Source organism: Salvelinus alpinus, chromosome 20 (genome assembly GCF_045679555.1).
Source record: "Salvelinus alpinus chromosome 20, SLU_Salpinus.1, whole genome shotgun sequence".
Taxonomy (NCBI): domain Eukaryota; kingdom Metazoa; phylum Chordata; class Actinopteri; order Salmoniformes; family Salmonidae; genus Salvelinus; species Salvelinus alpinus.
In genome coordinates this window covers 40,186,588-40,328,036 of record NC_092105.1, presented here as the reverse complement: position 1 = coordinate 40,328,036, position 141,449 = coordinate 40,186,588, and the positions used below count along the sequence as shown (strand labels likewise).

General features: G+C 41.9%; 7 protein-coding genes across 14 annotated transcripts in view; 5 read left to right on the top strand and 2 right to left on the bottom strand.

Annotated features, from left to right (window-relative positions):
* Nucleotides 1-23,243: 23,243 nt before the first annotated feature.
* Nucleotides 23,244-30,372, top strand: dcaf17 (ddb1 and cul4 associated factor 17). Of its 2 annotated transcripts, XM_071355784.1 has the most exons (15): nucleotides 23,588-23,681; nucleotides 23,794-23,963; nucleotides 24,051-24,154; nucleotides 24,259-24,349; nucleotides 24,730-24,866; nucleotides 25,024-25,102; nucleotides 25,242-25,331; nucleotides 26,995-27,102; nucleotides 27,235-27,337; nucleotides 27,469-27,611; nucleotides 28,050-28,159; nucleotides 28,310-28,394; nucleotides 28,548-28,631; nucleotides 28,772-28,927; nucleotides 29,118-30,372. In XM_071355784.1, exons 2-15 carry the CDS (start codon nucleotides 23,844-23,846, stop codon nucleotides 29,232-29,234), a joined length of 1,527 nt encoding a protein of 508 aa, XP_071211885.1. In that variant the 5' UTR covers nucleotides 23,588-23,681; nucleotides 23,794-23,843; the 3' UTR covers nucleotides 29,235-30,372. The 2 variants fall into 2 exon arrangements, with proteins under 2 accessions (XP_071211884.1, XP_071211885.1); XM_071355783.1 differs by having other exon boundaries at nucleotides 23,244-23,963.
* A 222-nt stretch (nucleotides 30,373-30,594) lies between these two features.
* cybrd1 (cytochrome b reductase 1) lies at nucleotides 30,595-33,190 on the top strand. The gene is made up of 4 exons (XM_071355786.1): nucleotides 30,595-31,094; nucleotides 31,753-31,961; nucleotides 32,427-32,581; nucleotides 32,696-33,190. The coding sequence occupies exons 1-4, from the start codon at nucleotides 30,902-30,904 to the stop codon at nucleotides 32,979-32,981; spliced, it is 843 nt and encodes a 280-aa protein (XP_071211887.1). The 5' UTR covers nucleotides 30,595-30,901; the 3' UTR covers nucleotides 32,982-33,190.
* Nucleotides 33,191-33,841: 651 nt separating this feature from the next.
* Nucleotides 33,842-55,108, top strand: LOC139546874 (dynein, cytoplasmic 1, intermediate chain 2a-like). Of its 3 annotated transcripts, none has more exons than XM_071355780.1 (17): nucleotides 33,842-33,980; nucleotides 36,100-36,217; nucleotides 36,542-36,656; nucleotides 37,391-37,481; nucleotides 38,776-38,835; nucleotides 39,178-39,293; nucleotides 44,362-44,448; nucleotides 44,665-44,827; nucleotides 44,968-45,067; nucleotides 46,103-46,228; nucleotides 47,297-47,443; nucleotides 47,609-47,722; nucleotides 48,140-48,273; nucleotides 51,225-51,369; nucleotides 51,627-51,767; nucleotides 51,987-52,112; nucleotides 54,060-55,108. In XM_071355780.1, exons 2-17 carry the CDS (start codon nucleotides 36,110-36,112, stop codon nucleotides 54,171-54,173), a joined length of 1,887 nt encoding a protein of 628 aa, XP_071211881.1. In that variant the 5' UTR covers nucleotides 33,842-33,980; nucleotides 36,100-36,109; the 3' UTR covers nucleotides 54,174-55,108. The 3 variants fall into 3 exon arrangements, with proteins under 3 accessions (XP_071211881.1, XP_071211883.1, XP_071211882.1); XM_071355781.1 differs by lacking the exon at nucleotides 33,842-33,980 and adding an exon at nucleotides 34,077-34,176; XM_071355782.1 differs by lacking the exon at nucleotides 38,776-38,835.
* Nucleotides 55,041-76,418, bottom strand: LOC139546873 (electrogenic aspartate/glutamate antiporter SLC25A12, mitochondrial-like). 2 transcript variants are annotated; one of them, XM_071355778.1, is made up of 18 exons: nucleotides 76,331-76,418; nucleotides 75,736-75,789; nucleotides 73,367-73,509; nucleotides 72,576-72,691; nucleotides 71,024-71,163; nucleotides 67,943-68,089; nucleotides 67,718-67,856; nucleotides 67,212-67,305; nucleotides 66,585-66,669; nucleotides 65,248-65,332; nucleotides 63,934-64,092; nucleotides 62,974-63,026; nucleotides 62,684-62,764; nucleotides 59,737-59,877; nucleotides 58,382-58,520; nucleotides 57,947-58,105; nucleotides 57,711-57,801; nucleotides 55,041-55,692 (listed from the first exon to the last, which is right to left on the bottom strand). In XM_071355778.1, exons 1-18 carry the CDS (start codon nucleotides 76,340-76,342, stop codon nucleotides 55,479-55,481), a joined length of 2,052 nt encoding a protein of 683 aa, XP_071211879.1. In that variant the 5' UTR covers nucleotides 76,343-76,418; the 3' UTR covers nucleotides 55,041-55,478. The 2 variants fall into 2 exon arrangements, with proteins under 2 accessions (XP_071211879.1, XP_071211880.1); XM_071355779.1 differs by lacking the exons at nucleotides 72,576-72,691; nucleotides 75,736-75,789; nucleotides 76,331-76,418 and having other exon boundaries at nucleotides 73,367-73,481.
* Nucleotides 76,419-79,534: 3,116 nt separating this feature from the next.
* On the top strand, nucleotides 79,535-89,610 carry hat1 (histone acetyltransferase 1). The gene is made up of 11 exons (XM_071355777.1): nucleotides 79,535-79,648; nucleotides 80,277-80,348; nucleotides 80,532-80,607; nucleotides 80,779-80,899; nucleotides 84,242-84,421; nucleotides 84,592-84,713; nucleotides 85,293-85,397; nucleotides 85,840-85,946; nucleotides 86,824-86,975; nucleotides 87,466-87,582; nucleotides 89,045-89,610. The coding sequence occupies exons 1-11, from the start codon at nucleotides 79,624-79,626 to the stop codon at nucleotides 89,210-89,212; spliced, it is 1,245 nt and encodes a 414-aa protein (XP_071211878.1). The 5' UTR covers nucleotides 79,535-79,623; the 3' UTR covers nucleotides 89,213-89,610.
* Nucleotides 89,611-128,767: 39,157 nt separating this feature from the next.
* LOC139546871 (homeobox protein Dlx1a-like) lies at nucleotides 128,768-134,542 on the top strand. 4 transcript variants are annotated; one of them, XM_071355775.1, is made up of 5 exons: nucleotides 128,768-128,866; nucleotides 128,957-129,094; nucleotides 131,634-132,224; nucleotides 132,507-132,706; nucleotides 133,078-134,542. In XM_071355775.1, exons 3-5 carry the CDS (start codon nucleotides 131,912-131,914, stop codon nucleotides 133,330-133,332), a joined length of 768 nt encoding a protein of 255 aa, XP_071211876.1. In that variant the 5' UTR covers nucleotides 128,768-128,866; nucleotides 128,957-129,094; nucleotides 131,634-131,911; the 3' UTR covers nucleotides 133,333-134,542. The 4 variants fall into 4 exon arrangements, with proteins under 4 accessions (XP_071211876.1, XP_071211874.1, XP_071211873.1 ...); XM_071355773.1 differs by having other exon boundaries at nucleotides 128,957-129,179; XM_071355772.1 differs by having other exon boundaries at nucleotides 128,957-129,179; nucleotides 131,626-132,224.
* A 5,407-nt stretch (nucleotides 134,543-139,949) lies between these two features.
* The window catches only part of dlx2a (distal-less homeobox 2a), a 2,040-nt gene continuing 540 nt past the window's right edge, over nucleotides 139,950-141,449 (bottom strand). The window contains exons 2-3 of the mRNA XM_071355771.1: nucleotides 141,258-141,442; nucleotides 139,950-141,017 (exon numbers count right to left, since the gene is read on the bottom strand). Of these exons, the coding sequence (XP_071211872.1) occupies nucleotides 140,691-141,017; nucleotides 141,258-141,442 (512 nt within the window). The 3' untranslated portion in view covers nucleotides 139,950-140,690. The remainder of the gene's footprint in view (nucleotides 141,018-141,257; nucleotides 141,443-141,449) is intronic.

The following is a 141,449-nucleotide window of genomic DNA, read 5'->3' as shown; positions in this document are numbered from 1 at the left end:
AGAATTAAAAACAGGTTCAGCCCGTTTCGACCGTGATCTTGCAGAGTTACTCCACCTCAAGAATTGCACACGCATACTCAGGCTGACTGGCTCTCGTTCAGGCAATTGAGAAATAAGTGCACTCAGGCTATCCGGAAGGCCAAAGTTAGTTACTTTAAGGAGCAGTTCTCTCTCTGTAGGTTTAACCCCAAGAAGTTCTGGAAAACGGTTTAAGACCTGGAGAATAAACCCTCCTCCTCACAGCTGCCCATGTCCCTTAAAGTTGATGATGTGGTTGTTACTGACAAGAAGAACATGGTTTAGCTTTTCAATCACCACTTCATTAAGTCAGAATTCATATTTGACTCAGCTATGCCTCCTTGCCCATCCAACATTTCCTCATCTCCCACCCCTTCTAATGTGACTAGCCCCGATGCTCCTCCCTCTTTTTCCCCTGCCCAGCTGCAAAGTTTCTCCCTGCAGGCGGTCACTGAGTCTGAGGTGCTAAAGGAACTCCTTAAACTTGACCCCCAAAAAACATCTGGGTCAGATGGTTTAGACCCTTTCTTCTTTAAGGTTGCTGCCCCTAACATTGCCAAGCCAATCTCTGACCTTTTTAGCCTGTCTCTCCTTTCTGGGGAGGTTCCCATTGCTTGGAAGGCAGCCACAGTGCGTCCTTTATTTTAAGGGGGAGATCAAGCTGATCCTAACTGTTATAGGCCATTTCTATTTGGCCCTGTTAATCAAAAGTGTTTGAAAAACTCAATAATCAACTGACTGGCTTTTTTGATGTCTATAGTATTCTCTCTGGTATGCAATCTGGTTTCCGCTCAGGTTATGGATGTGTCACTGCAACCTTAAAAGTCCTCAATGATGTCACCTTGATTCAAAGCAATGTTGTGCTGCTATTTTTATTGACTTGGCCCGAGATTTTGATATGGTAGACCATTCCATTCTTGTGGGCCGGCTAACGAGTATTGGTGTCTCTGAGGGGTCTTTGACCTGGTTTGCTAACTACTTCTCTCAAAGAGTGCAGTGTATAAAGTCAGAACATCTGTTATCTCAGCCACTGCTGTACCCCAAGGCTCGATCCTAGGCCCTACACTCTTCTCAATTTACATCAACAACATAGGCAGTAGGAAGCTCTCTCATCCATGTATATGCAGATGATACAGTCTCATACTCAGCTGGCCCCTCCCCGGATTTTGTGTTAAACGCTCTACAACAAAGCTTCTCTGCCCTTAATTTTAACCTTGTTCTGAACACCTCCAAAACAAAGGTCATGTGGTTTGGTAAGAAGAATGCCCCTCTCCCCACACGTGTGATTACTACATCTGAGGGTTTAGAGCTTGAGGTAGTCACCTCATACAAGTACTTGGGATTATGGCTAGACGGTACACTGTCCTTCTCTCAGCACATATCAAAGCTGCATGCTAAAGTTAAATCCAGACTTCGTTTCCTCTATCGTAATCACTCCTCTTTCACCCCAGCTGCCAAACTAACCCAAACTAACCATCCTACCCATGCTAGATTACGGTGACGTAATTTATAGATTGGCAGGTAAGGGTGCTCTTGAGCGGCTAGATGTTTTTTTTACCATTCGGCCATCAGATTTGCCACCAAAGCTCCTTATAGGACACATCACTGCACTCTATACTCCTCTGTAAACTTCATGGTTCTTCAAAAGACCCGCTTTAATGGATCCTCTAAGAACCTTCTGAAGAACCTTTTTGGGTAAATGTTTTAACTCCCCCTCCCCTATTATTAATAATAATATGCATAACTATAACCACAATAACAAAATATTTCAGTTGTCAGTGTTTATTATGATTTTAGTGGCAAAGCAGAATAAAAAAATCTAAATATGAGGTATACTCCCAGCCGAGCCCAAAGTCCAAAGGGTATATCCTCTGGCGTGTTGATGTTAATGTGTTGATGTTCTCCGTATCCATAACCAGAATGATTTTGCAGTGCATGGTGATCGAACAGGTTTCTTATTATATTCATCAGAGGTGTAGGGAGGGTGAAGTGTGTGAATCCAAAAAATTGCAATTATACAGATGGTTAACAAAACGTGCACATGGCAATACTCATACCTTGGCTTTTGTGGTAAATGTGAATTTAAAAAACAGTTCACTTTAGATAATGTTTTTTAAACAAATAACTTGTCCATTTTTTATTTTTTATTTAGCCTTTATTTTACTAGACAAGTCAGTTATGAACTAATTATTACTTACAATGACGGCCTACAACAGACGACGCTGGGCCAATTGTGCGCCTCCCTATGGGACTCCAAATCACATGTGATACAGCCTGTACTTTAGAAACAGATGCCTCACAAGTCCTCAACTGGCAGCTTCATTAAATAAACTCAGCAAAAAAAAGAAACGTCATTTCACTGTCAACTGCGTTTATTTTCAGCAAGATTAACATGTGTAAATATTTGCATGAACATAACAAGATTCAACAACTGAGATATAAACTGAACAAGTTCCACAGACATGTGACTAACATAAATTGAATAATGTGTCCCTGAACAAAGGGGGGGTCAAAATCAAAAGTAACAGTCAGTATCTGGCCAACAGCTGCATTAAGTACTGCAGTGCATCTCCTCCTCATGAACTGCACCAGATTTGCCTGTTCTTGCTGTGAGATGTTACCCCACTCTTCCACCAAGGCACCTGCAAGTTCCCGGACATTTCTGGAGGGAATGGCCCTAGCCCTCACCCTCCGATCCAACATGTCCCAGATGTGCTCAATGGGATGAGATCCGGGCTCTTCGCTGGCCATGGCAGAACACTGACCTTCCTAGCTTGCAGGAAATCACGCACAGAACGAGCAGTATGGCTGGTGGCATTGTAATGCTGGAGGGTCATGTCAGGATGAGCCTGCAGGAAGGGTACCACATGAGGGAGGAGGATGTCTTCCCTGTAAAGCACAGCATTGAGATTGCCTGCAATGACAACAAACTCAGTCCGATGATGCTGTGACACATCGCCCCAGACCATGACGAACCCTCCACCTCCAAATAGATCCCGCTCCAGAGTACAGGCCTCGGTGTAACGCTCATTCCTTCAACGATAAACGCGAAACCGACCATCACCCCTGCTGAGACAAAACCGCGACTCGTCAGTGAAGAGCACTTTTTGCCAGTCCTGCCTGGTCCAGCGACGGTGGGTTTGTGCCCATAGGCGACGTTGTTGCTGGTGATGTCTGGTGAGGACCTTCCTTACAACAGGCCTACAAGGCCTCAGTCCAGCCTCTCTCAGCCTATTGCGGACAGTCTGAGCACTGATGGAGAGATTGTGTCTTCCTAGTGTAACTCGGGCAGTTGTTGTTGCCATCCTGTACCTGTCCCGCAGGTGTGATGTTCAGATGTACCGATCCTGTGCAGGTGTTGTTACACATGGTTTGCCACTGCAAGGACGATCAGCTGTCCGTCCTGTCTCCCTGTAGCGCTGTCTTAGGCTTCTCACAGTACAGACATTGCAATTTATTGCCCTGGCCACATCTGCAGTCCTCATGCCTCCTTGCAGCATGCCTAAGACACGTTCACGCAGATGAGCAGGGACCCTGGGCATCTTTCTTTTGGTGTTTTTCAGAATCAGTAGAAATGCCTCTTTAGTGTCCTAAGTTTTCACAACTGTGACCTTAATTGTCTACCATCTGTAAGCTGTTAGTGTCTTAACGACAGTTCCACAGGTGCATGTTCATTAATTATTTATGGTTCATTGAACAAGCATGGGAAACCGTGTTTAAACCCTTTACAATGAAGATCTGTGAAGTTTTTTGGATTTTTACGAATTATCTTTGAAAGACAGGGTACTGAAAAAGGGACGTTTCTTTTTCTGAGTTTAGTACCCGCAAAAAGAGGCGACTCCGGGATGCTGGCCTTCAAGGCGGAGTTGCAAAGAAAAAGCCATATCTCAGACTGGCCAATAAAAATAAAATATTAAGATGGGAAAAAGAACACAGAGGAACTCTGCCTAGAAGGCCAGCATCCCGGAGTCGCCTCTTCGCTGTTGACATTGAGAGTGGTGTTTTGCGGGTAATATTTATTGAAGCTGCCAGGACTTGTGAGGCGTCTGTTTCTCGTACTAGACTCTCTAATGTACTTTTCCTCTTGCTCAGTTGTGCACCGGGTCCTCCCATTCCTCTTTCTATTCTGGTTAGAGCCAGTTTGCGCTGTTCTGTGAAGTGAGTAGTACACAGCGTTGTACGAGATCTTCAGTTTCTTGGCAATTTCTCGCATGGAATAGCCTTCATATCTCAGAACAAGAATAGACTGACGAGTTTCAGAGGAAAGTTCTTTGTTTCTGGCCATTTTGAGCCTGTAATTGAACCCAAAAAGTTGATGCTCCAGATACTCAATTAGTCTAAAGAAGGCCAGTTTTATTGCTTCTTTAATCAGAACAATCAGTTTTCAACTGTGCGAACATAATTGCAAAAGTGTTTTCTAATGATCAATTAGCCTTTTAAAATGATAAACTTGGATTAGCTAACACAACGTGCCATTGGAACACAGGAGTGATGGTTGCTGATAATGGGCCTCCACGCCTATGTAGATAACATTAACAATGTCTTCACTGTATTTCTGATCAATTTTATGTTATTTTAATGGACAAAAAATGTCCTTTTCTTTCAAAATCAAGGACATTTCTAAGTGACCCCAAACTTTTGAACGGTAGTCTATGTATAATGCACAATGCAGAGGCCTCCTTGATTTTCATTTCATTGAAGAGGTAAGGGAGGCTGCTGTGACTGAGTTCTATAAGGTTTTAAAGAGAAACTATAATTAACTGTAGATGATAGATGTAATCTGCACAACATACCAATACCAATTGTACATGCCTTTGTGTGCCTCCTGGTCAGTATACCTGCAGACTCAGACACACACAAAAGTGAGCAGTTCAGTCATCTGCACCAAATGCAGCTATCGCCTTTAACATATTCTTACACCTCTTTGTTGGTTGATATCCATTAAATCGTGTCCATTTTCTGTTTTAGAAATAATTTTCAAAGGGAGAAAGTGTCAAACAACACTGCCATTTGTACAAATATGAAAATATATATGGTATGATCATAAAACAATATAAATGTAGATCATACATGGGAGAAGCCTTACCTAACATAGAGGAGATCTTTACATTTTTCAGTTAAGTGCCTGCACCTGCTGTCATCTCAAATTCAAATCCAAATGTTTCAGTTGGGCAGTTAGGTTCCTTCAAGAACCCCCAGGCGGTTCCTCGATGAACCCCACCTCCTTTGGGGTTCTTGGAAGAACCTTTTGTTGGGCATTTTTCAGAGCCAAGAATCCTAAGGTTCTTCTAGGAACTTTTAGGATCTTAGTTGAACCCTTGTTGGACCCACACATTTTTGAGTGTACTCCAGAACTTTGGAAAATAATGTTTTGTCTGGGAAGCATGCGGACGCCTTTAGAGGGCCTGTTTTTGGAGGGTGGAGAGGGTTGGGTTAGTAGGGACATTCAGACAAAGCATGGGAAAAAGGGGGAGGGATGGTGGGGTAGGGTGGGGGGCTGGCAGGTGATAAATGGGAGTGAGCGCTCCTGCCTTTGTCTCCTAACCTTCACCTACCACTCAGGTGAATGGAGAAGAGCACGAAGACCAGCAGAATAACATCCAGGCTCAGTGGAAGGAAGGGAAAGGAGTCCACCTCGTCACATCGATATGTTACAATTCAACTCATTCATTGGTTAAATGTAGTGGATAACTTAAAACCTACTGTTGAGCTCTTATGATGGCAATTTGGATAAGCAAAAATTCTTGCTTAATTCAAACCTAATTGAAATGCAGAAAAATATGCCCCTGAATGTATTGACAAGCTTCTCAAAGACCCACAGTCCTACTGTATAGTTACATAAACGCACAGATTAGGCATTATGTGAGAATGTAATTATTTTCATCCTTAGAAGAAAAACAGCCATGTTTAATGTAAGCAATTTTGAATAAAAAACTATTATTCACTTATTTCTTACAGTAGCTGAAAAAAGCATTACCATTCTCAGGTTAAAAGTGCTCTTCAAAACCTGCAGACAGATCATTTTACTGCAAGTCTCAAGAGGAGTTGCTATGGAAACTGAAGTACTCCCCCCCAAAAAAATTACTCTGTAGTGGCAAGACCTTAGACTAAATCACCACTAAAAGGTGCATATAACTGCAGGCACCCGTAAACACACCAGTACATTACAGTATAGTCTGAAAGAATGAGATAATTTAGCTATTATGAGGTAGTTACTCAACCGGCAATAGAATAAGCAATGTGAACAAACTAGCCATTTCCTAGTGTTTCATGAGTAGATTGCATTAATTGAGCAACAACATGTTAAGCTCTTAAATAGTCTTGGAAAGAATTGCACCCATAAATTGCAAAGCAACTGGCAACAGATAAGGATAAATGTAACAGCCTCTAATGAGGGCACACAGTCTGTTCCTGGTAGATTGCTCTGTTCTGCATCTCTCAGCGTTGTTTTGCAGTGAAGGATTCTGTACAATAATGCCTGGACTGCTGATCATGGCCATTTGATAAAAGACACCCATTGCAAGGGATAAAAGACTGTCCATTACAAGAGCATAAAATGTCCTCCAGGCATCAAAGCAAGAAAGGTGTGATAGCAGACATATTGAGGAGAGAAGGATAATCACAATTATGTGAAAAACGCCTGTTTGTCATGATGTAATTTCAACCAAATTTCAAAGTTTTTGTAACAATGTCATTTCACCATAATTCAATCTGTTTGTAATGACGTAATTTCCGATGTTTTATTGTATGAATCTCACTTGTTTGGAAAAATTGTCTCTTACCTTGACCAGCTGGACAGTGTAAGGTTCTGTATTTATTTTCTTAGTCAACCTTGTGTTCTGTTTCTTTGTGTTCTTGAACGTAGCCCTGTCTTTCATTTTTGTTTATTGATTTCACCTGTGTTAGTTACTCAACTGGTCTCATCAGCTCCTTATTTAGTTAAATTCATTCTGTTTGTGACTTTTTAGGTATTGTTCGTTTTGACTCTACTAAGCCTTTTCCTAGCTCGTTTGTGAGAACCAGTTATAGCCTTCAGTCCTAGTTTTGATTCACCTGCTTGTTTGCCTACCTGTGTATGACCATTGCCTGCCCGTGACCACGATTCCTGCCTTCTGCAAAGGCAAAATAAACCCCTGCCGCCCTCTGCGCGTGAATCTACACCTTTTTTCTCCCTGAGTATTCATTACAGACAGCGTGAGGCTAAAGTACCAGCAGTATAAGAATGCCCCTGTCTCTGCAAGACAGCAACACAGAGAGGTAACTTGTCAGGTTCATTTCATATAATTTTCACAACAAACACCAAATCAAAATGAAGTAGGGAAACAAGATTTAATTGTATAATGAAAGGTAGATTTAATCGATTGGCATTCAGTGACTTAACTGTAGTAGTCAGTAAATATTTACTGATCAAATTGCTCTTAATTAATCACCCACCAGGCAGGTAGACTGAGGGACTAATATATTTGCTATCAGATAACATACACTCCATATAATTCAAGAGTCATTCATAGGATTATGCATGCAGGTCAAGGTTAAACACTTCCTCATTATTTTCCTCCCCTAGGCTTGCCAAGCCCTCTGGACAAAATTTCTATGTAAGATGACATCATGCTTTAGCACAGGTTGTCTGCATAACAAAGCAAATACCAAAACATTTGCCATCAACAAAGACAACCTTATTCTAAAATGAGTAAGAAAAGTAAACCATTTAACCCCACAGACTCAGTTTGACGTCATGCATCAATACCTGTTTCTGATCGGAGTGTATAAAATACTAATTTAGACTGGATAAAAAATGTATAATGTTGTACTTAATAGAGCTGACAATAGGAAACACACTGTTACCAGCCCCACATACAACATATGACAAATAACATTCTGTCAAAATAGAAACTTGACTCCTACTGAGCCAGTGAAATCAACACAATTTACAAGAGTTCATGCATCTTGCCATTTATTCTAACTACATAATATTTGAACTGTGTAGTGGATGAGGGATAAAAGCAAGATGAAAATGTCTATAAGATCCTGAAAGTTGCATGTTCGCCTGGGAAAGAGCTGGTCTGCATTGCAGCCACTGCAGTGTCTCTCCCATCTTGGTTACAGGACTGCTGGCAATCACTTGTCTGTGGATCTATGTGCTGCTGAGGATAGGATACGCCCCTTTTCCCCCAATTTTCGCCTAAAACTACATACCCAAATCTAACTGCCCGTAGCTCAGGCCCTGAAGCAAGGATATGCATTTTCTTGGTACCATTTGAAAGGAAACACTTTGAACTTTGTGGAAATGTGAAAGGAATGTAGGAGAATATAACAGAATAGATCTGGTATAAGATTATACAAAGAAAAAAAAAAATGTTATTTTGTATTTTTTTGTACCATCATCTTTGAAATGCAAGATAAAGGCTATGATGTATTATTCCAGCACAGGTGCAATTTAGATTTAGTCCACTAGATGGCAGCAGTGTATGTGCAACGTTTTAGACTGATCCAATGAACCATTGTATTTCTGTTAAAACTGTTGTGTCAAGACACACGGCCCCGTGTGGCTCAGTTGGTAGAGCATGGCGCTTGCAACGCCAGGGTTGTGGGTTCATTCCCCACGGGGGGACCAGGATGAATATGTATGAACTTTACAATTTGTAAGTCGCTCTGGATAAGAGCGTCTGCTAAATGACGTAAATGTAATGTAAATGTAAAGACTGCCCAAATGTGCCTATTATGTTTATTAAGAACTTTTCATGTTCAAAATAAGGCACTCTCCTCAAACAATAGCATGGTATTCTTTCACTGTAATAGCTACTGTAAATTGGACAGCGCAGTTAGATTAACAAGAATTTAAGCTTTCTGCAAATATCAGATATATCTATGTCCTGGGAAATTTTCTTGTTACTTACAACCTCATGCTAATCGCATTAGCCTACGTTAGCTCAACAGTCCCGTGGAAGGGACACCGATCCCAAATAAGTGTTTTAACATGAATGTATGCTTGATCCAAAATACACTACTGTGCCATTTGACACAGTATATTATCAACTTCAGACTTCACATTGAAAATTGCACTGAATGAAAATAATAGTTGTGCAAACACATACCACATGTTATGCTGAAAGAAGTCCCAAAGGAGCAGGGGGGTCATCCCCCTCTGCTGTTTAGTCTGCATGGAACCCTGTCCCAACCCATAGCCACTGAAGCTAGGGGGGGGGGGGGGGGGTCGTGATCCTCTCATTTAGCCTATGGATTGTGAAAACCAGGCAAGAAACCACCAACATTTTAATGATTGTCTAAATGCAAATACGCCACGACATACAGTTTGGGGAACAGTCCCAAAATGTTTTGCATGCCAGCAGTCAAGTTTTCAAGATATTGGACTTTCGAGAAGCAAAGTGTCACCAGCCACATCATCATGATGATCCGTTTTGCATCATCATGATGATGTAGCAAGTGACACTTTGGGTTTGTTTGACATTGCAGCCGACAGTGAAGGCGACCTCTGACTTATTGATCTACAAAGAACCTTGCATCATAAATAACTACTCATTATTATTTGTAGATCAGTCAGTCAGTCACAATTTACCCATGATACATTATAGGTGTTGTAGGAATTCCCATTGTTAAAGCCTATCCTGCCCATGATATACTAGACAACCTACACATGGCCACATTTGTAAAAAGTGCCATCCATTGTTGCCATGTCCACAGTTTTCCTGAAAAATTGGGCTACTTTGAAAATTACGTTGCGGGTGAAAATATATCCGCCGTAATTGTTGCAACCCCTATTACTAGCCTGTTCAACCTCTCTTTCGTATCGTCTGAGAACCCTAAAGATTGGAAAGCTGCCGCAGTCATCCCCCTCTTCAAAGGGGTAGACACTCTAGACCTAAACTGTTACAGACCCATATCTATCCTGCCCTGCCTTTCTAAAGTCTTCGAAAGCCAAGTTAACAAACAGATCACCGACCATTTCGAATCCCACCATACCTTCTCCGCTATGCAATCTGGTTTCCGAGCTGGTCATGGGTGCACCTTAGCCACGCTCAAAGTCCTAAACAATATCATAACTGCCATCGATAAAAGACAGTACTGTGCAGCCGTCTTCATCGACCTGGCCAAGGCTTTTCTACTCTGTCAATCACCGCATTCTTATCGGCAGACTCAATAGCCTTGGTTTCTCAAATGACTGCCTCGCCTGGTTCACCAACTACTTCTCAGATAGAGTTCAGTGTGACAAATCAGAGGGCCTGTTGTCCGGACCTCTGGCAGTCTCTATGGGGGTGCCACAGGGTTCAATTCTCAGGCTGACTCTTTTCTCTGTATATATCAATGATGTCGCTCTTGCTGCTGGTGATTCTCTGATCCACCTCTACACAGACAACACCATTCTGTATACTTCTGGCCCTTCTTTGGACACTGTGTTAACAAACCTCCAAACGAGCTTCAATGCCATACAACACTCCTTCCGTGGCCTCCAACTGCTCTTAAATGCTAGTAAAACTAAATGCATGCTCTTCAACCGGTCGCTGCCCGCACCTGCCCGCCCGACTAGCATCACTACTCTGGACGGTTCTGACTTAGAATATGTGGACAACTACAAATACTTACGTGTCTAGTTAGACTGTAAACTCTCCTTCCAGACTCACATTAAGCATCTCCTATCCAAAATTAAATCTAGAATCTGCTCCCTATTTCGCAAAAAAGTCTCCTTCACTCATGCTGCTAAACATACTCTCGTAAAACTGGTTATCCTACTGATCTTTGACTTCGGGCGATGTCATTTACAAAATAGCCTCCAACACTCTACTCAGCAAATTGGATGCAGTATATCACAGTGCCATCCATTTTGTCACCAAAGCCCCATATACTACCCACCACTGCAACCTGTATGCTCTCATTGGCTGGCCCTCGCTTCATATTCGCCGCCAAACCCACTGGCTCCAGGTCATCTATAAGTCTTTGCTAGGTAAAGCCCCGCCTTATCTCAGCTCACTGGTCACCATAGCAACACCCACCCGTAGCACACGCTCCAGCAGGTATATTTCACTGGTCGTCCCCAAAGCCAACACCTCTATGGCCGCCTTTCCTTCTAGTTCTCTGCTGCCAATGACTGGAACGAATTGCAAAAATCACTGAAGCTGGAGACTTATATCTCCCTCACTAACTTTAAGCCTCAGCTGTCAGAGCAGCTTACCGATCACTGCACCTGTACACAGCCGATCTGTAAATAGCCCACCCAACTACCTCATCCCCATATTGTTATTTATTTTTGCTCTTTTGCACCCAGTATCCCTACTTGCACATCATCATCTGTACATCTATCACTCCAGATTTTAATTATTTTGCCACTATGGCCTATTTATTGCCTTACCTCCCTAATCTTACTACATTTGCACACACTGTATATACATTTTTCTATTGTGTTATTGACTGTACGTTTGTTTATCCCATGTGTAACTCTGTGTTGTTGTTTTTGTCGAACTGCTTTGCTTTATCTTGGCCAGGTCGCAGTTGTAAATGAGAACTTGTTCTCAACTGGCCTACTTGGTTAAATAAAGGTGAAATAAAAAATAAAAAATTGGTCGCGGGTTGCAGGTTTTTGGGCTACTTAGCAAGTCGGTAGCAAGTCGGTAGCAAGTCGGAAATTTCAGAGTTTCCTAGTTCCGACTAGCACATGAACGCTGCATATGTTCCTAGGCAAGTGTGGAAAAGCCTTCTTAGCAACCAATTTTGTTTGCCATAGCAACCTGCGAAGGCTTCGCCTGATAAAAATCTCATAATAACTCATGGCTTCTCATGTATATTTCTTAACTGATCCTCTCGACATAGCCTTTGTTTCTTGAATGTCCAATATCTTGAAAACTTGACTTCCCACTGGTCAGGTGTATTCAGGATGCTTTGAGCATTAAAATGCAAAATTCGACGACTTTGTTACTTTTGGGGGGCTGAAATTTTAAGTATGGTAATATTTTTTATAAACATATTTTTTAGGTGGTTTGACACTTCATTCAGAAAGTCATGAAATTAAATAGGCATACAGGTAAATACTAGAAACAGTGGGAAGATTGGAAGCAGGGATTGATCCCTGTTCTCAGGTGGAAAGTTGTGTGCAACATGTGCCGGGGAGTGTTACCACTACAACACGGCTCTACACAGGATTTTTTTTATATTAATGGTTGATGGCAGAGGGTAACCAAATCATAGATTGCAGTCTCCTTGTCCATAGACTGCTTTTAAGGTAAGATCACAAAAATGTTGTAATTTAGGTGAACTATCTCTTTAAAATAGGGCCGGAATAAAATCCTGCTAGTTCTCCAGGAGGGTTGGCCACCCCTGATCTATGTTTCCCAAGTTTTGGGTGTTTGAAAATGTTCTCGTTACAACATTTAATTTCTCTAAATCACCTAACCTTCAAGAAAAATCTAATTAATATTAATATTCAGGTAGTTTATGTACACTAGTTGAATATGCTTGTCATCATGTTACTCTACATAGAAGAAATAATGCCTTATGATGGAAATCATTTTTGACATTTTAGTGTTGGGCACATGCTACCATCTCTGCCTAGCATGTGTGTAACGGATGTGAAATGGCTAGCTAGTTAGCGGTGGTGCGCGCTTCAATCGGTTACGTCACTCGCTTTGAGACCTTGAAGTAGTGGTTCCAGCGGCTTTTGTGGAGCGATGGGTAACGATGCTTCGTGGGTGACTGTTGTTGATGTGTGCAGAGGGTCCCTGGTTCGCGCCCGGGTCGGGGCGAGGGGACGGACTAAAGTTAAACTGTTACATTGATGCTGTTGACCCGGATCACTGGTTGCTGCGGAAAAGGAGGAGGTCGAAAGGGGGGTGAGTGTAACGGATGTGAAATGGTTAGCGGTGGTGCACGCTAATAGCGTTTCAAACGGTTACGTCACTCGCTTTGAGACCTTGAAGTAGTGGTTCCCCTTGCTCTGCAAGGGCCGCGGCCTTTGTGGAGCGGTGGGTGACTGTTGTTGATGTGTGCAGAGGGTCCCTGGTTTGCGCCCGGGGCGAGGGGACAGACTAAAGTTAAACTGTTACATGTGCACAATACTAACATGTTCAAAATGATATTTGATACATTGAGCATTTAATATCCAATGCTTATTTATACGACTTTTTCAAAACTGTCCATGAATGGCTGCAAAGATACATAGCCTATCATTCATTTTCAAAGACACAAGATGGCATATCAGATTTCTAATATGTGATTACACTGGCAAAATTGGGAAGAAGTGGAATAATAAAATACGTTTGGGGAATAACAGTATTGTTCTTGTTGACAAGCACAGTAATTACCATATATTTTAGTCCATTGTTAAGAATGAGAATTGTTCCACTGATCAGACTAAATAAAGTAAATAGCTAATACAATCTATTTAATAACATAAATCTGCCCCTACACCCTAACCAAATAATTATTATATTTTCTTCCAACTCCAGAATCAAAAATACACTTTTCGGTTCACAATCTGTTTGACAATCATTTTCATAGTTACAAATCAGGTCACTACCAAATGTCCCTGCTAAAACCATGTGAGGGGACTAATGCAAGTGTGGATTAAATCGATTTTAGTACATGCTGTCAAAAGGCTGCATTCTGCAATATATTTATGGCTGTATTATGACAACATAATTTTGTTGGCAACATTTGACATAAAAGAGCGCTACTATGCTGCTCTTTTTACAGCTCTATAAAACCAGCAGAGAACGTTCTGTCTCTCCATTCACTTCCACTCTAATCTTGATGGGCGTTTCTTTAAAACATGCATCCAATAGCCTTGATCCTTCACATAACTAGACCAATCATATACTTCAATGTGCCATAGTTCACAGTGCTGTGGTAAGACAGAACAATGATAGATGTTCTGCTCGTGATGTTAAATTGCAGGGGCAGATGCTCTGATTTCAAAACGAGTTTGCGCAATAATGTACTAATTATAAAAATAAAAGCAGTATTTTTTTATGCGTGAGATATAAGAAGTGTGCCATCTGAGCGTGAGAATGGTCAAATGCTTCTGTCTCATGGGGAATGTGCGAGAGTTTTCTATTTATTTAACCTTTATTGAACTAGGCAAGTCAGTCAAGAACAAATTCTTATTTACAATGACGGCCTACCAAAAGGCAAAAGGCCTCCTGCGGGGAAGGAGGAGAGGATTAAAAATGTAAAATATATAAATATAGGACAAAACACACATCAAGACAAGAGAGACAACACAACACTATATAGAGACCTAAGACAACAACATAGCAAGGCAGCAACACATGACAACACAGCATGGTAGCAACAGAACATGACAACAACATGGTAGCAACACAACATGGTAGCAGCACAAAACATGGTACAAACATTATTGGGCACAGACAACAGCACAAAGGGTAAGAAGGTAGAGACAACAATACATCATGCAAAGCAGCCACAACTGTCAGTTAGAGTGTCCATGATTGAGTCTTTGAATGAAGAGATTGAAATAAAACTGTCCAGTTTGAGTGTTTGTTGCAGCTCATTCCAGTCGCTAGCTGCAGCCAACTGAAAAGACGAGTGACCCAGGGATGTGTGTGCTTTGGGGACCTTTAACAGAATGTGACTGTCAGAAACGGTGTTGTATGTGGAGGATGAGGGCTGCAGTAGATATCTCAGATAGGGGGGAGTGAGGCCTAAGAGGGTTTTATAAATAAGCATCAACGGGTGTACAGAGATGACCAGTTTACAGAGGAGTATAGAGTGCATTATCCAGTGTCCTATAAGGAGTATTGGTGGCCAATCTGATGGCCGAATGGTAAGAACATCTTGCCGCCTGAGAGCCCCCTTACCTGCCGATCTATAAATTATGTCTCCGTAATCTAGCATGGGTATGATGGTCATCTGAATCATGGTTAGTTTGGCAGCTGGGGTGAAAGAGGAGCGATTATGATAGAGGAAACCTAGAAGAAACCAAGTCTAGATTTAACCTTAGCCTGCAGCTTTGATATGTGCTGAGAGAAGGACAGTGTAGCCATGAGGTAGTCACCTGTATGAGGTGACTACCTCAAGCTCTAAACCCTCAGAGGTAGTAATAACACCTGTGGGGAGAGGGGCATTCTTCTTACCAAACCACATGACCTTTGTTTTGGAGGTATTCAGAACAAGGTTAAGGGTAGAGAAAGCTTGTTGGACACTAAGAAAACTTTGTTGTAGAGTATTTATCACAAAATCCGGGGAGGGGCCAGAGTTGGCAGCTCTGCTGACATGCAACACTTTTTGGGACTGTATCAACAGGTTCATCAAAATAACGTTTTTGAGGGATTGTTTTCCTTTAAGTTCCAAAGGTTTCCCAAAACTGTATCGCAAGTGAGGCCTATTTGCGTTTAGACAACATCGGGATTATATAGAGCATCCGGGTTGTAGTTCAGGAAGGAGCCAGCTGTTATCAGTACCGTCAGCTTATAACCCAAGGGGGCCACTGTAGACTGGGTATGACCCACTTGGGTTCTTGAGAGATATTGTATACCCAAATTGTACCATCAAGTTCTGATTAATCACAATGACGAGTCTCTAAAATTGCATCCTCTGTTCATTGAAAAAGCACACTCAGTGTAGTAGTGCACTTTCGTAGAGAGCAAATGCATGTGAAGAGACATTGAGCTATCAAAGAACATTGAAAAGCAAAGATGGAACATGACAAATGATTCCACTTCCTCTTTGGATGAACCATGAACTCGGAAATAATAAACTGAAGTAGCTGGGAAGGAAATGAATGAAACCAAAAATTTGGGGAAAGTGATCAAAGCAAGTATTAAAATGCAAATTAAACAATACAATTACACTAAACTGTTTTCATCAGATATGAAAGGATTTACATATTGATATATTGTTATTCCATTCCTTTACTTAGATTTGTGTGTATTAGGTAGTTGTTGTGGAATTGTTAGATTACTTGTTAGATATTGCTGCACTGTCGGAACTAGAAGAACAAGTATTTCCCTACACTTGCATTAACTGCTAACCATGTGTATATGACAAATAACATTTGATTTGATTTGATTTGGCATTGCAATAGGTTACTTTTGAGTTTCAGTGGCAAGTCCCTATATAACAACTTTGAAGTGTGCCCTCAAGAATTACACTTACAAGAATGCTGCAGTGCATTTTTGAAACCCCAAGACTGCTGCTGGCAGTGTTATGGAGCCAGATAGCTGTCAAAAGGTTGAACGTACGTATCATTAGGATCGTAAGAAAATACATACGTAAATTGTTAAGATCGTAAGAAAAGCCATGCTTGAAACATGAAATGTAACCGTTAAATTAGATCTGTAAATGTACAAACCCTATGTTACGACTATGAATGAGCATTTACACGTTCAATTCTTACTTTACGTCTCCCTTTACTCGGTTACAGATAGTTTTAATATATATAAACTTTTGTCAGGATGTGGCATCTGCAACGGACATGAAGCGAACGTAGCTAGCTGAAGTTAGCTAGTCAATCAAGCAACTCTAGCCCAGACATTAGAGTTGCTTTGCAGCTTCCGGTTTCATTTCCAAAATAAAAGTCTAGTTCTTGTTTTACAATGGCATTCGATATCGACGTTATACCAGTAGATGGCGTAGTATAGGCTTGGGCCTTCAGCAAATTATTTGTGTGAGAATGATACTATAAAGACACAGAAGAGCCTTGTCTAGAATAACCGCCTGACCTGCAAAATAGAAAGTAAATATGATTTATGCTAGGCCTATTCCACTATTTAAATATGCCTTGCTGTTGTGTGTTATTTAATGGCCAAATAATTGCATAATACATTTTTATAGCCGCGTGGGGCTACTGTGGTGATCATCTAACCTAATGAATCACACTTTTTGCAGTATTTGGGAGCACAGACTGAAGGCCTTATATTAGGCATTTTGACTGTTGTATTTGCAAATTCCACTCTGTATGTATACTTGTTATAGCCATTTGTGTTGCACAACCCCATCACGCAGAGGCTATATCCACGTCAACAACTGAGACAAAACAAAATATTTATTAAGTCTTGGCTATAACCTGTCCTGAGCGAAATAGCCAAGGGGTCCCAAATGGTCAAGACTATCTATAGCCTATTCTTATTGCCAGATCTGTTTTCCCTATTAGCCACTGCATGTGCTTCTCAACTATTTTGTTGAACATTTATTTAGAGGCTATATTTAGAGGCCTGTGAGCTAGGGTCTCTTTTTAAGGGGAGGCCTATAATAAAAACAGTTAACACAAATAGAGTTCTAAAATTATTCCGCCAGACACCAATACTCAAAATGATAGCCTAAATTGCAATGCCTACAAGTTGAAGGCTTATTTTTTTATTTGGATAGGTCAAAATTAAACATGGAATTATTAAAGTGATAGGCTAAAGAACTTTGTAGAATTTAAATAATTTTGAATACACACATGGATTTCAATAAACAAATGGATAAGACAGTTCTATTCTCCTATTGCAACTCAGACAAATGACAAAATTGGATGACATACTGACTGACTGATCTGAGTGAAGGATGAATTAAATGTTCAAATATGTTGGAATGATGAGTTGCATGCATCATGCCTGCTCTGCACTTTAGTTGGCTAGTAGGCAAATAGGCCTGCATTAGGGTATAATGACTCTATGGCTTCATGCCTCCAGACGGGCATTGTGCTGTGGTGCTGCATGGAGATCACAAGCTCTTCAACTGGGCAGCAGTGTTGCGATGGAGGGAATAGCCTATATGGAGACTACCTAAGACCGCTGCAACAGAGTTATTGTAAAGTGTGGGAATAAGTTTATACCAGACTTAGCCTACGTTTAACCTCTCTCTTGTTCAAATCAAAGTCCATATGCTCATGACCCGATTCATATAAATCATGTCAAATGATTTTAAATTCATATTAACCCTGTCACGGCTGTCTTCGTCCTCCTCATCTGACGAGGAGAGGCGAGAAGGATCGGAGGACCAATACGCAGCGAGGTAAGTGTTCGTCATTATTTAATGAAAGAAACTGAACACTACAAAAACAACAGTGACAGACCATGAAGCTAAATAACAATAGTGCTGACACAAACACTACACATAGACAATCACCCACAAACCCCAACAGAAAACAGGCTACCTAAATATGGTTCCCAATCAGAGACAATGAATGACAGCTGCCTCTGATTGAGAACCATATCAGGTCAAACGAGAAAACCCCACATAGAAACAGACAACATAGATAATACCCACCCAACTCACGTCCTGACCAACTAAATAAAGACTAAACAAAGGAAATAAGGTCAGACACGTGACAAACCCCTCCTACAGAATATGCTTTGGTCAGATTTTGAGTGACGAAATACATTTCTAAATATTCTATAACAAATTATTTTGAGTGGCAAAGACTCCATACATAACTCATAAATTCACCAAATATCTATTATAATTCTATGTTTCATGGGAATGTCCATGTCACCCAGAGATATGCCCATGCTGTAGAGAAACAACTAGCGGACTGAAACTTCACTGTTGTAGGTATAATACAGCTAGTGCTATCTAGACTGGCACTGGCAAACAAATCCATTACATTCGCTTCCTAAATTTGAAGTAAATTCAACTGAGAACTAATAGAAAATTAAGACTTTTAACTTGAAAATGGGCAGGATACCGCTTTCCAGTTTCACTGACTTCTGTTTTTTTATAATATGTTATGCTTGTTCGTGTAGCACTCCTCAAAGGCCGTTTGGTGTAAGTTTTGTTCGTTGGTGAGATGAAACTGCCAAAACTCTGAAAGGTATTGTTGTATGTCAGAATTGCAACACAAGATTTGTTCAAGCCTAAAATGTTAGTCCGTAATCGTAACATGGTGTTTGTATGTTCACAGATGAACTTTCACATTTATGTTTCATGTTTCACGCATTAATTTTCTTACGATCCTAACAATTTACGTATGGATTTTCTTACGATCCTAACGATATGTACGTTCAACCTTTTGGCAGCTATCTGGCTCCATACAGTGTTGCCACGTTCACGGTTTTCCTAAAAATTGGGCTACTTTGAAAATGATGTCACGGGTGAAAATGTATTGGTCGCGGGTTTTGGGCTACTTCTAAGTTGCACGGTGGCTGCCAAGGCATTTCTCTTTAAAATATGTATATTTCACGGTGACCTGCTCTTGACTATCAGGCAATGAGACGGGTTGTTGCTGAGTGAGTGAGTTGTGGGGAGGTTCGGAGGGGTGTGTGTTGAGAGAGCACTACAATTATTGGCTGAGTCACACGAGCGAGAGAGCAGCACGCGCGTACGTTGTGACAACTTTATTTTTACCAGTTGTAGGTCGGCTATTTAGATTGTCATTATGGAGAGACCTATTTCCAAACCTTTTTCAATAAAACAACATACTCTAGAACTGATTCACATCAATAAATAATGGAGACAAAACACTTTAAAATGACTTTGGGCGCACTACAGCGCCCCAGCTAGAAATGAGGAATCGGCCCAGAAGCGGCCCTCTTCCGGGGGCCGGAACTGATTGAATCGTCCGGAATCGGGTGTCGGCGTTTCCATCTGCCGGAATTCAGCCGACTTTGCCGGCATCTTACCAGAATCCCCCCAGAAGCGGCCCGGTGCAATTTTAAATAAATGTATACAAAATTACCCAATTTAGTAATTTTAAATATTGCTATTATACATTTTATACATACAAATTTTACCCATCCAGAATTTGTGAAAAAAATGTACTCCCTATTATTTCAGTTCTTGTCCCATCGCTGCAACTCCCGTACGGCCTCGGGAGAGGCGAAGGTCGAGAGTAGTGCGTACCCCCGAAACACAACGCACGCTTAAGCCGGAAGTCAGCTGCACCAATGTGGGCTACTCACTGTACACCTGGTGACCGTGTCAGCGTGCATGCACCTGGCCCACCACAGGAGTTGCTACAGCGCGATGGGACAAGGACATCCCAGCCGGCCAAATCCTCCCCTAACCCGGACGATGCTGGACGATGCTGGACCAATTGTGCGTCGCCTCATGGGTCTCCCGGTCACGGGCAGCGAACCAGCATCTGTAGCAATGCAGTTTGCACTGCGATGCAGTGTCTTAGACCGCTGCGCCACCCGGGAGGCCCCATCCACAAAGTTTTTAATGCGAAATAACGAAATGTTAATTATATAAAGCAGCCCGTGTAATCATCTGCCAGAGAGTAATTGGCCAGAGCCCCAAGTAATACAATTTGAGAAAAGGGAAAAAGATAAGTCACTATGACTAGACATGAATTGCCGGACAAGTGGTCCGCCGGAATTAACACCCTTAGCAAGGACATTAACAATCAAATTACTCTCGCTCTTACTCAAGACCCTGTCCAGGGCCCGATCGATCAAAGAACAGGCCCACAGGCTTTGTCTATAGACTCTGATGCAAATGTTGCGAAGTGAAAGGTCAAAAACATCGCAATAGCCAATTCCACTCAAACCGTGATTAGTCGATCTGTCTTCAGCATGAACACAAATGACACATCACGTAGTTGCGAACAACCACTCCACTTTGTGGGGAATATGACCACAAAACACAACTCATACCTGGAAACAGTCCTGGAGGACTGCTAAACCTGTGATGCGCTAATTGATTTGGGCTCAACAATGTCACTCATCTCTCAAACGTTGTTCAATGATCTCAAAAGGGCTTTGAAGCCAGCTAAACGTTGGTTAAAAACGAAACGATGCGACACTACACTTCGAGGTTTCACTCAAACTACCTCGCCTCTCACATTGAGACTCATGCTAAAACTACACTTCCAGGACTTTTCGCTTGTTCACCCTGTGTATGTTACCAGCCTCGAATCTGAAACCCTGCTACTTGGAGCAGACTAGATGGATCAGTTACTCCCACTAATAGATTGGAAAACCAACCAAGTATGGTCACAGGTCACAGTGACTTCTCCATTGACCACACTGTCTTCTCCTAATGCTAGCTGCAACACAGTCATCCACGAGTGGTACCTTCGGGGGAAAAAAACATTTCAAAACCTCGTGTTGCAGAATCTGACCCAAAGAGATATTACGATATCTCGTCACATTCAATCAGCAAACCTGATTGACCATTATTTTCATGATTTTTGAGCCAACAGTCTCTGTGAATGAGTCGTTCAATACTGTAGCTGATACTGTAGCCTTCGGACACTTCTGCAAGCACTGCTGCCATCTCAGGAATAAAAGCATAAACGTGCAGAATGTACTCTGCTTCCGCTGATACATTGTCCACTTTGTGGGGGACTGAAACCCCTTACAATGACACTAATGGCGTCAGTCCCGCAACTGACCCGATGACTCCCACTGGTGAAACGCTGTGCGATATCGCAGAAAGATATCCTCATCTCAGTTTTCAGGTACTGGAACGGTTGCCACATGCGGACACTATGGCGAGGGACAAACCTTGACAGTCACTGAGTGTTTTGAAGCACAAACACCAGGAGATTTGGTTGAAAGGTTACAGCCAATCTAATAACGTGGCAGCTGACAACTCGTACAAAGGGTCCGACCTTTTCGTTTGTGCCTCGGACACCAACACCAACCGCTGGTGGTGTGGGTCCCGAGACACAAAGGGGGGGGAATACTAGCCCAGACCCATGATGAGCCTCGTCAAGGCCGGTGGTGGGTTCGAGACTACGTGCAACACTATACAAGGCCACCAGAGCAGGAAACGGGATAACCTTGTTACGCAAGGCCTTGCTTGACAGCAACGACCCCTGGAAAGCCATCTTACAGTGGAGGAACACACCCACCGAAAACATGGACAGCAGCCCAGCGCAATGCCTTCTGTCCAGACATGTGAAGACTACCATCCCCGTAGCCAACAAGCTACTTGAGCCCTGCATCATGGTTGGCATCACAGAAAGCAGCTCGCTAAGTGCTTCCATGACTGGAATGCTCGAGACCTACCAGAGCTGGAGGTGAAACAACCATTTTTTAAATATTTTTATTTATTTCACCTTTATTTAACCAGGTAGGCAAGTTGAGGACAAGTTCTCATTTACAACTGCGACCTGGCCAGGATAAAGCAAAGCAGTTTGACACATACAACAACACAGAGTTACACATGGTTACACAATACACAATAAAGAGTTACACAATACTTACTCACGGGTGGGTCGTCTGTGTAAGCCACAAGACAGGCTTACTTTGTAAGCAAGGGACTGTGTTAACCTGTCCTCTGTTAAATACAACAACAAAAAAGAGGAGGACGACAACTGAAGTAAAAAGAAAATGTAATGTATTTTCATTTGTTGACTGTTAAGAACTTAATATTGTGCTGTTACGTTAGCACTTTCTATTGAAAGGATGATGCTACGGAGTTTAGTTGATAGGTAATCGACTAGCTGGGCTGTTCCCCTGACCCCATATGTAGGGACTTGTACAATACTTGAACATGGCTATTGAACTTGACATTTGTGTTTGTCTTTATTCTTTAATCTAACATATCATACAGAAATAGTAACCAGGAGCGGTATGGTATTGATATCTTGTATATATCAAAAGAGCAAAAGGAGCGTGCATTGTGGCTCGCAAAATTATCAACGCATGAAGTGGACAGCTTTGATTGTCGAAGCAGGGCACCAGTTAAAGGTGTTATCTCTGGCGTCCCGTTGGACATTGACAATCAGGAGTAGTTGAATGTAAAATGTTGCAACTGTGATGGGGATCACATTTCTGAATTCCCTGAGTGCTCTGTTAGAGTGAAAGTGGTTGAGGTGTCAAGGATCAGGACTGTACAGCAAATCTCCTATGTGGAAGCGGTGAAGAGAGTTCTGAATAAGATATTGTATATGTCAATCAAGTGGTCTGGATACACTTATTGTGAAGAAGGTGGATTTTGTACCATTTATAGCCACAGTTATTAATTGTACTGGCCAAGTGTCCAACAAGTCCAAGAAAGCGGACATCATTATATCTGCAGCCGAGAAGTTTTTGGGCCTCCAAGACTTAACCGCAGAAGCACTGCAAGGACTATTGTCGCCAGGAAAAGTCCAGCCATCACAGGATCCTTCTGGGCCTGTGTAGGTACCTGATTTAAACAGAAAAGCAGGCTGATTTAGTTTAATACAAATGTCGTTATTGATAGTTTGTATGGAATTAAAAATAATAATAATAATAATTATCCCGCATTTTTTCCTTTTCGGATCTTTATTTTCCACCTGTACTGTAGGTGGCGGAATGCACATGTAATTGTTGCAAAAGCTATCACACCAAAGAAGAAGGAGGGTGGGGGGAACGCCTACTATGTGAAGTGCAGTAAATCAATTCGCCCTTGCCCTCCTAAACGATTCACCTTTTCTTTTTTTTTACTTTGGCGAAGGGTAACGTCTACAAAACGCAGTCCACTCTGTTTGTTACAGATTCTAGTTTTGAAAACTGAAAACTGTATGGAGATCAAATGTTTCATCGTTGATATAATCTGAAGAATCCCGGCCAAAATCCACCTCGCTCTATCGTCTCCCACTGCCGACCGCTGGTCTTCCTCTCATCCCCATATTTGGTAGTGAGCGGAAACGCCAACCGGATGCTTCACATTTATACATCCGGTGAAATATATGGCTCGTTCTATCTGTGATCACTGTTTATCTGATGCTACGGACACGTCGTTTTAGCAGTCGTGATAGTTAGTTATGCCTATTTAATTATCGTGTTCTAAAGGACGAGGTTTGTGTATACGTAGTATTTGGTTGTAAACGAATCATTAACATGGTTGGGAGTATCGAATACCGACGTGGATAACAGTTGAACTGCGCTTGCTTTGTTTTGGACACACTAGTGGTATTGTGTGGAGTGTTCCAGCCCCTGTGCATTGAGCGCCTCCTAGTGATGCCTCAGCTGAGAGGGAAAAATGTTGCAGCCTACCTAGACCTGAGATCAAGAGGCATTTTTGACGCTGGCACTTTGTCAAAACTCAACTTGAAGATTCTCAGGGGTATTGTCCTCCAGGTATGTGAAGTGCAATGTATTAAGTAATTTAATATATTAATTCCACAAAAATAAATCTGAGTAATGACTTTTATTAATTCACTCTAGGACAGCAAAGACTTCACCAAAGTCTGGACCAAGTCGTCAAAATCCACTATATTTTATGAGAGTGGGAGGATTTATTTTGAAAATTATCAGTGCTGCTTCAGTAGGTAATGTATATATTTTATTTTTTAAACTACATTATGTGGCATTGTTATGGTTCATCACATGAGTACCGTTACTTATTTTTAAAATGAAAAAATATAATTTCCAGCCTTCCATCTGAGCCACAACTTCTGTATGAATTACCCAAGCGGTCCAAAGCGGAGAAGATTGAAGATGCATTGTTATGCCAGTGCCCTCTTGTAAGTGAATTAATATTTCCCATCTTAGCCAGTTCACTGTTGCTGTATAGAAATGTAACAGGTGTCAACAGCTTAGAATTCCTAAGAGGTCAATAGATATCACTTCCAGTTTTTTGTTCTGTACATCTACAGTGGCAGCATCACTGTGGACGTATGGACTATTGGACTATAGACTAGTGAATGGACTGTACTGTATTGCATTTTGCTTTTTGTATTTATAAAGTGCATGTTTTATTGTCTATTATACCTATTTCTGAATTATTGCCCCCTTGGGGATGAATAAAGTTCATTAAATGTAATTGTAAATTAGTAGAAATGCTATAAACAGAGTGCTGTATTAGTGTTATCCTTATTAACCATCATTATGTTTACCCTCATAGGACAAAGGGTTGCCAACACCGTCAGATCAAAAACCTAGCCTCTTGGCCCTGACTAGCAATAATTGGCTGTATCGCTTCTCAGCTGTGACAGGACAACAATTGGAGAAAGTTTACTTGTCCCCACATCACAAATTCAGGTAATTGACAGTTGAATGTGATTTAATTACAATTAAAATGTCTTCCACAAGTCATGAACCCAACCGATCTCTTTTTATTATTATTGTGGAGCTGGGGTTCCTCTTGTTGTAGGTAACCGCTGATTTGACTTAACATAACACATTTTTTCTATATCAGATACCTTGGCTGGGATGTATCGCAGGAAACATTTTATGTCAAGTCCATTCAGAATAAAGTGACATCTTCAGCAAGACAGGTGTGGTTTCCACGAGTCTGATATGCCCGTTCATCTTATAATTTGCCTTTGTAAAGTAGAACCATTCCATGTAGTTTTTCTCTTTGTGACTGGTGAAATCTGAGAAGTATTCACTTATTTCCTATCCTAACTCTCACAGGCAGGTTTCAACCAAAACACCTTGCTGTACCTCGCCGTGTTCCGCGTTTTCCCCCTGCAACTTGTGGGCGTTCTGGAGATCAACAAAAGTGTATGCAACATTTTGTTTCTTAAGGTTTCTTTAAGTCATGTATTTTTGTAATGACATATGTTGTACAGTGTATTCGGGAAAGTATTCAGACCCCTTCCCTTTTTAAAAATGTTGTTACATTACAGCCTTATTCTAAAATTGATCAAATAAATAAAAATCCTCATCAATCTACACCCAATACCCCTTAACGACAAATCAAAAACAGGTTTGTAAATTTTTTGCAAATGTATTAAAAACAGAAACACCTTATTTATATAAGTATTCAGAACCTTTGCTATGAGACTTGAAATTGAGCTCTGGTGCATCCTGTTTACATTGATCATCATTGAGATGTTTCAACAACTTGATTGAAGTCCACCTATGGTAAATTCAATTGATTGGACATGATTTGGAAAGGCACATAGCTGTCTATATATTTTTATTTAACGAGGCAAGTCAGCCTATATGACGGCCTATATTAGGTCCCACGGTTGGTTTTTGCTCTGACATGCACTGTCAAGCCATGAGGTCGAAGGAATTAGCCGTAGAGCTCAGAGACAGGATTATGTCGAGGCACAGATCTGGGGAAGGGTACTAAACAATTTCTACAGGATTGAAGGTCCCCAAGAACATAGTGGTCTCCATCATTCTTAAATGGAAGAAGTTTGGAACCACCAAGGCTCTTCCTAGAGCTGGCCGCTCGGCCAAACTGAGCAAGCGGGGGAGAAGGGCCTTGATCTGGGAGGTAACCAAGTACTTGATGGTCACTCTGACAGAGCTCCAGAGTTCCTCTGTGGAGATGGGAGAACCTTCCAGAAGGACCACCATCTTTGCAGCACTCCACCAATCAGTGAAGAGTGGCCAGACGTAGAAGTAAAAGGCACATGACAGCCCACTTGGAGTTTTCCAAAAGGCACCTAAAGGACTCTCAGACCATGATAAATAAGATTTCCCGGTCTGATGAAACCAAGATTGAACTCTTTGGCTGGAATGCCAAGTGTCACGTCTGGAGGGAACCTTGCACCATCCCTATGGTGAAGCATGGTGGTGGCAGCATCATGCTGTGGGGATGTTTTTCAGTGGCAGGGACTGGGAGACTAGTCATTATCGAGGGAAAGATGAATGGAGGAAAGTACAGAGAGGTCCTTGATGAAAACCTGCTTCAGAGCGCTCAGGACTTCAGACTGGGGTGAAGGTTCACCTTCCAACAGGACAATGACCCTAAGCACACAGCTAAGACAATGCAGGAGTGGCTTCGGGACAAGTCTCTGAATGTCCTTGAGTGGCCCAGCCAGAGCCCGGAATTGAACCCGACGCTCCCCATCCAACCTGACAGAGCTTTAGAGGATCTGCAGAGAAGAAGGGGAGAAACTCCCCAAGTACAGGTGTGCCAAGCTTGTAGCGTCATACCCAAGAAGACTCGAGGCTGTAATCGCTGCCAAAGGTTCTTCAAAAAAGTACTGAGTAAAGGGTCTGAATACTTGTGTAAATGTGATATTTCAGTTTTTATTTATACATGTCCCAAAACCTGTTTTTGCGTTGTTATTATGGGGAATTGTGTGTAGATTGATGAGGGGGGGACTATTTAAAAGATTTTAGAATAAGGTTGTAACGTAACAAAATGTGGAAAAAGGGAAGGGGTCTGAATACTTTCCAAATGCACTGTATGTCTCTGTCATTTCAGATATTTGGAAGCACTGTCATTGATGTAGTTCTGTCCCAAGGGGTCCTTGCAGTTTCTCACAGTACCAAGACTGTGAAGCTCTATAGCTTTGAAGACATTCTGAATAAGGTGTGAATTTATGATTAACAATAACATTTCAGTTGTTTTAATGCATGCTTCTTAAAATGTTCAGATTGTCTACATACTGTATGTTCCATTATTTCTAAAAACATTTATTGATTATTCTTTCTTCTTTGCCAGTACATAAGAACGGAATTGGTTCTTGGGGAGCAGTGTCATTCAGAAGGCGGTAAAACTGTGGGAGAAGCTCCATTTGGCATTCCAGTGAATATCCACATCAACGGTAGGTGATTGTTTATCTGTCTATCCATCTTTCTGTCCCTCAGATTTTCCAACCATTCATTTGTCTATCCATCTGCAGAAGGGCCTCGGGGGACCCTTAGTGATTTTTTTTCTCTCATAATTTTTTCGCAGAATGCCCCCCAGTGCTGTTTGAGGTGTCATGCTTCGATAATGGAGTACAGATCGGAGGCCATCCATGGCACTATATCTTTACCCTACCCCATAAGAAACACCAGGGGTCGTACCGCATCTGCTCTCTCAAGGATAACACCCTGGTAATATACTTGTACATAATCTATCTTTATGCACTACACATTGAATGGGTCGCAAATAAGTCTCCTGAATTGTGAGACTATTTAAGCATATTAAGTATCCTGCCGCTAGTGTGCCAGAGCCATTTGAGCATGTCAGTTTCAGAGCACTACCGATGTCTTTGACAGGCATTGTCTTTAACTGACACAACAAACGTATTACTCAAACACAAATTATCCTCAAAAGGATGTTTAGATGACTCAGCTGGTTGAAGCATGGTGCTGGCAGCACCAATGTTGTCGAGTCAATTTATGCGTGGCTCACAAATACTTTTGGGTACTAAGTTGCTTTAAATGAAAGCTTCTGCTAAGTAATTATCCAGTTAAGATCCAAAGTGTTCTGTAGTTGTCATACCCAGTGTCAATATCTTTAATATTCCCACTGTACGCATTTCTAAATAGGCAAAGCATGGAATACAAGACATGAAGTGCTGTTCTCTGGAGTCTGACTGGATCTACTTCCACCCTGATGACTCAGGAAGAATCATCCATGTTGGACCTAGCACCATAAAGTGAGTTTAAAACCCCCCAACAAAGTTGTCCACAAGACCATGCTTTACACTGCAGCTTTATGGTATTTAGGTCAGTGCTATTCATCAGTCAGATTTCACACAATGACGTTTCTCTTCTGCCTTTACTGAATATTGAATACTTTCCCCCAGTGTGCTGAAAATTCTGAGTGAACTGGAGAGTGATGCACAGTTCGATATAGTGAAGGAGTTTTCCATCACAGCTCATCGAGACGATGTGAGTTAACATAGTGCTTTGGCACCTTTTTAACCATGGGTCATAATACATTTTAAATTAGATATATTTTCTCTATCATTATGATAGAAGGGTGAAAATTGCTGCTTTTCCTGTGGTGGATTCATAAAACCTCTCGTCTTCTATCCACCATAGGCTGCCTCCCAGATCAATGTCACTTCCTCAGGCCGCACAGTGAAGAGAAGATTTTATCAGCTGGATGATGACCCAGACCGAGAGGTAGATTCTAAAGGATTAGGCTTAGACTGTATCCTGACTAAATTACTTTTATTGACATTTCAGTGGCATTCCATATAGGCATATTGGTTATTGCTGGTGAGAGTTTTTGTTGATGCCTCTTGCAACATGCTACTTCATAGACATTCCGGATGGTGGAGTATGAGGATGAGCTTGACCTTCTGGCTGTTGTGGAGGTGACCCACAGAGAGGATGAGGGGAAGGCCCACGTCAGACTCCATGACAACAACACTGGAGCGTTACTGAAGAGGGTTCCACTTGTGGAGTCGTGGGATGTGGTTAGTGCTTTAGAATATTGTGTAAATGTAGCCTGATCTGCCATCCTGACCGCTGCACTCTCATTTTGTTTAAACAGAATGTAAGCTTGCAAGATCACAATGGTCGAACGAGGCTAGTGTAAAGGAAGAAAATGTGGGAAATCTCTCCTTTTCAAGTCATTTATTAATGTATTGTCTTTTCTTGTTTCAGACTTACAGCCATGAGCTGTTCTTTGACAGAGATACAATTGTTCATATTGAACAGACGAAGAACAATAACTTCTGCTGTCATGTCTACAAAATCAGTCGTGGACAAGCAGATGAGTGAAGTTCAGACATTCTTTAGCAGTTGAGACATTCCTTCCAATTGCTAATGATGTTAGTCAAAAAGATTCCTCAAGTAAATAGCCCCGTTGAATGTGTTTTCCTGGTTATTATTTACACTTTCTTTCCCAATAAGGACTACATGTTGTCATTCTGTTATTTTGAAGATGTTGTTGGTACTCTAATAATGTGTCTTAAATAGTTATTCCAATACAACTGTTGGCTAACTGGGCTACTTCTGCATTTTATTTTTAGGACATATGAATTAAGTCACAAAATGTCTAAATTAACTGATAAAAATAGTTGTACATGTTTGATCATCACAGCTTCACAGAGCTGTGAATTTAGGTTCTCTGATCTTTTTTTAACCGCATGTAAGCACATTCCCGCTACCCAAAAATAAAAATAAATGTCAAGATGGAAGTCAAACATTTTATATACTCAAAATTGAGGATATGTTTCTTCTTTGCGGTGATCAGCAGAGCAAAGCCGCTGGCAAATGTGTGATTTTTCGGCTTCATAAAAAATATTGACACAAAGCGTTGAAAAGAGGGACAAAGTATTGTTCTTTAGACTGATTTGCCTCATGATTTGTCAACTCGTGCACAATTCATCTGTGCTTTAGTCTGATCAACTGTAGCCTAACCACAGCTGCAGGTAGCCTAGAGAAGCCTATGCGCTCTGATCCCCTCTGGCCAAGGGAAACGAAGCGGTAACGTCATGTATTTATAGCCTAAGCTATGTATTTATAGTCTAAAATAGGCCCATTTATTTGTTTGACTTCCTATCCAAAATGATTGACTGGAATTAATCAACACAATAGCGAAGACATACTGTGTGAGTAACTCTAATTACAGATGCAAAGGCCTACATAATGCAACCCTGCATGAAGCAAGCTCAGCCCTGTTTGTTATATTGTCTAATTGCAGTTTTTGTGTAAATAAGTACTCCCTAGAGCCAGGAGTTTTTAATAACATATGCCCTGATTTAGAACAACTCTGGTCCCGTAACAGCCCATATAAAACCGTTTTAAGAGCTGATTTTACTTTATTACTATTTTTTGTTTTATTTTTAACACCTTGCACTGCCACCCTTTTGTATTCTTTTGGGCATGGATTAAATTAAGTATATTATTTTTTGCATCTTGGCCTCCTTTGGTTATTCCTTTTCATGGTTTGTGTGCAAGTACCTTTTGAACTATGTCATACACTGGTCTACAACTAGGGGCAAGAGTTTTACCTGGTTAGGTAAACCCTCCAGATCTGGAAAACAATCCCACCACTGGCTTTGGGACCCGTGGTGCCACCTCTGAAAACACCACACAATGCTACAAATGAGGAAACATATCCTATGATTATGGTCTATCTCAACATTTCGACTTAGTATCTAGAAATGTTTACTTGCATATCTCGTAATTTCGAATACATATCTCAATCTTTACTTGCATACCATGAAATTTCGAGTTAATATCGACATAATTTTTTTTTTTTGAAATGGTGGAGGGAATGGGCTTCCATAATAACTTGTGTCTTGCGCTTTTGTAACAACCTGCGGTTACAAAACTGGTAGTTAAAAACATTCAGACTTTCTGTTATGAAGAGTCATGACCCATCCCCCCTGAGTAACCTCTTGAAATTCCTCTAGTCCAGTGTTGAAGTGCGTTCGTCGGAGATGGCGATGGAGAATTTCAAGCAGTTCCTGTTCGCGCTGTCGGCCGCTGTATCCGTTGGTTTTGTGTCGATAATTTTTGTTTTGAGATGGGTATTCTACTTCAAGGAAGGTTTAGCATGGGATGGAGGATTTGCGGAATTCAATTGGCACCCTGTTTTAATCGTTACCGGGTTCATTTTTATGCAGGGAATTGGTGAGAAGTTTGTTTTTCTCTCTTCTGTACATAACGTTACATAATTCAGTCAAATCTGAAGCGATGGATGTCTGTCAATACATAAAAAAGTTAAGTTATTTCAACAAGTAGTGAAGTTTGGGAATGAATCAATCTTGGAACAGATTAGTATGCTATGCAAGGCTGTAATGTCAGGGGCTAACGTTACTGTTATTGAACGAAATATACATTGTTATGAAACGTGTCAATGTTTAGTAGAAATAGCCTGTTATCGACTTGTTTTGCAAACAAATGTTAGGTGCTCTATGGTAATTTGTTACCCTGATGCATTTCGGAGTAAAGTTACTGACTGAGTAGCCTAAAACAATAGCACCCTTTGATAATTTACAAAAGTACATTCCAGAATCATTTGCATTATTTAACGTGAAGTACCTCCTTTAGTGTAGCCTAATTAACTTGAATGACACAGCAACTTTGATTGGTATGCACTTACATTAGTTAAAAAGAAGTATAGAAGTATATCTCATAGCGATTCTGTCAAAACAGGATTTAGCAAAATTTGGTATTTATAGCAGGAATTGCTCATCCCTGAGGGTGCATTATTCCCATTCAATTACGGTGAAGTGAATGCATTTTCATGATTAATAAATTGAATAAGTGTTTTTTTCCTCTGTTTCAGCCATTGTGGTGTATAGGTTGCCATGGACCTGGAAGTGCAGCAAGTTAATGATGAAGTTTATTCATGCTGGCTTAAACATATTGGCCTTCATTTTCGCTGTCATATCTCTGGTAGCAGTATTTGACTTCCACAATGCACAAAACATCCCCAACATGTATAGCCTGCACAGCTGGGTGGGGCTAGCAGCGGTGATACTATATTCACTACAGGTAAGCACACCTCAAATATATAATGTAGTCAGTGCTTGACTTGGACTGAAATAGGTTATTGTACTCATTTTGGCTGCAGGTACTGTTTATATTTAGGGGCAGGAGCTCCACAATACTTTTGAGCTAATATTTTAGAAGAGGAACAGGAGCTCAAGCAGTAGAAAATTTGAGGTGCCGGTACTCTGCTCCGGTGAGCTCCTTCCCAAGTCAAGCACTGAATGTGGGTAGTATTACGCTATATAACTCTCCATAATGATTGCTTCATAATATCTTTTACATTGTTATAAAGCTTTGCCATAAAGCATTATTCATCTTTCCCCCCTACTACATAACTAGAGTTCTATGCATGGATGCTTGTGAATACTGTTTATGAAGTGCATTTTATGGCACAGTAGGTATACCACATGCCATTCTTTATTACAATGCTTGACAGAGTTTCCTGAGCTTTCTTCTTTTACTGAGCAGCTTGTTCTGGGAGTGTGTATATACTTGATACCCATCACCCCGATATACCTGAGAGCAGCATTTATGCCCCTGCACGTCTACAGTGGCCTGTTCATCTTTGCCAGTGTCATAGCCACAGCACTCATGGGCATCACAGAGAAGCTCATTTTTGGCCTGTAAGTATTACAAGGCAGGAAATATGAGAAATATACTAAACTTGGGTACTTAGAGACCCCATTTCGTAAAATGATATTACAGCTATAGGTAACTCTCTCTTCTTTGTCTCTCAGGAAATATCCCAAGTACAAGGACTCTCCCCCAGAGGCCAACTTTGTGAATGTGCTGGGAGTACTGATAGTAGTTTTTGGCGCAATAATTCTCTGGATCGCTACTCGCCCCTCTTGGAAACGCCCCAGTGAGCAGGTCCTGCGCTCCCTGCCAACTTACGGGGATGGGTCAGCTGGCACCAAAATGGGCACTGCCCTCTCACAACAAACTGACCCGATTGACCCCGAAGGCAATGGAGATGCCAGGAGAAGGAGTGGTAAATTGGAGGACTCAGGACAGGTCAACTGAGTAACATGAAAACCAACTGCTGGTTCTGTGTGTTTGTTGATGCTTTAAAAAGTTGCATGGATCTACTGTTCTGGCAGTCCCAAAGCAAATGTAAACCTTTGTTCCAAATAGCACCTTGAGGAATTGTTCCCAACCATTCCAGAATGTTGACCTTTAAGCAGTTTTTTATTTTGTAATTTTTTACAAATAAATTACACAGCTCAATTTGATATCATTGAATCATGATTTGATAAAGGATTAAACTAGCCTATTGAAGTATAGAAAAATTATAATCAAATACATATTCTTTACATTTGTATAGCTTTTATAACGATTACATACTGTATTCTTCAGTGTTTTTATTTTCATTTAAGGGAGGAATTACAGAACCAACACATCTTTAGGGAAGGGATGTGAGAGGTGAATCCATTATAATCTAAATATATAATGTAATATTACATATAGGCCTCCCTAAAGGCAATAATAGGCAAACAAAGTTCCTCATTACTTTGTTCAATGCACTGTGTACCTGGATTTCATACATTGAGGAATTCATAATTGCTGCATAAAATCAAAGCATATTTTACAAATGATTATGTTATAACATTACCTGAATGTTTGTAGACATGTCTCTATTGCAGCCTATACATTTTTGTTGAATTATGATTAGTAGGTCTATGTTTTTTCAAATATATTTTCTGTAGGGTTAATGGATTGTACACCCTCTTGGATCCAAAATCATAGTATTGCGCGCAGATAAATTATCAGGACTAGGATATGCATCTCTCAAATTATCTCTCCACCAACACTTATCTTTATCGGCAGCCACTGGGATCGTACTACCTTGCATAGATAGTGCTCCCCACTGGCGCAGTAAACTCATTGCAAGCAAATCGGCTGCGGATATCAATCTAGATGTCCCTCTTCGGCATTCGTAATTCCGCATTGGTTGCGTTGGCAAGTTTAGGAAAGGATCCTGGGTTCCTGATTCAAGCGAGTGGAAAGCCGAGGAGAAACCAGGTTTGTTACCAAATTACAAGTGAAACGTGGAGCGTACTTTTTTTGTTTTACATATTGTTGATAATAAAAAACGTGTTGCGATTTAGTCGCCATGCCAGCCCTCCCGTTGTCTTTGTTGACTGGCTAGCAGGCCGAGCTGACTCACTTGCACTTCATTGTGATATAGCTAGCTAGTTGATAATCTTAACGTTACAAGGTAAGCTGAAATAAAACCTTATGTTAAAGAACGGTAGTTATAAAGTGTTTGCGAAATATTCAGCTACCTAATCAATGCTTTCAACTTGAAGAGATCAGGATGCCAAGTCAGTCATCAATTATTTAGCTCGCTAGTTTAAAAATGTTGTCTGTCACTACACACAGTGAGGGGATTCGATTAAGGCCCGGGTTGCCCCGGTGGTGGGAGATTGTTTCGGGTGAAAAGTGATCGTATTCGTTTTGGAACCGGGCTGCCTCCCGGGCTTTCGTCAGCCCTGCTCTGTCTGACGGCGAAGTATGTTAAAAACAAACAAAAGTGACGTAGTTAGGTTAAGCACGTGGAGTAATGAGTTGGATTCTGTGTTTTCGCATGCAAAAGTGGTTACTTTTGATAAAACCGTATTGTATTCGTCACATGCTTCGTAAACAACAGGTGTAGACATATTCCCAATGAAAACTAGTCTGTAAATTCGAACATATATTTTATGGAAAATAGATGTTTAGGAACGGTGCACCATGCTGCCTTGTTGACAACATGACCCTAGCGGCGCAGATGACTGTTTGATTTGAGAATGGCGTTTCTCCCTCACAGTATTTGTCCGTTTTCTTCTCACGGGCTTTAGTCCGGTGCACAGCGGCTCATGTTAATATAACTCCCTCACTTGGTCAGTGGCTGGGTGGGGCCGCAGCTAGTTTACCAACGCGAAAAATTGTGTCAGTAAAAAAAAAGAACGTTTTTTTTCGCATGTGTTGAATTTTTAGATAACACGGGGGGGGGTACGGGATATGTACACAATGCTGGCGCACTAGTAGAAGTAAATGTGAAGCAAGAATATGCTGCTCAATACTCATCATGGCTTGACCAGTGTCTGTGGTGGCTAGACTAGTTACATCTCGGCTCGACTCTTGCCAGCATCGCTTATGTTGGAGCTCTAGATTACCTCTTCTGTTTTTTTATGATTATAAATGATTATAATAAAAAAAAATTAACTAAAGACACTTTTTTTTTAATAAGAGTTAGCTAACTAAAGTCCTTGTATTACCCTGCAGTTAAATACATTTGTACTTTTGCAGAAGTCTGCATTCACAATTAACACCTCCTTGAAAAAGCATGTTTTATTGTCTGTTTTTGTCAGCAGAATGCAAATGTATGAGTTAAATAAACACAGCTGCATCAACCACATTGTTATCTCAAGGTTGATCAAATTTCATGTGCAAGGGGTTTCACACTGCACAGACCATCTTAAAAGGAAGGCTTCTACACATCTATTTCAATATGATAGCTCAGACCTCCATTCATTGTCTTAAATTCTGCAATTAGGACAAATGTCTTGAAGTGGTCTCTGTGTTGGGTGTCGAAAGGGTCAGGTGCTGTGGAGGATGTGAGGATTGATTAATGCTGTATGCAGAATGATAAAGCCTCTTGAAATTATCAACTTAATCTCTAAGAGCGCACTGTGAAGTTGAGTAGACAAAAGAGCCTTGAATGGGGCTTTGGACCAGAAGAGGGTTTTACAGCCCAGATGGTCAGGACCCTGTTAATGGAAGAGCATCCATCCTTTCTATGCCTGGACAGTAGTGTGCTCTTGAACCAAATTATCTGGGCCCTGCTGAAACTTAATTCATGATAAAAACCTAGCAGTGGTCCCCCTAGTTAAATGGTTTGACCTTGTAGATCAAAGGAGCAGGTGCTATTCTCGTTGATTTGAAACGTTGAAACGAAGGAGTGATCTTATTACACTTTCAGAACAGCTCGTGAAATGTGCTTCTGACCATACTATAGTCTATATTCCAATGTGTGGCCTAACTCGTGGTCATTTGTGAGAGACAAGAAAATAACACCTGTACAAATAATGGCAAATCAGACTTCTGTAAAATGTTGTAGGTCACCTATCTTGTTCTGAAGCGTGTTTGTGTCCTACAGTGTTGGCATCATGTCAGACAAAAGCGAGCTAAAAGCGGAGCTTGAAAGGAAGAAGCAACGCCTGGCTCAGATCAGGGAGGAGAAAAAAAGGAAGGAAGATGAGCGCAAAAAGAAAGAGGTTAGTACATGCTTATAGGGACTTTAATTACCCCCTGAACGAGACCTACCAAAATGGCAGTGCGCATTCTGCTCAGTCTCTGAGTAGGTGTATTTGAGTGTAAAGAGGAACAATAGCTTTGATTCCATGGAAAATTTACAGATTCTACGGCTAGACTAATTGTTTTATTAAACTTGCCTAATTTGTTTTATACATTTTATTTAACTAGGCAAGTTAACCAGGCAACTAATTCAGATTATCAGACTCGAACGCTCCATCAAACCCTCTATTCCTCATGCTTACAGCCAGGATACTAACCGTGTATCTGCTCTGCTTCTCTCCCAGGCTGACCCGAAGAAAGATGCCGCCCCAATGGACGACTCAGACTTGGAGAAAAAGAGACGTGAGACGGATGCCCTTCTGCAGAGCATGGGCATCACGTCAGCTGATGTTCCTGTTGGTAAGAAACCATGTACCAGCAGATTTTTAACAGATCTCTCCACATTAGCTATTTACAATGAAGTGTATTGTGCCTCTAGTGTAGACCATCTGACTCTTGACATGTGTGTTTCTAAACCCGAGATTTATGTGAGAGAACATTGTCACCAAGCTAACAGAAGGGGGCAGAAGTGGTCCATAGTAGATTAATTAATGTTGCCTAATGACTGGCCAGGCCTGTCAGTGTGTAAACCAGAATCTTTGCGATAGAAAAGTAGGGAACTGATGCTATGAATGAAATCAGAAAATTAAATTAAATAAATCTAAGGTTTACCAAGGTTACTTAGAAATGTAAATAGTTTTTAAAAAATGACAGTGACATGATTAAATACTTGTTTGTATTTTAAAATTTGACAACTCTATTTTTGCCTCAACTTCTCTACCATGTCTCATCCATTTACTTTTGGTATGCTGATGTGTGATTAGTTGTTTGTAATACTATTGGTATTTGTCTTACTGTTGAATTTTCACTTGCATTTTCACAGCATATGGCATGAAATATAACAATTTTTCTTTGTCTTTTCTCTTTTGTGCTGCTCATACCGACTCCTTATTTGCCTTTTTGCATTCAACATTAACATATATATATATATATATATTTACCACTGCTGGTACCCCAACACTACGTACTTTTACGCCATTGTGAACAGCCTCTGCGCGTAGTAACAGAGGATACCTGTCTGTTTCACTATCTAGTCCCTCCTCCCATGTCTCCAACCTGCAAATCCGTGGGCACACCAAGCGAGGCAGGGAGCCAAGACTCAGGCGATGGCGCCGTGGGACCCAGGTACAAACACCCCCCAGTCTAATGTTTAATGACAAAATGCTTTCATTTCTCTCTGCAAAGAGCCTATATCCTCTAAGCACAGTGCAGCGTTGCTGTAATTTAGGTTGTGATGCGTGCAGGGGCTTTTAATCGCAGGAATGAATGAGGGACTGTCTCTCCTAATGTCTGTGTCATTTTGAAGGATTTGTGTATCACAGGTTTGAGCAGGTCTCTTCTCTATAAATCCATGTCACAGCTGGAACAGTAATCTCGCATCTAGGTTTTTAGTAAGATATTGCTAATGTTCTTACAGTAAAATGTAAACTATTGTTGAGTTAGTTTGACTAAATTGACACATGTGCATTTTGCATTATAAGCTATGCCCATAAACATGTACAGTTTTTGAGATCACAGTACGGGTGTTCTTCTCAAAGTAACACACAAATGCCCACCAACAACGCTTTGCCATGGTTTTTCATGCAGTCTAAAACCTAGCATGACGCGCTTGTAAAAGTAAACTAGTTTTTGCCGAGCACGAGGTTCCACATTGTTCTAGATTCGTATAGCACTACACAGGGTAAGCTGATGCATTTAAGAGTGTACATTAACAATATCCCATCTGAAGCATGGTGTTGCATGGGATATACAGTACCATTAAAGAGAACGATTACTAGCTTATGCTGAGGGTGTGCATGTTCATTTTGTTTGTGTTCTGTTGCATTAGGATGGTCCTAAATGGACAATAAAACAGCAGGGCTGTGCAATGCCTGGGGGACATCTTAACCCCTAATTAGAGCCCCGGTCCCCCTGCTGAAACTCTAGATCCCCCAGTGTCCCATCAGGGCCAAGGAGCTCTTCCTCCACCCCAAGGCTGTACGTGTTGACTCGTTTCCCTCAGCAGCGTGGCCATTTCCTACACACATGGAGGTCATGTTTTCCCCGCAGGGCGCTCCCTCACATGGGAGTTCAAGCCGTTCGCGTGACACAGTTCAGGCCTCACCAGTCCCTCAGGCTGCCTAATTACACCGTGTCGTCACACTCTCAGGACCTGTGTCCACGCATTTTAAACAGATACTGTCCTTGTTTTTTTATGTGGAAGTGCCTACTGGAGGGTTGTTGTGGTAACCTCGTTTTCCCAACCTCTACGTAAAATTATTCACGCAGTGTTTCTGAAATGAAATCCTATGCAGTCAATTGGTTTGTTGCCTGTGTTTTTCAGTGTGGGCATGCTGAGTGTATATGTTCTAACTTGTATCCTCTGGTTTATGCCTGCTTTCTCTCACTAATGCTGCCTTCTTGCTGTGACACTAACCAGGACTCTCCACTGGGACTCTGACCCGTCCACTCTTCAGCTTCACTCTGACTCTGAGCTGCGGTATTGGACACTACCTTCTTTTCGACCTCTAGTGTTGTTTCTCTTCTTGACCCTCTCAAAGCCGCCATTTTATATCAGAAGAAAAGTGTGTAGCTTCGGTGGCATCTTTCTTTGACCTACATACACACTGTTGTCTTTCCTTTCCTTCTCCATGAATAAGTGATTATCAGAAGACAAAATCCCCCATCGGTCTTAAAGGCAACTTCAGCTTTGAGGTGCTAATGAAAAGGCGGCAATATGATGGTACCGTTGTGTGCTTTGTCTGGGCTGGCCCAGGTTTATGTTATTGTTTCAGCTCTCCTTGGCCCTTCCATGTGTCCTGAAGTTGTGCTCTGCTTTTAGGCGTGGACCTCTGAAGATGGGCATGGCCAAGATCACCCATGTTGACTTCCCTCCAAAAGAGATGGTGTCGTACACCAAGGAGACCCAGACACCTGTGATGACCCAGCAGAAAGAAGGTGAAAGCCTGACTCAACTACTCTAGACTCTTTTAGGAGTTGATATTTTCGGGACACAACTAAAGCTGTGTGTGTGTGTGTGTGTGTGTGTGTGTGTGTGTGTGTGTGTGTGTGTGTGTGTGTGTGTGTGTGTGTGTGTGTGTGTGTGTGTGTGTGTGTGTGTGTGTGTGTGTGTGTGTGTGTGTGTGTGTGTGTGAGAGAGAGAGAGAGAGAGATGTGGCCTGTGGGAGCAGGAAGTGAACACAGAGTGGAAATGATCTGGCCTTACCGAGCACAGAGATGAAAGCTGGGGGAAATTGCAGGGGCCCCGAGAAACATAAGAAACCAAAGGAAAGATTAAATTCACACACGTATGCCCACTCCTTTTTCAACTCCCATCCTCAAACCAATAGGGCCTTGCTACAATAAATGTGCAAGTTGAGAGGGCCAGTGCGAATGGGGAAGAAAGGCAGTAGATTGGCTAGATATGAAGTGCTTTGTGCATGCTCGGCTAATGTATTGGAAGCATGTCAATATGTATGTTATTGTTGCACAGCAGCTTTCATGTGGTTGTCTATGCGTATCTTTAAAAAAAAAGCATATTTACTCGTAAAGTCCACATGTGCAATATTGTGATTACGCCCCTCGTTTTTCTTTGCTAAGATGCAGTTCAAACACTCTCTCGGACTGAAATCCATCTTAGTTGTTTACACTGTTTTATCAGCAAGACATGTCAGAGACTACCCTGCTGCTATAAAGAGGGGCAATGTAACCTAGCTGTTTAAAAAAAGATATATATTTATACAGTGAGTGACTTAAAAAAAATTCTGATTGAGGATTTGTGTCCGTAGAAAGTTTTGGTTGGTGAACAAAAGGTTTATTCCCTGCACGGGCTAGTTGTCTTTGTGCTTGTGAAGCAACTCCTCTAAGTTCCCCCTTCAAACTGCATAGAACCAAGTTAGTTCCCTATCATTTCAATCTCCCGTGGAAACTAGCCAGATGACTTGTAGTGATTTGTCATTGAGGATTGTGAATTGCCTGCAGTCTGGCTGTGAACAAGTTGTGTGACTCTGGGGGAAAAACAACCAGACCCAGTGAAGAATGAAGAGTGGAGCTCTCTCTGTCTGTTCTGTTCCTTGGAGGCATAGGGACTCTCTCTCTAGGGCATTGTAACACTGTGTTAAACAAGGATGGTTTCTGCCGGCTGTTCAACACTAGACCCCCTCCACTCTCTCTGCCACTCTGTAATCATTTCATCAACTCTCTCGCTTCCCTGTCTTTTCCCTTCACCCAATAGGCACATAACAAAACACACTCAGTGACATTGTGCGTTTTCGCGGCATCACTCCTGGCACTTGGTGAGGCGGCGTTCCCTCGCCTGTTCGCACCCTTCTGTGCATATTCGATGTTGGGGGTGGAGTCGGGCGTGTGCACTGATTTGAGCGATTCATCATGTTGTCAAGAGGAGGCGACGGCACGGCACACAAGGTCAGCGGGCGGTGGCATTGGAGGGAGGTGCTGCCGTGCCATGCTCGACAGAGAGCGGGGGGGGGGTGGAGGAGGGAGACCCCAAATGGTCCCCATAGATGACCAACCCCTCTCCCAAAAAATGCACAAAAAGCTAATTAGTCATCTTTAATTTACATAGGGGGCACTGGTCCTTCCAGCTCCCATCCTCTAGACCAGGTTTTTTTTTTACCTCCTCGGGGAACCCCCAGCCGTTCCATGTATTTGAACTAGTCCACAGCTATCACACCTGATTTTTAACTTGTCAACTAATCATCAAGGGCTTGAATAGGCGAATCAGGTGAAATAGTTCACGGCTACAACTCAACTGTGAAACGTCTGGGGGGTCTCATGGGAGAGGTTTGAAAGGCACTGCTTTAGACTCTCTAATATAGGCTACTAGGAGTCCAGTGTAGATGCAAGTGTTGTGACCTGGTGGTATCTATTAATTTGAGACGTTTCCCCATAAATCTTAGGCCCAACAATATTTATAAAAGTAATACTCATTGTTTATTTGGGATGGTTGTAATTCCCATTCCAGGTCATGCAAGGAAAAGCAGTGAATCAGGCCCACCGTGTGTAGAAATCAAATGTTGTGGTAGCCTATATCAAGAACGTTAGCGTGTTCAGGCTACAGCAGTAGACTTTATGCAATGTCAATAAGTGCTGCTTAGCAAGAGGTTGTAATTATGGGAAGAAGATATGGGGAAATTCATTGAGTGGTCTGCCTGGAACTCTGTTTGAAAAAGGCTTCAGGCAATACAAGAGAGCATTTGAGTACATTTGAAATATGATTCATTTCAATTGTTTTAATCACTTGGAATTCAGGGGAAGGCCATAACTTTTAATCACGAAAGGAACTCAACAGCCTCTTGTTCGAAGTGGCACTCTTTGACCATTGTCACATTTCATGCGCTTGGCACTTGATGATTAGTACCTCTTAACTGACTGTATTGTTGAATTAAATTTAGGCCTAGGCTACCATTTTTAACTAGAGTTTCAGCATGCTCATATCAATTCTAGTAGAGTTTATTCCAAGTTATGAATGTGAAAAAAATAACCAGAAAGAAACATTTATAGGGTAGATACTATTTTATTTTGCTGAATCACATCTTCACAGAAAGGTACTTTTTGTCTCAATCCTTTGTTTGTTGAAAGAGAGCCTATATAAAGGGATAGAGACACAGAGAGAGCGAGGTGACCGAGTGTGTAAACTCAACAAAAGCCTCCCATTTTAAAGCTGACTGAACCCTGATTAACCTGCTCATCAGAATGGCAGTAGGGTGACTGCTGAAATCTCCCGGATTGTGTTGTCCCTCTAGTAAATCCGTATGTGACACTTGTAGAAAATGTGATGTAGGCCTATGCTATGCACGTGAACCTATTTTGTTGCTTGACCTGCTTCTGATAGCAGCAAAATACATTTAGGGCATTATGGTGTTATTCTGAGATGTCAAATTATTTTGCCGTTCATTTTAGCGAGCAAATGCAATAAATAGGAGAACAGAATTAAGCACCTTGTCGTATGTGGTTTGTGAACAGTTGTTGTGAGTAATTCTGTTTACTTTAGACTTGAAGGGGAAGGACATTTTTCATTTACGGATTGAAAACTAGCGGTGAATTGAATGACGCCAAGGCGCGTTCTGTATTTAGCGCTAAGTGGGCTCTCTCTCTACTGACAGACCGTGTGCTATCTCCGCAGCTCATCTCGAAAGACCAGCAGTTGGAAGCTGAGGTTTGTGGAACAGCCTTTAGTAAACTGACATGTGGAAGTCAGATTTGCGTTGTCCATCCTGTGGCTGTGGAGGCGACGGACACACCTGCAGTGGGGGAGTAGAGGTCATTAGTTTTGTACGTGAACAACACACTGGGGCCACGTCTCGTTTGCATTAATATAGTGTCTATTGACAAAGAACTGTGATTACACCTCCCTCTCCCGGCACCACTCCCCCCCCCAAAAGCTTTTATTTCTCTGGTACAAAAGCCATAATTGGGCCTGCTTTGAGGGGAGGTGTCAGTGTGCAGGACATGGTTGATCCGTGTTGAATTCTGTTAAATGTTTTCCCCCCCACCCCCGATTCTGTCCTCTTACCCCAGCGGGGTCACCAGGATCACTAGCTTTTCTCCAAATGGCCATTTTGGCTGGCAGGTGCATTATACCCTTTATTTTCAGATTGTCTTTCCGCTCCTAATGCCTGGCAGGTTGATTGCTCTGCCTGCCTCGCCGGGGGAAATGGCTGACGAGCGCGGCCGGGCCCAGCTGAAAGACAGTGATTACTGTTTTCCTTTAAGCCTGATTGAGGCCCTTGAAAGGAAAGATTTTAACCTTCTCCTTTGGGTCTCAGGGTACGGCCGTCCATTTGAAACGGCTCGTCATCAACCCAGTTCTGTAAACTTATCAGAGCACCCAGCGCCCTCCCACCTAATAGGAAGGAGGGAAGAGAATCACTTTATATGGGAAAAGTGACAGATTACTTTATCATAGATCTCAGTGGAAATGGAAAGGTTGTGTGCAACGCTGCTGCCATTATAGATGAACTATGCATACATAGAGCTCTAAAAAGGTATGGAAGTAACACACTGTACATTTTCTCATCCACATGAATGTGTTTGTTTAGACTGTCTATTTATGCATGGAAGAGGCGTGTATGGAGAGGGGACGGTGAGGAGTTGGTTTGAGATAGCAGAGTTGTCTAGTGTGTCTGAGCCAGCGTGGGGTTTGCCAGCTGGTCCGGCCTACAAGCTGTATTTTGTTGTACGTTCTCCAAGGTTGAATAGCAGTCTGTAGACCCCCTGGTGGGACGGTAATTGCACAGGCTTGCCGTTCAGAGAGAGACTTGTCTAGGGTCGGCCAGGCGGGAAACCTCTGTGCCATCCTCATGCCACCTTGGAGTAGAACAAGACAATCCAAGCAGCGCCATCTGGTTAGCACCGTCCTGTCAGCTGGTCGGGCCATTGGCAGTGGGCCTGAGCAGCTGCTCCCCGCCCGCTGGCCCCGGACCATGGCCCCGGCCCCTGGCCTGGTTGGAAGGGGGGGGACTTGTTACTGGGACATGGAGGATATGGCTGCACTGACAAGTGCAAGCCTCATGTTGAATAGCTGGGTCTCATTAACAGGAAGAGGGGGAAAGGGGGGGGCCCTAGGACCCAGACCCCTGCTGCGTCACCCCCTCCACACAAATGACAACTTTAGAGGCGCAGGTCTTTTCAGAGAGGTGACATTGTGTTGGCAAACCAAACAAATGGGAGATAGACACAGAATGATTCCATTCCCATACCCATGCTAGCCTGCTTAACATTCAGTGTGTTATATTGAAGAGAAAAACAATGTTGCGGAGGTAGACTAGTAGTAGTAGTCAATAGGAATGAACCAAACATTGACACAGAATTGCAGGATCAGTTGTCACTTTAAACCATTGTAATTAAAATAAGCCATGACTGATAACTAGAAAACAGCATTTTTTATTTTGCTCATTTGCCACTGTCAAATTTGGCGTCACTAATTTTGTCTCAACCATGAAATATAAAGCATTGCCAGGTTAATGTAGTGTTCAACGGAAATCATGCACCTTTTACCCAACAGAGGAAGAAGAGGAGGAGGAAGTTGCTCCACCACAACTAGTGCCTGAAGCCCGAACAGAGAAACCTGTCCAGAAAGAGGAGGAGGAAGGTAGGAGTTCTGGTGTCAAAGGAATAACAATTGGATCTCTTTGACGTCATCTTCATTGAATAATCCTACAAACCGTTTTTGTGGGATTTCTACATCCAAGTTTTGAATGACGTCCCTTTTTGTTTTGGACTTTTAAAAATTTGAATGAGACAACCCAAACCTGTTAGATGATTCTGTATCTTTTGCCCGTAACGTTTACTGTCCGTCTGTCTGTAGCACCTCCACAAGAGCTGACCGAGGAGGAGAAGCTGCAGATCCTCCACTCTGAGCAGTTCATAACCTTCTTTGACCACAGCACCCGCATCGTGGAGCGGGCCCTGTCCGAACATGTGGACGTCTTCTTCGACTACAGTGGTCGCGAGATGGAGGAGAAGGAGGGGTTAGGAAAGCTCTCCGATAGACGAGTCACGTTTCTTTGATACCTTTTTTTGAGTAGAAAAGGCCAAATCATGTCGCTGTTTAGTAATAGGAAAGAGTGTGGTATTGTTATGACTTGACTGTGACTATGCTGTTTTCTAGTGAGATCCAGGCGGGGACCAAGCTGTTTCTGAACAGGCAGTTTATGGACGAGCGCTGGTCCAAGCACCGTGTGGTCACCTGTCTGGACTGGTCCGCTCAGGTAAAAACATGCTCCGGGGTGAAGTTTCTCCTAGGTGCAGATCTAGGATCAGCTTCCCTTTTCCAATCCTAGCCTTAATCATTGGGAAAACTGGGGGGAACTTCACCCTATACCGGTATAACACAGCACCGTCTGTCAGCGTTGGCTCATGATGCAACCTTTTCACTGACTCAGTCACTGAGTGAAAACGCAAGAAATAGTTCTTTATGGTTTCACTGGCTACTGCGTCTTTGTGAATCATGTCAATCTGTCTTTGTGTGTTAGATTGTTATTGTAAGAATGAAGTATGTTAATATATTGTTGAGTCTTTAACTCCTTCACCACTGGCCTAATTCTGTATGATATACATGGGACTTATTTTACACATTAGACATTTAACCATGTTCCTCCTGGAGCTGGGAATGTGTCATGCACAAATTGTCAGTTAGTACAAGCCCGCAGTGATTTGTTTCCCCTAATGTTGCTCTTCATTTGTCTCATAGTTCTGCAATGGCTTCGGTCAGTGATTGAACACCAAGTCATTGTTCACCACTACGTCGTTCGCTTAGAGCAAAATCCATTCCCTTGTGTTTAATTGTGTATTCACAAACTGTAAACTTCAGTTGTTCCACTATGAGAAGCAGGTTAATGGTTTGTTTACGTCTGGTAAGTGGTTGAGAGCAGGTCTTTAAAGCCATTCTTTCCTCAGCTATTTCTCCTTGTGTTTTAAATGTGCACTGGAGGGTTGAGTTGGAGGGGCCAACGACCTGGAGTGGCCAACTTTACTACCGTGGTTCACTCGGCTCTCTCAGAAGTCTAGTCCCTAGTCCTTTAACATTATGCAAAGCTGTAGCATCCAAACGTTATTTACCAGACTGCGCTGTTGGGGAAAAGTTTCCCGGCCATAAATCTTGTTGAAGGAGGGGCGGTTACGCATTCTGCTAGGCATTCACCGGCACCGCGGAGGGCAGGGGAGGCTTGTTCACATGGAGCCAAGCCTGGGGGCCATGACTACTTCCTCTTGACATTCATTTGGGCTGATTTGTCTGTCACCAGTATCCTGAGCTGCTGGTTGCCTCATACAACAACAACGAGGAAGCCCCCCACGAGCCGGACGGGGTGGCCCTGGTCTGGAACATGAAGTACAAGAAGAACACGCCGGAGTACGTCTTCCACTGCCAGGTACTAAAGCCACGCAGGGCCCTCCCTTTCCCTCTGCCTCATGGGTGGCTTTCTCCCTGACTAGTGTGGCATACCGCCAACCATCCCTCCCACTTCTCCCTCTCTCTCACCTCCACCCCCCTCTCTTATCCACATTGTGATTTCACCGGGCTGGCATTCACCTCCTCCACATCTATCCACAAACACATGTTAGTGAGGCGCCGGAGAAGAGCAGTGTTGCAATAGCTGACTGGGGTCCAAGAGGCTGCAGCAGTCGTATTAAGTGTGCTGTGCAGGGCTGGAGTGGTTATCATGTGTGTCTAAACAAGGGCCCTGTGTTCAGCAGAGAGAGAGAGAGAGAGAAGCTCCTTCACTGGCTTGCCTTAATATACTGCATGCCCTGCGGTTCGCAGACCAAGGCAGGTTGAGTAGAACCACATGTTGCTGCCGCCAGAGCAGATGTAGTCCCAGGCACATTGCACCGACGAAATAAAACTGAGCAGAAGTGTGAACTCATTTTTCTTCATGCCTCTAAGTGGGCGGGAAATGCAATTTTTCCTCACCAGGTGTCACCTTTTTGTGTAAAAAAAATAATGTACTTGGATGAATTAATGATTACATACGACGACTACATGTTTTAGGATTTATAGGGGATGTGTTTCAGGCTACGGGGAAGGTAGGGCTTGGACCAGTAACCCAGAAAGCAAGGAAGGAGATTTTACACATAATAAACTAGCATGAATAATGTAGACCTATCCTGTCGTGAGCAGCCTCCAGCAGAAGGCTCTGCCGTGAGTGGTGAAGTGTGAGTCATGGAAACCACGGGATTGTTAGTTTTAAATGAAAATAAGCAGCCCGTTCTACAGCAAGCTGGTGTACTGCTACAGGAGGCTGAATGGCTGAAGTCTGTATGTTATTTTGAGCAGGTCTGAAATGGGGACTGCACACAGCCGATTTTGATTGGAGGTGACATTAGACGTATATTAGCGGAGAGCTGTCGCCATTCCGCTGTGCTCTCCATCTCAGCAGACGCTAACATGGCGTTCTCATTTCTTCTTCTGTTTTACCCTCCCCCTCTCTCTCTGCCAGTCTGCAGTGATGTCGGCCGCCTTTGCCAAGTTCCACCCTAACCTGGTGGTGGGGGGCACCTACTCAGGGCAGATCGTTCTGTGGGACAACCGGAGCAACAAGAGGACCCCCATACAGAGGACCCCCCTGTCAGCAGCAGCACACACGGTAACACTGGGATGGAATGTCAATCAACCATCACCAAAATATATTTTGATCTCAAGTTACATTTGACACATACAATGGCAATTAGAGGCGAGTGCAGGAACATGGTTTCGTTGGTGTGTCGTGAACAGCCTCATTGTGGGGCCTTGTTCCTCTCTCTCTATGCAGCACCCAGTGTACTGTGTGAACGTGCTGGGCACCCAGAACGCCAACAACCTCATCAGCATCTCTACCGACGGCAAGATGTGTTCCTGGAGCCTGGACATGCTGTCTCAGCCGCAGGTACCACCCATCAGTCACCTTCCCGCCACCACACTGACATGGGATCGTTCAGCCCGTTCTGCGCACACAACACGTCGGCCCATTCATAGGGCATGTCAAACACCGGGACCTCACTAGAACCCTTTTGTTATGCGTAAACCTTTAATTTTGCGCTCAACTCTTTTTTTTCTTTTTTCTCCAAAGTCAAGGAAATGATCTCCGCTAGCAATGTTGTTCCGACACCGCTGCCAAACCCATCGATGTCAAATGTTAATCATTTATAAAGTGCTAGCTGAATTTAAATTCTGCATTAATAACCTGTCAAGTGAAATTTATAGGCTGTGGTTAGGGTAGTGTGTGTGTTAGCATGCAGGCCGCGCAGAGAGAGCTGGTTGTGAATGTTATTCTGCTCCCTCCCGCCCTCCCCCTACTCTACAGGACAGCCTGGAGCTGGTGTTGAAGCAGTCGAAGGCCGTCGCTGTCACCTCCATGTCTTTCCCCCTCGGAGATGTCAACAACTTTGCGGTGGGGAGTGAGGACGGTTCCGTCTACATGGCGTGTCGTCATGGAAGGTACACCCCCCCCCCCCCCTTTGTCCCCGTCCTCGTCCCCTCTGGCTGGACAGACACCTCCAGGAAACTGAGGAGGCTTGTTAGGCCCCGGTTTAAAACATAAATATATCCCCCTCACTTCCCCAAGCAATATGAATCCAACACTTGATCTCCTGCTGTTTTGAGGTTTTCATTCCTACCCCAGTCTTCCTGTTTTGCTTTAGCTTCTGTCAGTTATGTTTGTAAAGGTCGCCCAACCTAAACAGGGCACACATGGAGGGGAAACAAATCATTTTTTCCCTCTTTTCTTTTGGAGGAGTTCTCCCTCGGAGTGAGGGAGTTTGTTTAAAACTGGGTGTCCCAAAGAGACTAGAATCTGAAGTTTGTTGCACAATGCTCTCGTTTGAGCGAACAGTCAGTGTGTCCGCATGTGGGGCGACAGAGCAACATGGCTTGACTCGGAGTGCTGCCTGCGACGGAGAGCCTGGTCTCTACGGCTACGGTGTTAACGTTAATGTCCTGCATTATGCCCAGAGACCGCCGAGAGGGGATAGTTGCTAGGTTCTGCGTTGCAGGTTCACCTCGGTAATTGGGGGACTGATTTTCCACCTCATTTACAATGGTATGATACTCTCATCCCAGTTAATAACGCATAAGCATCACTCATGCTGGGTATTTACCTCTCTGCGTAATTATCAGGGCCACAGCTCTGCAACATTTGGCTCTGGAGCTGAAAGCTGTCTCTCTCTCCCCACTGGGCTGGGAATCTACAGTCATGGCATGTTAAAAGGGGAATTCTCTAAATGTTATTCCCAAAGTAAATTGAGACAAAAAGGAGGTCTTAACCAAACCTTGTGTACTATAAAATTCAGAAATATACTGAACAAAAATATAAACGCAACAATTTCAAAGATTTTGTTGAGTTAAATAGTTCATATGAGGAAATTGGTCAATTTAAATAAATAAATTAGGCCTTAATTTATGGATTTCACATGCCTGGGAGGGCATAGGCCCACTCACTTGGGAGCCAGGTTGACCTAATAGAGAGCCAGGCACAGCCATTCAGAATTAGTTTTTCGCCACAAAAGGGGCCTTATTACAAACAGAAATACTCCTCCACCCCCCCCCAGTTGGATGAACTGCCAAATTCTTTCAAACTTTGTTGTAGGTGGCTTACGGTAGTGAAATTTAACATTAAATTCTCTGGCAACAGCTCTGGTGGACATTACTGCAGTCAGCATGCAAATTGCACGCTCCTTCAAAACTTGAGACATCTGTGGCATTGTGTTGTGGCCTTTTATTGTCCCCAGCACAAGGTGCACCTGTGTAATGATCATGCTGTTTAATCACCTTCTTGATATGCCACACCTGTCAGGTGGATGGATTATCTTGATAACATGCTCACTAACAGAGATGTAAACAGATTTGTGAACAAAATTTGAGAGAAATAAGCTTTTCGTGCATATGGAACATTTCTGGGATCTTTTATTTCAGCTCATGAAACATGGGACTAGCACTTTACATGTTGTGTTTATATTTTTGTTCATTGTATATGCTGGCATATTTAATGTACAGTATATTTAGTTGGTAATGATATCACAGTATACACTGAGTCTTCAAAACATTAAGAACACCTTCCTAATATATTAAGTTGTCCCCCTTTTGCCCTCAGAACAGCCTCAATTCGTAAGGGCATGGACTCTACAAGGTGTAAAAAGCGTTCCACATTGATGCTGGCCCATGTTGACTCCAATGCTTCCCACAGTTGTGTCAAGTTGGCTGAATGTTCTTTGGGTGGTGGACCATTCTTGATACATGCGGGAAACTGTTGTGTGGAAAACCCAGCAGCGTTGCAGTTCTTGGCACAAACCGGTGCACCTGGCACCTACTACCATACCCCTTTCAAAGGCACCCCGTTTTTGCACATTCACCCTCTGAATGGCACATGTACACAACCCATGTCTCAATTGTCTCAAGGCTTTAAAATCCTTTAACCTTGAATCTCTTCATCTACACTGATTGAATTGGATTTAACAAGTGACATCAATAAGGGATCATAGCTTTCACCTGGTCAGTATATGTAATGGAAAGAGCAGGTGTTCATAATGTTTTGTACACTAAGTATACATGTTAAAAACCTAATTTTGATGCCCGCTCCCCTGTGGAAATCTAATTAGCATAATAAAATAATCCCCATAAGTCTGTCTGTTTAAGCTAGAAATATGTTTTTTTTGTCAGACCATGACACATCCTGAAAATCAGTCTTCTCACCAAATCATCTGTAGCGTACGAACGGTTTGACCTACAAACTATTATGACCCCTCTATTGAAAATGAGACTTTCACGAACACAATGGTGGTCTTCGTTTTGCTCTATGGCCCTCACAAGCGTCTTGGGACTCGTCTGAAGTCGGTACAGCTGATCTGCCAACTTCTGTCTGTAGCGTCCGAACAGTTTGGGCTACACACCAATATGTGAGTGCTGAAGCGCATAGCATGTAAAAAAATATTTGAATGGGCCAATAGTACTAAGGCCAAATATATATTTTTTTCTTAAAATTATAAATCAAATAGCAAAATTATCTTCTTAAAACAATTCCATATAACTTAGTAGAACTCCCCCGGTTTAGACAGGGCTTAGACACGTGCCAAAAATAAGGGGTGAAATACATGTAAAAAAACATAATAATACAATGTTTCCTGATCTTTCTTATATTTCTCAGATATAAGACAGACACTTCAGAACAAACTTCCTTTTGATTATTTTTTTCTGGGGGGGGGGCGGCTAGCTGTTCAATGTGTTTGTATGTGCTAATAGCACTAAGGCCAAATAAAATGAGTAGACCCCTCCCCCTGGCTCAGATAGGGCTTAGATTCTTATTGGTTAATGTATTCATCGAGGGGTTCCTTAAGAAATGTAACGTGGTGTTTGCTAATTATTGCGTTCTTATCTGCTGTATGTTTGGGCCACAGTAAAGCAGGGATCAGTGAGATGTTTGAGGGCCACCACGGGCCTATCACAGGGATAGACTGTCACACAGCGACCGGGCCCATCGACTTTTCCCACCTGTTTGTCACCTCCTCCTTCGACTGGACCGTCAAGCTGTGGAGCATTAAGGTACTGTACCGTCTCTCCATTAGAAAGCCTGCTGTTACTATTGTGCGTCCCAAATGGCACCATATTCCCAACAAAGTGCACTACATAGGGAATAGGTTGCCATTTAGGAAGCAACATATGTGGTTGAATTTGGACTCATTTAAACCCACAAAGCTGCATCTGTTTTTTTTTATTGCATTGATCCAGATATTTGTATTTGGCATGGTCAGTTCAGTGGGTCTATGTTTTCAGGTGCCGCTTACGTTTCTCTCTTTCAGAACAACAAGCCGCTGTACTCGTTCGAGGACAACTCGGATTACGTCTACGACGTCATGTGGTCTCCCACTCACCCGGCGCTGTTTGCGTGTGTGGATGGAGTGGGCCATCTTGACCTGTGGAACCTGAACAACGACACCGAGGTACCTGGCGCATTCCCCCTTTACCACGAGTTTTGCACCAATGCAGCATCTATACGGGCGGTTTCCCGGATTAAGCCTAGTTCTGGCAGATTCTCCATTGATAGTGCCGTTTAGTCCAGGACTAGGCTTAATCTGTGTCTGGGAAACTGGCCCATAGTGTAACAGAAATCCAGTCAGTCATCAGTATTGGCGTTGACATATGAGGTGTTTCTTTTGCAGGTTCCTACAGCCAGTACCACAGTGGAGGGGAACCCAGCCCTGAACCGCGTGCGATGGGCCCATTCCGGCAAAGAGATTGCCGTGGGAGACTCTGATGGACAGATTCTGGTCTATGATGTTGGAGAGGTGAGTGGGTTAAGAGCCTTTACTGTGCCAATAAAATGCATGGCATTCTTCATAAACTCGGCAAAAAAAGAAACGTCCCTTTTTCAGGACCCTGTCTTTCAAAGATAATTTGTCAAATCCAAATAACTACACAGATCTTCATTGTAAAGGCTGTTTCCCATGCTTGTTCAATGAACCATAAACAATTAATGAACATGCACCTGTGGAACGGTTGTTAAGACACTAACAGCTTACAGACGGTAGGCAATTAAGGTCACAGTTATGCAAACTTAGGACACTAAAGAGGCCTTTCTACTGACTCTGAAAAACACCAAAAGAAAGATGCCCAGGGTCCCTGCTCATCTGTGTGAACGTGCCTTAGGTATGCTGCAAGGAGGCATGAGGATGTGGCCAGGGCAATAAATTGCAATGTCCGTACTGTGAGATGCCTAAGACGGCGCTACAGGGAGACAGGGCAGACAGCTGATCTTCCTCAGTGGCAGACCATATGTAACAACACCTGCACAGGATCGGTACATCCGAACATCACACCTGCGGGACAGGTACAGGATGGCAACAACAACTGCCCGAGTTACACCAGGAACGCACAATCCCTCCATCAGTGCTCAGACTGTCCGCAATAGGATGAGAGAGGCTGGACTGAGGCCTTGTAGGCCTGTTGTAAGGCAGGTCCTCACCAGACATCACCGGCAACAACGTCGCCTATGGGCACAAACCCACCGTCGCTGGACCAGACAGGACTGGAAAAAAGTGCTCTTCACTGACGAGTCGCGGTTTTGTCTCAGCAGGGGTGATGGTCGGATTTGTGTTTATCGTCAAAGGAATGAGCGTTACACCGAGGCCTGTACTCTGGAGCGGGATCGATTTGGAGGTGGAGGGTTCGTCATGGTCTGGGGCGGTGTGTCACAGCATCATCGGACTGAGCTTGTCATTGCAGGCAATCTCAACTCTGTGCGTTACAGGGAAGACCTCCTCTTCCCTCATGTGTTACCCTTCCTGTAGGCTCATCCTGACATGACAATGCCACCAGCCATACTGCTCGTTCTGTGTGTGATTTCCTGCAAGACAGGAATGTCAGTGTTATGCCATGGCCAGCGAAGAGCCCGGATCTCAATCCCATTGAGCACGTCTGGGACCAGTTGGATCGGAGGGTGAGGGCTAGGGCCATTACCCCCAGAAATGTCTGGGAACTTGCAGGTGACTTGGTGGAAGAGTGGGGTAACATCTCACAGCAAGAACTGGCAAATCTGGTGCAGTCCATGAGGAGGAGATGCACTGCAGTACTTAATGCAGCTGTTGGCCACACCAGATACTGACTGTTACTTTTGATTTTGACCCCCCCTTTGTTCAGGGACACATTATTCAATTTCTGTTAGTCACGTGTCTGTGGAACTTGTTCAGTTTATGTCTCAGTTGTTGAATCTTATGTTCATACAAATATTTACACATGTTAAGTTTGCTGAAAATAAACGGAGTTGACGGTGAGAGGACGTTTCTTTTTTTTGCTGAGTTTAGATGTTTGGGAAGGGGGTTTTACATTCAGACATTTGAGCAAGAATTGAGATCTAGACTAAATCTAAAATGTTCAATGGGGTTATTCCCTATTTTCCTCCTTATATCTCAAGTGGAGGTGAAGGCACTCTGGTAATACTTCATGCTCCATTTCTCCGGACAACAATTAAGCCATTGTCTTGTCAGGAGGCCAGCTATCTGGATGGAGACGGCTCCAGAGGGTCTGTCTGAGTGTGTGTCAGTCACGTCACTGAGTATTGAGCTGCAGATACAGAGAGCAGCTCTTCCCCCACCCTGATCTCTGCCACTGACAGGTCAAGTCTCTGTGACAATTAGAAGATTGCCTGTGATCCCATGCCCTCTGAAAGTGTCCCAGTTTCAACAATGTGTTAGTATTTTCACCCATACCAATGCTTTGTCTTCCTCTCCCGCCAGCAAATCGCCGTTCCACGCAACGACGAGTGGACCCGTTTCGTCCGAACCCTGGCGGAGATCAACGAGAACCGGGACGACGCAGAGGAGCTCGCCGCTCAGCGCCTCTCTGCCTGATCGCCATGGAAACTCCAGTCTCGGGACCAGCGAAAGGCTTCATAATGTCAGCCTTGTTTTGATTGGAGGAAAAGATGCGATTGCGACAGTGTTCAGGCGTGTGGACATCTTTTCTTTGGAAACATTGTAGTCAGATTTAATACACATAGCTACTTAACTGGGATACTTCTGCCTTCGGCAGGTTTAAGCACACCAGTCTCCGATGGGATAACTAACAGGGCTATCTATCAACCTCAGACACTACAAGAAACAAAGCCATCTTCTTACTCTGCAATACAAATCAGTTGAACTCTTTTTCAAATACTCAAAAACCAGAATGCCTTAAAGGTACCATGTCAACTCCACACAGAGATGTCTGAATCCATACGGTAGTGTTGTGGGTTTAGCTTCAGTTTCACAGGCCACTCAACTTGTTTGTGGTTACACCACCTTGAGCATGTGTTTGCTGTCCTCATGACTGATGTTTGCTGTTCACCATCTGTGCTTAGATGCCCGTGTCCACTTCAACTGCAGTAGACCCATCACGTCATTACTACACACAGGAATGTAGTGGTCTCATCATACATCAGCCAGTGTTTTTCTATGTTCTTTTAACCTAGATGCACAAAATCTCCACTTGTTTTTGTAATATATGGAAAAATGTAACCTTCAACTTGACTATTGCTCTTAAACTAAATTTGACACTTAAGATATCAGAATCTTTAGAAGTTTGATCGAGGGGGAACTACCTGAAGATATTATGCTGTATTGGAAAATTGCTTAATGTGCAGTATGAATTCAGTATCCATACTTTATGGCGTGACCTAGATATTACAGAGAATGTCTCCCACATATGCTCTCATGAATCTCAATGTACTTTTTTCACAATTTCAAATTATACCATTTTGATTTATTTCAACAAAATACAATAAATACATTTAAATGATTTCCCAAAACCCTGGTCATGATTTCAAAATAAATACTTTGAAAACATCTGCATCCTTTCAAGTCTCTGAAATGTGATTGACGAGATGACATCCTCACCAGGCTCGCTTTGAGAAATGCTGTACTGACACCACTCATTTTCAATGAAAAATGCCTCCACAGAAATACAATATGTACAGTAACATTGTGCGAGCTATACAAAGACTAACCAAGGAAGCACTATCCATGCAGCATTCAAAGTAAGTATTTCAAATGCCTATGAATGAAGGAGACCATTTTCTGTACCATTTCAGAGGAATGAAGGGACAGATATTTTAGGACACCTGACTCAAGGAGCATGCAGCTATTTAGCAGTTAAGTGTTGAGGGGGAGACAGACAGCCTATGAGGCTGTGGGCTCCTCTTTGGTCGGGGCTGGGGTTTGGCTAACAGACACTGCTCCAGAAGACTTGAACTTGGGCAGGTGTAGACCAAACTTGTTCTCCACGCCAGCGAATGTGGCAGCAGCCAGACGGTAGCCTCCTACGTGGTCGGCACTTACAGGGGGAAGGTCTGAGATCCTCGACTTAGGAGTTGGCTCAGAGCCGGTGGGGCGACTGGGGGCAAAAGATTTGGGAAGGATAATTAACATACAGACAATACTTCAGTTCACTAAAGGTGAACCCAGTGGCAACATGTAATTCAGGGCAGGTGGGGCTCTGCCACCTGGTCAGCTTGAAAAAAAGTTGTTGCCTGTTTTGCATGTTATTTTGGCATTAATACGTGTCACATATCAGTTTGCAAACAATATATTTTTTTTATTAGTTAAAGCCGCAATAGAAACATGGTCTCTTTTTTGCTTTCTTGAGTAAGGCAGCTCCAAAATACAGGTGTTTCAGCCGAGCTTAGTGCTTTCTGTGGTGGAGGGGCAGCCAGCGGAAAATACAGAGCGTAGGGGTTGGTAATCTTCTCTATTTGTGCCATGATTGGCTCAGTGTTCTGTCACTCATGGGAGCTAGAAATTTCAAGCCCCCTTGGGTGTTGCCATAGATTTACATTAGAAGTGCCCATCCAAGAACACTCAAGGTCATTGGCCACAGATAAAATGTCAAATCACGTTATATCTCCCGTAGCTTTGATTGGACTCATGTCAACATCAAACTTTCTAAATCTTAGCTAGCAAGCTAGACAAGCAATCGTCATTACATCAAAAATCTACTGGCAAATCCTTGTCATATGAAGAAAAATTATAGATAAAACGTATCGGTGCTCATCGGACATAAACATTACACATCAAGTTGGAAATCGCAAATTCAACAATGAGTGGTTTGGAAGGAATCAGTGGCTAACTGCAAGTATTGAAGAGAAATCACTATTTTGCTTCCCCTGCTATTCGGGAGAGAGGGTATGTTGTCCAAGTCTGGGTTTAAGGGTCTCTTTTCCAAGTAACACACCATGGGCCAGAAAAGGTTGAATACATTGGCCATGCTATCAATCCAGCATGACTTCTGCCACGTTCAAAACAACTGGAAACTTGGAACTGGGAAATCTCAGACTTCATTGAGTTCAAGACAACTGGGAACTCTGGTGGGGGGTGGGAGCTCTCTGACTAGGAAAATACGTTTCGAACAGTCATTCAACTCAGGAATTCCAAGTTGGGAACTCGAGCCTCTTTCTAGAGCTCTGACCTGAAGATCACTGACGTCATGATTCAACCTTGTTTTTTTCCAGAGTTCCCAGTTGTCTTGAAAGCACCATAAATCCAGAGAATGCCAGACTTTGTTTCATGACAAAATTTGCCCACAAGAAGAACCGCTGCGCCACCTTCCTGTTCAAGTGAGCACAGCAGAACGGTGAGTCCAAAAATGTATTGTATTCTGCTGCATAAATTATGTAATATGCCATGGAGATATGTATACTGTAGCTAAGAAAGTAATACTAAGTGTATGTTGTGTAGTAAGCTGTTAGTAGCCCATGTGCCTCACTCTAATAATTTGGTCCCTTTCCCCTTCATAACTTAGCCTACTGTTCTGACTTCGTGGTGCACATGTAGCTTGTTTTAGAGAAATGTAATCATTTAATATTGTAAGAGCTTTCATTGTCTGCTTATATGCCCCCTTTATTTATCCAACGGTTCTGACTTGTTCTGAATTCTGAATGTGCTGAACAAATAGTTATATTGACTATGTCCGTCCTTGCTCGCTCATTAATAGCTTAAATAAAATTACGGAATGCCTCTTATGCGCTCGCCGTTCTCTTATGCCATAGTTTGTACATCTAAATTGTCAGTAGAAACCACATTTGTTTAAGCAAGTCAGCCATGTTTTTTTTAAAGGCCGTAAATGAGGCTGAATGAACTGTTTGGCTGCCAGACAAGGCTCCGCTGATAGCCAGGTGTAGAGGTGGTAAGGATTCACTCCATGGTCCTGAAAAGAAAGCTCTCCAGTTGGGACAGCTTTATGTAGGCCCTAACAGTTTGTGGGCAACGTTTGTCACCGTTATGGTGCAATTTATGTATCGTTAAGGGTTGTGTAGTAGCTTTGCTGGCATGCATCCCCCATTTTTTTGTTTTATTTGCCCCACCAAGATTTACATGCTAAAATCGCCACTGGGTGAACCAGACAGAAATACTCACTGTCCTCCAAAGTCAATGTAGAACCATCTCTGCAAGAGTTCATAAGTCACCAAGGTTACACCAAACTGTGGCGAGGACCTGCAGACACGGGCTGGTGGGAGAGACTTTGAAATTACAATGTGGGATTTCACATTTTCTCTGATGTCTTCAAGAGAGCAATTATGGGAGCCAAGGAGTGCCTCATTTCCCAGTCATGAAACTGCTCATTTGTGGAGCGCATGCATGTGTGTGCTTACCTCCTGCTCCTTTCCACAGGGCCCTGAAGCCCTCCTCAGCAATGATCTTCCTGAAGCAGTCTATGACTCCGTTGTATGTGGTCTGGCCTGCGCGGGCCGCCACCTGGAGCCTGGTCTTGATGACATCAGCAGGGGTCACCAGGGAGGCAGCAGGTATACCTTAGGAGGTGTTGCACAACCCACATAATGAGGCACTCTCACTATGCAGGAATAGTATCACCACTGATGGCAAGCAGAGTAGTACAATGCCAGGTTTAAAATAGAAAAGGAATAGAATGTCCAGTCATTTACTGTACATATTTTTTTATCATATATAGAATATATATGATAAAACATTCAATTGATTGAAGCATTTATTCAGGTCTCTAGTATACTATACTATGTCTATAGGTTGAGATGGTGAGGTTTGCAGCTGTGGTTGTTAGTGCTAGCTACCTGCTATGGCACCAGCGGTGAGCAGCTGCAGAGGTCCAATTCTTCCCTGTTCGTCTGCAAACTCAGCCTTGGTGTGGGCGTACACAGGGAAGTAGATGGCAGAGAATGGGATGTCACGCAGAAAGCAGGCTTTCGCTCCCTAGGACACACAAACACAAAAGGATTTATTTTATATAACCCGAAATAACTACACCCGCAAGAATATCGCATTTTCACAGTTTAATTTCACCTTTATTTAACCAGGTCGGCTAGTTGAGAACAAGTTCTCATTTGCAACTGCGACCTGGCCAAGATAAAGCAAAGCAGTTCGACACATACAACAACACAGAGTTACACTTGAAATGTACAGTACATGAAATGTAAAATGCATTTGGACCTGCCTGAATTTCTGTAAGATATTTGCTTAGGATAATGCTTTTAGAAAAATATTCTATACTAGAAATACAGTATAGAATATAGCACAGGTTTATTTGGAATCATCAACTACAAATGAGTTAAGTGGTAGAGACATCTGGTCTCATTAGTCCAGATTTGGACTACTGTACTGAATATTGTAATGTACTGGATATTCTAATGTACTGAATAGCTTCCAAAATATGATTGACCCTGATGGTGGAGAAGGTAAGGCAGTGGTTGAGGCGGCCGCTGTGGCTTTGGGATCATCTGGCCTGGGAGCTCCAGTGAATTATTGTTGGCAGGCTGTGAGCCTCAGCCAACCCACAGAGGAACCTGGCAGTGCGGTTGATCACAGCAGGAGCCAGAAGGCCCTCAGGCAGCGCTGCTCCCCCCATGGTTCCCCCGGGGCCCCCAGAGAACTCCCTCCCAGCCCAGCACACTGTCTCTCAGACACACACAGAGACTACATTAACATGGACCCATGGTCTACTGGGCCCATCCACAGGGAGGAAGTCAGTCACTTTTAACAAGCTCCACATTGTCTGCTACTCATTAAAATATGAACCATGAACACATTACTTGAGATGTAAGTAAACCGACAAGAACTTGGAAAGGAGCAGTAGCTAAGCATAATTTACTGTTGGTTGTTGGCAGCCGTGGTCTCTCTGCATGTTAAACACTGTTTTGGAAAGAAATAATATGATCGTAACAATCAGTAGGGAATCTAGCTAGTCATCCTACTGCAGACTGCGCCTGCTCATCAGAACTCTCATATTGCAAAAGTGTCTTATGTAATATCAGCATTGATACACAGTCATACAGTATTTATTGTTCAACACCACTGCAACATAAACTAACCTTGTCGGTGGCATCATGCAGGGGTTATTAAGTTAGGCTATAACAGAGGTTTTAAGAGGTGATGTGTTAGTGAAGCTGCTGATGTAGAGGGGTTTACCCACTTTGTAGAGGCCAAAGAGGCCCAGGTCCCTGACCACGGTCAGGGCACCGACCCTGCGGGCCGTGGTGATCTCTCCGGCCACCTGGAGACGGATCTTGACTATCTCCAGAGGGTTGGTGAAGATCACCTGGGATCCTCCAGCCTGCAGAACACAACCCAGGTTAAGGGTGAGAAGAAACAAATGGTACATGTCACAGTGCACCAGTAACAGCAGCGTGATAAAATCATAGGTCTCAATCTGCAGAACCAATTTTATACACTATTTTTGTCTTACTCTCTTTCTGTAGTACTTTGTCGCACAAACAAAATCTATAATTATAATGAAAAACTTAAATGTAATCACTTACAGTAAGTAAATCAAGACAATCATACATGTTTTGTTTTTACTTGTGTCCCATGATTAAGAAGGGGTTAATAGGTTTTACAACATCTCAGGGGTCAGCCTGTGGTGAGGATGATAATGTCTAAGCATTTCACCCCAATAAGCATTTTCAAATTAGCTTGGTAAACTCAAACACAAAAGACACTCTTTTCAAGTGCTGATGTCAAGCTGTCAGAAAGTGGTCTTGATGAGAGCAGGAGAAACAAGCAGGCATTGAGGGAGGAAACAGTGGGGTCAGGGAGGAACAGGCAGGGTGCGAGGAGAAGCCTTGCTTATGGCTGGAAGGCCCTGACCCCGGCAACAGCCCTCTGCCCCTTCCCTCTCCCCCAGGCACCTCCTGTGGAGGGGTGAGTGGCCCAGCCCAGCCTCGCCCCGCACACTTCCCCAATTCACCCCACTCCCAGGGGAGAGCGTTGAATCACACTGCTCTGCTCAGGGCCCTGGCAGGGACGCCCCAGGGTGCAGCCACTCTGACTCAGGCACATTTATCACCCTCCCCAAATCGAATCAGGCCCCTGGATGCCTGCTGGTGACACAGAGGGCAGGGGTCCTATCCTGTAAACATCCGAGCGCTGTCCTAAAAAAAGCTCAGGCACATTTAGTCATTTCAAAGTGGAAGGGGAAGATCCGCTACTCTGAAGATTTATGCATTCATCCCTCTGTCCCTATCTCCTTTATCTTTTCCACTTATTCACTGTCAGGAGGGATCACATTACAGTTCATCTCCACAAACTAGCAAAACATTTGCTTTCTACAATGTGAAACCACTACATGAAGACCAAGTTCATCTGCTGTGCAAGAAATTAATACTATGGGAAGAATCTAGCATAAATAAATATTCGTAGTATATTAGATACGATAATATTGCTGGGTGGAGTCCTTCACCAGAACTAGAAGGTTACCGTAATCTAAAGTTCTAGATGGCATGCTATACTCCCGAGTCGATATTCACGTAATAATAAGGAATTTCCCTCGACCACACCCACACATTGGGGAAAACAAAATTATTTCCCATTCACCCCCATTGTAAAAGTCTACATCGTTTTTTGTTATACAAAAAAATTTAATAATGCAGAAATGCTGCTGTGTTGTTCAATGTACATGTAACCAGGTCAAAAATCCTCAAGTATGAATCGCAATGCTCCCACGTAGGGAAATAGAACCTGCAAGAAGAGCCCTGTGGCTTCAGGCTATTCGGCATGGGAGAGTGGGAAATGTGGGGACCCGGTGCCCAAGTAGGTTACACGTAGCTACAGTATGTGTGGAAAACATTTAATCACAGATAAGACATTTAACTTGTTTAGTACAGTCCATTTGTAACTCCACTCACTACTTGTAGCTGAATAGTTACTTTTTTTGAGTTGTTGTTCTTGGCTAGCTTAAGTTCCAGTCGGTAGCTAGCTAGCACTGTCACTCACGTGGCTGCTAGCACCGTACTGAAAAGTGGCATGAGGGAAGCCCTACAATATTACGTTTTTCTAAGTAGTGAGAACCCTCTGGAGCAGGGAATGTTGAAAGTAAGTTTTAGACACGTTGTACTTTTCTTAGATGTAGTTTTGTAATTGACTAAAACAAGCCGACAACAAGAAAATTGCATTTGAAAAGGGTCAAGTTTTTGCTGTGAACCAATGGGGTAACCTAAAACAGGTTGTTTTCCCTACAGGCAGGCATTCTATCTAATACCGCCTGGGACTATGCTTGTTGTTGTACATGTATGGTGTATGGAACTGTGGTGCCCATGGCAGATCAGGCCTCAGGTATGTGCAGTCCTGTCAAACTCAATCACAGTGAGGTAAAGCCAGCTCCATCCAAGGCCCTCCAGGCCTTCTTCCTCCAATTACAGGCTGACAGGGGTCACAACCTTGCAGACCCTGCCCTCCGTAGGCAACCTGCAGGCTCTCTTCCCCGCCCTGTCTGTTTCGTTTCACTTAGACTCATTTAGCAGAGGTAGGGTGATGGAATTACACGCTTTAATCCACCAATGCACTCACCAAACGTTACAGCGTGCCAAATTACCACGCTGAGGTAAAAAATAGTCCATTCACAGACATAATTTCTCAAATTGTGCCCAATTAGAGGGTTCAGAGACCAAAGAGCACCTTTTTATCCAGCTCCGCCACTTATTTAGGATGTCAATACACCGGCAGGAAACTTGAATTAGAGCTTAAATTCATATACAATAATTCAATGTCCATAATTCAAATTGAAGATGAAAAGCTTATAATTGTAGATCCAGATCAGTCAGAAATAATTCAGCTAAACCTGAAAGTTGAAGGGGTTGGAAAACCACAAAAATGTCCTCTCTTAGCTCAATATCTGGAATCCACAATTTACACCCATGAGATGCAAAATGTTCATAAACTGAAAGAGAAAATCTTAAATCATGTTTTAGTTTCAACAAAAATCTTGTTTCAGTTCCCCCACATCGAGATCAATTAGATTTAAACGAGTCAATGTAGCAGCTGCCAACGCTTTCCCTTTGCTTTACATGAAGCACACAGGCCTTTTCAGCCCTCACTCTGTAGAGACAGACTGTCTACGAAGACATCCTCACACCAATACTTACAGTGGCACCAGCCAGGACTTCTGCAAACAGGGGAATGGTGTTATCCTCTGTGGTGAATTTGTCTCTTACAAAGTCATTCATCTGTGAGAAAAGAGAATGAGGCAAGCACAACACACACCTTTAAAGAAAGAAATGCTCAAAGAGAATGACAATGAGTGCATCTAGTCACGCCTTGGATTTTGGAAGACTTATTGTATTTTCTGTGAGACTGTATTCATATTTAACATACTATAACCTTTCCTTATTGTGCAATAAACATGAAGGCACTCGGAGGGTTTGTAAGGACTTGCCGTGAGTTTGATAGCTTTCTCTGGGGCAACACCGATAAGCTGTGGTACGAGACCTGCAAAACAGTATTCATGGAGACCATTTAGATTACCTGACAGAGGAAGACACTCCGACTGGAAATGAATACATCCATTGCCAGTTACCACAATGAAATCTGCATGATTCTTGTCCGGATAAAATAAACCCATAAATATTTACAGATACGGCTGCTACATCTGATGAACCAAACGACAATGGCTCCCATTGAAATGGACAAAAAGCTCAAATATGAAACTGGCAGTTGTATGGGCTCAACATTGTTGTGGCCTGATCCCAGTCTGGTGTGGAACAGAGAGAGCTGTGTGGCCCTGGTGGGTGGGGGTGGGGAGGGGGCAGTGCTATAGCGCTGATAACCACCATACTGTTTCACCGTCCGTCCTTCAGCGAGCCAGATAAACTTCAGAAGGAGCTGCTGAGTGACTGCTTGTGGTATGCAGCCAGAAAACAGCCAACCGTGTCTGTCTCTCAGTCAATCACCCCTCTCATCAGTGTGGAAAGATAAAGAGGGAGGGGGAGAGCCAAGCAGAGAGGATAAACAAAGAGCTGCAGTGGCGGAGGCAGCAGTAGATGGCAGTCTTGACTTCCTTCATCTGATAGTCCTCACTGTGGCAGTGTTATATATATATATATATATATCACAAGCCTTCAGCAGTGTTATCACTACACTGGAAAACATAGATCTGACACTACTACAGGGGTTCTTTGACCTCTGGGACTTTGTCAGCTAGCTAAGTAATGACAATGTGACCTTCCATAGACTTGGTCAATTTAGAACAGTCGAGGCAAATGTTTCTGTTATTATGCAAAACATGTTGATGATGATACTGGCACAAAAAATGTGTTTTGCCACCATTTGCGCCGGACCAGATGACCGTATCTAGCATTACATAATAGAACCACATTCACCAGGCTTTAGTTTATACCTCTGTAGAATCCAAAGAATCCCTCATATCGGAGCACTTTCTTGGCACAGTCAAAGCTGTTCTTGTACATGAGCTCTCCTACGAAGGAGCTGGTGGAGCGCTGGTTCTGCATACGGGTCTTCACCAGGTCAATGGGGTACACAGCTGTCGCACCCGTGGCTGCAAATCACGCATGTCAATCAACACACCATCAACATACTGCATTCATACCATCAACATACTGCATTCACACCATCAACAAACTGCATTCACACCATCAACAAACTGCATTCACACCATCAACATACTGCATTCACACCATCAACATACTGCATTCATACCATCAACATACTGCATTCACACCATCAACATACTGCATTCACACCATCAACATACTGCATTCACACCATCAACAAACTGCATTCACACCATCAACATACTGCATTCACACCATCAACATACTGCATTCACACCATCAACATACTGCATTCACACCATCAACATACTGCATTCACACCATCAACATACTCTTATTGGTGATAATATCCTATGATCTTCATATATTCAGACACAGCAAATATCTTTATCATTATTTTAACTATTTAGCAGACCGTTTTTAGGTGGGGTATATTTAAAGATTGGTGTTTTAGTGTTTTGCTTCAGTGATAAATAGAGAGATGTGGGCATATAAAGAAGTTAAAAACAGTCATTAGGCCCAGACAGAGTAGTGACTATTTAGGAGTCTGCAGGAGAGCCGTAGTGTAGAGGGTGTCTACTGTCTGAGGAGGCAGCCATGCAGCAGGTTGCCCTAAATGCAGCTCTTAGCCACAGCGGCTTGTCATGTCTTGTCTCTGACATCAAAGGACCTGTAATGACTCGGGCTCTCAAGCATGCAGAGAGCTCTCTCACCCTTCGTCAGCAAGAGAGGGTGAGAAAGGTCTCATTATCGCCATGGAGAACCGCCGTCTTCACAATGCTTCACAAGACTTCTGACCCTTAACTGTCCATTGATCATTCAGAACTGATCACCCTCCTGAGCTGCTAGATCAAAGACCCACTGAGACAGTAGGCTCTTAGAATCTTGCATGTTGGTTTCACGCACGCACATCTCAATGGCTGTTATATTAGTTCCTCCCAGTGTAATTAGACAGAGATTCCAGTGCGGTTCCGGAAGATTTGTGTCATTCCAAAGCTCCGGCTCCAAAGACAGCCTGGAGCCACCAGTGGCACAGCAGCACAATGGGCAGACCGGCCCCAGGGCCTCAGTGCGCCAGTCTGACCGGCTTGGGTTACCCCTCAGTGGGCCCAGGTCTCTGTCGCAGACATGTCACTCACCTCCAGCGAGTGCGCCCAGACCGAACCTGTAAGCAGACTCTGCAGCCTGGAGCAAGACGGACCGATGAGGATCCCCATGAGCTTGCTGTGGAGGGAGAAAAGACACCGACGTGGAGAAAGACGGGGGATCAGAACACCAGGAAAGAATCGACTTCTATTAAACTGTAGTGAACCAGATACATTGTGGAAAGAAAAACGTTATGGACTACTCAACAGAGGAGGAAAGCTATGGAATGTAGACATCTCGTCGTGGTATAAGTCTTATTCATAAGCCAGTATTGTATGTCACCGACATAGACAATCTGGCTACGGATACAGTAAATGGCTGTGTAGGAGAACTCTCCAGGGCTATCCATTGATTATGATGGAGCTAGGCAGAGGCTGGAAGCCAAGGGTTTTCCTTTAAAAAAATCAACTAAGCATGATTTTGCATTATTTGTCTCATCTCTGGTTTGGTTCATGATCTTGAAAGTGGAGCCCCTTTGTTTTCTCTGTGGTTCCGTGTAACAGATTAGTCCCACAAGCCTTTCCCATGTAGAGATAAGCATCCACATGAATTATTACATTGGCTGAGTAACAGTTGGAGTGTGTCTGCTCTCCTTGGGGCAATGAGCAACATCCCCCAGACCAGGCCCTTCCTCCTACCCAGCTGCTTTCACTGAAGGCAGCATGCTAATGAGATCGAGGCCTTGATCAAAAGGTTTAAGCAATTACCCTACTTCCACAAATGGCGGACCTGAGAACGCCAACATGTTCGTGTCTTTCCCTTTTCCCAAAATCACATTCCAGACCTCTGAGCAAAAGTCCCGGAACGTTGAGTGGACCTGGGCCTGACCAAAGTCCGATTTACAGAGCTGTGTCGTCTGGAAAGACAGGAACTATTTCCTCCTCCTCCCTCCCAGAGCCACCTCTCGCCAGCACACTCACCATGCTCCTAGCCTCCTACTCTAAACAGACCTAGCCAGAGGCTTCATACACCAGCAGACTCATGAAAAGCCACCCTGATAAAAGCATCCTATTAGATTCTCAGGTGTATGATTGCGTCTGATGTATATGTCTACACTGAATAAAATGGGACAGGCTTTTAGAAAAAGGGAACATCGCAACAATCCATTCGTCTTTTGTACCTATAATTGGGGGGGGGGGGGGACTTTTATCCTAGGTGGTGTAATGCACATTCACAAAGAAAGAGAAAACATCAGCACTCTGCTAATTCCATCATTGAACACTCCCTTTCGTTGCTCTTTAATGAGAAAGCATGGTGGGGGAACAGAAGGGATGCAGCAAATAAAAGGCAGTAGGTAAGCGCCGTGTGGACAGTCATTCAGGCAGGGTACCTGTCTTTGGATCTCAGCCAGGTGGTATGGTAGTGCGCCTTCCTCCAACGGTGCTATCCTCTCGATGTCCGCCAAGTTGAGCTTTCTTCAGAACAGCAGAGGAGAATCACAATGTTATGCCAGGAGTAGCAAACACAGCATAGCATTCCTCACACGGAGTTGATGCACGATTTTCCACAGACATTTTATGGCCATATAACTTGAGGTTATTGCTGGTTTAATATGAGTTTGTATACACAACAGACAAACAAAGCTGGATACATGCCCACAACTCAAGCAGTAAATGAAGCTCTCTTAATGCCAGTGAGACACAGATATTCCCTGCTGGCATCATAAAGTCTGCATGCTTAGATTTCTTTTGTACATCAACCAGTAGAGCCACTATTGCTAAACTGAATAGGTAATAACTTAGAATTTACATCCAATAAATATAGCTATAACTTTTTTATTCCATTCACAGATTTATTGAAAATAGCTTTTTCTGATTAATGTGTTAGATATATTGAATTCATGTGGAGGACAGTAATTCAATATTTGGCAGCGCAAATGCCACGTTGTATGCGTGTGAGTAAAAAGGACAACGCAGCGGTGATGTGTCACTGAGACTGGAGAGAGTTTGAACCTTACCCAGAATGAGCGTAAAGGCCAGAGAGCTGGTACAGGATGTCAATTTCCATTGGATTGATCTGACCAAACTTGTTGGCAGCACTAATAAACTCCTCTGTGGTACAATACGGAGCAGAGGGAGGCATGTTATGTAAGAAAAAACAGACAGGGGGTCACTTATTAAGACTAGATATTTAGAGATACAGTGGGTGGGTAGGCCTGCTGCAAGGATAACCAACCACATCAGCAGTACAGTCTAAAGGTGAAAGGGTAAACTCCTATAATACAGGTAACTATCACCATCAGAACAGGTCAACTATTCATTCCACAGATCTAAGGGAACAGACTAAACTAATAAAACAGAATATTACAGTGTACATTTACCTTATTTACTTAGAGCTAGGGTAAAATGTTCTTGTGTTTCCTGACACCATTCTGCCAAGAGAGGTGAAACTCCCATGACGGTACTGTACAGCCTCAGTTCATGTTTGAAATCACATTTCCTCACTTGAGCAGGACTAGGCTACCTTTGGTGACGAGGGTATCCTTGTATGTTCCGGCTAGTGTGCTGTAGACCTTGCGGATCAGCTCCATGTTGTTAAGGAGGGCGTTGAAGGCATTGAAGTAGGAGAAGCTCACCATGTGGGAGGTGCTGCCTCCAGCGGCCTAAAGGGGAGAGGAACAGACACTGAGGTCTCATCGTACAATCATCTCATGTTGAAACTGGGAAACCATAGCTGTCTCTAACTCACTGAGACCAGGTTCTCCTCCACAAAGGGGGTGAGCATGTGGTGGCGGATGGTGGCCATGATGTCGCTGAAGTCCATGGCAGAGATGGTACCGCTCTTGCTCTTATCCTTCTGGGCAAAGGCCTGGCGGGCATGCTCCAACTGCAGCTCCTACAATGAAAGGAAAGATAGAAAGAGCAGGCTCGTGACAAAAAACACGTCAAATTACCAGGGATGAAATTGAACATTGGGGGGGAAAATGATGATGATGTTGGATGATGTCGGACACTGCTTGGCACATGTGGAAGCATCAGATGAGACGGTGTTAGACCCTGGCTCTTGTAATCACAGCTGTCTCTCAGGAGTCTTGATGAAAACCATGTCCCCCCCGAAGTCTGATCTCAAGTCTGTGCCGGAGAGCAGGCAGGTGTGTCCGGAGGAGCACAGGGATGATTCAATAGGACAGCCATGCAATCAGAGGGGAAGCAGGGGTGCCACTGACCCAGGGTCAGCACTGCTGTCAAAGCTGATCACATACTACCAGCAGATCCCTCTCATCTACATAACTTATCAGGCCATAGCAGAGTACAGCCCATCATGACAATGGTAACATTTTATACTGTATACTTTTATTCCACATCTTGTAAGAGTTGGGGAATACTTTGGTACACAAATCCAGGTACTGTACTAGGCTGCTGCACTATTGAGGGCTATTGCAGCACATATTCTACAAATAGTGATGTTTTTTCTATTCCGGTTAGACAATTCTGAGAACTATGTAACCTCCACAAGGTGGCAGGACATATTCTGCAACAAAAAAAAAAACACTAAACTTTCAGCAGTTTTGTTTATGTCTATGTTAGATTTAGCTGAATCACATTCAATAATTTATTAGCAGGAAACAATATTGCAAAAACATCAGCAGTAAAATAACAGCTAAAGCAAATGTTGGTTGGAATGAAAAGGGGTCGCACACAAGAATCCTTGACGCGCTAGTGGGAACCCTTAGTCAACCATGATCCACCGCAAACTGCTATGAGGGTTTACACACAGTAGAGTAGTGGAGCCAAGCCCTTCCAAGTCCCAGACCACCCAGCTGCATATGAACCCACAAGCCCCATCATTCCAAACAAACTACGTCCACAGCCATACTACTGGCTTTATGACCCTCCCTGTTTCGGTGATTAAATATGTGTTACAGCTTTAATACATTACATAATTGGGTATTTGTTATGCTATTATAAATCGGCCCATGTCTATCTAAACCAGAGATGTTCAATTCCGGTCCTAGAGGGCTCGAAACACTTCTGTTTTTTGTTTCTACCTGGTTGTTAATTGCACTCACCTGGTGTCCCAGGTCTGAATAAGTCCCTTAATAGAAAGAGAGGATTAAAACCAGAAGAGTTTCGGCACTCCAGGACCGACATTGGACTGGCCTGATCTAAACCATGATAGAAAAATAACTTCCTGCATGCAAGTGATTAAAAAAACATTTGTAAAGTATTCAGACCCTTTGACTGTTTCCACATTTGGTTGTTACAGTCTAATTCTAAAATTTATTAAATCGTTTTTCCCCCCTGATCAATCTACACACAATACCCCATAACGACAAAGCAAAAACAGGTTTTTCTAAATTTTTGCAAATTTATTACAAATTAAAAAATGGAAATATTACATTTACATAAGTATTCAGACCCTTTACTCAGTACTTTTTTGAAGCACCTTTGGCAGCGATTACAGCCTCGAGTCTTCTTGAGTATGATGCTACAAGCTTGGCACACCTATATTTTGGGAGTTTCTCCCATTCTTCTCTGCAGATCCTCTCAAGCTCTGTCAGGTTGGACGGGGAAAAATAGCTGCACAGCTATTTTCAGGTCTCTCCAGAGGATATTCGATCGGGTTCAAGTCTGGACTCTGGCTGGGCCACTCAAGGACATTCAGAGACTTGTCCCGAAGCCACTCCTGCGTTGTCTTGGCTATGTGATTAGGGTCGTTGTCCTGTTGGAAGTTGAACCTTCGCCCTAGTCTGAGGTCCTGAGTGCTCTGAAGCAGATTTTCATCAAGGATCTCTCTGTACTTTGCTCCGTTCATTTTTCCTTCGATCCTGACTAGTCTCCAAGTCTCTGCCGCTGAAAAACATCCCCACAGCATGATGCTGCCACCACCATGCTTCACCGTAGAGATGGTGCCAGGTTTCCTCCAGAAGTGACGCTTGGCATTCAGGCCAAAGAGTTCAATCTTTCATCAGACAAGAGAATCTTGTTTCTCATGGTCTGAGAGTTCTTTAGGTCCCTTTTGGCAAACTCCAAGCGGGCTGTCATGTGCCTTTTACTGAGGAGTGGCTTCCATCTGGCCAATCTATTTATTTTATGTTATTTATTAACTAGGCAAGTCAGTTAAGAACAAATTCTTATTAACAATGTTGGCCTACTCCGGCCAAACCCTAACCCGGACGACTCTGGGCCAATTGTGCGCCGCCCTATGGGACTCCCAATCACGGCCGGTTGCGATACAGCCTGGATTCAAACCCGGGTCTGTAGTGACACCTCTAGCACTGAGATGCAGTGCCTTAGACTGCTGCGCCACTCGATAGCCCACAATCTACCATAAAGGTGTTCTGGAAGGTTCTCCCATCTCCACAGAGGAACTCTAGAGCTCTGTCAGAGTGACCATCGGGTTCTTGGTCACCTCGGGCGGCTAGCTCTAGACAGGTGTGTGCCTTTCCAAATCATGTCCAATCAATTGAATTTACCACAGGTGGACTCCAATCAAGTTGTAGAAACATCTCAAGGATAATCAATGGAACCAGGATGCACCTGAGCTCAATTCCGAGTCTCATAGCAAAGGGTCTGAATGCTGAATACTAAATAAGGTATCTGTTTTTATTTTTACATACATTTGCAAAAATTTCAAAAAACTGTTTTCGCTTTGTCATTATGGGGTATTGTGTGTAGATTGATGAGGGAAAAATGTATTTAATAAATTTTAGAATAAGGCTGTAATGTAACAACATGTAGAAAAGGGGAAGGGGTCTGAATACGTTCCCAAATGCACTGTATTTGTACGGTTCATAAGGTGTCTAGTAATGTCTACTGTAAACTGTACCTGCAGAAACTGGGTGAACTCCAGGTAGCTGAGGTTCTTCTTTCTGTCACTTCCAAAGTGGAGCCTGATGAACTCACAGTCCCAGTTGAAGGGGATGTGGTGGTGCACTGTGGTCTGGCTGAAGATGTCCCGCACATTGGCTGCCAAATGAGAGATGGATGAGTAACATCAAGAGATTGAAAAAACAAAACAACCATACAATATACAGTGGGGTTTGAAATGACTGACACCCTTGTTAAAGATATGCAAAAATGACTGTATCAATTCAATGAAAAGTGAGCTACTCTATATTGTATGCCAAAACAAATGTGAAATTATATAATTTTATACTAATAAAATGTTTCTGAATAATAGATTTTGTTTCAAAAGTATGTTTTTTTTCTCTCAAAAAGGTAGGGGTCAAAAGTATTGACACCCCTGTTTTCAATAACTTTCAATACCTTTTCTAAAATGTTTTATGAGTTGGAGAACACATTGGGAGGGATGTTAGACCATTCCTCCATGCAGAATTCTTATAGATCATTGATGTCCTTCGTCTGTGCTTATGGAATGCTCTCTTCAATTCCAACCACAGGTTTTCAATGGGTTTCATGTCCGGAGACTGAGATGGCCATTGCAAAAGGTTGATTTTGTGGTCAATTAACCATTTCTTTGTGGATTTTGATGTGTGCTTGCGGTTATTTCCTTGCTGGAATATCCATTTTCTCTCAGCAATTGTATTAGTATAAAATAATATAATTCCCCCAATTTCTTGAGCATCCAATATAGCTCAGTATTTGAATTATTTATTTTATGCTTATCTTTATTAAGGGTGCCAATAATTTCAGACCCCACTGTATGTCCCTATCTCATTTCTGGGAACCTGATATGCACATAGAAGGAATATGGCCTAGCTGACAATCCCAGTGCCTTCATATTGTGTGAGTTCTAAGCAGATCTAGGTCATTCTGTGTCTGAGCACTGCCTTAATTTTCTATCGCCTTCATGGGGGCCCGCGCTGCACAATGTGTGCACAATGAGCATTGCAACAGCTCTTTTTTCCCTGTTTTTGTGACACGCTGGATTCATCTCTCCCCCTGTCAGATGGGACTTGTTATGATGTGGTATTACCCACAGCTCGCTCAGAGCTGAGACAATTCTTCTCTTAGAAGAGACCTCTAGAATAGAAGCAGCTGACTGACAGACCCTATACTACTCTGCAGTCTCCAGAAGCCCAGCATAGAGAGACACACTAGTACACAAACGGAATACACATTGAGCACTAGGAGTAACATGAGACCTACATTCATTTTCTACACTGAAAACAGCTATGTAGCACCTTTTTTACCCAAGGTCCTAGGTTATAAATATGATATAGTAATCTTGTGTTATCCACTTCTTGCATAGAGATATTACACAATGGGAAAGTGTGTGGTCATTGCCCTAGGTAAAAGCTCTACTGATGCTGTCCCCATTACCTATGACATGGTTATGACATGAAGCAGACAGGACTGGGATCCAACAGGATGAACATCCCCACACACCAGGTCACCGGGCATCCCCATGTACATACCAAATGAGATGTCCCCTGTGCCAGTCTTGTCAAACAACTGAAAGGCAACTATGAAAAGGGCATCCGGGACACACAGAATCGATTCAAAGGCCAGAAACTCCTGGAAAGAGATCAGTCTGTTTGGACAAGAAAGAAAGAGTACTATCTGAAAAAAAGGACATGTCCCTACAAAGCCCAAAGAACATCAGCAACTCGAATTTTCACTTGAGCACACCAATAACTATAGCCTACCAGATTCATTTACATAAAAGTTCAAGTAAAGTTCAAGTATAACATTTGATTTTACCCATATTTATAACATGCTCTACAGTCTACAGTATAATGTGGATAGGAACGTGCTGTTTAGTGCTATTTCAACAAGATGCTTTCTCGAGTCTTCGGCATTATGCAAATAATATGGCCGCTTATCTTATCAGGTGGATATTCAATCAAACAAGCATGGGTGTTAAACAACCGATAAAGATGGCTATTCAGGCAATGTGAACAACCTTGTGACCAATCATTAACCTAACTTCTCCTTGCTACAGATTTCTCTTCACTACGCCAATACATGTAACATTGTGAACCACATTGTGTGTATCAACATGGGTTACATTGGGATCCATGTAGGTAGTGGAACTGTCATCGAAATGTGTTTGTGTGTTATGATCCTTTTTTTCTCTCACAAAAATCTCAAGAAAATTCAATTTTCGCTGTATGATGTCTTGAAGGACCTCTTGTTTAAGTCCTTCTATAGCAAGGTTACTATTAGTAACGATCATCCACCTCACCCGTAGTGGGAGCAGACTTACCCATCCTTGCTGGTGTCGGCTACTCCAGCGATCAGCTGCACAGTCTGGCGGTTGTGGTCGGGCTGGTTGTGCAGACCCAGGAAGTTCTGCACAAAGTCCCTGGGGGACATGTAACGCACCCCATTCTCAACCACACTGGCATGCTGAAGGGGAGACAAAAAAATCCAGGTTAACGTTAAATATTAATGCTCAGAAACTCAATATACAAACTTATACTCATACAAAACTCCCTCCTTGTAGTCCCTTTCCCAAAACAGCCCGTATTTGTATTGCATCACTGTTCCCCCAACAGCTATCGGACAACATTTTTTTAAAACTTATGACAATAAATGATTTGTTCAGACAACCTGATGCAGTGTCTGTCAAAGCAATGTATTTTGTCTCCGTAGTTATACTTAGTGTGATTTGTATTAATCCCATCATGTACTTTTCAGACATCGCATCAAAGGTAGGCAAAAATATTATAGTTCAAAACCATCTTGTTTTTGCAATTCATCGTATTCTATTCATTTCTTTGAGTTGTTGCAGTGAGTAAACAGACTTCAGATTTGCTTTCAAAACACTTCAATACACGTTCAAGCTTTATAATACCCTATACAGAAAAATCTGGGAGTTTTGTGGTTTAACCCACAATAAGCCAGCACAAGCTGTAGTATAGTGTAGGAAGCCATCAAGGCCATCAAGGTTAATTGTCACAATCATGTATGCAGATAAGTGCAGTGCAGTATACTATATTTAATATACAATATGGGATGTTTAAGTACAATGTAACAGATAAGTACTATAGCAGCGTATATAATGATATGTGACATTAGGGCTTTAGCTGTGGCAATGCAAGGGACTGCCAAGTCATCTGAAAAATATATTTCTAAATTAATCCATGTGCACTACTTAGAAAGAAAAAAGGAACAGCATTGTTTTTTTCTGCTATGCTGCGAAACATGCAACCCATGCACTGGTGTTGCTACCTCTCATCTAGGCTTAAAGAAACAAAAGGTCAGTTTCAGAGTCAGGGTTGGATTACAAGCTGGAGCACTGCATGAACTGGCAGCATAAAGGCCAGGCTCTGGGTGTACAGCCAAGGAGAGAGTGAGAGAGAGACCGAGAGAGAGCGAGCAAGAGAGAGAGAGACCTTCACAAAGAATGCATTTCAGACCACATCTCACTGCACACTCTTTAGTTAATATTTTAAGTGAAAGTATTAATTCCAAAGCAATTTATTAACCCATTTCTTCACTACATAATTTGGCATCAACTCAACTTCACAGTAAGCCTCAAATACTTCTTGATAAGATTAGGCAGGTTGGACAAAATGGCCCATTCATCCATTAATTAACTAGCTATTTCACTGGGATATGTTTATGACTAATTATTGCATGCGTGTATTAGAACAGCTATGCCTAATATAAATTGGTGTGCGTTCAAGATAAATCAGTGCAGTGTTGTATGAAGAAAGAAGAAGATCCTAAAATAGTACAAGGTCAAAATAATAAGTCCCTCCTTGGCGCTATCTGTTGCTAGAGGCATATTTTCCTCCAATCAATGGCCTTACACCCTTCTACTTGGTACTATGTGTGACTTTGTAAAGCACAAGCATGCATGGTCCAAATTATTAGCAAAAACAACGGAATCGTCCAGACATCTGAAAATCCTAGCCAATGTCACAGCCTAAAAGAAGTCAGGGAAGGACAAATTCCTCCGTGAAGGGGATTCAGAATTAGTCCAAGCATGTGTGACCTTTTCTTGTAGTATTCGACAGTAGACACAACACACTCAGTGTATCTCTGTGTGTGTGTGTGTGTGTGTAACTGTGTGTGTGTGTGTGTGTGTGTAACTGTGTGTGTGTCTGTGTGTGAGAGAGAGACTTAAATCATTGTCTCGTAGTAGGCCTGCTGGCAATAATATCATATTTGTTCAACTGTAGCTTTACCATACAATCAAGGTTATAACCTTATACCATTGACGACAACCAATGTAAAGTTACATTCTCTTTTCAAATCAAATTAAATCTAATCTAATTGTATTTGTCCCACGCACCAAATATAACTGGTGTAAAATGTACTGTGAAATACTTGCTCACGAGCCCTTCCCAAAAATCCAGAGTTAAAAATAATAATAATACAAATGAAATTGTAACAAAAGAGGAATAAAATCAAATACACAAGAATGGAACTATATACAAGGAGTACCAGTACCAGATCAATCTGCAGAGGTACAGTACGAGGTATCTAAGGTAGATATGTAAATGAAGGCAGGGTAGATAATAATAAGAGTTGAACTGCTGCATTCAGACTAAAATAATATAAAGAATTGTTTTTAGTGCCATAGCAATATTGGGTTAAAGATCCAGTTGTGAATGACAGTCTTACCTTCAGAAATATAGTCCTTAGTGCATTGGAATCGCCTCTTGCGGTTGTTTCTACCTAAAACATACAGTTGGAGTCATCAAAGCCAAACCCTGATAAATCTGGTAATGCAATGAGAGTATGAGAATGACATAGGGCGCAACGACTCTGCATTGGCTACACTATAATAAAATCATTACTGCAGAGAGTAATCGGTTGCTTGTCTCTGAAGTTTCGATGTTTGAAAAAGCAATAACACAGGACTCGTAGTCTATAGTTGAATATCAGCCCTGCCAGCAGCAACAGTCGCCTTTGCCATTATCATTACTGAACCGGCTACTCGACATTCACAGCAATAAACTTGTTATACTACTAAAGTAGCTGAATAACTTGCATTAGATCAGTAAACGAAAATCTGTAACAACGTAAACATTACTCAATTCGCTCTCCAAGGCCGACGTGCCCACGGAAAGATGCTGAAAGAGGACCATTCTGTTCGTTTAAAAAAAGTTAATAATATATGCTTCCGCATCAATAAGCTTAAGTCCTCATCCAAAAGAAATAAACAACTTAAATACAGGTAATATTCATTTCTGATTAGAAATATTGGCAGAGTCACCTTGACCGCCATGCTGGGTGTGACGTCACGTTGACTAGCAGCGCAGGCGCTTGGCTACTGTAGCCTTTGATTTGGAGATAACAGCATGACACTTTTGAAGACCTAAAACATACAGTTGGAGTCATCAATGCCAAACCCTGATGAATCTGGTAATGCAATGAGAGTATGAGAATGACATAGGGCGCAACGACTCTGCATTGGCTACAATATAATAAAATCATTACTGCAGAGAGTAATCGGTTGCTTGTCTCTGAAGTTTCGATGTTTGAAAAAGCAATAACACAGGACTCGTATACAGTTGAATATCAGCCCTGCCAGCAGCAACAGTCGCCTTTGCCATTATCATTACTGAACCGGCTACTCGACCTTCACAGCAATAAACTTGTTATATTTTTTAAGTAGCTGAATTACCTTCCATTAGATCAGTAAACGACACGCTGTAACAAGGTAAACATAACTCAATTCTCTCTCCATATATGCTTCCGCATCAATAAGCTTAAGTTCTCATTCAATAGAAATAAACAACTTAAATACAGGTAATACTCATTTCTGATAAGAAATATTGGCAGAGTCTTTTTTTAAATTGTTTTTTAATATTGGCAGAGTCACCTTGACTGCCATGCTGGGTGTGACGTCACGTTGACTAACAGCGCAGGCGGTTGGCTACTGTAACTTTTGATTCTGGGATAACAGCATGACAATATTGAAGAAGACCTAAATAACCATGTCTTTTAGGATGTCTTTTAAGCGTCGTGCAATGGGAGTAGGCTAGCTGTCAGCAGAGTCTGGCATGGTTCCTGTGGTCATGTAAGGACATGATGCACTACTGTGTGGGCTATCTGAACCTGCAGATACCGTATTTTATAGCATGCATGCTCAACTAAAACAAATCATCAGATTACTAGGCTACACTAGCTGTGCGCAAAGTGTAAGGTGACCACTGTGTGAAAACCTCTACAATTTATGCTGTCCAAAAGTATTATACCTTTTCTATCATCTTATTGAAATGTGAGCTCCAGTGAGGTGCACAAGGGTCAAATGTTGCATTACTACCCATGTCCACCCAGTATCCAGGGACTATTATAGGGGATGAATAAAAAATTATTTTAAGGATTTTGTGCACTTGGAATCTGAAATGTCATGAATAAATACAATTGAGAAGGCAACTGTCTGGCTTGTTTTCTCTTTGGTTCCAATACTTGATTTCTCATAAAACCATCCACGGCTTTTTTTTATTGCATAAGAACATACTTTATTATCTGCTTTGTGAAGAAGCTTTGTATGATAATGTTCTGTTACCACAATGATACAAAATCTATAAAGCTTAAAAGAGAAACACAGTCTACCCACAAACGCAAATAGGCTGCAACAAATCACATCAACATTTATTGGTTGCATACACAGTTTAGCGGATGTTATAACGGGTGCAGCAAAATACTTGTGTTACTAGCGTGCAGTAAAATGTCAAACAAGTACATAAATAATAAATATTCAAAAACTAGAAAAAATAAATCAAGAATGTCAAAACAAATCCAATTAACAACCCAAATAGCACTGTATCAGTAATCCAAATACAATTTCTGCTAATATATACACCAACAATATATAGTAAGAAGGAAATATACGGCAGTAGATATATTACAGTGAGCTATATCAAGAATCCGGCGTATAAATAAACAGTGTAACAAAAATGCAATGTACAGTAGTAGATATATTAGAATGAGCTATGTGAAGATATGAATACACCGTGTGAAAAACTGTATAAAAGAAATGGGAAGTGTCCATTGCTTAATGCCTCTGTACATGGGACAGCAGCAGTGGCTGAGTATGGGCGTATGCATGTGGGTGAATGTATATGTGAGTACAGGAGTCGGATTGGGTGTGTGTATGTGTGTGTGTGTGTGTGTGTGTGTGTGTGTGTGTGTGTGTGTGTGTGTGTGTGTGTGTGTGTGTGTGTGTGTGTGTGTGTGTGTGTGTGTGTGTGTGTGTGTGTGTGTGTGTGTGTGTGTGTGTGTGTGTGTGTGTGTGTGTGTGTGTGTGTGTGTGTGTGTGTGCGCGCGTTTGCGTGTGTGTGTGAGCTTGTGTGGGTGTGCGTGTGCATGCGTGAGCTTGTGTGGGTGATTTGTGAGTCTATATTTGTCTCTTACTATAGGAGATTGTGTGATGGTTGTTCAACAGTCAAATGGCCTGGAGATAGGAGCTGTTTTTCAGTCTTTCAGTCTTTCATCAACAGACACAAACAAGTTACACATTACACATTGCACAAATTCTAGACAAAAGTTCAGGAAAGGCAATTCTGGTTCCACCAGAAATATTTCATAAAGGTCAGAGATCAAGCTGCATGTATTGCCTCCATACTGACACCCTAACACATAGCAAGAGAGTAAAAGGCGTTGTTGCAGGAAAGGGATAATCTAGTGCTGTCAGAGTAGTAGGTAGGGGTAAAATTATAGTGGCTTAAACATGACTGTGTGGGTCAGTCATTGGTGCTTCTGGAGGACAGAATTGCCATGGCAGGGATGATAGCACAGCATTACCACAGTTCAGTGTTCAGCCATGCACTCTCCCCCAGAGAGGCCGTTTATTTTATTGAGCTATCACTGTACTGTAATCCACTTTTTGAAAGACAATTTTCAAGGTTCAAATTCTTCATTTAAGTCTGCGGTGGACTGTCATAATGGGACATTTAAAGGGTCAATTTTGTTTACCACAACATAGTGTGCTTCCCTCTTGGAGTTCTAAGGCTATTTCGTGACAGTACACTTTATGTTTTTTTTCTCTTTGTGGGAGTACTATAAAAGGTAAATCACAGAGGAATTTTAAAATCTTATTTAAACTTTTAGTGTGTGTGAGGAGGTTGGTCGTTTGGAAATCAAATAAACAACAATAGTTAATAGTTCGTGTTAAATTGTGGGGGGAAATGAAGTTGTATATTTTAAAAGGATTCACATTTTTAGCCTACCAGTAGCTTATGTAAAATAAAAAATAAAAAAAAGATTAGAATATCATAGAATAGAACACCAGCACAGGTACAGCATCAAATCCTCTCATCAGTAAAATAATACCTTGTACACGTGTACAGAGAAGTGTTCTATTTTTTCCATCGATTGGTGATGCGCAATCGTTTGTGGTTAAACTGTAGCACCCGCTGGAAGGGTATGCTAAAAAATCGATGGAGAGCGCGATGATAAAATATAGGGATTTCTTCCGCATACACCAGATGCGGCGGAAATACGTAGGCAAACAGGAAGTTCTTGGTGCGTATTTTCCGCGGGCCTTTGACGACAACAGAGATGCAACAGTGTACAGAAATGGCGGGTAAGTAATAGCTACATCAATTACGTTATATAAATGATTTAAATGGACAAAACCTGTCTAATGGTTTGTATTACAAGTTGTATGACAGCTGTGCTTACCTCGTTGAGTTTTCGAGGGCGTGGTATGTTGCTGTCACAGGCAATCCAGATGGCAAACAAACAAGCTAGCTAGGCAGCTAACTGTTAGCCATAGCCAGAGGCTCTGGCCCTAGCTAGCCAGCTTGCTGAGTCAGTGATGATGGTGTGGCTATTCACAAGCTAGCCAGATCATGAATGTAGAACTGCATCATATATAGAAGAATATATTTGACTGCATGTTAGCAATAGCTTGTAACTAACTGGTGTGCAAATTACGCTAGCTAGCGACTGACTGTGTTGTGCAATGCTTCACCATGGTGTGTTTATTGTCGCTTCAATAGCTCAATGTTCAATGCAGGTGGATTAACTAGCTAGCTATGCAGCGCCAGTGGCTGGCAAGCTAGCTATCTAGCTAACTTTGTAAACAAGAATAGGCCTGCTATCTATTGCCTTGCTTTACTGCTAACTAGCAAACTTACCACTTGGTGTTCAAATCAGAATGGAGATTGATGCAAATGTAGACGCTAGAAATGGTTTGTTTTGATCCGTAGGGATGAACCCAATGGAGAAGAAGTTGGCAGAATATAAGTGTGACACCAACGAAGCAATCAGCTTAAAACTAGGTTTGTTTCATTCATCTACTTATTTAGCTTTGTTGATGTTGAGAGAAAGTAGCTACTTTCGCTGGAATGTGTAGTTTGGTAGATTACACATTGAGTGTTTCATATTCATAATGCAATATTTTATGTTGACTGGTTATTGACAACACCCTCTAACTCAGAATTAACAACACCTATTTATCTCAGTCCGTTTCGCAGATGATTTGGAGGATGAAAGCACGACATTCCATCCAGAGTACAGCCACCAGCTTTATGGTGATGAGTGAGTATCAAACCTGATTCAACCCTGAGGTCTGTGTGAATATCAAACCTGAGGTCTGTGTGAATGTCATCTGCATGTGAATTCTGCACCTGTGTTCTGGTTGCATGACTAAACCGTTAATAACAGGATTATGTGAATGCTAACATATTTATTCACTTTTTTTTCTCTCAGCGAGGTGGCTTTTGGATACAAAGGCCTTCAGATTCAGCTGTACTACAGTGCTGGGAACCTGAGCACCCTCTTCAAAGTGAAATACTCAGCCAGAGTCACAGAAAAGTTTGACTGTGTAGAGGTAAGAGTTGTTTGAAATGATGCCCTTTGTTACTTATGCCAAGTGCGGTGACACTGACTCCATTACCTAAAAAAGAGATGTCCTGTCAAACTATAGGCATTCAGAGATGGGGCCCCATCATATTGTGAATAAGGTTTTCTCGACCACATGACTTGACCAGGGAAAACTCTGGGTCTTGGTGATGATAGACTATAGTTTTTCCTGGTCAGGTGACTAACCACCCTCAGTACCCTTCTAGTATCTTCTCTTCTGAAACTTGTCCAGTTTCCCAGCCTGCTTTAGTTTAGCTGTTTTGTGAGCCTTTTCGTTGGGTTGCTTTGTGCATGTTTCTGTGGGCCTTCTGGAGTGATCCAGAACCTCACTCTTAGTGGTGGTATTATGCAGCAGATAAGAGATCTCATGTTTTGTCAGACCACTCCCAGTCTATCATAGGCCACATGGGCCATTGGTACACTAATCCTATCCCTCCCTCCCTAAAGGAAAGGATCAGAGTTGGATCTGGGGGGGGTGTTGGCTCAGCCATTGATTTGAGTGGTTCTGTGATAGGCTGCAGGAAATGGAATATATCCTGTTAGGGTGTGTTTCCCATAAGTGTGTTTTTATCAGGAGGGAGATCACTGAAGGACTTGGTGCATAGAATGAACTCCAACTACAGTTCGGAACCTCTGCCAAAGTCTTCTTGGTCATCAGCTATTCTGTATAAAGTAATGGCCAATAACCCTTCACTGGCTTTACACACAGCATTGATGTAATTGCTGCAGTAACATTGCATTAACATATTGTAATTTAGTCATTGTATGGAGTTGGCTGATTTTCATTATTACACAATATCAAGAAGACAATGTTGTTAACTTATATAATTACAGCATTTCTACATTTCTAGGTGTAACGTTTTTTTATTTTTTACTTTTTATTTAACCAGTCAAGTCAGTTAAGGACAAACTGTCACCTAACCCGGATGACCCGTGAAATGCATTGACACACATTGACGTGTGAAATGCATTGACAGTAGTAGCATTCTATATAAGAAAAGCAGTGGCAATATCCTATTTTTAGACACCGATCAGTTATCAGTGCAAATGTTTTTCTTATCTACCTTTTTTCCTTAGTAGTTTTCTTATTTCAGTATATCCAAAACTGTCTATACTGTTCCAAATACTAAACAGTACTCGGAAGTAAAAGCAAGGCTGAATAATTTCTGATGATAAAGGCCAGGCCAGCGTTGACCCACGAGTGTCCACCTCGTTAAGGGTTTAGTGCAGCTGGTGTGAGGTAGAGAGTTAGGGAGCAGTAGAGTTCAGGCTGCATCTGAAGTGCTTGTCTGTGAGTGCGTGCTCACTGTGGCTGGGTGTAGTGCAGCTGGTGGGAGTTGGAGAGGATGGGTGCTGTGGGACAGAGTTCAGCATGCAGCTGCTACTCCAATGGAAGACTTGTCAGAGATCACCTTAACTCTAAACCAGCCAAATGCTATAATGATGGACTCCACACAGTCAAACATCATTTTCGTTCTCAGTCATTGTTTCATACTGGGCATCAATAGTGAAGCTCTGGAGAGAAAAATTAATCAGTTGGTGTCTGTTAGCCTAGATGTAAAATGTATAGGTAACACGTACAAATGTCTGGTCAGGGTTTTTATGGCCATATGTAGATTATGTTTGAGGCCGACGTCATTGGCAATGATTATTTTGAATGGAAAAGAATCCAACAAAAGGTAATTTGTTAGATCTATAACTTTTCTCAAAGCTTCTCTCTAAGCAGAAAGCGAGGAGGAAAAAAACGTTTAAAAGTTCGTTAGCAAAATAGTTAGTGCCTCTCTGGGCCCCGAGTGTGATCTAATTTAATGTATTTCCTCTTTAGCGACACGTATAAGGGTGAAGTCCAAGAATTGTTTAAAAGAAAATCTATATATAGAACACTAAATCGGATCACGTTATCAGCCTTTTTACCTCCAACATGTTGACTACTCTAAATAAGATGTGTACACATGGTCAATTATATCCCGGCGATAAAAGGCTTTCAGATTAAACAAAATGTTCTAAAGATGCGTTGTTACGTCATCTATACCAAACTATGGCTTCTTTTATGCAGGATTGTGTAATTTAATATCTAGTATATAGGAGAGTGCCTTGGACAATATGACTTGTTTGTCCATGGTCTTTTTATTTCAGCTCCTTGTTCTTGAGAAATGCAGTTGCCACTTCACCATTGTAATTGTTCATTCAGCTGCAGGTGCATTACTTCCAGTTGGATATTAGCTGATGTCTGAAAGGAGAGGAATTAGCACTGTGTTCTATTTGCCTTTTGTAGTGCATTTTGTTCAGGCCTTCTTAATTTCCCTGTTTTCAATGGCGAGCAGCAAGGGTCTCTGTACAGAAGTAATACCCATCACGTATGTAAATGGTGTGAAAGGGCTGCTTAGCAAGTTAATACAAGGTGTTCTCATGTCAATCCTTGTGGAAATGGATACAATGCAAACATCACAGCTGAACCAAGCTCACATTCTAGTGAGTAAAAAGTCCAGGGGGAGGGGCCCTTTGTCTGCCAGGCTCTTTGAAACGTGGGGGCAAATTCATTTGATTGAGTTTGTCAGGATTAGAGGAAAGGCCTCTATTATGGATGCCCAAGGCTTTTTTAAGTTGAGATCAATTCATTACATTTTATTGCCCAGTGAGAAGCAGAAATACGTTATTGTGGGGACTTCATAAAATATTCATGGTTTAACATAAGTAGTAAATTTATTCAATTAAGTGCTCTTTCACCAAGGGGTTGGGGGGGGGGTGCTTGTCTCTGCTCAGCTGACAATCTTAATTGCCTAATGGTTCTCCTTTTTGTGGCACAAAATATGTATTCTTCCACTTTAATTCCTTGTGTTCTCTGTCAATCAGGGCTGGAGCATAGCCTAATTACAGAACAATAGGACCTTGTTTTTTTTAGGTCTTGTTAGTGATTACATATGGAAGAGGAAAATGGAAAAATGTCCACACACTTCCTGATTATTGTCTAGTCTATAGTATAGTTGGTATAAAAAAAATGTAATAAAAACCTTGGCCATTTTTTTGTTATCGATATGATGACACTATATCAAAGAACAAACACATTGTACTCTGGGGAAACGACTGTTATAAAGACCTATGCTAAATGTTGAAGAAATGGGGTTATTTCAAATGTATGTTGGAAGGTGATAAGATTGTAAATGACCTCCCTAGCAAAAACGTATCTTGTTGGTAATCACACTTTTGAACAGAAATGGAGCAATGCATATAAAATACCAGGCTACTTTTCCATATACAAGATGCTGTGATTTTGTTGTTCTACTAAACCCTCTTTCTTTCCTTCCTGCAGCCTGATGATGTTGAAGGGAAGATCCGGGAGATCATCCCCGCTGGGTTCAGCTGCAACACGGACGACTTCACCTCATTGTTGGAGAAGGAGACCAACTTCAAACCCTTCGGCACCCTGCTTCACACATACAATGTCCACAATGTGGAGGAGGGAGAAGACTTTACCTACCAGATTCACAAGGTTCACATGCTAGTCCTTGCTCTTACAATATACAAAAACATTAGGTTGTTGTACAGGCCAACAGATATTAGTGCTTTCCATGCCTACTGTACGACTTGCAGATTATTTCAGTGTTTATTTATCATGACTTTGATTGTCCTTGTACCTTCTCCATGTGTTGTGTTCCCTAGGTGGACGTGTCGTGCCCGGGATTCCGAGAGTACCACAAACGCCTGCAGACCTTCCTCATGTGGTTCATTGAGACGGCCAGCTTCATCGATGTGGACGACGATCGTTGGGACTTCTTTCTCGTGTGAGTGTTCGCCCTCCTTAGCCAATGTCACTCTCCCTCGAACCCTTCGTTGTCTCGTTGAGAAACAATGGGCTCCTTTTTGAGGCGCTCGCCACCAATTTATCCAACCAGTTTGATTTATATTTTCCCTGGCCATTTGAGAATTCTTGATCTGGCAAGAGTCGCCTTTGTGTTCAAACCTCTTTTGTAAAAAAAATTAATGTAAATGTTTTGGGGCAAGAGCTGAATTGAACACTGTTGTCTTTTGAAACACTGAAGGACATTTAAAACAGTAAAAAGAGCCTCTGCCAGTGTTTTCTTTAACCAACCAACTATTAAGACTGACAATGGGCAAATGGACTGAAGTGATGTGGAGGGCCTCGATTTCCCCCGTCTAGCCCCTTCTCCTCTTCTAAATTGCAGTCCTCCAATTAAGTGCATAATGTATTCCGGTTGCAGCAGGTGTACGGATCGGGACGGCCTGGCTGCTCCAGCATGTGGACACTGAAAAAGGGCACCCCGAGAATGGAGAGGAGAAAATGGCCACGGCCTGGGAGTGTGCCTGGAATTGACCCGCTTGTCTTTGTGTTTTATCTGCAGATTTGAGAAGTACAATAAGGATGGGGAGACGCTCTTCGCAACTGTTGGCTACATGACAGTTTATAATTACTATGTGTATCCAGACAAAACCCGACCACGTGTGAGGTAATTGCTAGGGGCGCACGTGCCTTCCCATTCTTTTGTACCAAAAACCAGAGGAAAATTATACATTTCGGTCTCCCTTGTCCTACAAAAAATCCCAAATTACTGGCTTATGTATCCAACCAAATGATCAGTGTCTTGGGGGGGGGGCTTTTGGCTGTAAATAAGCATTTGGATTGATGGACATGATAACAATTTGTTACGTTTCTTATAATCAAGTGAAAAATTGCTCCCTCAATTTTCGCTTAATTAGTACATCATTCTGTCAAGTGTTTATTTTTTTTATTTTTTTTCATTCAGTCTTTAACAGTGGTCATGTTTCAATTTTAATCACGTTTACAAGGTTTTTCCATGTATATGAAGTGAAAAAGGGATAGGTTTGAGAGGTCTGTGAAGCTGTTCTTTCATGTCTTTGTGTATGTTGACCTGGTGTCCTTCTGAACAGCCAAATGCTGATCCTGCCGCCGTTCCAAGGAGAGGGTCATGGAGCCCAGCTGCTAGAGGCAGTGCACATGTTCTACTGCAATCTGCACAAAGTACAGGACATTACAGGTGTGTGTGTGTGTGTTAACCTAATTGTGTTACTTACATTATCTTATGTTTCAATTTGGGGAGGAGGCTATAACTGTGCTAGTTTCACACATACAATTACATGCATGTATTTGCATAGTATAAAATACAAAGCAGTTGCACACCAATATACTGAACAAAAATATAAATGCCACAATTTCAAAGTTTTGACTGAGTTATATTAGGCCCTAATCTATGGATTTCATATGACTGGGAATTGAGATATGCACCTGGTCAAATATACATACATATGTATATTACATACATATGAAATATACATATTTCAGCTCATGAAACATGGGACCAACACTTTACATGTTGTGTTTTTGTTCAGTGTAATTGCTTTGCATAGGCAAATGAAATTAATAACAGAAGCACCTCAGCCCCCCCTGTCCAGAGGAGCACCCAAATTTTTCTTGTCTATTTTTCCCTCTACTTTGAATGGGGAGATAGAGGGACAACTCCTGCTAGAAGGAGCTCTTGTTCCATGTGGTTTTAAATCCTTTCCATGTTGCTCTGCACTGAATTCTTTCAAAAAACCCAGTGGAAGCTAGAGATATGTAAATTTGAGCAGGTTTAGCAGTACTGGGCTTGTTAAATGCAGCCACAATCATAGTCTGACAATGGTGTAATTATTTGCCTGTGTCCTGAGTCAGTGGGACTTGAATATAAGCCCTTATTAAAAACTGTAGCCTTGGATGTGTTGGTGTGGTAATGTGAACCGTTTAAAAATGTATATATTGAATATACCTAACATTTGATGTAATTGTATGTGATATACACTGAACTGAAATATTAATGCAACGTGTGTGTTAAATGGAATCCCAAGCTTGTTTAATTATCGTCTTGTTCTTTTCAGCTGAAGACCCCTCAGAGAATTATGTGAAGCTGAGAGACTACGTTCTGGTCAAGCTTTGCCAAACACTGCCATCATTCTCCACAGACAAGCTTCCCTTGGGCTTCAGTGACGACATGGCCACAGAGGCCAGGGAGAAATTTAAGATCAACAAGGTCAACAGCAACTTCATCCACCGAGCCCAGAGGAGGATATGTTTGATTACTGCACTTTCTGAGGATAACAAGGCTTTTTTTTTTTACTTTCACAAAACCATTAATGGACAAATTCAGTCATTAACCCATGGCTCTCCATTCCTAGAGGGGAAAATGTACCATTCCATTTAAACCAGTGGGCACTCACTTCAAAAGTGGCCCCTGCTTGATTTCTCTTACTGCACTTAGTCCCAATTTATTTTACTAGTTTCCTGTGTCCCCCTTGCATGTAGATGATTATCACAGCTTTCTACCCATGATGTGGAAAGACCAAATGCTTGTTTCTAACTCTGCCTCGGCTCTTATGTGAAGCTCGAGGCACTGTTGTTGTACCAGGAGGTCCTTAATAGCTCTACTAAGGAATGGTTCAGTCTTTTCTAGATGATCGTGGAGACCGACTACGGTTTCTTTTAAAGGCAGTAATAGCCCTGTCCTGTTTTTGCGCCTACAGAAACACGCACGACGAGTGTACGAAATCCTGCGTCTGAGGGTGACGGACATGAGCGATGAGACGAAAGCAAGAGATTACCGTCTGGAAGTCAAAAAGAGGCTATTTGCCCCGACCAAGGTACGTTTTATAAGAGAGGACCGCAGCTTCTCCAGTGAAATGCATTCCCTCCAGCAGTGTTCGCCTTGGACTTTAGTTTCTAGTCCAATGGAGTTAGCAGGTTGTCTGTACAGTGTAATGCTAACGGCTGTGTAATTCCCTGTGGGCTTCATCAGTGGTTAATGGCTGTTAGTCACACTATTTAACCAGGATCAATCAAGTTGATTTGATAATTGATTATACAGCGCTTCTCCAAGTGCTTAGTGTTTGACAACTTATGACTTTACATACATGGTTTAGAAAGGGCGGAGAACGAGGCCAAAAATATGACATGCACTTTATCCGCTTAGAGCTACTTCGGCTGTGTTTAGACAGGCACCCCAATTCTGATTTTTATTTTTTAACTAATTGGTCTTATAACCAATCAGATCAGCTTTGTAAAAGATCTAATGTGAAATGTTCTAATGTGATTGGTCAAAACACTAATTAGTGGGAAAAGATCAGAATTGGACTGCCTGTCAAGATGTAGTCTTGTTACTTATGTTGCATGACTTTATCCAGCATCAGGAGAACGATTATTCCCAAGTTGCAGGAAAATGTCTGGAGTACCAAAGGCTTATTATATGATATACAATGGAGCACGGCAGGAGTCCATGGTAGTGTTACCCCAGGATTCAGTTCCATTCAGGGCAGTTTCATTATGCAGGATTTGCATGTCATTGAAGGGGGGGGGTGTAATTTAGGTGGAAGTAGGTTGCTGACATCACACATTCAAGCAGTTAGAGAAGCTGCTTGCCAAATGGCACATGTTTCATATCAGCACTGTTACTGTGCTTTTGAAATCTGATTTAAACAAACTGTAACTCATTTTGTATTGACAGGATAACATTGATTTACCTATTATGCATGTTCCATGACATGTAATTGTTGAGTGTCTTATTGAAACCCAGCATAGCAACCGTTAGAGGATTGCTGTCAGCAGTGTAACCGCACATCTTGGGCAAAAGGCCAATGAGGAAGAAAGTGTGGCGGGAAAAGGAAGTAGAAATTCCTTTGTAGACTGTGGAGTGGAGAGATCTGGTGGCCAGATGCAGCAGGGAGTTCCTGTGGAGGTTTGGTTTGTAGCGAGCCCATCTCTCATTGAATGTGTGGAGGATTACACGTTTCTGCTCACCTCTTGCTTCTCTTATCCCCCATTCCCCAGAGAGAGAGGGTGTGTGCCCGCCCGTGTGTGTACACATGCTTTTTGTTGTTGTTGCAACGTCCCCAAAATACACGAATGAGGAATCTTGGTCCATGTCCAGAATCTGTCAGCACTCATGCAGACTCGATTACAGAATAATGTTCTCTCCCCCCCCCCCAAAAAACATGGTTAACACAAGCTAATTATACAAAGTCTTGGGGGGGGGGGGGGTGGAGTGGCCAATGGATTTCACACACACGCTGTGCATTAACCAGCGGATTTTCTTGTGTGTGTACTTAGAAAAACCAGCGGGAGATGACCAAGATGATGAAGTGTCTGCGGCCAGAGGAGCTGGCATCCCACATCAGTCAGATGGACACGGCGCTGCAACAGGAGGAGCTGGAGAAGAGCTACCAGGAACTGCTGGCCGAGTACAGGAGAGTCATCGAGAGGCTAGCACAGGCCTGATCCAGGGGGCCTAATGTCAGCCCTGCCTACCCACTGTAACACAACCCCCCCACCCTGGCCCCTTCTCCTACCCTTCCTCCTCCTTTCCACTGGTGGTCCTAGATGTACAGTAGAGGTGGAGCTGTGCGGTGCAGCTGGCTGGCTGCCTGGGGAAGGCCCACTCTGTGTCCCATGTGTGTAATCACGCTGTGTGAGCTTTAGTGATTTGGCAATCATTCACAGGTGATAGGAACACCATTCCGTACGGTCTGGCTGGGCAGAACATGCCTCCTTTTCATATAGAGAATAAGGGAGAAAGGTATTTTTTTTTTTCAATATCTGTCTAGCTTTTTCCTGAAGACATGTTGGTTTTGAAGCACTTCATACTGAAATAAATGTTTTTTTGTACATTGATCAAACTGAGTTGTCCTCTTTATTGACTCTATTCTAAAGTGTAATTTAAGATTCACATGTTTTATAGTTGTTGGGGTAATGTATTACATGCAATAATTATTGCTCTGTGATCATTTTCCCGGTAGCTACTATTGTACTGTTAAAATAATTATTGTTGAGAAAAATTGGTAAACTACAGTATTTTATTTAATGCCTTCCTACTGTTAACTGTGTCCTGATTGTACCAGATACATTGTACTTTTAAGCACAGTGGATTTCAACTGGACTGAATATGCATTTATACAATATCAGTTACTCTATTTAGTCTAATCAATTTACAGATGTAATTTTGTTCAGGCACCCTCTTGTGGCTAATGCAACTTCTGATTGCCCTTTATGCTGAGTGTTGGTCTAATGAGCGTTATGGTTTTCAATTTAAAACCTCTTTGCCTCTGCATTGCCCACTTGTCCAAAGCGCTGTGATGAATAGCCATCTATGCATACTTTCACACATTGTTGCTGAATCAAGGTCTCCAGGTTAATTTTCATTTTTTCCCTCCACTTCAGTTGTAAGAAGTAAAACCTCTTAATACTTGACCAGCTCTGATTTAAATTGACTCCACTCGTGGCCACCAGGGGTGTCATTTCACTATTGGAGACCAGAGCATGTATTTTTCTGTAATGTGACTACGGTGTACAAAATATTAAGAACACCTTCCTAGCATGGACTCTACAAGGTGTCAAATGTTCCACAGGGATACTGGCACATGTTGACTCCAATGCGTCCCATAGTTCTTTGGGTGGTGGATCATTCTTGATACACACCCAGAAACTATACTGTGAAAAACCCAGCAGGGTTGCAGTTCTTGACACAAACCGATGCGCCTGGCACCTACTACCACACCCAGTTCAAATGCACTTCAATCTTTTGTCTTGACCATTCACCCTCTGAATGGCACACATACACAATCCATGTCTCAAGGCTTAAATGTCACATCTCAGCTATACTAATTGAAGTGGATTTAACAGGTGACAATAAGGGATCGTAGCTTTCACCTGGTCAGTGTCATGGAAAGAGGTGTTTGTAATGTTTTGTATAATCAGTGTATAGCTACAGTAGATGCCTAACTGACGGGTGAGAGAAGCTTTTGGGCTTCATTGTATTGGAATAGTGGTTGCTGTCATCCGAGTTCTGACTTAGTGTTGGGACTGGGCTGGATAGGGTTCCATACTGTTGGACAGTTTACAGGCCTCAGTGGTGTTGGCAGAGTGAAGGGCTGTGGGACTGGGACCCTGTGCCCCCCTCCAGACCAGACCACACTAGTGATGTGTACAGAATCAGCACAATTACTCCCCTAAAGCTCTGCCATGCAAATCAGAGGGAGACCTCAGTCCCTTCAGTGGACCTGTAAAGGGCTGTGACGGTCCTGGAATTTTGGATGACTGTTATTGGTCAGCTAAATGACCGCTGTCTCCGTTATCGTTTGAAAAGCAAAGCATTTTATGTTTTTTTTTTGTTTATAGCAGGGGTGAAATGAAGCTGGTACGGTGTCCCGGCAAGATCTATAGTGGGGGTACACTGTACTGGTAAAACATGAGCCTATCACAAAAGTTTTTAAAAAATGTCAAGAAAACTGTAGGCTTTTACAACATTATCATTACCACATGTCAGCCGCATGAAAAATGAAAGAATGGACTTGAAAACGGGTGTATACAGTACATGCGGTGGTTCTATGAGAACACTGACATTTTTCCAAGGCAGAGATGACTGGCTGAGATTGATGCACTGACAGCAGTAGATGCATACACCCAGGCAGTGGTGGACATGGAGAAGTGGGTATACTGTAATTTTGCCAAACTAATTCTGTGACAAACAGTGACATTTTGAATGACCAAAAATTATAAATCACATGTTGGTCTTTCACAGTCAGGCCAACCCAAGCCATACTGTGGAAGTAGACTAATAGTAGGCCTACTGTTGAAATAGATCAATTAGGCTGTCAACTGAGTCAATTGCACAAGGTTCACAAAAAAATTGGATGTTCTAAGTCCACAACAACGCTTAAACCACTTTAGGAGAACACCTTTGAGGGCTGGGAAAAATCGAAGACATTTGGGGTTTTGAATGTAGTTACCCTTTAATTCAACTGTGCAGGCAGCTAGCACTGTTGTTTGGTTAGCAGTGTTTCTGTAGCACATATGAGATGGAGTTGGAAAAACAAATGACCAATGGATTGATGCAAATAATCATGATATGATTCTGCCAGGTAGGCATAAGCTACTTTGTAGTTAACATTTAATTAAGAAGGTTTTTGGGAAGGCCTTTCCATTTACCAGAAGACATTAGGCCTTTCATTAGCTTCACTATATTGTTCCTTTACCTTAGGCCTACTTGTTTAAAACCTGGACATTTTACTTCATATTATGAGGCATGTCTTACTTTGCTTCAAATTAGCCTATAGCTAAAAGTCCCAGCATAGAAACGTGGAGGCAATTATTTTATAAAAACTTCCTCAAACGCACTCTGCTGTTCTATTGGTTTCAAATTAACTTTTTTTCATTGTTTAGCAGCCAAAGGCATTATCCTAGTTATATTAGCAACCTATGATAGTCATTGCATTTTAAGATCAATTTCCATGTAGGCCAACCACTGTGGACAGATTGTTGCACTTAAAATGTGAGGAAATAATAGTTTATCAACCTTTTAAGCTAAACATTCTGATCTGTGCCGTCAGCATTATTAATTGATAAGGCCGCGGCATACACCTCCACTGCACTACTTTGATAAGCCTTTGCATCGTGGTCAGTGGCGACCTGTCATTCAGGGCAGGTGGGGGTGAGCCCCACATGTTTAGTGGCCCCACCTGTTTTTTGTTGCCTGTTTTGCATGTTATTTTGGTATTAATACGTGTCACATATCAGTTTGCAAACAATGTAAAAAGTAAATAAATAATTGAGTTGATAAAGCTGCATAGTCTGGTCTCTTTTTTGCTTTCTTGAGTAAAGCAGCTCCAAAATACAGGTGTTTCAGCCTAGCTCAGTGCTTTCTGTGGTGGTGGGGCAGCCAGGGGGAATATACGGAGCGTAGGGGTTGGTAATGTTCTCTAGTTGTGCCGTGATTGTCTCTGTTCTGTCACTCATGGGGACACTATGTCACCCCAAAATTTATGTTGAGAGCTCGGAAATTCAAGCCTCTTGGGTGCTGCAATAGAGTTACATTAGAAGTGCCCATCCAAGAAGGTTGAAGGTCATTGACCACAGATAAAATGACGTGAAATCACTTTATATCTACTGTAGCTTTGATTGGACTGATCATGTCAACATCATACTTTCAATATATTAGCTTACGAGCTAGACAAGCAGTCATCCTCACGTCGGAAATCTACTGGCAAATCCTTTTCAATCGTTGTCATATGAAGATAAATTATAGATAAAAGGTATCGGTGCTCATCGGCTATCGGACATGAACATTACACAACAAGTTAGAAATCGCAAATTCAGTAATGAGTGGTTTGGGAGGAATCAGTGGCTAACCTCAAGTGTTGCAAAGCAATCACTAGCCTGCTATTGGATGTGGGGTTCAAGTCTGAGTTTAAGGGTCTCTTTTCGAAGCTTAAAAGGATAAGGCCAGTGGCGACCTTTTAACCAGTCAATCACGGATTACAAAAAGAAAACCAGCCCCGTCGCGGACCAGGATGTCTTGCTCCCAGACAGACTAAACACCTTCTTTGCTTGCTTTGAGGACAATACAGTGCCACTGACACGGCCCGCTACCAAAACCTGTGGACTCTCCTTCACTGCAGCCGACGTGAGTAAAACATTTAAACGTGTTAACTCTCGCAAGGCTGCAGGCCCAGACGGCATCTCCAGCCGCGTCCTCAGAGCATGCGCAGACCAGCTGGCTGGTGTGTTTACGGACATATTCAATCAATCCTTATCCCAGTCTGCTGTTCCCACATGCTTCAAGAGGGCCACCATTGTTCCTGTTCCCAAGAAAGCTAAGGTAACTGAGCTAAACGACTACCGCCCCGTAGCACTCACTTCCGTCATCATGAAGTGCTTTGAGAGACTAGTCAAGGACCATATCACCTCCACCCTACCTGACAACCTAGACCCACTCCAATTTGCTTACCGCCCCAATAGGTCCACAGACGGCGCAATCGTAACCACACTGCACACTGCCCTAACCCATCTGGACAAGAGGAATACCTACAGTGGGGAGAACAAGTATTTGATACACTGCCGATTTTGAAGGTTTTCCTACTTACAAAGCATGTAGAGGTCTGTAATTTTTATCATAGGTACACTTCAACTGTGAGAGACGGAATCTAAAACAAAAATGCAGAAAATCACATTGTATGATTTTTAAGTAATTAAATTGCATTTTATTGCGTGACATAAGTATTTGATACATCAGAAAAGCAGAACTTAATATTTGGTACAGAAACCTTTGTTTGCAATTACAAAGATCATACGTTTCCTGTAGTTATTGACCAGGTTTGCACACACTGCAGCAGGGATTTTGGCCCACTCCTCCATACATACCTTCTCCAGATCCTTCAGGTTTCGGGGCTGTCGGTGGGCAATACGGACGTTCAGCTCCCTCCAAAGATTTTCTATTGGGTTCAGGTCTGGAGACTGGCTAGGCCACTCCAGGACCTTGAGATGCTTCTTACGGAGCCACTCCTTAGTTGCCCTGGCTGTGTGTTTCGGGTCGTTGTCATGCTGGAAGATCCAGCCACGACCCATCTTCAATGCTCTTACTGAGGGAAGGAGGTTTTTGGCCAAGATCTCGCGATACATGGCCCCATCCATCCTCCCCTCAATACGGTGCAGTCGTCCTGTCCCCTTTGCAGAAAAGCATCCCCAAAGAATTATGTTTCCACCTCCATGCTTCACGGTTGGGAGGGTGTTCTTGGGGTTGTACTCAACCTTCTTCTTCCTCCAAACATGGCGAGTGGAGTTTAGACCAAAAAGCTCTATTTTTGTCTCATCAGACCACATGACCTTCTCCCATTCCTCCTCTGGATCATCCAGATGGTCATTGGCAAACTTCAGACGGGCCTGGACATGCGCTGGCTTGAGCAGGGGGACCTTGCGTGCGATGCAGGATTTCAATCCATGACAGCGTAGTGTGTTACTAATGGTTTTCTTTGAGACTGTGGTCCCAGCTCTCTTCAGGTCATTGACCAGGTCCTGCCGTGTAGTTCTGGGCTGATCCCTCACCTTCCTTATGATCATTGATGCCCCACGAGGTGAGATCTTGCATGGAGCCCCAGACCGAGGGTGATTGACCGTCATCTTGAACATCTTCCATTTTCTAATAATTGCGCCAACAGTTGTTGCCTTCTCACCAAGCTGCTTGCCTATTGTCCTGTAGCCCATCCCAGCCTTGTGCAGGTCTACAATTTTATCCCTGATGTCCTTACACAGCTCTCTGGTCTTGGCCATTGTGGAGAGATTGGAGTCTGTTTGATTGAGTGTGTGTACAGGTGTCTTTTATACAGGTAACAAGTTCAAACAGGTGCAGTTAATACAGGTAATGAGTGGAGAACAGGAGGGCTTCTAAAAGAAAAACTAACAGGTCTGTGAGAGCCGGAATTCTTACTGGTTGGTAGGTGATCAAATACTTATGTCACGCAATAAAATGCAATTTAATTACTTAAAAATCATACAATGTGATTTTCTGGATTTTTGTTTTAGATTCCGTCTCTCACAGTTGAAGTGTACCTATGATAAAAATGACAGACCTCTACATGCTTTGTAAGTAGGAAAACCTTCAAAATCGGCAGTGTATCAAATACTTGTTCTCCCCACTGTATGTGAGAATGCTGTTCATCGACGACAGCTCAGCATTTAACACCATAGTACCCTCCAAACTCGTCATCAAGCTCGAGACCCCGCCCTGTGCAACTGGGTACTGGACTTCCTGACGGGCCACCCCCAGGTGGTGAGGGTAGGTAACAACATCTCCACCCCGCTGATCCTCAACACTGGGGCCCCACAAGGGTGCGTTCTGAGCACTCACCTGTACTCCCTGTTCACCCAGGCGTGCATGCGTGGCCATGCACGCCTCCAACTCAATCATCAAGTTTGCAGACAACACTACAGTGGTAGGCTTGATTACCAACAACGACGAGACGGCCTACAGAGAGGAGGTGAGGGCCATCGGAGTGTGGTGGCAGGAAAATAACCTCACACTCAACGTCAACAAAACAAAGGAGATGATCGTGGACTTCAGGAAACAGCAGAGGGAGCACCCGCCTATCCACATCGACGGGACAGTAGTGGAGAGGGTAGTAAGTTTTAAGTTCCTCGGTGTACACATCACGGACAAACTGAATTGGTCCACCCACACAGACAGCGTGGTGAACAAGGCGCAGCAGTGCCTCTTCAACCTCAAGAGGCTGAAGAAATTTGGCTTGTCACCAAAAGCACTCACAAACTTTTACAGATGCACAATCGAGAGCATCCTGTCGGGCTGTATCACCGCCTGGTACGGCAACTGCTAAGCCCACAACCGTAAGGCTTTTCAGAGGGTAGTGAGGTCTGCACAACGCATCACCAGGGGCAAACTACCTGCCCTCCAGGACACCTACACCACCTGATGTCACAGGAAGGCCATAAAGATCAAGGACAACAACCACCCGAGCCACTGCCTGTTCACCCCGCTATCATCCAGAAGGCGAGGTCAGTACAGGTGCATCAAAGCAGGGACCGAGAGACTGAAAAACAGCTTCTATCTCAAGGCCATCAGACTGTTAAACAGCCACCACTAACATTGAGTGGCTGCTGCCAACATACTGACTCAACTCCAGCCACATTAATAATGGAAAAATGTATGTAAAAAATGTATCACTAGCCACTTTAAACAATGCACTTAATATAATGTTTACATACCCTACATTACTCATCTCATATGTATATACTGTACTCTATACCATCTACTGCATCTTGCCTATGCCGTTCTGTACCATAACTCATTCATATATTTTTATGTACATATTCTTCATCCCTTTACACTTGTGTGTATAAGGTAGTTGTTGTGAAATTGTTAGGTTAGATTACTCGTTGGTTATTACTGCATTGTCGGAACTAGAAAGACAAACTACACTTGCATTAACATCTGCTAACGAGGTGTATGTGACAAATAATTTGATTTGATTTGATTTAAACATTCAACATTGGCCATGCTGTAATACAACATTGACTTCTCCCGCATTCATAACAACTGGAAACTTAGACCTGGGAAATCTCAGACTTCAGTGAGTTCAAGACATCTGGGAACTCTGGGAAAAAAACGAGCTCCGACTGTAAAAATAAGTTTTGAATGGTCATTCAACTCAGAATTCTAAGTCGGGAACTTGGTCGTCTTTCTAGAGCTCCGACTTGAAGATCACTAACGTCATGATTCAACCTTGTTTTTTTCAGAATTCCCAGTTGTCTTCAAATCACCTTAAATCCAGAGAATGCCAGACTTTGATGACAAAGTTTGATGACAAAATTTGCCCATGAAGGACCGCCGCGCCACCTTCCTGTTCAAGTGAGCACAACACAACACAAGTGAGTCCAAAAATGTCTTGTATGCTGCTGCATAAATGATGTAATATGTCAGGTAGATATGTATACTGCAGCTAATAAAATAATACTAAGGGTATGTTGTGTAGTAAGCTGATAGTAGCCCATGTGCCTCACCCTAATAATTTGGTCCCTTTTCCCCCCATAATTTAGCCTACTGTTCTGACTTGATGGTCCACATATAGCCTATAGCCTATTTTAGAGAAATGTCATCATCGAATATTATAATAGCTTTCATTGTCTGCTTATATGCCCTCTTTATTTATCCTACGGTTCTGACTTGGTGTACAGGGAGAATACTGTAAGAATGACCCATGTTTTGAATTATGTTGCTGTACATTTCAAAAGTGCTGAACAAATAGTATATTGACTGCGTCCGTCTTAGCTCGCTCATTATCTTAGTCGAAACTACAGATAGCCTCTTATCCGCTCATCGTTCCCTTATGCCATAGTTTGTACATCTGAACTGTCAGTAGAAACCACATTTGTTTAAGCAAGTCAGCCATATCAGCTATGTTTTTTAAAAAGGCAGTAAATGAGGCTGAATGAACTGTTTCGCTGCCAGACAAGGCTCCGCTGATAGCCAGGTGTAGCGGTGGTAAGATGTAGGGACTGCTGTTGGGACTCTGCTGTTGGGACAGCTTTATGTAGGCCCTAGCAGTTTGTGGGCACCGTTTGTCACCGTTATAGTCCAATTAATGTATTGTTTAGTGTTGTGTAGTGGCTTTGCTGGCATGTACCCCCCCCAAAAAGTGGTTTGCGCCACCAAGATTTACATGCTAAAATCGCCACTGATCGTGGTGATTAAAACTTGATTATACACAATCCCCACTACACCACCGAATTCAGGCTACAAGTGTAGGCATAACGGCAATTGCCGAACGTCATTGAACTTTTTGGTGTTTTAACATTCATCAATGGACAGAGCACTGTTTGGCTGTTGAAATTATTGAGTGGAGGAACCTGCGCAGGTAGTTTAATACATGAGCCTTTGAAGTGATTGACTATCAACAGATGAAAACATCATGACTGGTTGTGTTTATACAATGCCACATTAAAAGGTAATACATTTAGTTAAGTTAAATGACAAATCATTACTAGTAGACCCACAGAGATCTTATTAAATTAGTAGGTAGACCTATTCTAGGCTTTATGTAATTCTATGATTAGGCCTATAAAAAAAAATTGTGCAAGAGCATGCAGACATTGGGGGTTCCACTACAGGGAAGAAATTAAATCTACTTTCACCCCTTTTTAAATTGACACATTTTCTCCTCTCCTCCACTCTTGACTACATGTACTGCTGCTGCTGCAGGGAGGGGGTGTTGCCTAGTCAGCCAAAGACTTGCTTTCTACAACACCTTGCTTGTTTCAGCAAGGAGCAACAAAGTTTCCTCGTTGTAAACCAGGGATGGACAACTTTGTTGGGGGTGGGTGCCACAATTTTACAAATTTGGCCATGGGGCATAGAGAAAACGTTTGCTGCAATTCGTCACCTTTTGCCATGGGCGGAGAGAAGATTTTGCAATTTTATAACTCATTTCATGCAATTCTACAAATTTTGCCATGGGGGAGAGTTGTTTTTTTGCAGTTCTACAGCTAATTTCCTGCAGTTCTACACATATTGCCATAGGGTGGATAGAAATGTTAGCAGTTTTTAATATGATACTTAAGTGAGAGTGACTAACAAAATCAATGGGGGCCCTGCGGTCGGTAATTCTACCATGATTTCTAGTTTAGATAGGTGGCTAGACTAACTTACCATTCTAAAACATTTCAGCTGACATGGACTAATCGAGTGACTGTCAGTGACTGAAATAACAACAGAAAAACTGCTGATGCACAAATGCATTTAGAAATTGCACCTTGCGTATTCTACTATTCTACAGTAAGTTGAGACCCCGACTGGCTCCCCACCCCCCCCCCCCCAAAAAAAAATCATATCACATGCCAATCCCGGTTCTAAAGAGTCTATTTTACAGCGGAAAAGGACTCAACCGCACAAATTCCTGGTAGTCTTCAGTTAGCTGTTTGTTCCACAAAAAAAATACAATAATAATTATTAAAACGGTTATGACAGTTATTTTATTTTCATTGACGGTCTTCATCCATAATCTTTGGTTACACAATACGGTAATTGTGCCAGCCTTACGTAGTAGGCTATAGTCTTTGGGAGTTTAGGAGAGAATGTGGCTATTGATGCAGCCACCCACATCTAGTCAGCAAGGAGCATACAAATATATTTCAAAAGGCTTGCTTGATAACCTGGTATAAGGATATAAGTGTTGCTTAATTGCACTCAAATAACTGTCTCCAAACAGGTGAAAGAGATGACAGAAGAACAGACTTTCTATTGAACAGTAATCATGTTTTTGTATTTGGGTGGGGTAGAGACGAGAGACAAAGTGGAGCTATGTTCTGACCAGGATCTATTGTATTACATACAGTTAGTAATCAGATGTTCTCCCTTGCACTGTGTTCAAATGGACCTCTTGTGGTAGTTGTGATAGAAAATAACCATGTTTAGCAAAAGACACATCCAGACTCCTCTGTAAAGTGTAATATTATTGGACATCTCTATTGCAGGTTATTCTCCCTCTGCAGTCAATCAACCATTCAGGCGCAGTGAATTGCAATGTAAATAGAACATACGCGGTTCTCCCAGCCCATTCCAGGCTACTACAGAGGAGACAGCCGTGCCCATTATTTTGGCGCTACCATGGTTAGAAGAAGGGAGGAGCATATGGGGTTTAAAGTGTGTTTGTCTCAGTCACCAGATCTCAAACCAATTTAACACTTATGGGAGATTCTGGAGCGGCACCTGAGACAGCGTTTTCCACCATCTTCAGCAAAACACCAAATAATGGAATTTCTTGTGGAAGAATGGTGTCACATCCTTCCAATAGAGTTCCAGACACTTGAAGAATCTACGCCAAAGCACATTGAAGCTGTTCTGGCAGCTCGAGGTGGGCCAACTCCCTATTAAGACACTTTATGTTGGTGTTTCCTTTATTTTGGCAGTTACCTGTAGATACACTGCTTTTTCCATGACATAGACTGACCAGGTGAATCCAGGTGAAGCTATGATCCCTTATTGATGTCACTTGGTAAATCAGTGTAGATGAAGATTAGGAAACAGGTTTAAGAAGGATTTTTAAGCCTTGAGACAATTGAAACGTGGATTGTGTATGTGTGCCAATCAGAGGGTGAGTGGGCAAGACAAAATATTTAAGTGCCTTTGAACAGGGTATGTAGGTGCCAGGCACATCGGTTTGAGTGTGTCAAGAACTGCAACGCTGCTGGGTGTTTCACTCTCAACAATTTCCTGTGTGTCCTGTGTGTCTTTTGGGTCCACCACCCAAAAGACATTCAGCCAACTTGACACAACTGTGGGAAGCATTGGAGTCAACATGGGCCAGCATCCCTGTGGAATGTTTTCGATCACATTGCCCAACGAACTAAGGCTGTTCTGAGGGCAAAAGTTGGTGCAACCCAATATTAGGAAGGTGTTCCTAATGTTTTGTACACTCAGTGTATAGTGTATTTATGTTAGCATTATAGTGGATGCATTTTTTTGTGGGGTATTTTATTGAAATACAGTATATGCTTATCATTGATGTTGTGTTATTACCAAAAACGGACTAAGTGTGTGCACTGTGCATGGGCCTTGGGTCTCAAGAAAAATACAATTTCAACCAGAAATGGGGCTTATTATTGATGACTATTGAGCAGTATGAAGCTAGACTTTAAGTCTCTGATTTCACCTGTTGGCATGCAGGTTGTCTGCTGCTCTTACCCGATGGCGCCTCTCTATCCCTCCACTGAGACAGACAGGGAGTTTGGACACCGGCCCGGCTGTACTGAAGGACCTGATGAACATGATACCTGTGTTGAGGAACCCCGACGTCTAAGCGATGTCTTAGCCTCTGGATTCCCAGGAGAGTGAAAAGGAGGCATGTTGGTGCCTCCCCTCCCTCCCTTGTCCTCCTTATCGTGTTCCCAGTTCTATTGTGCTCCTCGGTTACCCACATACCCCTGGGCCAATGGGCCCCCTCGCTGTCATTGAACCTGGCCAGTGGCTTTCTCTGCTAAATGAGGCCTCTTTAAGATAATGTTTGATGCGCTGACAAGCAGAACCAAAACACTGTAAAATAAACTAGGTTTGACATCTTTTAATTGTGTGTCAGAAAAGAATGATTGCGGCTCTTCGACCGGTTGAGATCATGCTGCTGATATGGTAATTTTCAAAAGTAAAGGATGTGATGAAAGTGGAGACCACTTTGCTTGTGGCTCGCTTCAAATTATCCATAAACATGTCAAGATGGTTCAGGCAGTGCACTTATTTACTAGCCTTTGTTTCAGTAAATGACATGTAGTTCGTGTCAGCCGAAATAGAAACATTCATAAATACATTAATTTGAACAGAATTGATTGACTTAAACAGGTGGCAGACATATATAGCCAGGTCCCAAAAGATTGGCACCTTTGATAGAGATCAGCAAAAAAAGACCATAAAATAAATAATATAATAATTAGCTATATTGTACACTCACATTTTTTACATGTTTTAATTCTATTATGCTAATATAATTACGTTTATTTTTTATTTTTTACAAGTAATACAAAAAAAACTCAAGGATAAGGGTTAGAATTATTGGCACCCCTGTTTTTAATACCTTTCAAAACCTAAAATTGCGAGGATAACGACACTGAGCCTTTTTCTAAAATGTTTTATGAGATTGGAGAACATATTGTAATGGATCTTAGAACATTCCTCCATGCACAATCTTTCCAGATCCTTGATGTCCTTCGTCTGTGCTTACGGACTGCAGTCTTCAATTCAAATCACAGGTTTTCAATGGGGTTCAAGTCCGGAGACTGAGATGGCCATTGCAAAATGTTGATTTGGTGGTCAATTAACCATTTCTTTGTGGATTTTGATGTGGGCTTGTTTTTTTTTGTCTTGCTGGAAGATCCACTTACTGCCAAGTTTCAGCCTCCTGGCAGAGGCAACAATGTTTTTGGCTAAAATGTCCTGGTACTAGATAAAGTTTGTGTTGCCGTTGAAACCGGTGGTTTGAATTGAAGACTGCAGTCCATAAGCACAGACAAAGGATATCAAGGATCTGGAAATATTCTGTATAGAGGAATGGTCTAAGATCTCTCCCAATGTGTTTTCCAATCTCGTAAAACATTTTCTGAAAAGGTGATGTATTGAAAGGTATTGAAAACCCCTGCCAATAATTTTGACGTATATTTTTTAGAGAATAAAATTGTTACTTGTCAAACCAAATATCTTTCTCTGAGCAATTGTATTAGTATAAAATAATATAATTGCATACACCGTAGCTCAATATTTGTATTATTTATTTTTTACAGTATTTTTTACTCATCTTTATCAAGGGTGCCAATACTTTTTTAACCTGTGCAATAACTGAAAAAGATCAAAATAAATCTCCTGTTGCTCATTTTGATGGATTGTGAACCGTACTGTCAGGATTTGTTTATGTATTCTAAACATATTCATCCTTGCATCATTTTGTGATTACATCTGCATTGACATTGTTATTGTGATTTTTTTTATCAAAGAACTGCCAAGTCTTCATTCCCATACTAAGGGAATTAGAATAGGAAAAAATGGATTCATATTTGAACGACAATACAGAAAATCAGTGGTGTTCAATGGATTTAGTTATAGTGATTGACAGTGATTGAACAGTTCCAGGGAAGAGCTTGTTATTTTTTGTCCAAGTGATGTATGTTGGTAGTGCTGAAAATATAAACAAGCCTTTCCTGTATCACAGCTCAATAAAGATCCAGTTTCAAACTCCAAAGACGACTTCGTCTTGGCCCGGCAGGATGGCTTGGTGAAATATTTGAGGGTTTTGTCGTCCTCATCCGATGTGCTCATTTACTATGCCTCTTTTTTGCTTTTTCCTCTTGTATAATGTTCCACTTTTTAAATTGACTTGAACAAATGCAAACGACCAGATGCTATTAGACTGAACATGTGTGCCATAAATGATTTGAACCTGTGTGGTGACATTTGGCTTTCATTTACTTTATGCGGGGGTACATGTTGCCATGTGGCGTGATAAAATCATCCGGGAAGTGGGCTAGAAATATTTGAAATTGTGTTTGGGTCTGGGGAGGAGCAGCTTCCTTGACATAAAGGTTATTCATCAGGACTGCCATCCAGGGCTGGGTAGCATTCATCTCTTAAATGAGCCGTGCTGTGGAGGTTGAGGAAAACACATACTTTCTCAATGTCGTTTTCTAATTAAAACTGTCCCATTAGGCAGTAATTGGTGCAGCACTATCTGGACTTGTGATGGAGGCGTAAGGAAGGGAGGGGAGCTAGGAGTCAGACTAAGATGGTATCAGGTCTAGGAGACAGGAAGCCTCTCTGTAATCTTGTCAGGTTGGAGATCAGTGCGCTGCATAGGACAGGGCACCTCCTCTCAACTCCTGTCTTATCGCACAATTTTACTATGAGGCTTTCTAAATGGAGCCTGGCATAAATTCAACCTGGTAGATGTTTATGGTAAAAAGTGTTGTCATGCAAGACTGCATGTTCATTACTAATTGGTAACAAACATTTACGGAAGTGTCCCATATAATGGTCATAGACGGTTCCCTGAAGGCATAGCCCACTTATTCATTTTGATCCTGTGTATTTAGTGAGACATAGTAAACCGTTTTAGGAGTGCAAAATATCAAAACGATCATAAATACTGACAGCTGTGGTGCAATAAAAAGGACTTTCTCAATAGCAGAAGCGAGACCTATCTCGGGAGACAGATTGTTCATTAAAAAACATAGTATCCAGATTGATATGTAAATACCCAGGTCATAGGAAACACAATAGGCTTTAGAGGGAAGACTGTTTGCAAAGTTCAAATGCTGTTTTTCTCAGTTTGGACCAGCAGCCTGAACCAGAAGATGTGATATTAAGATATTGAGATATTGGGTTTGGCTGGAGGGAAGTGTCACTCTATGTGGATATAATCTTTTCCATGTTTATCTGCAGAACTACATAGAGTGTCAAGTTTGGTGTGTTGGGAAAGGTGTCTGTGAAGGTGCCATTTCTTTCATGCTCTGACGGTAAACTTTAACCTAGCTAACAGAAAGCTATAGAGTGGTGGGAGTCCAACCTGAATCAACAGACATCTAAATCCATGTTAATAAAACCAGGGAAAAGTGAGATGAGTGCCATTCCATTGTATATGTCCCTCTGGTTGTCTCTGTCTGAAACATTCTGAAGCTCCCGCTGTATTTTCGAGCTGAACCCAAGCTTAGTAAGTAAATAGGAATGTTGCATATGCAGCGAGGAGACACGCTGACATTTTCCAGATGCTCAGTTCTAATTAGGGCCAAGTATTCCCTCTTTTATGGAGTGTGTGAGAAGCATAAGTGCACTGCTGCCCAACTTACAGTATCAGACCTGATTTGAGTGAAACTTCAGTGTTTAGACTCCAAACATTTGAATATAACAAACACTGATTTGTTATTTGTTTGTCAACCAGAAGTGTTATTCTAGAGGAGGAATTTGTCATTTCATCGTTCGTAGACATGAGAACTGTCATACAATCCAACCCGCCTACACTTTAGCTATCTGGTTCCCCTTACGTATTTAATGGTTTCAGAGCTCTGTATTTGGAGTCGCTAGAGACGACCACCTTGTAGGGTTTCAGTGGTTACTGTTGTAGTAGCAGCTCATCGACAGGCACTTTGTGTGTGTAAGTGGACTGGGTCTGTTTCCTGGTGGGTCCAGAGCCCTGGAGTATGGAGACCAGCTCTATCAGGAGGGTCGGCTCTATCATTGTTGGAGATATTAGTACAGTCCTTTCTACAGAATGCCTCCTGCCGAAGATGCAGCCAGACTCTTGAGAGGAACACTGTAATTAAGGATCCATTGGCTCTTCAAAAGCCAGAGGCAGCGGTTTCAGCATGTCTTACTGCTGTGCCTTTGTGTGTGCCTCAAATACAGTACCTTCAGAAAGTATTCACACCTTTGACATTTTCCACATTTTGTTGTGTTACAGCCTGAATTTAAAATTGATTAAATTGACTGTTTTTCTCACTGGCTTCAAAGTGGAATTACGTTTATTTTATGTTTCCTAATGAATTAAACTGAAAACCTGAAATGTCTTGCATCAATAAGTATTCAACCCCTTTGTTATGGCAAGCCTAAATAAGTTCAGGCGTAAAAATGTGCTTAACAAGTCACATAATAAGTTTCGTGGACTCTGTGTGCAATAATAGTGTTTCAATTTTTGAATGACTACCTCATCTCTGTACCCCACACATACAATTATCTGGAAGGTCCCTCAGATGAGCAGTGAATTTCAAACACAGATTCAATCAAAAAGACCAGGGAGGTTTTCCAATGCCTCACAAAGAAGGGCACGTATTGGCAGATAGGGAAAAAAAATCTGACATTGAATATCCCTAAGAACATGGTAAAGTTATTAATTGCACTTTGGAAGGTGTATCAATACACCCAGTCACTACAACGATACAGGCGTCCTTCCTAACTCAGTTGCCGGAGAGGAAGGAAACCGCTCAGGGATTTCACCATGAGGCCAATTGTGACTTTAATACAGTTACAGAGCTCAATGACTGTGATAGGAGAAAACTTGAGGATGAATCAACAACATTGTAGTTACTCCACAATTCTAACCTAACTGACAGAGTGAAAAGAAGGGAGCCTGTACTGAATAAAAATATTCCAAAACATGCATCCTGTTTGCAACAAGACACTACAGTAATACTGCAAAAAATGTGCCAAAGTAACTGACTTTGGGCCAAATCCAATACAACACATTAATGAGTACCACTATCCATATCTTCAAGCATAATGGTGGCTGCATCATGTTATGGGTATACTTGTAATCGTTAAGAACAGGAGAGGTTTTCAGGATAAAAAAGAAACAGAATGGAGCTAAGCACAGGCAAAATCATAGAGGAAAACCTGGTTCAGTCTGCTTTCCACCAGACACAGGATGATGAATTCACCTTTCAGCATTACAATAACCTTAAACACAAGGCCAAATCTACACAAGAGTTTATTACCAAGAAGACAATTAATGTTCTTTAGTGGCCGAGTTACAGTTTTGACTTAAATCTACTTGAAAATCTATGGCAAGACCTGAAAATGGTTGTCAGGCAATGATCAACAACCAATTTAACAGAGCTTGAAGAATTTCACACAATTCCAGGTGTGGAAAGGTCTTAGAGACTTACCCAAAAAGTCTCACAGCTATAATCACTGCCAAAGGTGCTTCTACAAAGTGTGAATACTTATGTGAATGAGATATTTCTGTATTTCATTTTAAATTCCTTTGCAAATATTTCAAAAAATATGTAAGTCGCTCTGGATAAGAGCGTCTGCTAAATGACTTAAATGTAAATGTAAATGTCATTATTGGGTATTGTGTGTAGATGGGTGAGAAATAAAATCAATTTAATCCATTTTGATTTCAGGCTGCAACACAACAAGATGTGGAATAAGGCAAAGGGCATGAATACTTTCTGAAGGCACTATACAGAAGCAGTCAGCCATTACTCCACAACTGAGTTGAACTTGTCTTACACAGCCTCCATCTCTCCAGTGTGAAATCATGTATTTTCTTACCTCATCTGCAGGTGTTCACACGTCCAAGTCATTTTATTTACCATGAAGATTGGTGGCCATTTAAACTGAAATTACAATTTCAAAAACAATCGACACAAATAAATATTTACACTGAGTGTACATAACAATAAGAACTTCTGCTCTTTCCATGACATAGACTGACCAGGTGAATCCAGGTGAAAGCTATGATCCCTTATTGACGTCACTTGTTAAATCCACTTCAATCAGTGTAGATGAAGGGGAGAAGACAAGTATTTGTCAAGATAAGTATTTTTAAGCTTTGAGACAATTGAGACATGGATTGTGTATGTGTGCCATTCAGAGGGTGAATGGGCAAGACAAAATATTTAATTGCCTTTGAACTGGGTGTGGTAGTTTGGATCAAGAACTGCAACGCTGCTGGGTTTTTCACGCTCAACAGTTTCCTGTGTGTATCAAGAATGGTCCACCACCCAAATGACATCCAGCCAACTTGACACAATTGTGGGAAGCATTGGAGTCAACAAGGGCCAGCATCCCTGTGGAACACTATCGACGCCTTGTGGAGTCTATGCCCCAGTGTATTGAGGCTGTTCTAAGGGCAAAACGGGGGGGGGGGGGGGGGGGGGGTGCAACTCAATATTAGGAAGGTGTTCTTAATGTTTTGTACACTCAGTGTATATTCTCCCTGAAGTCTGTGAATTTGTTGGAGATTGACCTGGAGCCCTGTTGGGGGAAGGAAACAGCACAGAGCAGGAAGTCAAAGGAGACCTCTGAGCTGTAGCCACCCATAGACCCCATCCCTGCCCTCCCTTCCTCTCCCTCTCCCTCCCTGCCTGGCTCTCCTGGGCTGCAGCATGGGGCTGTGGCCTGGCTCCTGTCCAGTTTCCAGCACTGTGATGGGGAGGGTCATGGAGTGCCTGACCCGGGCTCTGCATGTTGGATGTTGTTATTATTAGTACTCCACGCCCCCCCGGGCTGGCGGTCTCCATTGCAGGGGGAAGCGGTGGGCTCTGGCGAGGCTCTGGACCTGGTGAACAGCTGTGCTGGGTAGAGGCTGCAGGGACCCCCAGCACTCCTGGCTCCCCTGGGGCCTCTGCACGGACCAGGCAGGAGGTAGAGCTCCACACTGCTATTTATACACTCTCAGTCCCATTGCACAACCTCATCCTCACACTACAGCAGACCAGAGCCAGAGCCAGAGCCAGAGCCAGAGCCAATGCCAGCTTAGCAACAACACCTTACACCTCACAACCAGTCCATCTCTGCTGGGTAGTTGACTATGAGTGTTCACTTTTATGTTCTTGGAGGATGCATGATAGACTCATTTGAACAAATGACACCAGCTCTTGACAACACCCGAAAATGTAAACATTATTCAGGCTGAGGCTATCATGGCCTACATACTTTTTAGTTTTGCATAAAAGCCACTGGTTGTTTTTGAAACACACAGTACACACGTCATGTGATCTCAAATGACGTCTAATTCGAGGACAGTCAATGTCCTGCTTCGTAAATTACAGTAGGCATATTTAATGGAGACCACCTTACCATCTCACTATCTTGATTTGGTATATTCATATTAATGAAAACTAAAATGTAACCTTCATTTAAGGTTAGGGTTAGGGTTAGGTTTAAAATCAGATTGCATGAGTTTTTGGCTGTGCTAGCTAGTGACCGTTCTGCAGAGCTGCCTCTAGAACAAGATTCATAACGAAAAACGCTAACCTGCATCTTGAGGGGGCCTTCTCAACTGTGTAAATAGCTCTGGAAATTGCGCATGCCCTTTGACTGCCTGTGTAATTATGAGCCTCTTGCAGTATTTTGCTTGGCAGCCTGAGAGGTTAACCCCTGAGGGCTGGAGGCCTGGAGCTCCCTGTCTGACTGGCAGAGGTCTCCTCAAAGCACTGCTTGTTCCCCTGTTAGCTGGGCTGCCTAGGCAGCTCTAAGCACGACTGATCCTCTGGTGGCTGGGCCCTGGGGGGGAGGCTGTCACATCCAGCCACAGCAGAGGCTCCGCTGGCTGGGTGAGGGCTGCAGCATTACATGCCCACACAGACACCGTGCCTGGGTCTTTGGGAGCACATTGCATTGCTACAGGGGTCAACAGCGCTTGTCCCATTATCGTCTCCATGAGAGTGTTCCGTACCACCACTCAGCCTATAATAGGACAGGCTCTCACCTTCTTATCTGCGCCATAATCAGACTGTATCCATCGTTATGTAGCAAATGACAACCTCCCCTGACAGCCATTTTAGCCATAATCCCATTGAATTCAGAAGGTGGAATTGATAATGTAGTGGTTGGTGATAATGTACAGGTGGATCCTGTAATATTAGTTGTTTCTTATTCTGGGCTCAGGCATTATAAACACCAGCTCAGAATTGTAAAGTGTCTGTCTGTGGAGAATACATGACTACTTCTTTAAATGAGCTTGAGTACATTACTGAGCTGAAAGCAATGGGACATTTTTCCAACTTAAATGTGCCAGTGCACCAGTCCACAAAGAACAGTGTGTTTATACATACAAAAATTATACAGTTTGGTTACCCTTTAGACTGTCACGCAATGGCCAAAATACAATATTTTCTTTAGGTTTGAATTGTGCAAGAACACTTTTTGATTTGGTCTGTCTTCATCTGAGCAGTATTTGGGGTCATGTAAGGGAAGGGTTGGGGCAGGAGGTGCAGTCTGGCCTGTCTGACGTGATTGATGATGTTGCTGTATGAAATAGCCTGTGAAGATGCAGCCTCTTCTTGGAGTCACAGCAGGGACTGTAAAAAAGGGAATGTGTGGTTTCTTCTCTGGATTCCCACATTGTTCACCCTCCCACGCTCCTCTCCCATGGTCCACAGAGTTCTTCTAAAGCCACAGACAAAAGTACACTGAGGAAAAAGAGGCTATCTCTTGTGAGACTATCTCTTGTGAGAATGGCACTTTATGTAATTCTGCTGAGTGGTATCGATTTTCCTCTGATTTGATTGACAGACTAAAATCATTACTGGATGTTGTGGCCAGCTGGGCCTGAGACTGAGGCATAATGGAGGCACGAGCATTCATCTCTGTGTCCTCTACCTCTGGATCGCTCTTCCTTCCCTACCTCTGTTAGGGAGGTGTTGTTGAAGGCAGTGTGTGTCTCTGGCCCTTGTCCTCTCAGCAACAGCAGGGCCAGGGCTGGGGATGGATGGATGGGGGATACAGGGTCCATCCGTCTCAGGGCTCTGTGCTGGGGAAGATCAGCAGCTGTGTAATCAGGGCCTGGCTCTGACCCTACCTGAGTGGAAGGGCCTCTCCATCATGTCCTCCTGTCACGCAGCACGAGCAGAGCGGGCTCCTGATGAACTGGTCGCGCGCAACCTCTGAGGAGCTTTGACCTGATGCTTGATTTACTGAGAGGCTACAGGTGTCAGTGGGCCTAAAATCAGAGGGACTAGGAACACCCCAGCAAGTAGCCTGCTCTTGTTATTTTCTTCAATCATTGCTGAACAGTATAATCATTGCTATACATTATTACAGTATAATGACTGTAATTCACAGTTCCAGGGACTCAAATGCTAGCACTTGCATATTAAATATAATGAAAATGAATATTCTATATTTGTCATGGAAATGCTTGCAATATACCCATATTCCCTTCTCTGTGTTTCTGATCGTAGCCATACTGTTGAGATGACAGAAGAGCCTCCTCGGTGTGGTTGTATGCGGATCCTCTTGCTGTCACTGCTGAGAACACTAAGCTCCATATTTGCACTCCTCTTGGTGGAGGATAAAAGCCTCTCCAGCCCAGGCTGGGAGTGGAGCTCCCCGTCGCTGCTACGTCTGAGGCTGATTGGTGTGGTGATGAGCGAATGAGCGGCGTGAGCCCAGGCCAGGGGAGCCCCCACACTCTGAAAGGGTTAAGCTGGCGGTCAGGGAGAAGACCTGCTCTGTGTCCAGGACGTTGAGTGGTGCGCTGGTGTGCTGTTAAGCCATATGAGGCCTCGGCGGGCTCCACTCGGGCCCTGATTGGGCTTGTGAGATCACAGGCCCCCTCTATGCCCTCCCCTCAGGGCTTCTCTCCCCACATCCTCCCTGATGATTATCACCACTGCCAGCACTGCCTCTCGCACTCCAGCTGCTGTCCACACTTTCTCTGGGGCTTGTGCTAATTTAAACAGGCCCCACGGAGGGAGAGTACTTTGTCACATGGCCCAGAGAGAGCTACACACTACGCTACACAGCTCATATCAGGCTGTGGCCGTCTGCCCTCCCCAACACCACTATTCCTCCTGCTGCTGCTGTTCAATACAGAGCTGGTTCACATAAATGGGTTGTTTTGTAAGTGATATAACAGTCATGATGATACTTATCTGGTCCATTCAAAACAAAAGCTTTTCTAGACGAAGGTCATCATCTTTCACTAGCAGAGAAACAGACCGAGAAGAACATCTCCAACATCTGGTCTGTGCAGGTGTTTCCTCCAGAGGGGCTGGGGATCAGTTCCTCCAGCGTTGTTAGAGTATAGTAATGCTGTGGTCTATCCACCCAGTCCCAAAGGTGAATATCAACAGTGTCTTCTAAGGCCAACCTAAACAACAACCATAATGGTACTCCCCCATCTACACATTTTCAACTGTATTTGGAATGTGCTGGAATTGAAGGTGTTCTGTATTTCTGTATTTTAACATGCAACTCCTGAGAGATATAGTTTTGTACAGTATTTGTTATTGGATTATTCTTGAAGACTGTAAGGAGGTTCAAGTCAGAGGTGCCATTGCTTGTGAACCAAATTGCTGCCTCTTGCCATTCTGTTGCGTTTCAAGTTTCATATTGACATTTACAATGTTCTTTAAAAATAAAGTTATTTGGGGGGGTCATAAGTTGGAGAGGTGAAAATATATATATTTACACTGTGAGGGATGGAGGCATCGCCATCAGCAGGGATGGAGGCATTAGCAGGGTCGGGTGTCCCGGGGGCCCTAGGAGAGTGCTTAGGTGCCCCCCCCCCATGAAGTACGTGAGGTTTGCCGAAACCAGAACATTTGGAATTTCTCAAACACCTGAAACGGCTTTTTCCTGCAATCTAGACCCCACTCTATACCCACTAATTACCCCACAACAACTATAAACACATGGACTGGATGCATTTCCCCCACAAGATAAATACTCTGTCTTTATTGTTCCACTGTGCTCTTCATAACTTGGCAGGCTAGATCTGCTTACACATGGTATTGGGTGTGTTCATTTATTTTAGAAGCTAGCTAGAAATTGATTGACAACTAGTTCGCTAATAGCTAGCTAGTTGCATGGATTGAGGACAGGACACACTCATCACTCAACTCAACAGGTGAAAATAAATAGTTACCAGTTGTAACGTACCTCTACCTTGCACCTTCTTGTCCTCCTCTTTTCACCTCTTCTCTGCACCCGATGTGTATGACCTTTTATTAGATGCCTTGACAGATGCATACCCTACTCCTCCTCCTCGCTCTCTCATCAGCAGCACTGCTTCTGTGTAACTTGCACCTGTCCCCCACTACGTAACACCACATCTGTAACTCTCCACAGGTTGTGCGAGGGCCTCTTGAACTTGCGACTACCTATCACCTGACCAAAAAAAGATAATGTAATATTTGGTTGAGGCCTTTGACATACTGGGGCCCTATGCGGCCTCATATTCGGCCTATTGGCCGGGCCGGCCCTGGGCATCAGAGTAATTGCAGTGTGGGAACATAACAAAATATGTAGGTGCATAAACTTGGATCGAAATGTATATTTTTTCTTTCCTACAGACATTATTTGTAGCAAATCAGTTTAGGAAAGGGTGTATGAAATTAATATGTACCTACATTGAGATTGAACTCCACAAATCATTGTTATTATATATTGTTTTTTACTGGTATAAAGCACTATTCTCTTGAGATGAAATGCCTGTAATTTATATCTGATTGGGATTTGATGTGAAAGTCAACAATTGAACCAGCATGGCACGCAGATAATAAACATCAAGTCAATGTCCATCGACATCAACTCTTCACTGGTAGATATCCATACCGCCAGATGGATGATTGCCAACAAGCTCCAGAGTTAAGCCCAGTCTTACTTGTGATTGTGTGCCAGACAAACATTATACTGTATGAGGGGCTGGGAGTGTTGAGGTGGATTGAGTCCCCTGTCAGTCCCCAGGGCTCTGGAATCTTTCTGTTGGAGCTACCCTGGGTCGGCCTGGAACATGCAGGGCAGGCTGCTGTTGATCCCTACACCCCCATCATGCTAAATGGCTGCATTGTGACTGCAGACCAGCTCTCATTTTCATGCACAGTCTCTTTTTCCCCTGCTGCCTCCCAGCATATAATGACCCCAGACTATGTGACGACGGGCATTGTATCCAACTGGGGCGACCACAGAGAAATTAAAGATGAAGATCAGATTCAGGGGCTGCAGCAGCGCCTTTAGTCGGCGTGCTGTATCCTGCCACTGGTTCGAATGATTGTAAGGTCTGTGTGTGTGTGTTTGTTTGTTTGTTGTTTCCTACACATGTAATAGTTGACATCAGATCAGCTGCCCAGAGCAAGAAATCAATATTAGGTTTAGCCCTGCAATTTGATGCATATCTTGGTTAACAGGCAGGCTTGGCATAAAAGTCCTATTGTGATATGCAACGTTATACAATGATTCCCAATAATGACAATCCCTGTAATTTTATTTCATTTATTAATGTTAGCTCAGAGAGTACCTTGTCAACATCAAAGACTTGTAAGGAAAGAGCAGAGATCACACATGCAACTTCTCTACAAATGGAAAGATAATTGTCCGTGCTACCATTAGCATCTCGATGTCAAAAGTGCGTTCAGCATGCATAGACCACCTACATTCACCATAATGACTTCTGCAAACCTATTTGGCCTACTTGAATAAAGTCTCATGTGCATGGCCGAGTAATTGTTCATTACTCATGATTGGAGTTGAGCTGCAATCTGTATTCTGTACTTATTTAACCTTTATTTTATCAGGGAGTCATATCTACTGCAGATAGAAAGAGAGCGAGAGATAGAGGGGGAAACTGTTTTTTTTATCCTGTTTTTAAATCTGCAGGTTGGCATGACAACTGAAGAAACAGACTTTATTGTTCAGCAAAAAGCAATCAGACACAATAGCCATCTGGCTCCACAGAAGCTTCCCAAAATCAATCTTTATACCAGTGAACAATGTGGTATGTCACGGTATACCTGACAGGTATTCACTTCCTTTTAGCTGTACAGTCTGGCTCTGGCTCTAGCCCAGGCTCTGGCTGGGAAACCCCCTCTCTCCATTATGGCAGCCCAATTTAGGATCAACCCCAGGAACAGTGATGTCTGGCAGTGGAGTTATGAGATTTTTTTCGTTTAAATAAAGCGATGTGCCTATAGAAACAAGGGAACACAGTCTATTGTGTTGCACTGATATACAGATAGGTCTTGGAAAGGATCCCTGTTGGTCATAGATAGGCTTGTCTTTTGCTATGAGAAAGCTCATTGATGTCCCATCCTGCCAACGCAAGAGAAACAAATTACATGCAGTTGCATGTAATGATTTGTATGGCATAATGAAAATAGCACATGAGAATCCATTGAAAGGAAAAATACGCATGAGTATGTATGGAAGACATAGACATGGAACAATGATGGACTAGAAAAAATATAATATCTCATATTCCTTTAACATGTCAAGTTCCTGATATAAAGTACAGTGCCTTCAGAAAGTATTCCATTTTGAATTCAAAATGGATTATATAAAAAAAATTCTCTCACCCATCTGCACACAATACCCCATAATGACAAAGTGAACATATGTTTTTAGTATTTTTAACAAATGTATAGAAAATGAAATACAAAAATATAAAATGTACGTAAGTGTTCACACCCCTGAGTCAATACATGTGAGAATCACCTTTGGCAACGATTACAACTGTGAGTCTTTCTGTGCAAGTCTCTAAGAGCTTTGCATACCTAGATTGTAAAATATTTGTCAAAAATTTTCAAGCTCAGTCAAATTGGTTGTTGATCATTGCTAGATAACCGTTTTCAAATCTTTACATAGATTTTCAAGCAGATTTAAGTCAAAACTGTAACTTGGCCACTCAGGAACATTCACTATCTTCTTGGTAAGCAACTCCAGTGTAGATTTGGCCTTTTGTTTAAGGTTATTGTCCTGCTGAAAGGTGAAATCATCTCCCAGTGTCTGGTGGAAAGCAGACTGAACCAGGTTTTCCTCTATGATTTTGCCTCTGCTTAGCTCCATTTCGTTTCTTTTTTATCCTGAAAAACTCCACAGTCCTTAACGATTGCAAGCATTCCTATAGCATGATGGAGCCACCACTATGCTTGAAGATATGGATAGTGGTACTCAGTAATGTGTTGTATTGGATTTGCCCTAAACATAACACTTTGTATTCAGGACAAAAAGTGAATTGCTTTCCCACATTTTTTGTAGTATTACTTTAGTGCCTTGTTGCAAACAGGATGCGTGTTTTGGAAGATTTTTATTCAGTACAGGCTTCCTTCTTTTCACTCTGTCAATTTGGTTAGTATTGTGGAGTATGTTGTTGATCCATCCTCAGGTTTCTACTATCACAGCCATTAAACTCTGTAACTTTTTAATGTCACCATTGGCCTCATGGTGAAATCCCTGAGTGGATTCCTTCCTCTTTGGCAACTGAGTTAGGAAGGATGCCTGTATCTTTGTAGTGACTGGGTGTATTGATACACCATCCAAAGTGTAATTAATAACACCGTGCTCAAAGGGATATTCAAGGTCTGCTTTTTTTTTTTACCCGTCTATCAATAGGTGCCTTTCTTTGCGAGGCATTAGAAAATCTCCCTGGTCTTTGTGATTGAATTTTTGTTTGAAATTCACTGCTCGACTGAGGGACCTTACAGATAATTGTATGTGTGGGGTAAAGAGATGAGGTAGTCATTCAAAAATCATGTTAAACACTATTATTGCACACAGAGTCCATTAAACTTATTATGTGACTTGTTAAGCACATTTTTACTTAGGCTTGCCATAACAAAGCAGTTGAATACTTATTGACTCAAGACTTTTCATTTTTTATCCATTTGTAAACATTTTGAAAAACATCATTCCACATTGACATTGTGGGGTATTGTGTGTAGGCCAGTGACACGACATCTCAATTTAATCCATTTTAAATTCAGGCTGTCACACAATAAAATGTGGAAAAATGTAAGGAGTGTGACTACTTTCTGAAGGCACTATATATGTAAATAAATACTTTAAATGGTTCATATGAAGGTCTTATTTAATGCAGTGATTCAAGTCGGTATTCGACAACCATCCATGGCTGAGGATTTAGGAGATGACGTGGAAACCAGCCACTAGGGGCAACAGTGAGCACTGTTACCTTCAAGTAGGTCGTTGTAAAAGTTACATGTTGCATATTCGATTTAAAATGTTGCATATTCGAATCCAAGATAGAAAGTTATTTTTTTATATTTTTGTTTTAAGCTTATCCCAAACCTTAACCCTTACCTGAACCATTCGTAGTTAATGTCTAACCTTAAGAATTCGTAGTTAATGCCTAAACATAACCCTAACCTTAAAAATGTGGAGTTAATGCCTAAACTTAATCTTAAACACTTTGAAATTTGACGTTTGGAACAACTTCGAAATTTGACATTTGAGAAACATGGATGAACGTCTAATTCTGACTGTGAGACTGTGAGAACTTGTAGCTTACTTTTTGCATCACTACCACCTCTGTTTTACATGATAACACTACAAGAGCAGACTGACCTAGGAGATAACATCTTGTGTCTCTAAGGACGATTTAAAAGAAATTAGCCTAAATTGCTTCTAATTTTATGTTGTCTGCTTTTTCTGTATGTTTATCTTGTGAACGGTTTCTCAGAAACTCCAACTTTTTTAATTGCTCCAAATGTTTTTGTTTTTTATGCCTCTGGATTTCCAGACGGCCACTTCAAGCTGGAGATGTTATCGACAATGATGTCAATGTGACTATTTATCTATCTCATACACATTCATGCATATACAGTGTTTGCATATGTATACTGTATATAACATAGCCTACACAGGTCAAGCTTTGATCCAGTTCTTGAATTGCCAGTAGCGGCAGGAAAAACAGTAGATTGAAAACGAGGAATGCACAGAGGGGTGTGCTGTTTACTTGTACACCGGCAGCTGGTTAGCTACTCCCTCTGCCATTTTACACTCCCACCCCCTCGCTTTTCAATTCCAGCCAGACCCCAGGCTCAGGCACAAACTGGAGGCTGGAATACTATGTGCTGGGATCAATGCAGTCCTGAGTGAAATGTCAAGCGCGTCCCTGCTATGTGTCAGGCTGTGGAGGAGTCGTAATGGTTATTGATCCACTGTGTACTTAATGCAGAGCTCCCTCGCCACTGTGTGGGCCAGCTGCAGCAGATAGATATGTATGAGATGAGCTAGAACGGAGAAAAATAGAAAAGAAAGAGCCTACCGTTTTCCCCCTTCCATCCCTCCCTCCCTCGCTGCAGATTGATCTTCCTCTTCCTGCTGATTCTGACTGGGGTCTGTCATTATCTTACTCTATCATTAGGGGCTCCATTGACAGCTTTGGCCTGTCTGTGTCACTCTATTGAGACAGCAACACTTTTCCCTCGCAGTGTTCCCTACATTTATTACAATCCCTGACAGCCTTGCTGGCCACAGAGTGCATTACGGACACCTTTAAAACCCTTGCTGTTGTTGAGCTTTCTCTGGGTAGATGCTCGAGCTCAAAGGAAACCGTGGAATGACTAGTAAACACACTAACCTTAGGAATAGGTTTAATAGTAGACCACCTGTCCGCGTGACAGTGCTAAGGTATAGATGGTCTGGTTTGCATTGCCCAACAGGGTATGATGACTGACCAATCATGGTAGGTTAAAGTCAAACCACCTGTGTCGTAAGGTCTGTCTTGTCTGTCTGGAGTCATACGTGAGGGTCACTGATAAGATGATGCAGTGGTGGTTGGTTGATCTTGCTCCTTACACCCATTTAGGAATTACATGTGTGCATGAGTTTGTGTGTAAAGCCAGTTTTGATGTATGAAAATCCCTCCACAAAATGACAAATACTGATTTTATCATACAGGGACAACTCCTTTGTTTCCTTCTCTGTGAGTCAACCATTATTCTCAATCATCAATTAATGTCAGGCAAGCCGAATGGAACCCCTTGAGATGTTTGTTTTTTGTTCATGTGTTAGACAAATAAACCATGCTAGAGGTAGCCGGTAGTGTTACAAGTCAGCAGTGTCCTGGAAATATCAAACGCTGTTGTAATTTACCCATCATGAGAGACTTACAGTAGGGAAGACCGGATACAGTTGTAACACTATTCACCTTTTTGTCAATTTTTCAGAGATTGTTTGAGCTAATACAGTCAAATGTGACACAAACAACTTCCATCTGTCTGCTACAAATAGGTACAGGTATTATCTTTCTAAATCAAACAGACAAGGTGTGACTTTGTCTTATGTACAAGGAGTAAAATGTTACAATTTACCCCACCTCCAGGGTCAGTTGCAACACTGCTTGGGGTGAAATGGAACATTTTCAGGAAATGCATAAATCATAACTTGCAACTTAACAATAAATGTGTTCATTAGGCATTTGAACAAATATCAGATGACACATCATGTGGCACTATTCTTAACCCAGAAACAACTTAACTCACAAATCTTATGGCACTTTTTTTTCAGTTGAATGTCTTACGCAAACAGCTGAACTAAATCAATCACTGTTATATTGCTTGTGTGTCTTCACACTTGACTTTGCAAGTTTGTGTGTGTGCGTGTGTGTGTGTATACCCATTAGAAGCCTCTTCACTCAGATTCACAGTTGTGAAACATGTACACTTGTCCTCTAGGAGTGCATCCTTTGTGGGCCTACAACTTTGTGTGCTTCAAAGCACTGCACCCACATCTCACTTGGGATAGTTGCGGTGTCGATTTTAGCATGGAAATCTTGGTGGGGCAAACAAACAAAATTTGGGATGCATGCCAGCAAAGCCACTTCACAACACAACACTAAACAATACATGAATTGCACTACAACAGTAACAAACGGTGCCCACAAACTGTTAGGGCCTACATAAAGCTGTCCCAACACCTTTCCACAGCTACACCTGGCTATCAGTGGAGCCTTGTCTGGCAGCAAAACAGTTAATTCAGCCTCATTTACTGCCTTTTAAAAAAACATACTGTATCTGATATGGCTGACTTGCTTAAACAAATGTGGTTTCTACTGACAATTGAAATGTATAAACTATGGCATAAGTGGACGACAAGTGGATAAGAGGCAATCCGTAATTTCGATTAAGACATTAATGAGCGAGACACACGTCGTCAATATAACTATTTGTTCAGCACTTTTGAAATGTACAGCAACATAATTCAGAACATGGGCTCTTCTTACAGTATTCCTTCCTGTACACCAAGTCAGAACTGTAGGATAATTATAGCGGGCATATAAGCAGACAATGAAAGCTCTTACACTATTCGATTATTACATTTCTCAATAACATAAGCTACATGCGCACCACCAAGTCAGAACAGTAGGCAAAATTAAGAGGGGAAAACAGACCAAATGATTAGGGTGAGGCAAATGGGCTACTATCAGCTTACTACACAACATACACTTAGTATTACTTTCTTAGCAACAGTATACTTATCTCCTTGGCATATTACATAAATTACGCAGCAGCATACAATACATTTTAGGACTCACCTTGTTGTGCTGCGCTCACTTGAACAGGAAGGTGGCGCGGCAGTCCTTTGTGGGCAAATTTTGGCATCAAAAATTGTATTCAAAGTCTGGCCTTCTCTGGGTTTATGGTGCTTTCAAGACAACTGGGAACTCGGAAAGAATACAAGGTTGAATCAAGATGATGTCAGTGATCTTCTGGTCGTATCTCTAGAAAGATGCCCGAGTTCCCGACTGACAATTCCGAGTTGGATGATCGTTCAAAACTTTTATTCCCAGTCGGAGCTTGTTTTTCCCCCAAGTTCCCAGTTGTCTTAAACTCACTGAAGTGAGATTTTCCATTTCCGAGTTAACAGTTGTTTTGAGCACGACAGAAATCATGCTGGATTGATAGCATGGCCAATGTTGAATGTTCATCATTTTAAGCTTGGAAAAGAGACCCTTGAACCCAGACTTGGGACCACACAGCTACTCTATTAAATAGCAGGCTAGTGATGGCTTTGCAATGCTTGCAGATGGCCACTGATTCCTTCCAAACCACTCTTGTTGAATTTGCGATTTGTGTAATGTTTATGTCCAATGGCCAATGAGCACCGATACGTTTGATCTATAATTTATCTTCGTTATTTCTCTTCATATGACAAGGATTCAAATGGATTTGCCAGTAGATTGTCGACCTGATTCATGATGATGACTGCTTGCTAGCTAAGATTTTGAAAGTATGATGTTGATATGATCAGTCGAATCAAAGCTACTGTAGATATAAAGAGATTTCACGTCATTTTATCTGTGGCCAATGACCTTGAGCCTTCTTGGATGGGCACTTCTAATGTAACTCTATGGCAGCACCCAAGGGGCTTGAATTTTCAAACTCTACCCTTAAATTTGGCAGTGAGGTAGTGTCCCCCTGAGTGACAGAACACTGAGCCAATCACGGGCGCAACTAGAGAACATTACCAACCCCTACGCTCCGTATTTTCCGCTGGCTGCCCCACCACCACAGAAAGCACTGAGCTAGGCTGAAACACCTGTATTTTGGAGCTGCTTTACTCAAGAAAGCAAAAAAGAGACCAGACTATGCAGCTTTATCAACTCAATTATTTATTTACTTTTTACATTGTTTGCAAACTGATATGTGACACGTATTAATACTAAAATAACATGCAAAACAGGCAACCCCCCCAAAAAAAGTATTATTATTATAATTTATTTGCTAAAAATCTGGTGGGGCAGAATGACGGATCACCACTGGATAGTTGTAACATTTTGTGTTACAACTCACCCCAACCTTAGCAGCCATGACATTGCTCCACATTTTAGCTTAATGCTCCAACTTTAGCATGGACAACTAGCATCAAAAATATTTACAAAGACTGGTGATACACCAGATGGAAGTGTGTTAATTCTAAGTACAATGCAGCCAGTGCTATCAAAAATACATATTCCTTACTTAAAAATAACTTTCCCACCTCAAAAAATATGTTTTTCTAATAAAATGTGTCGTTTTTTACAAAGACTTCCCTGCTTGCATGTGGGTTCGGGACAGATAGGCCCAAGTGTGCACAGTGAGTCAAATTATTCTAGCTTGTTCCTGATTGGAGATATTGAGAGTGTTACAACTATCCCTGATCTACCCTATATAATGTATGACAGTTTTCAATTTAAACGTTAAAGTCAACAATGGCAAAAAAATTGGATACAAGCTTTTCGCAGACCATAGGTGAAATACTGTATGGCTTCAAGGCTCTCTATTTCTTCAAACTGTGAACATTGTGAACGTCAGTGTTCTCATAGGCTTTTCATTTCTGCATTCCTGCTTGAGTATGCCCAGCCTTTGTGCTATTCTCTGTTTCTGGACTATTACCATGGCGACTTGACAAGTTGGAGATATTTCTGGTGGCTGTCAGGAGAAGCGCTGCGGGAGGCTGCTGGGGGATGCTGGGAGCTGAGTGTTGGTGGCGGGACTAGGCTATTGGCGCCTGTGAGCTGGACACCCCTCTACATGTCATCAGAGGCACAATCAGGTGGGACCAGGGGGTCTCTGACTGGCTTGCCAAGAAGCACACAGGCTGCTCAATGGGACAGAAGTTATTGGGGGTTTGGGATGAAGCTGATGACATGGTTGGTGACAGAGACTCATCATTTGAGTGTGATACAAGCATTTGAGCTGCCAGGCTGTAATGTTTCTCGCCTTGCCTGGAAAGATTTATCCCAGATTACAGGGCCTAAGGGGTCAGCAGCCATACATGGGAACAGTTTAAGGTTTGTCTGAATAAATTGCAGTTTTGTGGGGGTCTACTAACATCCCAAAATGGACAACATCCAGGTGTCAGCTAGTCAGAAAAAATAATAAGAAACAATAATCAACCATTGATAGCAATGGGGTAGTTATTGCTCAATCACTCAATGTGTTATAACAGTTGGTTTGAACAGTTTAACATTTACAGAATAGTAGGGTAGTAGGGTACACTGGCAAGACATGCAAAAATTGTATTTATTGGTTAGTTGTTCAGTCTGGACATGGCAGTGTGATTCTGGGGAGAACATGCATTTATTTCTTTCGCTGAATAATTTTCTCTAAATTGTTTCAATTCGCTTTGTGGATCATGCATTTATTGCAAGCATTTTTCCAAAGAATAAAGGTGCACTGTATGAAATGATGATCCCTGAATTCAGAAGGTCTACTGTTGTCAAGATGTATGTTGGCCATTTACTGTAGCACAATGAACTTTTTTCTCCACAGAGACTGAAATTATAGGCTGGCTCCTGCTTGCCAAGAATCTTTTCTATCTTTTCTGTGGGGAGGAAATGTTTAATCCAACCCCCACTGGGAAACAAAAAGTAATGCATATTTCACTGTCTCTCCTGTCTGCTAGTGTGATGAAATCGACATTTTAATGCATATCAGAGTTTTTCGAAAAGGCAAAGTTGATAGGAAAGGGAACATCATATTTATGAACACCCTGGGTTTAATGCACTCTACAACACTGCTATTCCTGTGTTCCATTGAACAAAACATGTTCTGCAATATAAAGAAAAGCCAAAGCACTCAATTATTCCTCAGGCTTTCTATCAAGCCTCCTGCATTCGTGGCAAAGGCTAAAGGTCATGTCAGTCGTCCTGCATCTCAGAGAGGTAATTATGCTTTTCCTGTCACAAAACAACAAATGATAGCCAACTACTAGCGTGCATTTGCAGGAGCTGAAATTTTGTCAATAGGAAGGAGAGAGAGGTTTAATTTTCAGGCAGCTGCATATCTACTTTTTAAAATCTTGTTATTCAATGGTCATTTGTCTACATATGTATTTGTGTATGTCTGTGCGTGTGAGGGAGAGAGTATGTGTGTTTATTTATGTCTTTGTTTGCTAGCTTTCGAGGGGTGTATTTACATGGTCCTACTTAACATATTTATTTATAGTCCTACACTTTCTTACAGTCATCTTTTTTGTTGTAGCCATTTCACACTCTATATTGTCCAAGTAATTTCCCTTTCAGCGTCTGTTTTTTACCTTTCAGAAAGAGCCATGAATGGAAGGGAAATTATCACAATTACTCATATAATTGAGCAGTCTTTGTAGCAAGTGCAGCTTCAGTAGCCTTTTTCCATCAGCCAAAATGGTTTCATTATATGGGTTTTTCATATTCCCTGACTCCGGGCTCCACTGAGGGCCTGGCACGTGGATGAAATGCAGGGGGAACAGTGCGAATCATTAAGGTCACAGTAGGAATAATTATCCCAGCTATGGAAAGAGCATCTAGGGCCTTTTCTCTTCCCCAGCACAAATGCACTGTCCACGGCTTTTAGTCACAAAGAACTTTGTAACAAATAGAGCTTCCACCTACTACTTATACAAAGAAGAGAGAGGGAGAGTAAGAGACTTGTATCAACATGACAATTTTCCATCATTAAGACTAATGACAGGCACGGACTGTGGGGATCAAGGGGAACACAAAAAAGGGAGCACGTTCAGGTGTTGGCTGAGTGCTGACCTCCTTCCTGTCTTTGTTGGAGACTTAACTCTTAACAAAAACTAGAAAGAGGTGCCAGATGAAGGCACCGAGGCAGCTGAACTCCAGGCAGCAGCCTAGTCCTCCACGGCAAATGACTTAATTAGGACATTTGCATGATTCCCATTTGTGAGGAAATAAATTCAATGAGACATACATTTGCATCCATATAATTAAGCATTGTTTTCACATGGGTCACAGAAAATTCAACAGATAGTTTACCCTGTCACATTATCCTGTGTATGATTTGCCCCTCTCATAAAATAAAATATATTTTGCTTTCATTCATTACATTAAGATCATGAAGACCCCACAGTTAATCACATTTCACTCCCAATGGCTCTCTTTATTGTTAACTCGTGGATGTATTTCCTCCTACATATGAGGACATCGATGTCCGGACCTCTGTAATAAAAAAATATATAAATAAAAAAATATATATAATAGGCCTAATACAAATATGTTGTACATAAAGAAATGAAATGACGAGTCAACATCTAAATATTGCTCCCAACGTTGATCAAAGCTCAGAACGCTTGGGCTATTCTTGATCTGATCGAGTTCTAATCGGGCCTGCCTCTGCGAACGAGTGGAATCATGAACAGCGGTTTGTTGGTTATGTTCGCCTGCGTCCTCCGGATTTGCCTTTTTAGCAGCACATTCACCTCTCTCTCAAATGGCTAGCTCCGCCCTCTCGCGGCACAGGCCGAGGGCCTTAGACATGAAACAAACTACCCCAGCTCGGAGGCAGCTTAAGTAGGCTACTAGAGATGCCGCAACCAAGGTGATAATGGCTGGGGTCATATTTGCTTGTTTTTGCTGTTCTCCAAATAGCGTTTTTAAAGTTTTTAACTGTAAGCCTATAGAAATGCAGGGCCTCACTTAAACTCAAACCCTGGTGACAGCTCTGTTTCTGAGTAGTCTAAGGATTAGGATTCCCAGTTATTTTCAACTTCAAGCCAACAGCTAGAACTGTAAAACATCAAAAGTGGCAAGACTGGTTTCTTTTCTTTTTTTTTACTGAATTAAGTAACAGACATATTTTTCGAAATCCACTTTTTTTCAGCTATACTTTTAGGTAATTGGTCATTTTGTGGCCAATTTCAGGCGGGTTGGAGGCTTGCCACCACCCACTGACCCCTGCTGCTGCAGTAATGGGGAGCAGCGTTTTACCCAGAGTCCATTGTGGGTTGCCACAGTGTGACCCTTGGCTTTTCAGATTCTCAGGTGAGGGAGCTGGACTGATCATCAGAGGCGAGGGGGCAGAGGGACTTCCAATTTATAATTTTTCATGTCAGAGAATATCATAATATTCTAAGAAAATATGTAGCTAGCTCTATTCATTGAACTTATTTTGCTTCAACATAATATGTCCAAGGACTTCAGTGGTTTAGTGTGGGATAGGGCTTCAGATAACTCCAATATGATGCCTAAATGAGCCTTCTCTTCTTCTCTCTAAGAAAACCCCTTGAAAAAGATGGCAAATGGGAAGTCAGTCTGTCTATGTAATATTTCTCAGTGTGCAGGTGTCAGTTACTTGCAGTGTCTGGAGACAATTATGTCTGGCTGATCTTCCAAGACTGATGTGGTACTCTGCTAAAATTCCACCAGCCAAGCCTGGCACATACTCAACCTTGACATAACAATGAAAATATTGTTTAAAAGTCATATTATATGCTTGGGAAAGCTTCAAATCAAATCTTCGAAAAACCCTGGATGAAAAACCTGCATATTTATTCAACCTCTGACAGATGCTATTTTGTGTATAATTTTCACCCCCCAAAAAAGCACACAAAAAAATTACCCAACAGCAGTTGATCAGATGTTGAGATACTGACGATTTCAAATACAGATTTATAGAGACAGTATTACCGCTTTGAGATTTTAAGAGCCATGCAGTGCTTGTTTGGTGTACATTTTTTCTTGATTGGAGTCTATCTAACTACATCAGGAAGTGTCTCAGACAGATGTAAGAGCAGAAACACAGACTGACCCACAGCGTGATTGCTAGGTCTTTCTTGATTCACCCAGGAGAAACAAGTCCATCTTGTCTCTATGTCCCTCTGGAGAACTGCCTCAAAACAGCCAACAACTCATCCAGTCCAACAAATGGCTATCAAAGAGTAGGAGTTTGAGTTTATTTAGCTGCGTTGAGACAGGCAGCCCAATTCAGATATTTTTCCCACTAATTGGTCTTTTGAACCAATCACATCAGATCTTTTCACATCAGATATTTGTCAGAGCTGATCTGATTGGTCAAAAGACCATTTAGTGAAAAAGATATCAGAATTGGGCTGCCTGTCTAACCGCAGCCTAAGAAATATAAAGGAAACATGCATAATATGATAAATATCATTCATTACCACAGTTTCATTAACCACTTGGACTGAATCAAAACCCCAGAATCGATTGTTAAGGTTACAAGACTATCTGGATGTGCTCTGTAGTTCAGGTGTGACTCACTGACATTGCAGATCAGAGAAGGTACACTGCTCTGAATCCTCACTCTTTATTTGTAATACAATTGTGATATACATATATGTACAGTTTGATCCTTGAGAAAATGTAAATAATGTGTCATGCCTTCTGTTTGCAATTACTGGAATAAAGGACAATCGATAGTTGGCACATTTGTTCAATTTATTATAAAGAAATATTTCAAACACAAAATATCTTGTTATAGAAATGATACCATTTCATAACAAATAAGCATTTTTAATAAAGAAATCATGACTTCTCATCATAATAGTTCAAGCACTTTCTGAATTGTATTGCATTTGGATGTCCTTTACATCCTAATTCAGTATCTGTTTACAACGTAACATTCAGTAAATCCAAAGCAATTCACTTTTTGATGCTAAATTGAACAGGAAAATACATCTCTAAAGTTGGCTTAATTCGTCTAGTTGGTGCCCAGCGAAGCAGCAAATTACAAGAAGGCAAGGATCTCCAAGGGCAGAGGAGGAGCCGGGGGAAATACCATCCCGAGGATCTGTTCACATTGGATTGATCATATTTTGTTAAGTTACCATTTTGTTTTATCAGCAGCATGCTTTAGACATCAGACAGATATTAATCACGGGTCAATAGTATTGGAACTCTGATAAAGCAATGCGTTATTGCAGATTTTAGAGAAATATACAGTAATTTTTTCTTGCTATTATTGGCAAATGGATCATGATGTGGCAGTTCAGTAATGTTCAGTAAATGTAGGTCACTGTTCAGTTAATCTTTTTTAAATGCTGCATGAAGACAGCATCAGTACAAATAATGAATAGAGTATTCGTTGATGACAAAGTATATCAAATACATGCACAACAAATGATGACATTTTCAATTTTCTCATAATACATTTGATTAACAAAGTGGTTTTTAAGAGCAGTCTCTAGTACTCCTGGCTTGTTAGAAATGTACAGTGTGGATATGTTTGCAGAAACTACATCTTCATATAAACGGAAAGATTATGTCCAGAACACAGAGAACTGTGTACTACACATCAAGAGACTCACATGCATTGGAACAAGAAGCAGGAAATTCAGTACACAGGAAAGAAGAAGAATGAACTTGGAAGTGATATACATCAAGATCTCTCAACTACTGTTAGATTGATCGTGCAATCTTTAAGAAAACATGGAACCAATTTCGTGAATGTTTTGAAATGGAACATAATTATCTCCTCTTCCTATTTAACATAAGTAAGTATTCTGCAGATATCCATAAAGTATCACTCTGTCCAGCATGATATGGCAATGTTGCTAATACATTATTTATTCAAACTGAACAAAAACAAGTAAGCATTATATTGTCTGCATTTGACAACATTGTTCAGATATTCTTCATAATAAACGGTCACCTCGTGAAAACAACATTAGCATTTACAATAGATAGTTATCTTAGAGAGTTAAGTTATTCAGCATATCAGCTGTTCAAATCATGGGTCAGATTTGCCATGGATAGCGTGTCTCCCTCCCTTCAACAGAGGAAATGAAATAAAACGGAGTATCCTGTGCCACCAACAACAGTAATTAATCATTGACATTTACTCCCATTTACCCTGGACCTTGTAAAGTCTGAAGCAAAATAAGTGAATTAGTTTAGCAAGCTCCATAGGTACTGAGAAGATTCATTTGAAAAACGAATTTCTTCCAGAGCCACAACATGCATATTTGGCAACTGTTCAAATGTAGGTTGGAAGGGGTAGTTAGAGAGGGTTTTCCGTCAGAGGGCTGAAATGAAGTAGGGGACACTTCAGGCCCTGCTCCCTCCACCCCTCACCCTCAGCACTGGCTGCTAACCCTCAGGTGGAGTGCAGCAGGTGTTAAAACACACTCTGCCATAGAGCTACTCACTGCTAATGAGTCCTGTCTCCTTAAACTCTCTCTCTCACTGATGCTTCCATGCACATAGGGCTTTGTTTTTAGTGTAGGCCAGTTAGAGCAATGACATGATTCCATCCGAAGATGAAGAAATCCTGTAAGACTGGCCATTACAAGGTACTTCCATCTGCAGGAGCCAAGAATGTAAAGGCATGTTATTAAATGCTTCTCCAACTCAGCAGTGTTCCTGAATGCTGTCGTATTTTAATTTGGAGTTGCAGTTAGTTTGATTGTTACAATAGTATTTAGTAAAAAAAAATCCTATATTGTTCTTTGTTATTCGTAATCAAAATATAGGTTGAAAATAATGAAAGAGTCACATGAAATGCAAAGAAATATTTGCCCTTTTTGAGTGGGCTATTGTGGATTTTGTCAAATGAAACATTATTGTAAACAACGGGAATTACAATGCCATTTGAGAGAGGCAATATTAATGGTAAAGAACTATGCATGTTATTATATGTAAATATCAATATGTTTTAGATTAGGCCTACTTGGCATTTTCGTCAGTGAAATGCATTTGTGATTATTTCTCTTTTTCATGCTTTTTTCCTTAGAATTAAATCTATGTTCCATCTGTTAATGGTCTGAAATGTAGGCCTATTGCTAAGAACACGCATGTTCATCTTCAGAATTGCAGTTTGCAGATACTATAATCGGGGGGAAATAATGACAGTTATCAGTCGCACCCACCAAGTGCCCATAAAAATCTGTCCTCTGTTCTGGAAGATGATAATTATTGGTTGTACTACTATTATCATTTTCGCTGTTGATAGAGGAACCCTTTAAGTATTTTTCGAACGTTATTCCAGAAATAAATTGCTTTAAATTGGGCAATTTAAAGGAGAGAAGCCCAGTTATCCTTATAAGCGTTAATATTTTATAGAATTCTTCAAATCCAGAGATCCACTGTTAGATGCACATCGCAGACTAGACGTTGCTCACCATGATGTCAGCGCTCGCATTTTCAAAACACATTCGTAAGTTGCTTGTTCTGCTTTGAGTTCAATTATGTAATTAGGTTGATAATCACAGTGACGGAATTTAACTGCCTTTAATGTGTTATTCAGGTGAGGAGTTTGAGCTGCCGGGGGAACAGGCTAGTGGTGTTTTTGCTTTCGGCTCATCCACAGCAGAAGGACTCAACATAGGCCACATTGAAAAATAAAATGAAGATCTGGATTGTTGCTGCTTCTTCGTCACCCTCAGTGAGTGGTGCGCAATGGAGTATTTCTGATCTCCGATGTTGGGGATGTATTTTCTTCTTTTTCATCACATGATTGTCGATATTAAGTAAGTGAAAATGATGACTAATCGTCGTTAACACTTCATCTCAATGCTGAATGAAATGTGGATCTCCTGTATTCTTACTGTAACCATACATGTTCAACGTGCCTGTTATAGCCTAAGGATCAGCGTGGTTTTTTGAACAAAATGTCCTTCGAAAACTGAGCCAATAACAAAGGGAAACGGCCTAATCTTTAGTCAGTCGTTAGTTCGGGTAAATCAAACGTCCTCTGAAAAGCATTGTGCAGGTCTACATAGGCTACAGTCGTAATGGGAAACTGGCCGCACCCCCACCAACCTCGCTGGGAATTATGTTAATTGAATGAGACTATGTTTAATATTCGGCTGTTTTACAATTAAACTAGCCTATATTATTATGTTACAGAGTAAATCGAAAATGTTAATTGTAAAATTATTTGTTTGAATTTCATGACAAAATCATGATCTTCTAGGCCATTTGGATTTACCAACTGCTGGGCCAATTAATAGGCACTAATAGATACAGAGGAGGTGCGGGCTGCATGACTAACAGCATGGGTCTGCATGCTCGTGCCATATTTAATACGGTATTAGAAAACGATTTACTTCCCATTAATGGCAACTGATGGTGCATCATTTAGTATATTGTGAGAGCTGGGCAATACATTTATGGCAGCCAAAGGACACCCAATATGTATTATAGCAAAGCTATAGCATAATGCACTCCTATTTAACATGTACTGGACAAGAATTTGGAAATGGGTGATATTTAATTTGAAATGAAGGTATAAATAATAAATATAATCACATCATTGTCCACTCTCAACACAACCTGGTCAAATGTTGTTTTTTGTTGTTGTTTTTTTTACATTGCTTTACCAAGCTTCAATAGCAGCCTCAAATGAATTATATGTTTAACCCACAAATGAAACATTTGGAGATTTGTAGGTTGATAACGCACGTTATATAGGCTACTACAGGCATTTTGTTTCTGGTCATGAAATGATTGCACATGTGGAGAATAGAGCAATAAAAGGCTATAGCCAGTGATGGAAAAAGTACCCAATTGTCATACTTTAGCAAAAGTTAAGATACCTTAATAGAAAATGATAAAGTAAAAGTGAAAGTAACCCAGTAAAATAATACTTGAGTAGAAGTCTAAAAGTCTTTGGTTTTAAATATACGTAAGTATCAAAAGTAAATGTAATTACTAAAATATACTTACGTATCAAAAGTAAAAGTAAGAGTATACATCATTTCAAATTCCTTATATTAGGCAAAACAGACCGTACGACGTTCTTGTTTTTTTCAAATGTAGGGATAGCTAGGGGTACGCTCCAACACACATCATTTACAAACGAATCATGTGTTTAGTGAGTCCGCCAGATCAGAGACAGTAAGGATGACCGGGGATGTGAATTGGACCATTTTCCTGTCCTGCTAAACATTCAAAATGTAACGAGTACTTTTGCATGTTAGGGAAAAACGTATGGAGTAAAAAGTACATTATTTTCTTTAGGAATGCAGTGAAGTTAAAGTAAAAGTAGTCAAACATATAAATAGTAAAGTAAAGTACAGATTCCCCTCAAAACTACTTAAGTAATACGTTCAAGTATTTTCTACTTAGCTGGCTATAGCCTATATGGATAAATGTTGCAGAGAAACAGCCCAATGCTTTTACAAATATCAAGTTTAAGAAAGTGTTTCTTTTCACAACAATATTTTACGCATGAAACATAGGTTAGTCATTGCTTGAATTTATCAATTCAACCAGGACTCAGATATTTGAGACCATGAGCCATTGCGAGTGTTAAATATATGGCTAATTATGCGTATGAAAATTAAACAGTAGTGTTATGCTAATTCCTCTTGCTTCAGCTGTGGCTCAGAGCACTTGAGACTGGCATTTGATCAAATAGACCTGTAAGTAATATATCTGTGCATGTGAACACCAACAGACTCTGTCAATAATTAGTAAATCTATTACAGTTTGTTTTGAGATACCGAAACAATATCTAATGAGAAATAAAACATAACTTTTCTGTTAAATAGGCCTATAACGCCTCAAAGCTACACTTCAATGTATTCATATGGCTATCTCTGAACATTATTATGTTTTGTTGTAGTGTGATTAATTTGTATGAAACAGTTCTTAAATTAATAATAATAATACAGGCTGTTTCTTAATGTTTAAATGAACAACAGGCCTATCGATACAACAGGATCTAACCATAGCCTACTTGTGATTGATAATAAAATAGGTTATTTCTTTATAATAAACAATTGAATTATTATTATTATTGTTATTGTTATTATTATAAAATAGGCTGGATTTAATTGTGTGTTGTTTCTTTTAAAGCAGATATTTAGGATTTCAGTGTCTATTTTGCTAATACCTTTCTCTGTTACCTAAGCAATATTTTTTTTATTGACATCTCAGGGCTGAGTCTCAGGTTTTGTTGTTTTTCTTGAGTTTATCAGGTCCAAAGGACCCAACCTCAGGATCGCCAATCGGCATCATTCTTGGATAGAGTGGACCAATCAGCGACCGTCTTTGATGAATATTCATGATCCCTGATTCAAACCTTTGAGCGAGTTTGTCTAGACCCAGTGCATCATACCTAGACTTTTCACAGAGACAAACTACATTTTCTTATGAATGGAAAGAGAAAAAATCAGTACAGCTTAAATTGGGATCCATCCTTCACTGAGATCATAGAAGAAAACAAAAAAGGAAGAGGAGAGATCCGCCAGAAGAGATGACAATGACTACAATACCAGAAAGTCTTAATAGCCCTGTCACAGGAAAACCCGTTTTCATGGAATTTGGGCCACCGAGTCAACAAATGTCGCCTTCCTCAATGTCTCACGGACACTATTCCATGCACTGTTTACATTCTGCTGGTCATACTCAACACGAGAGCTCGTACAGTCCAGCCTCATCTTTTCCTAGATCTTTAGGTTATCCATACGTTAACTCCGTCGGCAGCCATTCCTCAAGTCCATATCTCAGTACAGTGCAGTCGTACCAAAACAGCTCGGCACTAACACAGACACAGTTAGAAGATACAGGTAAGCTTTCAACTTCATCCTTTTTGTCTCTATCAAGTTCTTGGAACCATTTGGTTTCTGTTTTCGGTCCAGCAAGCAAACGTTGGATTGGTAAAGCAACCCAGATGTTGGGGTATTAAACGCGGTAATTATTTATTGCGTAATGCTATAAACAATGTACGCAATTAAGGGTAATTATACCTAAACTACAGCCTGTAAAACTTGCACTGTGATGCGCATTGCTGTGCAGCGACTTTGGCGAGCTGTCTCCTGAGTAATTTTGCTATTTTCTCCCCTTCTCAGCACCAGAGACAGAGAAGAATACAGTTGTAGAAGGCGGAGAGGTGCGGTTCAATGGGAAAGGGAAAAAGATTCGCAAACCAAGGACTATCTATTCCAGTTTGCAGCTACAGACTCTAAACAGAAGATTTCAACAAACTCAATATTTGGCACTGCCAGAGAGAGCCGAGCTGGCAGCTTCGATGGGACTCACGCAAACACAGGCAAGTCAACGTTTGCTACCTTTACTTTTATTTAACGCTTGCATTTTAATGTACTTTTGAACACGTTAAACAATTGTAGGCCAATTGGTTACATTGGCTATTTATTCTCTTTTTGGTTGTGTTATAGACCGCTGTCTTCGTGTTTTGAATAAAGTTGGGTTTTATCAAATGTTTCATATTGATTATCATCATGCGGGTGTTCTATGAAAAGTGTACAAATATTTCGAGGCTGGGAAGAAATCGAGGCTTTTACCAAAACATTATTTCGACATTCCAAATCAAAATGGTGCCTTACTATCCCCTGGTATAGAGTTTCTTGAAATTGCCCAACTAGACAATCTTAATGACCTTCATTGTCTCTCTCTTCTCAGGTAAAGATTTGGTTTCAAAATAAGCGATCGAAGTTCAAGAAACTGATGAAGCAAGGTGGTGGAACAATTGACAACAACACTTTAGCCCAGTTTAATGGTCGCATATCTTCGACTGGCTCTCCGGTAGCACCGGTTTGGAGCTCACCGACCACGGTGAAAACATCCGTGGGTACACCAGGGTCTTACATTCCAAGTTACACCTCATGGTATCCAACTGCACACCAAGAGTCTATGCAGCAACCGCAACTCATGTGAACATAACAGTGAGCTAAAAGACGTGCCCCACCCTCTATACCACCATGGCCCATATCAGGAGATGTTGGGTCAACCACCCAGCGTGGCCTTGCACTGGCCCGCTGCAGCCATGCACAGATGTAATCCGGAGTTTGCTCCCTAAGTTGCCAGCTGACATGTCGGCCTCCTCATACCGACCGACGGGACAGAGAACAAGAGCCCTGTGAGCCGAGAGACTGAAAAGGCACCGTTCGCGCCCAAGGGCAACAAGTCCTTTCATGTCACCGACAGACACCGGAAATTGTTATGAAAAATGGGTCCTCAAGCTGCTCTTATTATCTTTTGTGACATTTTAATAGGCTATGTGTTAAAGTAAATATATTGAGCTGTAACAAGTCAGTGAGAGTAGGCTATATTTATGTATCCTATGTTTGATTTTAAGATTTGCTTAATTTCTTATCCCAAGTATGATTTAAAAAATGGCGTATGAAGCCGCACGTTTCCAAGTATCAGAAGTAGGTCATGCATCTCCAACGAAGGTCAACATAGTGATTTGACCATGACCTTAAAACCTAGCTTTCAAACAGACAAAACTACCATTGGTTTATAATGTAACTTTGACCAACGAATGTAGGCCAATCCAATTAATAGTCTTATCATTTTGATGGGCATGGAATCGAATATCGAGTCCGTCCCTTAGTTCGTTCCTGCGCCATTGCGCTAGCCACATGTTGCTACCATGCTGTTTTGTGTGTTAATTTAAGTTAAATTATTTAGTTTTTTCAAAGTCTGTGTGTTTATTTAATATGCAGGTGTGTTTGACTTATGAAACGACAACAAAGTGTTGTAAATGCTGCTCTAATGCAAGCAAAACTCCTCTTCTTCGACGGAGCCCCAAACATTATGTGAAAAAGTTTAAATGGCGAGTGGCTGCTTGAGAAGAGCACTAAGTTGATCCCGAAGATGAAAATATGGTTTGTCATTGTTTGTTATGTGTTGCGCGGGTGGATGTACATAAGGACAAGATATAATAGGATTTTTTCAGCTTTGGTTTGTGCTGTAGCCTAATGATACATTGTGAAATAGGGTTTTTGTGTGTTCATTAAGATGAATGTGTTAAGCAGTCTATAGAAATATTTAGTTTTGTATTGATCACTTTAATTTATTGCTTTGTTTTATTGAAGTTATGTACATATTGTTGAAAACAGTAAAATTATGATTTAAAAGGACAGTATAACGGTGTCAGTAATATTGTGTTTATAGGCATGGTGCTGGCCTAGCCAGTGGGGTGGTGGTAACGATTAGAAAGTAAAGTGAAACCCTAAAACAAGTCCGTGTAGGCTTGCGATGTGACAGCTATTTCTTCAGGACGTTATATTTAAAACGAAATCGGTGGTAAGATACAATGTAATAAAATAAAGCCTCTATGGTTACTCATTTCATTTTCATTAGTCTACAATGTGCAGCATTGGCCGTATAGCCTACATGTGATTAGGAATAGGCTTTTAGCCAGGAATATTGTTCATAGCCGATGCCCAAGGGGCCTATTGGATATATATAGGCCTATCCGTTTTTCATAATCTCTTACTGTGTGCTGGATATCGCCATGCTGGAGACATGTCAATTCAGACTGGACACGATTAATCATGTGTCGGTTTCTATAACATTGTAATTCCTTCAACAATATAGTGCTTGTTTCTTTTCAGTTTCATTTAGCCGCTATAAGCTCCTTTCTCGCTTCTGTGGTTCCAACAAACCCCGTTTTCATCGATGAATAGAGGAGAGAGCAATGGTGTGTGTTAAGTGAATAATTGGGCGAGAGGCAGGTGCTGCAAACAGACTGGTTGGTCGAGGAGGTGGGGGTGGGGTTTAAATGTAGATAAGTAAAAGTGAAAAGTTCAAAGGGCCTCTTGTTTGGGGTTGATGGTTTAACTGCGCTTTTACAGAAAATTCTGAAGCACCCGATGAGCTGAGGAAAGGACCAATTGAGTGAAAACGCTACAGTTCTAAGGTAGACAATAGACTGCAAATATCATCCCGTGCATGCACCATGCAGTTTACACCCAGTTGTCCATTTTATAAACGTTAGGCCTACACGTCCAGTTCAAACATTTAGAAATATAAATGTGGCCTATATGTGGTGCCTGGAAAAAAAGATACTGCAGACAAAACGTTTCTGCTTATTTACCATAATACAAAAAATCCAATAGATTTCTGTGCTAGACTATGTGTGTATGCACAAAAGTGCGTGTGTAGTTTCCCATGAATATTAAAATGTTAGTGTTTAGTAATTAAGCTAATAAATTTGACACAATTTGTGTGACCTGCAGGGATGTTCTCTTGTTAGCCGGCTTGGCCTGCGCAGAAAAGGCTCCAGCCTTGAGAAAACCACAGCAATCATGGCGCAAACTCACCGCCACAAATTGCCCTTACAGTTCACACATGCACAGATCGTCCATGTGCATGCCTTTATTTATTGTTTGATTTAGTGTAACAACCTGATCACATTGCTGTTATTGTAACGTTGCCATTTACTGTATGATTTTATTATTATTATTATTATTGTTCAGGAAAGGGAGCAGAAATAAGTGTGTCTTTGTTTCATTTGTCAACAGTTAAATCAACTATTGGGCCTAATACGCATAACAAATCATTTAATTTTTTGTCAATCAACAATATTATAGGCTAGCGTGTGCCTTTTTTTTCTCTGTTTAAAAATGTATCGTTGCGTTTTCCATTCACCTGGTATTAGTCGGCCTACTTTTCACGAGGAGGAGCTATATAGCCGTGAAATAATAAACCTTAAGAAGTGTAAGGTGTCTGCACTTATCTACTCTTCCTCTCCCTCCAAAAGACTAGGCGCAGCTGCACATCCAAGAGGTTCAGTGCTATTTCACTGTATTCTCCTCTTGATTACGAGCCGAGCCCATCAAACCCAACGTAATTACAGTAATTTCGCCGTTATTTATTCTAATGCAGTTTCCCATCTCTGGGGTAATTATGAGCAATTTTTTCGCATAGGGAATCTTTCAGCGTTAACAAAAGAGTGCACTGAAAGAAATTTGCTGCGCAATGAAAAAAGTTAAATAGGTGAGCTGTCATCTCGCTGCTGTTCCCTGACATGTATGGCTGGTAAATTGCTTGCAGGTGTATAGTGCGGGATTGTCTATGCGAAGAAGGTTCAAAATTAGCAAAGCACAATGTAAGAGTAATGAAGGCTGCGGGTAAATTACAGAACGAGATGAGGCTTAGCCTATTCTATGCCCCGTCCATTTCCAATCCATAGGCTATTGAGCACCTACTTCCTGATGTAGAATCAGTCGTAACATAACATGGTAAGTGTTGTCTTGTCTCTGGAATAATAATCGAGAATCCTTGGTTTTTCAACACATTTGTAATAATCAGAAACCCCACTACAGGCTTGAGACGTTTATGACAAAACGTGTTACATTATAGCCACATAATTACTCAAATTTCTATGTTTTTCAGTTGCCTAGAATAGGCTACTTGTAACAAATTACAGTTTGAGATGCGTGCATAATTTTGGCATTTCCAGAAATGAAATGCATGAGAAATATGCTGTCCAATTAAATTGAAAATAGATTTGTAATATTTTAATGAATAGGCATAATTCATTAACTAACCTACTACCGGTATATCCGTTTGATTGTTATAGCCTAAAAATTGTGATATCTTTATTAAAATATCAATTTATTAAATATTGGTGCATAATAAATAGCCCGTCGACCCCCAAAAACTTTTACAATTTTAAAAATAAACTGTAAAAATATATGAAATAACGCTCCATACATACTTACCTAAATCTCTAAAAAGGAACCACGCGGACTCTTTCTTTGTCAGGATTCAAAGATTCCCTGATTTAGATAGAGGCAGATAAATTAGACTAGCATCCTGAAGCATCCTGAAGCATGGCCAAAGGTTGAGCGCTTGAATCCCATAAACTGTTGACCATGCAGTGTTAAGTGCTAACAGCTATACAGCACAGCTATAACAGCACGGAAAATGACTGAACATTTCTGCTTTATTTCCCCTTTTTATAGCGGATGGAAAAAATTGTAGATTATTAGCATAAATGTTTACTCCTCATTACGCTGATGACATTGTGCACTCGAGATCTTGGTAATCTTTGGGAAAATGATGAGTAATTTTTTAAAATTTAAAGCAGCAGTTACCATGCAATTCAGGCTAATCTGCGTATGCTCCACACAGATATAATTATCGTCGAGTCAAGATGGTATGCTAGAAACTATGCATTGATATTTTCATTTATTTTGTACATACAACTTTGACAATGTTGATGCTTAAAATAGCTGGAAATGATCTTGCGCAAAAATTACAGACCGTATTAGGACATCTAAAATTGCGAAGGATTAAATACTAATTGCAGGCTTTCAGATCGGAAAGCCAACAATTCTCAAACTAGAGCAAATGTGGAAGAAATTACAGATCAGGGTATAAACTAGGATAGGAATATGTCATTTTCAAATTGTCTACAGGATTCCGGAAGTATAAAGCCACAGCATTGCTAATCCGTATGAGAGAGACATGGGTGCAGGGCCAATGAGCGAAAGACATATCATGCACTCTTTGAAAAAAAAATTCTGGAAAGAACCAAAAAGGGTTCTATGCTTGCTTCATATATGGCACGCCTTAATGTTCTATATAGAACCGAAATTGGTTCCATGTATATATGGAAACAATGTTGGTTCAGTGAAGAAGAACCCTTGGGGTTCCGATCAAAGAACACTACAAACGAGTTATATATAGAACCTTCAGGGGTGCCATATATGAAGCAAGCAATATAACCCTTTTTGGTTCTATCCAGAAACTTTATTCCTAAGAGTGTGGTAGTGATTTTCATTAACCACTGTGTGTTCGATACTTTTTCATTTGACAGACATACACTAGGTCTATATTCAACAAAGATAAAATGTTATTAAATCAGTCATATTTAATTTATTTGATCCCGTGCGTAATGGCTATGTTTCCATAAATTAACGTTATTATTGTTGTGTAGACACAGGAAAGACTCGAAGTGCTGCAATTCAGCTGAGGGCATATGGACACAAGACCTATCCGAAGCAGGTGAATTAGTGCATGTTTTTTGAGGAAATTCTTGTTCCATCAAAATGTCTCCATGGGAAAAGCGTCAAAGCGAATGAGTACTTTTACGCATATTACGCATGCACTTGCTCATCGCAAGCCTAATGTGTGAATCTTACTAAATGTAAAGCACCACTTATTAAACATATATATATATATATATCCAAGCAATCATATATTCACCGTAGTCCACAACCAAATGTGTGTTATATTGCTTTTTTGCTCCACGGGCTCACTCAACATGTGGTAGGCCTGCTATCCCGAGGGACTCCTCATATCAAGATAAAGCAACGACAGCCCCAGGGAGAATGTTCCATCTTGTAATGTGACAATCACTGACAAGGTACATCCTTATTATGCAAAACGATTCCACTTTATGTGGCTTATGATCACTCAACCATAAAAAGCAACGGGTTGACATGATTATCAAACCTAGCAAACGCTCGTCTATTGGGCTAGATAGGCCTTCAAGGCTATGTCTTGTATATCACTTAAGAGAACACGGCGAATATATGCTCATGTTTTAGGGAATAAAATAGAAATAAACGTGATCAAATATTTATTTAGCATCTAACAAAATCTTGATTTTATCCTTACATTTCAAAACAGAGGCTAGACCTGACTTACTATCTGGAATGGATTTACAAACTTGGCTAGGAGATAAAGTAGATATATTTAGCAAACAATAAGATCTCAGAAAGCATATGGCTAATATTTTTTAAATTTTTAAGAATGGTGTTGACTATTCATAATGTAGCCTTGTCTACGATGGACAAATCGACTGTAGGTCGATTCGCTCATGAGAACCGACGAGAAGGGCGTTGTGTTGTGTGAGTGAACAAGATGTGAGAAATGTTTCCATGTTGCTCAGCTTCAGGCGGTCTTGGGTCTAGTTTTTTGGTTGGGCTGAGTTCATAAAATGTCTGGAGAGCGGCACTCTGACTCCAAAGAGTCTGAGGGGTTGAGCTCAGTCTTACGCCCTCATCTTCCCTTTCGCATGCCAAGGCGTGTTGCGTGCCTTCGAATACTCCAGCGCTCTCGGCGCCCTGGGCACTATGTCTCGGCTCTGTTAGTCATCTTGTCTGTATCAGGTTCCCCGAACCATATACCCAGCTAGATTTAACGTGTCTATAAAACATGAGTGAAGAAGAGGAAACAATTTGCAACCAATAATGAATACAAATGCATTCCCAAATAATGGCATTTTAATGTGCATCTTCCAAAAGCTTGTCGAGCCCATAGCCTACCTGTGGCGTTGATCACATTTTGTGAGCTACGTTGAAAGATTTACAAGGGTTAGAAACCTGTCTTTTGACGGACCCAGAACTCTTCTGGCGCCGTAGTACTGAATGGAAGTGGAGTATAGGTTTCTTCTCTCTATAGGCTAAATGAGAACGCGCAATATAGTTTATTGACAGGCCATAAAGAATCGGGCTAAGCGTTAATCAAAAACTAAATCCACTTCTTACTCAGTATGCCAATTTCTTAAAGTTCTTAAAATGGAGAAAAACCCATTGTGAACAGAAAACATAATTTTATTTAAATAACGTCTGATCATATAAAGAAAACACTGCTAACCATACAATAAATTAAAGACAATACACCATAGAAATGTTATACAAGTTAAGTAGAATAGGGGACAATCAGTAGCTTATGAAGGATAAAACAACCGTAAAGAATAGGTACAGTATTGGTCCCCAATATCAACAACAAAAAAATTATGCCAGGGTGGCATATCAAAATAATGTTGTGAAGTATGCACAAAGCCAAATTCTGACCTACAAAAGGAAACCAACCGTAAAGAATAGGCCATATAGAAATCTGTGTACATGTAGGCTAATACATGGATCTCGTACAACAAAAATAGGTAATTTTCAAAATGCACAACGCAGTCGAAAATTGTGCTACATATGTGTCAGTTGTTCACGTCCTGCAATCAACTTTGGTCTCGCGCTGATTCAAAAGTAACACACGTTCGTAAAAGCATCTTACTACGTGGTTGTTTTGGCTATTAGTGGTTAATAAATCTCATCCATTAAAATAAACACAATAAATAAATACAAAAATAACTGTAAAAATATGTAGTCTGCCATTTTGCCGGTGCGAGCACGGTGTCATTCTGAATTACCCTAGCAGCTATAGGCTTAATGAAGTTGGCCAAAGTTGCGCGTAAAGTTCGCTTGGTGAGGTCTGTAAAAATGTATAATGACATTTCGTCTGTTTCACCATTATTCTCCGAGTAAGAGTCAGTTGTATTAAAATATTGTCCCAGCGCTCAAGGCGGAGTTGTGGTGGTGCTGGACAAGAGGGCCAGCCTGAAGATGCGTTGCAGAGTTCGTTGATGAGTACCAAGAATAGTTTGCCAAGAAAGAAGGCGCAGTCGTATTTGGAGGGCTACTGCTCTGAGATAAACTGGAGTTTACATTGTTCATTCTTTGATTCTGTGGAAAGTCCCAGGCAGTGACGGGTGGAGAGTTACAGGGGGGAGACTCGCTGGAGGTCACATGTTGCTCAGGGGGGATTTCTCCATTTTTCCACAACTTCTTGAACTTGGAGCGACGGTTCTGGAACCAAATTTTCACCTGAAAAGGAACACATTGTTACTATTGCTCTGAAGTTTATTTAAAACGTATCCTAACGCAGATTAATAGTGAGAGACTAACTATATATACACAACAAATGCTGGATCAAGTTAATAAATAGCAGTCTAAAGCGAAATGTCAAGCCTATATAAAATAAGTAGCCAGCCTGAGCCTGATTATATTATTCACAGAGTGATGCGGGATTTGACAGCTACGGGACGCATTAAGAGTTGCACTAACCTGGGTTTGTGTAAGGCCCATTGAGGCTGCCAGCTCGGCTCGCTCCGGTAAAGCCAAGTACTGTGTCTTTTGGAATCTCCGTTGAAGGGCGGCCAGTTGGAAACTTGAATAAATAGTTCGAGGTTTCCTGACCTTCTTTGGTTTCCCGTTAACCATTCGGATTTCAGGTTCACTTTCTTCTTTCTCTGATAA

What these genes read in the sequence shown, in the direction of transcription:
- dcaf17 (XM_071355783.1), top strand. Translation starts at nt 23,844, where the DNA reads ATGCCTCAGCTGAGAGGGAAAAATGTTGCAGCCTACCTAGACCTGAGA. An exon ending in TATCAGTGCTGCTTCAGTAG is followed by an intron (nt 24,155 to 24,258) that starts GTAATGTATATA and finishes TATAATTTCCAG; the next exon opens with CCTTCCATCTGAGCCACAAC. An exon ending in AGTGAATATCCACATCAACG is followed by an intron (nt 27,338 to 27,468) that starts GTAGGTGATTGT and finishes ATTTTTTCGCAG; the next exon opens with AATGCCCCCCAGTGCTGTTT.
- cybrd1 (XM_071355786.1), top strand. Translation starts at nt 30,902, where the DNA reads ATGGCGATGGAGAATTTCAAGCAGTTCCTGTTCGCGCTGTCGGCCGCT. An exon ending in TGATACTATATTCACTACAG is followed by an intron (nt 31,962 to 32,426) that starts GTAAGCACACCT and finishes TTTACTGAGCAG; the next exon opens with CTTGTTCTGGGAGTGTGTAT. An exon ending in GAGAAGCTCATTTTTGGCCT is followed by an intron (nt 32,582 to 32,695) that starts GTAAGTATTACA and finishes TTTGTCTCTCAG; the next exon opens with GAAATATCCCAAGTACAAGG.
- LOC139546874 (XM_071355780.1), top strand. Translation starts at nt 36,110, where the DNA reads ATGTCAGACAAAAGCGAGCTAAAAGCGGAGCTTGAAAGGAAGAAGCAA. An exon ending in GATGACCCAGCAGAAAGAAG is followed by an intron (nt 39,294 to 44,361) that starts GTGAAAGCCTGA and finishes TTTACCCAACAG; the next exon opens with AGGAAGAAGAGGAGGAGGAA. An exon ending in TCAAGCTGTGGAGCATTAAG is followed by an intron (nt 51,370 to 51,626) that starts GTACTGTACCGT and finishes TCTCTCTTTCAG; the next exon opens with AACAACAAGCCGCTGTACTC.
- LOC139546873 (XM_071355778.1), bottom strand. An exon ending in AGAAAGCTATCAAACTCACG is followed by an intron (nt 62,765 to 62,973) that starts GCAAGTCCTTAC and finishes CTTTTCTCACAG; the next exon opens with ATGAATGACTTTGTAAGAGA. An exon ending in AAGTCCTGGCTGGTGCCACT is followed by an intron (nt 59,878 to 62,683) that starts GTAAGTATTGGT and finishes TGTGTTCTGCAG; the next exon opens with GCTGGAGGATCCCAGGTGAT.
- hat1 (XM_071355777.1), top strand. Translation starts at nt 79,624, where the DNA reads ATGCAACAGTGTACAGAAATGGCGG. An exon ending in AAAAGTTTGACTGTGTAGAG is followed by an intron (nt 80,900 to 84,241) that starts GTAAGAGTTGTT and finishes TCCTTCCTGCAG; the next exon opens with CCTGATGATGTTGAAGGGAA. An exon ending in CAAAGTACAGGACATTACAG is followed by an intron (nt 85,947 to 86,823) that starts GTGTGTGTGTGT and finishes TGTTCTTTTCAG; the next exon opens with CTGAAGACCCCTCAGAGAAT.
- LOC139546871 (XM_071355775.1), top strand. Translation starts at nt 131,912, where the DNA reads ATGACAATGACTACAATACCAGAAAGTCTTAATAGCCCTGTCACAGGA. An exon ending in GACACAGTTAGAAGATACAG is followed by an intron (nt 132,225 to 132,506) that starts GTAAGCTTTCAA and finishes TCCCCTTCTCAG; the next exon opens with CACCAGAGACAGAGAAGAAT. An exon ending in TGGGACTCACGCAAACACAG is followed by an intron (nt 132,707 to 133,077) that starts GCAAGTCAACGT and finishes CTCTCTTCTCAG; the next exon opens with GTAAAGATTTGGTTTCAAAA.